Source organism: Rattus norvegicus, chromosome 7, assembly GCF_021556685.1.
Source record: "Rattus norvegicus strain SHRSP/BbbUtx chromosome 7, alternate assembly SHRSP_T2T, whole genome shotgun sequence".
In the NCBI taxonomy this organism is placed as follows: domain Eukaryota; kingdom Metazoa; phylum Chordata; class Mammalia; order Rodentia; family Muridae; genus Rattus; species Rattus norvegicus.
The window spans coordinates 130474882-130619060 of NC_141540.1; the positions used below are offsets into that span (position 1 = coordinate 130474882).

Genomic DNA, 144179 nt, shown 5'->3' on the forward strand with positions numbered 1-144179 from the left:
ACACAGACACTGATTCTATGACACCTGTGGGTTTCAGCTGTTCCTGATGGGAGGATGCTGGTTTCACAGTTGGTACAAGCGATAACTAGCGGCTAGACCAGCCAGGCCCTGTTGGTTTCCATTTGCAAAGAAGTGTCAGGGGGGTTTGCATGTTTTTCATCTTGTCAATTCATCCAAGAGGAAGACATCTTTAATTTTATTGTCTGTAAAATGAGTTTTTCTTCCGGACCACTTAATTTCTGGCACTAATGACTCTGAGACTACTTATTGACAAATGACTAGGCCATAAGCCTTATCTTGTTCTCTGACTAGCTTTTATTATCCCTTTTATTCTAACATGAGTTCAACTAATATGTGGACCTCCTCAGAGTTCTGGGGGGTATTGCTCACTTTTTTGAGGGGGGAGACTATCTCCTGGTATTCTTTCTATCTCTACTGAATGTCTCGCCTCCTATTTCCTGCCTCAGCCCATTGGCCACAAGCTTTTCTATTAACAAGTGATGATTATAAGAGATTCTCTCTACAATTGTCTGCTTAATGAATTCCCCTGGCAAAGCACAGGGTCAAAATACCTATGTGTACTTGATGGTGGAAAACTTAGATTTGAAACTCAGCCCCAACCAAATGACCTTGGGTTTCCATTTAACTTCTCAACCTCAGTGACCATCTTTGTCAAATGAGGGTGAGGAATTGTTTTAGGGATTGGCTCCAGCTGTATATGTAGCAGAGGATGCCTTGTCTGGCATCAAAGGGAGGGGAGGTCCTTGGTCCTGTGAAGGCTTGATGTCCCAGCATAGGGGAATGCCAGGGCGGTGGTGGGGCAGGAGTGGGTGGGTGGATGGGGGAGCACCCTTGTGGAGGCAGGGAGAGGGGGTTTTTGGAGAGGAAACCAGGAAGGGGGATAACATTGAAATGTAAATAAATGAAATAACCAATAACAGATCAAGAAAAGAAAAAATGTTATGTGAAAACAATTTGAAGAATTTACTTCTGTAGTTCCTGACTTGTACACAGTCAAAGCTCCGATTTGAGTGAAGTTTAAAGTTCAGAGCAATGTCGTTCTCTGCCATTTATCACTGTGTATCAACACAACTTTCTCCTTCTTTTAAAAATGGTCATAATATCATATTTAAAGTTTTGTGCAGATTAGGAGTGAGGTGTGTAACGGAGTTGGGTTCACACATGTGTTGTGTCTGCTTTAAGCAATCTAACCAATTCAAATAATCTGGATTTAAATTCTTGTGGACTCTTACTTCCAGCGATACCTTGCTATTTACTAAGCAATGGTGGCTGGCTTTGTGTTTCCTGATGGCACCATGCATACAGAGTACATACATTGTGAGTGACACTTGCTGGAACTGTGGGATTTGGTGTCCCTTCTGTGTCTGAACATGTTTCTGATATATCAGCCCCCTCACGCCTGTGTTTGAGTGCTTGTCACCAAGTCAGGAATGGTTTCTCATCTAAGATAAATATTTTATTAGCATATATGTGAAAATTTATTTTAAAAGGATATTCCGCCCCCAAGGAACCAACTGAGCACACCAAAGCCTTGCTCCTAATTAATCAGACTCATTAAATACATTAACAGTGGCGATTGATTTCTGTTACCAAAATTTATGCTCATTTTAGAATCGGGTGATTTTTATTTTTATTTCAAGAAAAGGATTATTTCAAAATATTGTTACTTGCCGTGACAGCCAGGGAGACTTTTATTTTGGCTTTGTTGTTGCTCCACCAATGAGTCATGTGTTTCTAGTTTACCACATTTCTACAGCTGCCCATTCATCAGAGCTCACCATGGCTGTCCCTTTTCTGTGTCTCTGGATGTTCATAGCTGAAGGGTTTCATACCAGGCTACGGTTTCCTTTGTTCTGTTAGGGGTTGGAGCCCAGGGCTTCAAGCTTTCTAGACAAGTGCTCTATGACGGGGCCACATGCCAACCCTGGGATCAGCTAATTGCATCTTTTATGTTTTTCTCAGTAGGGTTTGCTTCGTTACAGAGGCCCTTGTGATGGTGTGGAAGAGTGTTGGGTTTTTCTGTCCCCACTTCAATGCGTATTAAAGGCAACTGGAAAAATACGTTTAATTTATATTCAAGAAATGCTTCATATTAAGTCGGGGAAAGGGATTATTTTTTTTAAAAAATAACAGATAGCATTATTTATAACGACTTTATTTCTTTTTTTAAAATACATATGAAACAGTAGAATTATATTTCAAGTGCTTTTCCATTTCTTTTACAAAAGTAATTATGAACTACCTTTCATAACAGCTTTGAGGTTTCATTGTTACATAATTCATCTGATCCTGACGAATGTGTTCGTACACTCTAAAGAAGACATAGTAAATAAGGCTAAAGCACAATGCACGGACATCTTCCAGAGGGTTTACGGAAAAGCTGTTCTAAGTAATATGATTATAAGATGCCAAAATTCACAAGTGACTGTCACCGTACAAAAGTCAGGAACACAAATTTCAAGACTCCAGTTTCTGTTCTAGAAAGTAGAAGTCAATGTACTGATTTAAACAGTGGCTAAGAAGTGAATCACGAACTTCACTTAAAAGGTTACACTGAGAACAATGACTTAGAAGTACCCCAAAGAAGATGAACTATGATGGATTTAAATTGCCTGAGGCTCTGCGAGAAGAACGTTAGCAGTTTCCACCAGTATATGTGGTGACTACCTACTTGTCAAGGAGTTAGGAGGAACATCACATTTATGACGGGAGGCAATTCTTTTCTCATTGACTTATCTTGATTCTGAATTCAATGCTCTGTAGTTTCTCCATGTTTGAATGTGAACCCAGTCATTGCTCTGTTGGGTCAATTACAGCTAATGTTGACAACCTGGGTGTTGTACCTCTTTGTTTAAGGAAGAAGCTATAAATGCAAATATTTTACATATAGGAGTTTTACCTGCTTCCCCTTTATGCAGTGAACTCTTCACATTGTTACTACCATATTCTTTAAATGCAAAGCTTAAAGGACTTTACAGGAAAAACAGCAAATCTTGATGAAACCTATCTATGAAATGTTTTCTATAAATATTACTACAGAATGATTATTTTGTTGTTTTACATAATCTTGGGGATGAGAATTATTTGGGGTGCACAAAATTTTCAGCAAATCATGGAAACGTATTTCCTTAGTGTTCAGATGAGGCACACAAGAAGCTATTTGGAAAGCCTCAGGAAATCTAACCCCCCCCCTCCCACATTAACTTTGCAGCATTGAAGCTAATTTAACCTTAATGAGTTTTGCATCGCTATTCAAGAAATTATTTTCAGGAAACAAAAACCTCATGAGGTTGAATAACTAAAACTCAATCCTATGTTCAGCAAGTAGGGAATTCTCTACACAGTAGATGCAACTTAACAAAATACAAAATGTCAGAAGACCATGGTTTACTTTACCCTCTGTGATAAAATCAGACATAGTCTCACTGTTTGGAAAGGGTTTCATAGTCTACATCAAAAATTATCATAGGCTTGAGATGAAAACACTTCCATATAAATTTATCAAGAGCAGCTCATATTTCTTGTCACAATAGAGGTAAAAATAGGATTTATAGAAATAGTTCCCCTGGGAGGAGTATATTTAATCATCTCAGACATACAAAATATTATCATTTGTCTTAAACATCTTTTACCTATTTTTTAAAGTCACTACTTTTAGTATTCAAATGTTTTCTTTAAGCAAAGCATTAAGGCTTACCTTGGTCCTTAACTGAGTGCGTTTCTCTATTTCTGTAGTGTAACACTGTCATGCTACCAAAGCAAACTTTCACTTAGTTACATGATAGACAGGAAGAAAAGAAAATAATGATTTAACCACTATGATGGAAATACATTTTTGATCAAATATGGAATGCCTCTATTCAAATATGTATGGTTTTAGTCAATTGTCATAGTGGAAGCTAAGTAGTTACCTTAATCTTAACTGACATAGTATTGGATAAATATTGATCTTTTAATGAAAAAATTCTTAGCTAAGAGAACACCAAGGATTTACATTCCGAAAACAGTATTTTATTTAGTTGGCTCTTTATCTCGTGTAAAATATTAAACTCGTTTTGTCCTAAATATTAGGTCCTCACAGCAGGTTCATATACATCATGTCCTGAGCTATGTCACTGAGTGACGATTAAATGCTGAGTCATGGAGTTTTGGAACATTCGAGAATTTACTGTCCAATAAGAGTTAAAATTTGAAGGAATTCCTTTTTTTCCTACATCTCCATATGATTGTTTTCTATGCTTTAATATCTTTTAGAATAAATATGTGGTTATTTAAATTATCTTAGGCTTTTAAAAACCTACTTGTTGACAGTAATCTTCCTTTAATCTAAAAATTACAAGCACTGAAACCAACCATGTCAGCTTAGAACATCTGTAATTGTTAGAAGACCAAGTTGTGATACAGGTCTCATTTCTTTACATTTAACCAATGGCTAAACCTAATGGTTTTTTAAGGCCATACCAACCCGGTTTTCTTACTATTTGCAAACAAACTGACTTGTAGTAATATCACAGCTATTATGACAAAAATCGGAGAAATTCTGCTCAAGAAGGATATCAAGTCGTCTGTTTGAAGAGGTAGAAAGAAATTGATTTGTGTTCAGTGTTATAATTTTATGCTTCTTTATTGTAATAATTCCTGGCTGCTTGGGCATCCCATCTTGGAATAAATTATATTTTGTTTTATAGATAGTAGGATTCGCATGAGAATGAGATTTTGATTTTTTTTTCTAACTTCTGAAGTAACTGTTAAGTGAACTGTTAAGTAACTGTTAAGCTTCAAGAAACTGCTAGTTCTTTATTGACCCTGGAAACTTTTAAAAGAATAAACACACCAGGAGAGTAAGCACAGTTGTGAATGTCACTTAAACATTGCAACCAAGTAGCTCAAATACATTTGCTCTAATATAAACCCTGAGACAGTATTAGTCGTTTGCGAGCTCCCTGCAGAAACGAGCGAGTGCACGCCGAACTTCGTGTAGGCATGTGATTGGCTCCACTTCCTGCCACTACTTTTCTGTCATTTGTCCTAATATTTGCGACTGAACTGAGTGTGTCTGACTATGGTGAGTTTTACGTGTAAAGTGCCAGCAACACAGGGTGGCCTGAGAAAGGAAACAGGAACTGTTAAGAAAAGTGTATTAGGAAGCAGTGATCATTCCTGGACCTTTGGACTAAAATCCAATGTAGGACACCAATGAAGAAGAAAATCAAGACTCTAAACCAATCAGCTTCTGGTTTTCTGAAATGACTGGGCACCGGACACTGGTGTCTGTCATATTCGGTACCTAGCAACAGTGCTGTCCCGCCCACAAGGCAACACTGAATCTTTTTCCTAGATGCATATAGTGGTAAGTCCCTGAATGAATCCTTGACATTGGCAGTTTAGTGAATGCCACGTTGACCTGCATCGTACGTGCCCTTCCACAAGTTAGTCGGGGGAGGGGAGGGCGGCAGATCTGGAACACGGAACCATATTTTAAACACCGAGAGATTAACAGCTCACAAGCAGAGAGAAATTTCTGTGTGTGGCTGTGTAAGACCCGTAAGGAGTGTATTTTCTCTCAATGAACTGTTGTTCTAATGAATTTGTGCATCACTCTGAGAAAATGTCTCTCACATATTAACTGAAAGACAGTTGTGAATTTACTCTCTTTAACCTCTTTCACAGCATCGTAAATGCTTAAGAAGGTTTAGCCTGTTCTCCTTGGGAAATTAGCTGTGGTTTTTCAAGGAGTAAGTCTGTATGATGTCATTTTGAGCGAAAATGCATACTTTGTGGACTTGAGAAATGACACATCCATGTCTACTGTCTAGGGTTATTTTGTTTTGTTTTGACAGGACTGTCAAGTGTTTTCAGATGTGTTTCTCTTATTTTTAATAAGAAAAAGTTTAGTAGTATGTTTTCATTAGCTGGACACAGCCATTATCCCAAAGCTTTAGGTAGAACTGAGTTTACGCTATAAATATGAATGAGACGTGCTGGCATCCTGGCTAACAGCAACTGAATCTTTATGAGAGAAATTGCAGGACTTTAAATATATATTTCTTATATATATATATAAGTCCCTTGAAATAAGGGACTTTTACAAATATAAAAAGGTTCATAATTTGTGACAAAACTTTCTCATCCTAACGAACTTGTTTTAAAAATTCAAATATAAATTTTCTTCCCTTTTAGAAACCTTATTGTGGAATAAGCTTTAAATATGCACACCTGGAAAGCAAGGTTATTATAATTCTGCTTAGGCTCCTTCTGATAGGGTCTTAAAACGAGACAGCAAAAAGCTGCCCTGATTTCAAAGACCGTTCTATCTTGTAAAAAGAAAAAGCATCTGCATAGTTGGGTTTTTTCTTTAACCTCTAATGGTCTGATCATTAATCCTTCCTTTCATTAAAGAGCTGACTGTTTGGACCTTTGAAATGCATTTATTTTTATTAAGCGTGAAAGCTGCACTGTTTATAGCATGCATCTAAGTTTTGTCCTTGAGAGTCTGTCTAGCTCTAGCGATGAGTGATGAGCCTCTGGGTGGGAGGAGTCAACGCCTGTCCATCTAAAGGACAATGGGCACAGAGAGCTTCACTGGACCTTTGGTTTCTATGAAGTGTGATCCATCAAAAGCACGGGAGCCGCAGGACAGCTCCAAGTTACAGGACAGACACACCACAGTACTAGAGAACCTTGAAAGACAAACTTATGACTGTAGCCACTTAGGAATACCTCAAGCTGCACTGGAGGTGAAGATTACTAGGCGTTTTAAAACTATCCGTCAGCAGTACAGCCGGTCTAACTAATGCAATGGTAAGACATTGGAAGCTGATAGCGTCGTTTACCAGGCGCTCAACGTCACGTTGTACAGTTATATTTAAAATGATTCTTCATTTTGCAGCTTAGCTGAGTGTCCCTAAAACAGAAGCTTGAGAGATATACCTTGATGACAGAAATGCTGATCATGGAAGAAAAACTATTATTGGACACGTGATGTTAATTAGGATTTGAAGGAGTTGATTCTGTTGAACTGATTTAAGTTTGCACATTAAAGTTCAGATAGAAATGTATATACGGTTGGAGATGACACGTTACACTATTTCACACAACACAGGCATAAACTATATTTAATTTTACATACATGTGGATTCTCTTCTCAAAAATCTTATTTTGTTGCTTAGGCAAAGAATTACAACATATTAAAACACTGTGCTAGTAGAGAGAAGACATGAAAGTTAAACGCCATAGGTAACTAAGGACTATTAGTACTCAAGTAGAATGTATTAATATACTCAAAGTTAAAAACACATAAGCCAAAAGAAATTATGCATCAAGTTATTAATTATCATGGGTCTATTTTAAATGAAGAAGCCAAATGTCCTGTGCATGGGTGTTTTCTGTGTGTATGTGTTTCTGATTCAATGAGCCCATGATTCTAGGTCTTTCTGTGATGTGGTTTTATTTGGAGGCTTTTATGGTGTGGACGGTGGCCTGGGAGAAGAGCAGGATCCTTGACTGTCAAAACTGGTTGCTCGGCCAGGTAACTGAAAGACAGGAATTTCATAATATATGATCCAATAAAAAACATCACATAATGGCAACTGTATCTCTCTGTTAACAGTGGATAGTCACACACAGCTTGCAAATTTCTGAAGGGAAGATTTATGTAACCTCTATGTTCTTCAGAGTTTACCTTCCAAGGTAGAGAGAAAACACAAATGTTTTCTGTAATACATAGCACTTGGATATAAAAGGTATATAGAATAATGTCATTCAGTAACCTTTATGGCTTTAGAAGGCTCCCACACTTTATGGGAGATATTTAGTTTTTTTTTCTATGCTATTACTTACTGTAAGAGTAACAAGAACTTGTAGACCTAAGATCCTAATGATAGTTAGAATGAGAAATGTCCCTCACAGACTCACATGCTTAAGGACTGTTTGGAAAGGTTACGGAACCTTTGGAAGGAAGGTATGGCCTTGTTGGGCGGGCTTTGAAGGCTGATACTCTCGGGCCCTTCTTCAAGTTTGTTTTGTTTCCTGTGTGTGGATAAAATGTGCTCTCTGCTTCCTGCTCTGTCTTCCTGCCACCATTCTTCTCTTCTATATTATATCCAGAGGACATAGCATATGCTATATATTATATCCTATATTGTGTATTATATATCCTATACTATACATTATACATATTTTCCACTATATTATATCCAGACAACATTCCTCTAGAACTGTAAGCCAGAAACAGCTTTTTCTTCCAAAGGCCAATTTTGATTTTGATATTTTATGACGGCGACAATCTGCATTTTAAGAGTTTAGTTAATGGAATACACACACACACACACACACACACACACACACACTAATGAAGCACCTTGCCTAACTATATGCTTCCCACAGTGATGAGCATGGACCAACCATCTGAACCCGTACGCAAGCCCCAATTAAAAGCTTTCTTTTATAAGTTGCTGTGATCATGGTGTCTCTTTACAGCAATAGAGAAGTAACTAAAATAATGCATGTCTGCGTGTATTTGTGTATGTGTATGTGTGTATATGCCTATGTATATGTATGTCTATGTGTGTTTGTGTCTGTGTATGTATGTATGTATGCATGTATGTACTACATATATGTCTGTGTGTATGTGCATGTATGTCTGTGTGTATGTGTATGTCTGTATACGTGTCTTTATCTGTGTTTTCTATGTATGTATGTATCTGTGTCTTATGACTTACATTAATTATGAAGTCAAGAAAAGTTTTGTGACATTTATATATAAATGAGGTGTAACTGTGCTTTTCTATGTCTACCTCATTTTCTGAATAATGACACAGAGGCTTATTTACTTATTTATGAATTAATGCCTAGGTCTTAAGCTAGGCATGTTCATAGATTACTATAATCTAGGCTTGCTCTCAACTAGATCGTAACTTAACTAACCCATTTATACTATTCTATGTGTTCCACATAGCTGGTTACCACTCCTCAGTTTCATACATCCGACTTCCTCAATGTTTTGGTAGTGAATTTCCATACCCTTCTCTTTCCCAGAGTTCCCCTCTCTCTCCCGGAAGTTCCACCTATTCTTTCCTGCTTTGCTATTGGCCATTCAGCTCTTTATTGGCAGGTCAATCCTTTTAAACAGTGCACAAGAGGTTATCCCTTCAATGGGGATCTGGGATAGCAGTTTACTTCCGTTGCCTGAACACGAAATGCTTGCCCCATTCCCACAGAATGTCTTGAATAACATAGCCAGGGTCTCATTCTTGTAGCTAAGTTGAGACTGAAAAATCTTGTCCTACTGATACATTTGGCCAGTTACAGTGCACAGTCTTCCCGTTTTAAAACCAAAGCTTAGCGCACAAAGCAGCAACTTACTCCTTAAAATGGCTAAAGTTTATGTGTTTTGTGGCTATTATAAGTGTTCATTTTATGAAGCTTCACAAAGTGCTTTCTGTCCTTTTGTGAACACCCATTACGTCTCTTGATGTGGCTCTTGAGGAGGTTCTGCCAACTGATTTTGTGGGAAAGAAAGGCATCAAACAAAGCAATACTTTGTACCTCCAGCAGAAAAACTGCTCGAAAGTTCTAAGAGAGAAAACAGGTAATCCTCTTTCCTAACATAACTCAGGCAGGGACATCGCTGTCAAGACCTGGTACCGAGTCAGCCTGTGTGGCATAGCGTTGTGTGTTCTCATTGTAAGTTGCTCCTCCTGCAGAGGCATAGTAGAAACTTAGAGAAGGTTGACCGCTCACTAAGATTTATAATTAAAGTCACATAGCATGGCCAGGCTTTGACCACAGCTAAGTTGCTGTTTTGATATTTTAAATCTCTGTATGCACTTTCTGACTTGCATCTGGGACATAACCAGAGGTATCAGAAGACAGCGATTAATTACGGATTTATAAATGAAATGGGGCTTTAGGGAAAGAGGCTTTTTTTCACAGCAATTGGTGCCAGAGCTCAGTTCCTACTGAGTAATGAACCATGGTCCCTGGTCCCCGACAAAAGTCTAAGGTTATGCAAAGGAAAAGACACACTCTTTTTGCAGGCTTACTGAACAAGGAGCCCCAGGCATCTAGAGGCTTTATGTTTTGAAAATCCCTCAAGTCACAGAGAACTTTGAACAGGTAATGTTAAGAGACTCTGAAACAAAAGCAAGAGCAAGTTTTGTCAAATAGGTGGATAAATGAAATTTCAAATGAAAGTTAGCAGATAAAAAAAGTTTAAGCAATAGCAGTGGCTGAGGGCAGAAGTGGCGCCAGCATCCTTACCTCCAGCAAGGGGTGCCAGTGTGTGATTGGCTTTCGGTGATAGGCCAGCATTTCATTCCAATGGTCTCTTCCAAGACCCTCAGCGTCTAGTCCAGTTCGACACACACCTATGACCTCATTGTGTCCCACCCTAGGATTTGAGGAATATCATATTTTCATTGTCACAGTTCAAAAGTAAGTGGAATGTTCCACATTTCAGTAGAATTTTAAACTCATCATCAAAGCAATAGGTCCTTCAGGTTATGGTAGTCTTTGGACCCAGATTTCACTGTCTGAAAATATCAAATACAAAGTTCTAGAAACAAATAATATACCAATATTACACAGTGGTTAATACTTACAGTGTATTGCTATAATTGTTCTAATTTATTATTTGTTACTGTTAGCCTCTTCTTGTGCACAATTTATAAAGTAGACTTCATGGCAATCTGTACATGTAGGAAGAACTGTATTTATGAGACTCGCTACTGTTTTTGGTTTCCATTATATATGGAACATGTTGAAACATTCCCTACAGAGAAGAGATTATTGTATACCCCCTTTGATTAAATGGAAATTCCTAAATAAAAATTAACTAGGCTAGGTGTGGGACACAGCTGAGAGGTGGAGACAGAGAGTCAGAACTTCAAGTTCATCATCAGCTACAGAGAAAGTTTTGAGGTCAGCTTGGGGCACATGAGATCTTATCTCTAAACAACCAACCAACCAACACTAACCAATCAACCAACAACCAACCACCCAACCAATCAACCAACCAACCAACCAACCAACCAACCAACTAACCAACCAACCAATCAACTAACCAACCAACCAACCAACCAACCAACTAACCAACCAACCAATCAACTAACCAACCAACCAACCAACCAACCAACTAACCAACCAACCAATCAACTAACCAACCAACCAACCAACCAACCAACCAACCAACCAACCAACCAACCAACCAACCAATCAACTAACCAACCAACTAACCACCAACCAGCCAACAACCAGCCAACCAAACAACCAACCAACGAACGACCAACCAGCCAGTCAGCCAGCCAGCCAGCCAACCAACCAACAAAACAACCAGCCATCCAGCTAACAAAAAAGATGCAACAATAATTTACTAAACAACTTCAACATCCAGAGTAAATTTGTATAAAAATCTCAAACTTTTTCAGTTCTCTGCCACATTAGCAATGAGATCACGTGCATTAGGAAGCACCAACAGACCCCCCCTCCCCCACCACTTTTATAACGCTGCTTTCTGGGAGGAAGCCCCATCAAACCCCCATACTGCAAAGAATATCCAACTCATTCCACAAGGCTTGCTCTGTAATGGTGCTTAGCCTGCATGCCTAGAGAACAGTGCTCATTTTTTTTTGCATAAAAGTCTCTATTTTACTAACTCTAAGTTATAAGAGTAAATATGCTACAGCTGGCAATATAATTAAGTAGGGTAGGGTTATGTTTAGTTCCCCTACTGTGATTTATTACTAAACAATGAGACATACTGTTTGACATTATTATTTTCTATTTGTGCCCTGTTTTCACTGCAACCAATAGCAATGATAGCTAATATTTATTTTTACTTTTTACTTTTTACTTTTTTATATTAAAATATAATTGTATCATATTTCCATTTCTCCCTCCAAATCCTCTCAAATACTGCTTTTCATTTTCCTTCACATTCACAGATCCTTTAATTAAATGCTACTGTATGCATGTATGTACATGTTTAGACACATATATCCCTAAATATACATTGTTTAGCCTGTGTAATGTTTCTTATATACATATGTTTCTAGGACTGGCTGTTCAGCGCTGAACAACTTATTGGTATGCCTTTGCCTAAGGAAGACCTCTTCTCTCTTTCCCTGTTTTCCTCAGTTGCCTATAGTTCTTTGTGTAAGTTTGGGGCCTAGTGGGCTTTTCTCCATCCACTTTGGTGCACCAGTTGGTGTAGTCGTTGGTCAGCTCACATTTAGGCCATCATGTTTGGTGATATTTTATGGGTGTAGCTTCTGATATTACTAGGAGACCCAATTTCACGGCAAACTCCTTGACCCCCTGGTTCTTCCAATCTTTCTACCCATCTCTTCTGCAGTGTTTCCCAAGCCTTAGGTGTGGAAGTGTTTTGTAGATATATCCACTGAGACTCAGGTAACTAATATTTTTGAGAGTCCACTATGTAAAGATTGTTTTCTAAGTATTTTAAGTTTAATGATACAATTAATCCCAAGCCCATGATTCTAATTCTATCATCTTTACTCATAAAAAACAACAACAACAACAACACCTAGACACCTAGAAGAGTTCCTAGGAGTCAACAGCAGGAGCTAGACTCTCAGTGAAGTCAAGGCAGCCCCGGACAAGCTGAATTTCCTTCCCCTTATTCTTTTTGAGATGGGATCTTAATGTAGCCGAGGCTGCCCTCAGACTTACAATGTAGCTGAGAATGAGCCCACTGCCTGTGATTTCTGAGTGTTAAGATTTCAGTTCTCTGCACCAGAACTTTCTCAATAATCTGTTTCTTGAAACACAGTGTAATTGAAAGAATTTAAAAGACTCTACAGAGTCGCTTTGATAGGTACTAATGTGATTTGCTAGGCATCAAAGCGATGGGGTGATCTTAGGATGCTCTGGTATGTTTTTGGCTCTTCTTCTATGCAAATTCCTCTCGATATCAAGTTACCTAGCAGGGATATTTGTAGAAATGATTTTATAATCTTGATTTATGTGATATTAGGATCTATTTCCTTAACAATGTCTTGATGACATGCTCAATTGTATTAATCCAACCCCACTGCTTTGAGAAGTCAATAGAAGTAGTTGATAAAGCAAAATAGAGTTGTTCATGAAGACATTTACAATATTTTAAGGTTTGAAATTATTACCTCTGGAAAGTCAACACAAGTGCTTTTCCATAGTTAATTAATTAAATTATTAAAATTAATTAATTTGGGGGGCTGAGTTTGAGACATCGACTGGCACATTACTAACATTCCCCATAGTGTTCAGTTAATATTCTCTTAGGCATTTTATACTCATGTTCTAAACAAGTGATAGAGTTATCAACAGAGAGATGTACAAAAGCGATAAGCATTGTCAGAGCCTCTCAGGCTGCAATGGGTCTTCCCCCCATCATCGCCCCAGTTCCACAGGATGTTAACAGTTTACCAGTGGAGGAAGTGAATCTCATAGACATGCTGCACCGTCCCTTGATGACGGTTCATTCTAGAGCTGGGGTGAGCACCACTGTCCTTGTGTGGTATTCCCTCTAGTAAAGCCACCTCTGGATTGTAATATTTGTTATTCTGAGGAATATTCTGAATAGTTCTGTGCATCATGAACTTCATGCTACTTCTGGATCACTCTTCCTTCAGCCTCATGTGAATGTTAAGAAAGGCTGCTTTGGAGGTGAAACCAAACCAAGACTATAACTACAGATTCTATTGAATTGTTTCCTTGTTGTTTAAGTTACACCTGCTGCTCCAGTGCTATGTGTCCCGTGCTATGACTATTTGATGATCTGCATCACGGATAAGCAGCCTCCACCCACCTGTCATAATCCATGACCGCAATGCACAGGCTGACCTGGTCCACATTTTCTGGAGGGATATCGAAAATAATGGCTTCATTGTACACGGGATTGAGAGTATTTTTCTTTGTAGTTGTTTTTCTTTTTTTAAGTCTTCGGCCCTCACACATCAGAGACACTTTGACATAAGGATCTATGAGAAGAAAGGTAATTTTATTAAAATGAAAGCATCCATGGTATGCACAAAACACTATTTTGTTTTTATTAAATAAGAGAGTATACATGAGCACTTTAGTATTAATATTTTTTTAAATTAGATAACTTACTTTGAGGCCTACAGACTCTTGATCTTATTTTCTCTATTTCTACAGTCATAAGTCTTTAGACTCAGATTTTAATTTTTGAGCTTTTTTTTGAGCATTTTAAGCAGTAGAAAAAGGTATCTCTATATTTTGAGGAACAAAAGGTATTTATTCTGTTAACAGAGTTATGTACATACTGGTGCATGCAAGGGGACAATTTTAATACCTAACCTCAGAAATACATTTTAACACCTAGAAGACCATTCTAAGCAAGACATTTTTTTTAAAGTCCCTAATTATGATACCAGCAGAATACACAGGAAAAGCATACATAATAACTGGTCCCTTCCTTTGCCACCTGCTGGTTTGTATCACTTTATCATTCTTGAGGCAAACACTGCCACAAAAGTTTATGTTCAAAACCATAAAAGGAGGAGAGAAGGAAGCACCATGTTTTATTCCTTTGTCAAATTTTCCCTGAGAAATTTCTCTCAAGAGTTTCTTGACATATTGCTTTTGTTTGTGTCTTGTAGTGTCTTTAGACATTCCCAGTGGTTACTGGAAAGGTGTCAAGAATGCAAACCCAGTGGTGAGCTTACATTTCATCTCTTTTCTTCAGACAAGTAAAGGGAATATATTCAATTTAAACATATCTTTGTATGGTATTGATTCACAGCTGAAAGTCTAAAGATCTTCCTTTGCAAACAGACTAGCTGGAAGCTTGGCAGAACAAAATAAATTAGGCATTTCTAGATAGATTAGATCAGGAAGGAAGAAAGGAAGAAGAAAGGCAAAACCAAAGTTCAAAGTCAATCTAGTGATAGATTTCAAAGATCTCATAATTTTACTGTTATCTAAAAGGCTATTTATAACATTTTAATTTGTAATTCCTCCTTCTGCTTTTATCTTATCCCACAGCAGAGAAATTATTAAAATCCATAAAGTTTTAGATGTGTGAAATTATTTGTATGTGAATATGCTGTCGACTGCTGTGTACGCACCTGATGATCCGGTAATGTCCATTGCCTTCAGATTTCTGCACTTGATCACAGTCAAGGTCATGCGACCAGCAGTTGGCAAATAGCAAAGGGAAAACATGATTTCGCCCAGGTCTATGCTTTCCTACAAAGGAAGTTGATAACATTAGTAATTTCAGATACCAAATAGTGAAAGAAAAATGAAATGGAAGATCAATGAAAGCATTTGCATTAAATAGAATACTGGAAAATCTTAAATAGTTTCAGTGAGGATTAAGACAACACGTAATGAATTTTTTATGAATGGAGTTAGTAAAAAGAGTCTATCCCAGTTGCTCACTTGTCATCTGCAACTTAGCATAGAGGACCAGACTGCTGATGCCGCCCAAGGACCACCTTCATCTTGTTTGTCATAATGAACAAAGGACAACACAGCTTATTCAGAGGCCCAGGCCAAACCTAGTAGGCACCTGGTAGGAAATTATTCTTCATTTCCTCTCACCTCTGCATCCAACCAAGACAGAGACAGAGCATGTCTCTACACCATTGACAAATATGACATATATTTCTGGCTCTTGGCATCTACTGTACTGTGATTGGTTAAGCCACCATCCACCAGGATCAAATGGCCTATAAGACTCACCTCTACTCCATAAATAAAGCTTCACATATCAAAGTGATCAGTTACGAAATGAAAAGCAAAATTTACACACACACACACACACACACACACACACAGTGCATGATGTGCACATGTGTGTACATGCATGTAGAGGCCAGAGATTGATACTAGGAATCATCCTTTATTGACCTTCCACCCTTTTTTCTTTAAGGCCATGTCTCTGAATCAAACCCAGAGTTCACCAGCACAATATGGCTAGTTTTGGAAGCCAGCCTCTCTCTGCCTCCTGAGGCTGGGACTACTAGTGAACCACCACACCCACCTGCTGCATATGTACATTCTGGGGATCTGAACTCAGGTCTTCACACTTGCAAATGCTTAAATCAATGAGCTATATCCTTAGCTCTTAGCTGTTTGACTTCTTCTCTGGGAGCTGCCTGTTTGGATATTTTTCATTGAGACATTATCCTAAGGCAGCATCTGGCCTGTCCCTGTCCATGCCCCTCCCAGCTCCTTCACAGAATTTCATAACAACCACAGCATGGACTTGATTTATTGTCTAAAATTCCCCTTTGGCTTCTTTCTCTGTTGCTCATATATGATGTCTAATATAACAAGGCTTCCTGTCTTATTTTCGATGTCCTAAAGAGACGTGGTTTATTAGTGGCTGTCAGTGCTTGAAAAACATTGTGGTTCTGAGGATTGGACCCAGGATTCCAAGAACGCTAGGCAATCACTCTACCATGCACTATATCCTCAATCGGTTGGTACCCTAGTCTTTGAAGAAATGAATAAATGTCAGTTACTCTGGATAAACACTGACTGTATTAAATTCCACTTACACATTAGAAATGTCCCTAGCATCCTGATGTAGATGTATATGCTATCACTGCATAGTGTAAAAAAAATGATAAACGTAAAACTGATAAACACAATGAGAATTAAGGATTTCTCTTTAAGGGTGGTTTAAAGGGTTTGATGAAATCGTTTGTAAAGAAAAAAAATGAAGTTGACTTAGTTTGGAGAAAACACATTCCTAATTCAGTACCCAGGATCACAGAACTTAAAAGTCTTTTATGTCTCGGGGCTGGAAAGATGCCTCTAAGCCTGATGACCTGAGTTCGATCTTCGAAAAGGACTCCACATGCTAGAGGGCAAGCATCGACTTCAGAATCCTCCAAGTTGTAGTCTGACCTCTGACTCCCACAGTGCATTTTGGCAAACATGCACCCATGTCCGCACACAAAATAAATGAAAAACATAAAACATTTTTAAAAAATCCTTATTTTGCTGAAGAATGAAGTCAGAATTTTGATTGGCATCACAGTCGGTCTGTGGGTTGCATTCAGCAGTCCAGCAACCTTCGTGAAACTGGTTCCATGAAAGCTTTGGACAGCTTCCCATCCTCTTTGTCTTATCCCTTCCCATCCTTTGTCTCATGCCTTGATGTGTTAAAGGTTAATTGCAAAGGTCTTTCCTTTCCTGGTTGTACTTATTCCATCCCGGCCTCCCTTTTGTCTGTCAGTTCTGTATCTTGCCACTTTCCAGAGAGTGTTTATCAGCTTTAATAGTCTTCAGGGTCTTTTATGTACACAGTCACAGCATCTGCAAGTGGGGATACTTGAAACTCGCTTTCCCTCTTTATCTCTTTCTCTTGTCTTACTGCTTTCACTAAGACCTAAGACTTCTGAGCACACTATGAACAGGGGTGGAGAAAGTGGACAGCCTTGCCTTATTCCTGCTTTCAGTGGAAATGCTTGGAGGTTTCCCCTATTTACTATAATAGTGGCTGCAGGTTTGTGGGAACATGAAAGATCCCAGATAGTGAAACCAGTTTGGAGCGAAGAGAATAATGCAGGAGGCAAAATCAGACTGATTTAAGTTATGCTACAGGCCTTGACAACCATGAAAACCAGCACGGTACTGCCACATACACAGAGTGAGATCAACAAGTAGAACAAAGGACCCAGATAAAACCCTACAGAAACAGCCACACAATGGCAATAACCCACAGTGGAAAAAGAAGACATTTTTACTAATAGTGCAGAGAAACACTGGATGTGCACATGTAGAAGAATCAAACTAAATTCCTTTCCTTCATCCTGTATACGATCAAATCCAGACAGATCAAAGACCATAAACTCTGAAACTATTGAAGGAAACAGTAGGGAGACATTTCAAGAAATTGACATTGAGAAGAGTTTTTTGAATAGAAATCCAGTCATGTGGGAAATCAAGCTAAACGTGAACAGACAAGACCTTCATCGAGTTCAAAGCCTTCAGCATAGCAGGGAACACAGTTAATCTAGGCAAGAGACAGCATGGAAGAGCAGGAAGAAATCTCAGGCATATAAATATAATTTATATATCAAATTTATATATCAAATGAAGGGTTAATATCTAGGATATGCAAATAATGCAAAAAGCAAACAACCCAAGTGATACTTAACAAAACTAATAAGACAAGCAGATAGCTCCCAAAAGATGAACTACAAATGGCCGACATACGTATACAATTACGCTTAACTTTACAAGCCACAAGAGAAATGCAAACGAAGGGTTGAGGGGATGGTTCAGTGGATAAAGCACTTGCCACACAAGCGTAAGGTTATGAGTTTTATTTCTAGAACCACCGGGCATAATGGTGTGCATCCGTCATTCCAGTGTCCTGACAATGACAGGGGGTGGAGACAGAGTCTCACCCGAAAACTTACAAATCAGCGATCCTGTACACAGCTGCAAACAAAGGACTCTTTTCTCAAGGTGGAAGGCAAGACTAACACCCAAGATTGTCCTCTGATCTCCAAACATGCACCGTAGCACACCTGCATTAACACATGTGAATGAACATGCAAACACACACACACACACACACACACAGACACCCCCCCACAAACACACACAGACACACACACACACACACACCACACACACACATACACACACACACACCACACACACATACACACACACACCACACACACACACACAGACACCCTACACACAAACACACACACACACACACACACACACACACACACACACACACCACACAAAAACACACTTTAAAACTACTTTGGTTTTCTGTCTCTTTCCAGCCCAAATGGTAGTGAGTAGGAAACTAAGTAACAACCAATGCTGTAGAGGTCATAGAGAAACGAGAGCCCTTACATAATGCTGTTGGGGAAGTAAACTAGTTCGGCCGCTATGGCAATCGGTATGATGGCTTCACATAAACTAAACGTAGATCGATTAGTGACCCAGGTGTACTACTCCTGAGTATTTACCTTAAGCTCTACGTCAACATACCACAGAGATACGTACTTCAACGTGCACTTTATCACTATTCATGATAGTTAACATACAGAAAGAACCTAGGTGTCCAACACCAGAGAAATGTATAAGAAAATGTAAGAAATACTCACAATGGAAAATTTTCCATGAAGAACAAATTATATGTAGGGAAGTAGAGACAAAGGGAGATAATCTTATCAAGCAAATTAGGCCCCTGTCAGACTGACAGATAAATTCTCTCTCTTATATGTGGTTGCTATTTATTTTATATAGGTACATGAAGCATTCACACACACACACACACACACACACACACACACACACACACACACACACACTTAAAATTAGAGGAATAGTTTTGTTACCAATTGGTCAAGAGCCATAAAGATTGTAAACAGTGAAATAATTTAAATAAAGCATAAGGAATTCAACACAGATCAGCAGATAATAGGAGACGTTGTCTTGTTCATTGGTGCATTTTGGCAATGAATGGCTCAGTATCTTCCATATGATAAGTTCTGTGTATCAAAACCTGTAGCCGACATCATGCTACACACAGACAACTTCAAAGTATTCCCACAAAGATCAGATATCAGACAAGGATGCAGGTCCTTTTTATGCTTATTCAATGTAGGACTTGAAGTCTTATCTGGAGCAAGAAAACGAAAGGAGGAAATAAAAGGGGTAAAATAAGAAAATGGCAGACTGCTATGAAAAAGAGACCCCAAGGACTCTATAGAAAAATAAACTCTGGTAACTAAAAATCACCCACAGAAAAAGAAAGAATATGAAATTAACACAGTGAATCAGCAGACTTCCCTTGTATTAATGAAAGATATACTGAAAGGAAATCCGTGAAACAAGCCCATCCGTAATAGTCAGTAACGATCAAATACCTGGGAAACCAAAGACTTCTGTAACAAAACTTTCAGACGTTGAAGAAAGAAATTAGGGAAGACACTAGGAGATGGAAAGTCCTTCTTTACACATGGACAGGAAAAATCAAGACTGTGGAAATGGATGTTCTACCAAAAGCTATCAATAGAATCAAAAACCACAGGGACACAAACCATAGGCAGACAGATGACAGACAGACAACACACACACACACACACACACACACACACACACACACACACACACACTTCTTAAAATATATATGGAGGGGAAAAAAGACCAAGGATAGCTAAAGCAATCATTTGCAAAAATAACACTGTATGAGATTTCACCACGCATGTTTTTAAGTTGTGTACACAGAGCTATAGGAATAAAAGCAGCATGGCCCTGGCACAACCATAGATTCATAGAACAATGAAATAGAAGACTCGGATACAGGTATAAATAATTATGACTACCTGACCTGATTTTTTTAAAACAAAGGATCCAAAAATATACATCAAAGGACAGACAGCATCTTCATGAATAGTGCTTGAAACCTGTTAACACGCAGAAGAATGAAACTACAATCATATATATTATCTTGCCCTGCACAGAACTCAACTTTGTAAATGAGTTAAAGATAAAAGACCAGATACCTTAGAACTATTACAGGCAAAGTAGGGAATAGAGTTTCACGTATATGCTGGGTATAACGTGGGCTCCCAAACCCCAACATGGCAGTGCCACTGTTAATGTCCTAAATGACAGTCTTGGATCGGCCCAGGCTGCACTTTCAGAATTCCCCAGAAACCTTGACAAGTGGGCTTCTGTTTGTCATGAGAAACCATCATTTCTCTTATCTGTCTCATACAATCGAATGTCTCCAGGAAAGACATCTAGCTCCTGGTTAACTCATATAAGCCTTCATTAGATCAAAGCCCCATGCTAGTTCCCAGGCTGTTTCAGCTAACCCGCCTACCTCCCACCAAACGTAACCCCTTCCTTGTAATTGGCAGGAATCTTTCCACCGTTTTGCTATTCTTTCTGACCCCCCAAGAGAAAGCTTTGGCAGTTTGAACAAAATTTTCTTTCCACCCACGTGGTAGTGAGTAGTTCAGTGACATCACTGCACCCCTGACTGCAGCATAAATATGGGTAATGCTGTTCTAAACAGGAATCCAGCAACGCAGCATACAAGACCAACACTCGACACATGGGACAGCACGGAACTAGAAAGATTATCCAAGGCAAAGGAAACTGTTAGGGGACAATCTATTCCAGTTATATACGAGATACAGGATTAGCAACCAGAATACACAAGAAATTCACGAAACTGAACTCAAAGGAAACAACCCACGTGAACAATGGGATTTGAACTAAGCAGGGAGCTCTCAAAAGAAAATTTACGAATCACTGGGAAACAGTGGAAATCCTTCTCTATCAGCGGAGATGCAGACTAAACCTAGTCTAAGATTCTGTCTCCTTTAATAACACGTGTTGGCATGGATACAGGGGAACAGAACTTAATACACTGTTAGTGGGAATGCAGACTACTATGGTCACTTTGGAAATCCATCTGGAGGCCTTTCAAAACACTGTAAGTAAATCTACCTCATGACCCAGCCATACCAGTCCTTAGCATGGATCCCAATGACTCTTTATCTTAATACAGAGATATTTATATTAGCCGATCCAAGCTCATTGCCACTCTATTCACAATAGATAGGAACTGGAATAGGTCCAGATTTCCAGTTGAATGTAAAATGGGATGTGACAAATGTACACAGTGGAATTGTACTCAGCTATAAAGAAAAACGAAACTGAATAGTTACAGTGAATGAGGAAAATTACCCGCAGAAACAGAAACGCTCACATGCTAGATTTGGCTTACGGTTGTGCTTAGCTTGGAGCATCTCTCAAAGCCAGGATACCAGACTAGGGATGACGAGCCTAGAGGTGAATTACCTTAAATGAAGTGGGTGGTAGTGCATAGATAAAACACAGGAGAGGAGATGGTAAGCTGAATGGGGAAAGATTCAAAGAGAGAGAGAGAGAGAGAGAGAGAGAGAGAGAGAGAGAGAGAGAGAGAGAGAGAGAGAAGGCTGGGCACAGAGGTAAGGATAATTCCCATGAACTGGGTTGAAGATGAATAGATGTGGTCAGGTGCATCAGGGCCTATGGAAGGAAGGTGCTGTGAAAGCTGCTAGGAGAGAGAAAAACCATGAACAGTCTTATCCGGCTGCGAACCCTGGCAACCACAGTTACAAGATATGCTCTTTGGTGACATGGTGGCATGAAGTCATGGCATAATGAACATAATTTTAAGTTGAATTTAAAGCCTGGTTCACAATAGGCAGTTTATGCCTGGTACTGTAACCCTTAGCTAAGGAGGCCATAGTCCCAAGGGGACAGTCTACTACTAATGTTCTCTTAATATGAGTGCCTTCTATAGGCACTCTACTTTATGACTATAGATTAGTGCAGTTCTTGCCCCTCATCAGAGCAACTTCTTATTGTAGTGGACAGAGACTACCACAGAGATCCACAACTGGTCAAAGTCCAGAGAATAATTGAGTGTGGAGAGGCCAGTCCTAAATGGAACGTCTGCATCATTCTCATCATTCTCTTTGCTCCAAAGCCTCCAAGGACTATCTTGGGAGAGGTGGTGAAATGTCTTTAAGAAAACTGTACTTAGGATATAGTATGAGAGAAAAAAATCTGTCTTCAATAAAAGGGAAAATGGGGGAAAAGGAGAGAGGATTACTGCAAAAATAGTACCTTCTTGGAGATGACGGGACAGTTGCACCATGATCTCATCTGCTGTGGATGACTGCACTAGATCAAGCCAGTCAATATCCCAACAGGGGAGGGGGATTATGAGGCTATATCCCTAGGTGAAGAATTATTGGCAGCTGATGGCTCCCGAGGGACAGTTTTCTTCAGACGCATGCTTTCTGGTAGGATTATTATAAATCTGTGCACATATGGGTATCACTAATTGGACTCAGTACAAGAATTTGGAAGGGAAATGAGTAGGACAGATGTTGTTCAGGAGGAGTACGTAGGAGAAACTAGGGGAGGATATGATCAGAATATGTTGTATATATGTGTGAAATTGTCAAAGAATAAGTAGTGTGAAAGATATTCTTGACTACATCTGGAATTAACTAACTAACCTTCAAGCAGCTGGATACACCTGTGAGAGATGTTTTTCTTAACCAAATTATGAAAATTGGGAAGGCCCACCTTATTCTGGACCTTTTGAGGGAGAAAAATCCACCTTAAATCTGGTGGCAGCCTATCTAAGGGACATAGAAGATGGAAGCTCTTTCTCTCTGCCTGCTTGCCCTCACTCCCTCTGGCAAGTTCTTTCCTGCATTGGTATTAGAGTCTTTTGGATTCTGAAGACCAGCTGAGACAGCCATTTAATGGACTGAACAACTACTGGATTCTTGGCTTTTCCATCTGGAGATGGCCATTGTGGTATGGAGGAAGAAATTTCTCCCTCCTTAGCAGAAGATGTGCCCCACCCCCGCCTTCTGAAATACTGTTCCTTTCACCTTTGTCTGGGAAAACTGCCCTTCATTGTATGCTAAGTCAATGGTGACTTTCTTTGAAGGAGATGTCAGACTTGGCAATATTGACATCCCTCAGGGTCCACCTAAATTATTGTTAGACCTATAACCAGGTATAAGGCTAAGAGGGGATATCTTATCCCTTTATATCTTATCAAGTAGATAAATCTAGTTCAGGAGAAGACGTTTTATACTACTAATGAACATGTTAACTCATTCACTCAGAAGTCTGAAGAACGTGAGTTAGAATGGATTTCAAGACTGTCGAATAATGGTAAAAGGAATATAAAAGTAGCATGGTTTACTGATGGTTCTGCACATTATACAGGGACCACACAGAAGTCGACAGCAGCAGCTTTATAACCCCTTCCTGAGACAACCCTGAGATACACCATCAAAGGAAAATCTTCTTAGTGGGCAGAATTTCAAGCAGTGCTCATGGTCTTACATTCTGTTTGGAAGAACTGGACAGATGTGCTATTGTTTACTTATTCATGCTCTGTAGCCAATGAATTTGCTGGATAACAGGGACTTGGAGAGGCCATGATTTGAAAAGTGATTGGAAGGAGATGTGGATAGATCTCTCCAAATGGATCAAGGGTGTGAAGATACTTCAGCAGAGTTCAACAATCAAGTAGATAAGATGACCCATTTTGTGGATAGTCAGCCCATTTCCCTAGCCATCGGTGCCATTGTCCAATGGTCACACGAACAAAGTGGCCATGGTTATGAGATGGAGAGATGGAGGTCATACATGGATTTGACAATGTGGACTTCCACTCACCAAGGTGACCTGGCTAGAGCTGCTGTGGAGTGGCAGGTAGTCCAACAGCAGAGACCAAGACGGAGACCCTGATATGTCACCCTTCCCAGGGTGACATGGTGGCAGGTTGACTACATTGCACCATTTCCTTTATGGAAAGAACAACATTGTGTCTTTATTGGAGTAGATATTTATTCTGGTTATGCATTTGCCTTTCCTACATGTAATACTTCTGCCAAAACTAGTCCCAGGGGAATTACAGAATGCTGCGTCCACTGTTATGGTATTCTACACAGTATTGCTTCTGACCAAGGAACTCACTTCACAGCCAAAGAAATGTGACAATGGGTCCATGATCACAGAATCCACTGGTCTTAGCATGTTCTCTGTCATCCTGAAGTATGTAGTGTAATAGAGCAATGGGATGACCTTTGAAGACATAGTTAGAGGGCCAATTAGGTGGCAGCAGCCTGGGGGTGGGTAGAGTTCTTAGGAAGGTGGAAAATGCTTTAAATCATCATCTTATATGTGGTATGGTTTCTTCCTCATCCAGGATCCATGAATACAGAAATTATGGGGTGGAAGAGGAAATGGCTTCACTCACTATCACCCATAAAGAACCACTAGACTTTTTTTCCTTCCTGTTCCTACAACCTAAGTTCTCTATTCTACAAACTTTGATGACAGATCAGGGAGCACTCCTGCTAGAAGACCCAATAAACATTCTGTTGAACTGGATGCTCAGACTCCTCCCTAACTGCTTTGAGTTTCTGATGCCCTTAAACCAAGGAGTAACTGTCCAGATTACCCAGGGGAAATTGGATTGATTCTCCACATTGAAGGTAAAAAAGATTATGGGTAGAGTGCACAAGATCCTTTGGTCATCTCTTGGTACACACACACACACACACACACACACACACACACACACACACACACAGAGAGAGAGAGAGAGAGAGAGAGAGAGAGAGAGAGAGAATTCATTCTCTCAGTTCTGCTTCTCTAGTCAACCTCTACTAATACAAATATATTTGAAAAAAATGATAAAAAGTACAAAAACAGAATTATCTAAACAGCTTACTGAATAAATAGTCCAATGTCTAACTGGTCATCTAACTTGATCATCTAAGAAACCTTCTAACTGATCATCTAACAGATCACATTGTGTCATGCAATCTATTAATTTTTCTACTTAATGGCTACTGAATCTCATCATTCAAAGATTCTTTCCATAGTTTCTAAAACTCTAACAAGAATGTTTATTTGCTAATCAATCAACAACAGGTGAAAACGCACATGGAATCTAAAAAGACAGTAACAGAAATAAAAGTAGCTATATAGAAATAAAATGTAGCCATAAAAGACACAATTTAGATAAAAAGAAGCAAATATTCTAAAAACCATGATAGAGTCTTTGAATACAGCTATAAGGGGATACACAGAAATATATCTCCTAGATACATAGAAATATATATTCTTGGCATTTTCTTAAAAGTGTAAACAGAAACTAGCACAAAATGATGAATGTGTTATCAAGATAAGAACATACATTTTTATATTCTACTTCAGCAGATAACTGGGCACATTCATTTTCTTTCTTTCTTTCTTTTTTTTTTGTTTTTTTTTTTTTTTTCGGAGCTGGGGACCGAACCCAGGGCCTTGCGCTTCCTAGGCAAGCGCTCTACCACTGAGCTAAATCCCCAACCCGCACATTCATTTTCTTTAAGTGCTTAAAATGAGGCTGTCTTATGAGGGGCTCCTGAAAATTCACTAATTGTTATGTTACTATATTATAAGAATCTCCCTTCTTAGCCCTCTAGAAACTCTTGTATCTCTGAGAAAACAACTACTGTAAAGTCTAATGCTTGACATTCCATAACTTTTCTTCCAAAGAGTATCTTTAACCCATTTAATCCATATATGTACTCACTTAGTTATGTATTCACTGTGACAATGTTCTAAGTGCACAGCTGGAAAATGAGGATTATGAAGGAAGGTAACAAAAAGGCTGACCCAAGGGGTTGTGCACTTGATTTCTTTGTCTTGACTGTGACATCATTATATTTAATGTTTAATGAGTTGAAGTGATGAGATTTTATATATATATATACATATACATACATGCATATATACATACATACATACATATATATATATAAAATAAGTATTCAAAGAATGACTAGTTCACATGGCGGAAAGAGGTGAAGTGATATTTAATGGGGCTTAGTGTAGGCAGCTGATGGCTTCTAAGGAAGCCAGAAACCCAAAGGGTTAGTGAGATACAAGAGCAGGAGCTTGGCAAAGTAGGAAGGATTCAGGTCCTGAATCAGAATTGATGGAGGTGAAACTGTAAAACTTAGGGACTAGTGAGATGGGTCAATCACAGTAGTGCCTGCTATTCAAGGGTGAGGACCCGTGTTCAGTCCCCATGCAAATGCTTGGTGTGACAGTGCACATCTGCCATCTCTGTTTTAGGTAAGTAAAGAGCTCACTGGTCAGAGGATGGTCTTGCCAAGCTTGTGACCTCTAGCTTCAGCGAGAGACATTCTCAAAAATATGGTGGAGAGTGACTGAGGAAGACATCCAGCCTTAACTTCTGACCTTTACATGAATGCTAACACACACACACACACACACACACACACACACACGTACAGATATGTACACTGCCACCAACAAAAACCACACATCTTCCATGTCTTGATCCCCAAACATAAGTCAAAAAACTTGACCTCCTTGATTAATCGCAAGTGAAACCAGAATAGCTTTTACCTTGTGAGGTCAAGCAAGTACTTTATGTAAATATATACAGAGCACACTAATGGCGGCAAAACCATTTGCACTGCTTCTTTATCTTTTGTGACCCGGTTAGGAGGAGAAGAGAGAAGAAGAAGCAGATTAAGTGAAATAGGGATGGGAGACGTAGGCTGAGGGAGAAGTTTGAATTCAGGGATGTATTGGGGAGTACACTAATGAAGACTTATGGGAAAAAAAAAACCCATTGGTTGCTATGGTTACAGCAGTCATCACATCTACTTAGCACCCTAAATGTAGCCTGACTTCCACATTTCCTCGAGGGTAAGAAAGCAGATGGTGTTCTGTAGTATGTTGCTAAAAGCAAGATGCGCTACTAAGTAGATCAAGTGAACTCTTTTATCAAATTACTAGTCGTGTGTCCACCTCCGAGGAAACGAATTTATAGTGGAATCCAAGTGGTGTTCTGGGTTCAAAGGACTGTAAAATTCTTATCGTTTCTTCTTGACACACCTCCTGGGATTTCATCTTGAGCAACCCACCTACCCTTATGTGGCCTCAGTGTCCTTGGTACAGGATGGTAACTCCATAGGATGAAATAAATTATTTTCCAGCACTAAATGTTTACAAATGTAAACACTAGTAAAAGTGAGGTCCACAGAGGATTTATGGCTGAAGCCTGCTCAAGAGTGTCTGAACCTGGAGTTGGAGAGAAGGCATAGCAGGTAAGAGCACTGGCTATTCTTCCGAAGGATCAGGGTTCAATTCCTAGTATCCATATGGTGACTCACTTCATTCCCAAAAGATCTCACACCCTATTCTGACACCTACTGATACCAGGCGCACACAGACTGCACAGACATATGTGTAGGCAAAATATCCATACGCATAAAATAAATACGTTAAAAAGTAATGTCAGAACAGCAGTTTCATGCTTGTTTGCTATAGCTAGTGGAGACCCAGAAGAGATCATAAAGGATTAATTGGCATTAATAGCTCAAAAGAGGAAAAAAGTAGACACAAAACATAGCTATCACTTTGATTGCTCGAAAATGTGCCAGATGAGGGAGGTGGTACCCTTCAATTAGACAGCATCTAGGTTCATTGAACTAGAGATTAATGAGGAAGGCATAAAGGTTAATGGATGTAAAGTGTTATTTATATTGTGCCTAATCAAGGTGCCTGGAAGGAATAAGGAGATTCTAAAAAGACCTGGTTTCCCTGCCATGTGAACAATCTGGACCATTGAAAATGATGCCCCCAGAGACGAGGAATTTCTCTCCACAAAATCTCATGCTGGGAGAATGGAAAGGTTAGATCCTGGTGCCTTCCAGCGAGAGGGAGCTTGTCTCTTAGAAGGGGATCTCACACATTACTAACAACTTTTCAGATTGTCTGGTAAAGAAGACAGACATTGTCATTGAGGGGCAGAACCAAGGCTGCTTAATTATACATATCTCTCTTCTTTCCATTTCAAAGTTACCCTCATGCCAGAGCCCTGAAGATGGACTTGGCAACGGGATGGGAGAAGGGGGCGTAGCTGGAATGTTTTATCCCTTTCCCCAGTGCGGCCACCTTGAACCCGTTTTTACTGCTTTCTGCCATTGCTTGCTTGCTTAGCTGACTTACTAATTCCAGCTGGCTGAACATGACTTACTGGGGCTCTCCCAGGCTTTGACTGTCAAGAACTCCAGTTACACTTGGTTCTGCTAAAAGCCTCAAAGGGATCCAGTGTGTGTCTTACAGAGGTCTTACAGTATAAAGTCCGAACTTCATATCATGACACGCGTAGGCTTGAAAGTTTCACCAATTGTGATTAATTATCATTACTGATTTCTCATTTTGCTCTCACAATCCCCAAACTCTGATTCCAACTCTATCAAATACCTTATCAGTCTTCAAAGACCTGCTTGTTTACGACCATGCTCACGGTGACTGAGAACGTCCCCAAGCACCAGGTGCTTGGCTGGTCACGGGGACACCAGTGATCAAGATAAATGCTTTCTCCCAAGGTTCTTACAGCTGATTCTGAACAAGTATCTTGACCTTTCAAAATGTCACAGAATTAATTAGGGAACAACAGAGAATAAAAACACAGGTCTTTATCATCTTAAAGCATCTTAGGCACTTGGGTTTTTTTTTTTTAAAAAACAGAACAGTGATTTAAAAAATGCAATTGCTATTAATTCTTTCCAACGCGTCTAATTTTCAGAGGAGGGTAGCATGTAACCTGAGGAAAGGTGAAGTGGATTGCAGCGGTGAAAGCCTTCACAGAGGCTCCGGGATAGGAGGATGGACAAGGACCAGGTCATGCAGGAAGTGCTTCCAGGGTGATGCCAATCAACATGTCTGAACACTGGCTGTAATCTAAATGGCCTGTTCTCTGATGCAACTAAAGAACTTGGATTTTCTGGGTTTTGTTGTTTGCTCTGAGACTCAGAAACTTTCTACGTGGCTAAGGATGACTTTGGACTTCCTTCTTCTGCCGTTTTTCCTCTCAGTGCTGGGGTTACAGGTGTGTGCCACCTCACTCAGTTATAGGATGCCAGAAATTAAAATCCCGGATTTGTACGTACGAAGCAAACATTCAGCCAACTGAACTTGGTCTCAACTTTGATTTCCTCTGCTGTCAGGATGAGTTCCAATTTCATGGTTATATAAAAGTTAGCAGGGGGGTGAGGAGCTCTGACTACCATGTAGCCCGTGTCTGTGGTGCTGCTTCCTGGGCTCTGGATATACAGTGAGACAAACATCCCGGTCACCTGCCTTGTACCACAAATTTCTCCTTCAAAGGAAATTAGAATTTGGTCATTTTGAAAAATTTAACAGTGAATATATCATCTCATAGTTGACGTTCAGGAGAAAGTTTATTGATAGCAAAGTAATAGCTTTATTCCAATCCTGTCTAGTGTTGGTGGAGGAAAAATGAAGAATGCAGCATCCAAATAAAAAATCATTAAAAATTTAAGTACTCACATTAATATAATAATAAATGATAAGAGCATTTATTTATATGCAGCTCAGTGGGAACATTCAGTACTCTGAAAGGCTGGCACCAGAGACAACAGATTATTTTCAGTTCTCAATTCAAGGTCTACTCATTTCCAGGCTACTTGGCAAACCCCGTGTCATAAAATAATCTATTAAAATATCTTATATTCACAAACCAGCTCAATATGTTATATGAACACGTGTCTCTTTTTCTCGTGTCTTGTAACAAGGTCTTTAAGTGCTTTAGGAGATGGTTGTTGCTATAAATGTTTATTTAATAGAAGGCCAAATAAGTAAATGTTCAGAATGTAATTTTATTGATACAGTGAATTATTAGGTGAGTGAGGGGGCAAAGCAGGTTCAGGGGCTTGCTGCTGAGCCTGAAGACCTGAGTTCAAGTCCTACCACCCGTGTTGCAGAAGAGAACCAATTTCTACAAGTTGTCCTGTTACTTCCACTCATGCATGTACACATTCATGTGCAAACATGCATGGATACACATACAAATGAAATGAATAAATGAATAAATAAATAATGTTTTAAAGGAATTATTTTCCTCATTTATATTCCCAATGACTTCTGGCTATGCATGGGAAATCTACATCTAAATATACAAAATGTTTGTTTTCATAGTGATTTAAAAATTCAATTAAATCCAACAACTAAACACTGAATAATAAACTCACAGTTTAGACATGAAAATGTCAGATTATTTTTTTATAGTCATCCATGTAGTTCTTAACACTATATAACTGAATATAGACGTGTAGTTTTCCTCCCCTGTCACAAAAATGGCAGCCTAGGATATACAGTGTGGCTCTTCAGTGTGAGCCTCCCTAAGGTCAGCAAATTTTCTGTGTTAGTGAAGATGAGTTGACCAGATTGCATTATATATGATAGGCAGCTGATATGATGATCTATACAATGAGAACACTTTTTATACATAACAAACACGTGCTCCTGATGTTTCCTGTGCTATTTAATAACACATTTTAAAAGAAAAAAAAGTGACAATGCCTTATATTAACCCATGTGATTCTCTCTGAAGATACTCATTGATCTTGATGTATTTCCTAGTGCGATTTTCTCTTCAAGTATCAAAGAACTCTTCAGAATTCTGTTACCATCCCTGGATGACTTTTAAATAAAATACACACTTTGACTGGGTGTGGGAAGAGGGTTGCTTTATTCCTTTATTTATCTCTTATTTTAGAATTCTTCCTTGGCCCAAACCAATGTTTTACTATTATTTATCTGTACCTTAAAATTAAATATGAACTTGCACAGAGAAAGTTTTTGATTTTATAATAAGAATAAAGTTATGTGGAGCTCAGGCTTCAGGGAAAAAATGACTGCCTGGAAGGACTGTCTTAGTTTTCCAGGAAAGTTGGAAAGGGCTTTAGATATGTGAGGGAAAATGCTCTAGAGACATTCTGATGCATGTGTCTCCTAACACAAAGATCATGTGCCCTTTACTTAAATATTTCTTCATTTTATTGACCCCTTCATATCTAATTTGCATGCTACCTCACTTTTCTAAGCTTCTATAGGACGTGGGTGATGGGATTCTGTTGGATTCCTACTTCTTTCTAGAAAACCCTACAATTGCAATTTGAATTCATAGATGTATGGCTAGGAATAGGACATTTTTTGAAGCAGCTTTCGATCTGCATTAATATTTGCTTTTTATTAAAAAGGAGTATAAATAAAAAATGTAAAATTGTCTCATGAACAGCTAAGGTGGTACTGTCAGAACTTGGAAGGCAGAGGCAGGAGATCATGACTGCAAAGCCAGCCTGGGATTTATAGTGAGCTGATTAGAATAATATAACAATATGAAAAATATATCAAATAATAATATTTATATAATTTATTAAAATAACTATATTGTTTGTGTCAAAAATTCAGGATCCTGTAAGCAATGCCTACTTTTTAAAGGACCTGTTCATATAGAAAAAATTGTAATTAATTATAACAAAAAAATTCCTCTACGAGGCTATCTTAAGGTTTTACTGCTGTAATCAGACACTGTGACCATGGCAAATCTTATAAAGGACAATGTTTAATTGGGGCTGGCTTACAGGTTAAGAGGTTCAGTCCATTATCATCAAGAGGGGAACATGGCAGCATCAGACAGGCATGGTGCAGGAGCTGAGAGTTCTACATCTTCATCTGGAGGCTGCTAGCAGAATACTGATGTCCAGGCAGCTAGGACAAGGGTCTTAAAGCTGAAACCACAGTGACACACCTATTCAAAGAAGGCCACACCTCCAAATAGTGCCTGCTACTCTCTGAGCTAAGCATGTACAAACTAGTGCTGAGGCTCTGGAAAAGGTACCAAACTTACACTTCACTTGTTGGTTTCTTACTGCTGAACCTGAGCATACAGAAAGAACACGCTTCCAATGGTATTCTAGAAATGTGTAGAGTTAACCAAACATTGGTGGTACTCTGCAAACATTTGCTGACCAAATAGTGAACCATGATAGAAGACTTCATAGTCAAAGGAGATAACTTTGCAACGACAGCTCAACAATCAGTGTCTACATTTGTAGAATTCAAACCATCAGAGCTCTAAAATGTGTGTGCAAACCATCAGAGCTCTAAAATGTGTGTGCAAACCATCAGAGCTCTAAAACCTGTGTGAGGTTACTGTTAAGAGCGTCTGTGTGAGAATATTCTCAACAAAAACATTTAAAATGTTAAAGTCAAAGACAGTGATGTGCCTGTTTGTGAATCAGGATCCCGTTCCCTCCCTCCCTCCCTCCCTCCCTCCCTCCCTCCCTCCCTCCCTCCCTCCCTCCCTCTCTCTTTCTTTTCTTTCCGTCATTCTTTCTTACTAAATATTTACTTATTTTATATATGTGTGTACACTGTTGCTGTCTTCAGACACACCTAAGAGGGCGTTGGATCCCATTACAGATGGTTGTGAGCCACCATGTGGTTGTTGGGAATTGAACTCTGGACCTCTGCAAGAGCAGTCAGTGCTCTTAACGACGGAACCATCTTCCCAGCCCTTCCCTTTGTTTCTTAAAGAAAATGCAGAAACAACGGAACCCCAATGACTGAAAATGTTGTGACAATGTTGCAACATTGCAGTTCCCACACAACCTGTAACAACAATTACTTAAAACACCACCTCAGGAAAATACCAATAGAAAGAAAACCAGGAATTTTGGTAAAATGTTAAGACAAAATGTTGTATCAACACAACCTGATGGTAAAGAGTAAAACGGTCCCACTTTAAAATTAATAAATCAAAGTAAGTAAATAATTGAACCAGAGAGCAAGTCCCTACTTTCTCTTCTGTAATTCTATGGCAGACAGCCAGCCTTATAACAGTGAATTGAAAGAACTCACTTTTTAAAAACAAAATTTATGCTTCATTTAAGTGTGTAACAAGAATATAGTTAATTAAATGGAGCACATACTTAGATAATGTGCATTTTGGCCAACAATATTGCTAAGCAGGCAAAGGCGTTTGAAGTGCAAGCCCAGGAATATGAATTAGATCCATGGACCCCACATCAGGGTAGAAGAGAACCGACTCACAGAATTGTCCTCTGACCTCTGTAACATGCTACTGTCATGGTGCATGTACATACTTTGCATGCGTGTGTGGGTACACACACACACACACTCACACTCACAAACACACTAATAATTTAAAATTGAAAACAATAAAGGTCATACACTGAGGCAAATGAGCATGGAACAAAATCAGTGTCAAAATAAAAATTCAGAGTAATCATAATTATTTTAATGCATTCAGAGCGAAAACAGGAAACCAAGACATTTACATAATTGACAGCATTGTTGATTACTTTATTTCTATTCTGTTTTTACTGCTTTCAAAAGTTTCAATACTGCATCGTTTTGTAAGCGAAGAATACATATCATGGGAAAGTAATTGTAATAGGGAGAATTATCTTTTGATTCTTTAGCACCCATATACTGTAACCATGTATGTTTGATAGAAGCCTCTAAAGTCACGGGCTGTTTCAGATCAAACCACCTTGCATCAGCATGTATTTCAGGTTTGACCCGTGAAATAAAATCCCTTTAAATAATAAAACTCAGCATCGCTCATGGAGAAACTGGCGCTGGGAACAGGCGACACGTAAGTATTTTTTGTGAAAGAAAAGTCTCCCCGTCTGGAGTAGCATGTAGAAGCTACTTTGCTGTCCATGCACCTGCTAATGTTACCGATGCCATACTAGGTACTCAAGTTATATTGCGATTTAATCAAATGCCACCTTTGCAGAAACTTGGGAGTTTAAGTTCTACGGCTCTATAGAATTTACTCTAACAACGCGGGCAATGGTTGGTCTTAAATCTCACCAGCGGTCAAAGAGAAGTTGGAAGGCTTATTACTTACTGTGGTTGCACAGTGGATATCTTTCCATACTGTGGCTTCCCTGGAGAGATCAGAGACTTCAAATAAATTATCAAGAATCACTTCCCCAATCATGTCGTGTCTGGAAAATCTGTCAAAATCATATATACTAAAGTGTAATTTGCGGTTGCTTAGCTGATCGTAAACCACCGGGAACTGAAATAGCTCATCGAACAGAGGGTTTAAAGTCTTCCGGTGCACACGGGTCTGAAATTTCTTCTTCCTGTCCGGAAGAAGATAGATCTTCACATAAGGATCAGAAGTTCCTGTGAAATCTTTAGCTGGGAGATCTAGAGCTTTGATAATTTTAACAACTAGGAGTTCATTTTCATAATCGTACTGGAGCGCAAAGTTAAGTTTCCCACAGGTTTTGACGTCGTCTTTTCTGTTGCCCTCGGAGTCAACTGATTTCTGCTTATAGAGTTCCGGTTTTATCCTCCCGATGCTGGTTCTGGTTTCTCCTCTTTGTAAGACAGGTTCCGTGCCCATGCTAAAGTCAACACTGGAGACGTTCATTTGCCTTGGTAGGTGCCTCCTGAAGGAATTGTGGCTGTACACACACATACACACATACACAAAATCATTTAGGTTAGTCCTTTCTGAGGTAGTTTTGTATTGGCATATACACCCTCCCCACCCACCAGGATCAGGAGAAAAATGTCATTGTCCTTGTGAAGGATTATTATGCGTATGTCTGTGTCAGCACCGTCTCACGCTCAACTGATGCAAAGAGAGCTGCCTTGAAAAACCATAATGACGGTTGTCAAAGAAAAAGTCTAAAAATTGATAATCGAAATACACAGATGTACAGTGTCTAGTGGTTTTGCTGTTTTTCCCCCATAAGCACATCAGTAAACACCATGGTGAAGAAACAGGATTCTTAACATGTCCTACCATCCTTCTCCCAAACTCAAACAAATTTATCATTTTCTCCCTGTTGCTGCCTGAGTCACTCCCCCCCTAAAATCTCTAACAGCACTAAATAATATGCTGTATTAAGTAACTGTGAAAATATTTAAAATTTTTCATATATGCTTTATATAACATTTCACTTAAACATTAGATACAAGCTACTTACATATACTAAACTTAAAAGTTTACTTGATTGAAATATCTTAAGTTATATTTTTGGAGGGTTCCTCCCCACTTCTTAAAATAGCCATCTAAATCAGAAACGGAGTTAGGATGCTGAATTTGTGAGCCAAATTATAACTATTCCATGGTGTAACAATATCTAATTAAGTATATTACTAAAGGATATTTTATAATATATATCCAATATATAAAAATATGTATGGAAAACAGCAACATAAATATTGTAACAATTTATGCTATATTATATAATAAAAATGATGGTGAAATAAAAATTTGACCATAAGTGAAAAATTATTTTTATAGAGAGAAATATACTAGACATTTTTGGTCTGATAAAAATGCTATTAGTTAAACCTATAGTTAATTTAAAACTCATCATTTCAGTGTCTGCAACTGAATATATAACATAAATGTGAAATTCTTTATTAAAACTTCAAGACTGCAAATCTTGAAGCAATCTGTCTTCCTAGATCTATCCCATTATAATTCTTTAGACATACAATGTAATGAATATTGACCCTAAGCCTATTCCAAAAGAAAAAGCCAGCAGCATAAATTATATTCAGAATAAGGTCAGAGATAATTTATAAAACAGGAGGAAAAATTTCCCATGGGCTCCATTGTTGTTCTGAAACATTAAAATGGCTATAATCCAATTTGCAAGCAGAGTCTAGGATGCTAATCACTACATATGGGGCAAGCCTTAACTTCTTGAGAAGGTTCATTAAGCAACAATATTCTTACTAAAATCAATTCACTTGACCAACAATTTTGATTCATATGAACAGAACCTGAAAGAAGTTAATTACTGAGTGTCCTAAGCTTATTTCATGATTTCAAATAAAATAGTTTAATCCTCTTTTCTCTCTCTCAAAACTTAGAAATGTCTTCTTTGTGCCTCAGAAGGAAATGTGCATGGTCATGAAGTCTCTAATAGGACTCAGGTCTACCGAGACCCTTATAATGAAATAAAAACTGTAGTGTTACTTTTATTCAAGTAGCAGTGCCCTAATTACAGGGTAAATGGTGCACATTCTAAGTCATTGCAGCTGGCTGGTTAACAAAGCATTTATTGCTACAATGTTGTGCTGTCACCATGACAACACACAGCTTTTTTCCCCTCTTCCCCCTTTTCTCTTGCAATGACTGATTAACAAGTGTTCAAACACTGAAGATGTGAACCACTGCGTCTTTTACCCTCTAGACTTCCGGGAACCCATGTGAGGACTCTGGGAGAAGTGCTGGGCCTTAAAGGACTACAACTGGTCCATAGCTGGCTTACCTAGAGGTTAACTGCATAAGTCACTGAGTGTATGGATGTCCTTTACACTTCACTGTTTGATGGAAACCTGCCCCAGACTTCTTGTGGTTGCTGATACTTTTCTCTATACCTGTTATTCTACTGTGTCTTGGCCTGTTATATTCCATTGTTCTTATTGGACTTTACCACATTACACAGTTCAGAAATGAATGTCGCTTCACTGACTTCTCAGCTAAGCATTTGTTCATGGTTATCTCCTGCTAGGAGCCCTGTGTTGATAGTCAAATCATCCCCTTGACACATTTACATTAGTCTCCTTGTTCCTTAACGCTTGGGAAACTTCTCTTCTAAACGCCACTGTGTGTACCTTTCTTCCCAAAGTTTGATCTCTACATTCAATGAACTACTCCCCTACAGGGACGTTTTATATTTTAATCACCGTTGTGTGGACAGTTTGATTCTGTCTCATTGTTAACTGGAAACGATTCCACAGCTCCATCTTCGAGCATACTTCTGATCAATATCTCCTACCTTTCCATGTTCTTTTGAGACAGACCGAACACTTGTCATCAAGTAGTGAGAAGTAGTAATGTAGAATCAGAAAGGAGCGTTTGTTATGACGGAAGAAAAGACTTAGCAATAGACGGCTATATGGTGTGAGCTGAAGGGATTGGCTATTGTCTACTACAGTGGTAAAATATGGGGAGAAAAGGGTTTGTTTTATTTTTTTTTCTATTTTTTTCTTTTCTTTTCTTTTTTTCTTTTTTTCTTTTTTTTTTTCCGGAGGTGGGGACTGAACCCAGGACCTTGCGCTTGCTAGGTAAGCGCGCTACCGCTGAGCTAAATCCCCAACCACGGTTTGTTTTGTCTTAACTTCTCAAGAACACTCCATTACTGAGGGAATTCAGGGCAGGAACGCAAGGCAGGAATCCGCGGGCAGGAATGGAAGCCATGGCAGAATGCTGTTTCCTGGCTGGCTTCTTATGAATGGCTCAGTTTACTTTTTAATACAACCCAAGACCACATTCCCAAGAGTTGCATCCTCCAGAAGGCCTGGACCCTTCAACACTGATCATTAATCAAGAAAATTCCTTACAGAATTGTTACAGGTAGTCCAGACGGAGGTATTTCAAGGCTTGAAGTTCCTCTTACCGGATAACTCTAATTTGTGTCAAGTTTACAAAAAAAAAAACAAAAACAAAAACAAAAAAAACAACCATGACATTTGACTCCTTTTCGATTTCGCACACAAATAAATCTGCTTTCCATGTTCTATCCTAAACGTTCCCCTCTTGTTCAACCCTGTGATCTCATGTTAATGCTAATATCACACCATAAAGCATAAATAGAATTAGAAGTTCCACAGTATGTAAAAATTAAAACCATTAAAATGTCTGAAATCTCTCAATTGTGAAATCCTGTAAAATAAAAAAAATAATTTACATTTTTTTAGTCTGAGAATGAAGAACCAGGAGATAATCACAGTCAAATTAAGCCAAACCAAAACTCAAGTACATAGGTATGAATGGAAGGTCAAAACTCAAAGGAAACCCTTACAAGAAGAATGAATCAAGCAGAAGATAGACTATCTGGACTCGAATGTGAAGTAAATGATCTAGGCTGGATAAATAAGGACTAGGGAAAATAAATCAAATCACAAAAAGAAACATGTGGAAAGGTAGAACTCCACAAAAAGACCAAAGCATTGGATTATAAGCATAGATGAGGGAGAAGAAACTACACAGAGCATACCCTCAACAATATCATAGAAGAAAACATCTCCACACTAAGGAAAAACATACACATACAGATAGAAGAAGCACACAAAACACTGAATAGACAAAGTCAGAAAAAAAATCCTTGTGGTTTATCATAGTTAAAATACTAAGTATACAGAACAAAGAAATGTGTATTGAAAGCTCCAAGAGAGAAAATGCAAGACACATATAAAGGAAAATTCATCAGAATAACAGAGGATTTCCCAGTGGAAACTTGGAAAACAGGAAGACTGGATCAGCGCATTCCAGGATCTGAAAGACCATGATGACCAAGCTTGATTAATAGACCTAGCAAAATTATCCCTAACTATTGAAGGGGAAAGAAAAACTTCCCATGATGTAAACAACCTAAAAATTCTGTATATACAACAGGGCAAACCTAAAGATAACACAGGAAGCAATATTTCAGGCTGTAAAGAGGAATGAGCATAACAGATATTGTGGGAAGAGGAAATATGAAGTCATAATTATTAAAATACGAAGTACCACTGGAAACAGAGACAGCACCACCAAAACCCAATGATAGGACGAGTACGATTAATACACGCACTTCAATAATAACTTTAAATATGAATGGTCTCAATTCTCCTATCAAAAGACACAAGCTATATATTACAGAGCCATAGTAATTAAACAATATATTAGTGGCACAAAAACAGACACATAGATCAATGGAATGAAGCTGAAGACCCAAATGGGAGTACAGATAACCCCAAGCACTTACCATTTAACAACCTCCCCCCAAAAAAAAACCACAAGGCAAAGAAAAGAATATATCTTCAGCAAATGGTTCTGTGGAAATTGGATGTTCACATTTGGAAGAATGAAATTAGACCTATATCTCTCAGCTTGCACAAAAACTAGCTGCAAATGCATCAAAGAACTAAATGTCGAGTCTGTAACACTGAAACTGTGAGAAGAAAACATAGGCAGTGCCTACACGATACAGATGTAGGAAAGGACATTGTGAATGGGACTCAAACTTTGCACAAGCAATAAGGCCAAAAATTGACAAGTGGGACCTTATAGAGCTAAAAATACTTTTGCACAGCTTAAAAGAAGTCAGTAGATGAAGTACACCAAAGGAGATAGCAACACAGAGCATTCATTGCCAGAATATACAGATCTCTCTCTTCTCTCTCTGTCTCTGTCTCTGTCTCTGTCTCTCTCTCTACACACACACACACACACAGAGAGAGAGAGAGAGAGAGAGAGAGAGAGAGAGAGAGAGTAATAAAACAAATGATTCATAAGATTCAAGAAAACAGGCCTGAGGCCTGAACATAAAGTTCTAAAACAAAGGGAGAAGAGGAGGAAGAAGAAGAGGAAGAAAAAGAAGAGGAAGAGGAAGAAGAAGAAAAAGAAAAAAGAAGAAAGAAGAAGACAACTGACAAATATTGGACAGGATATTGTGGTGGGGGACAGAGGCTATGAAAGTGATCCTCCTTCACTGTTTGGTGGTGAGGTGTGTTGTAAACTGTCCCACCACTCTGGAAATTGGTGTGGAAAATTCTTTAAAAAGCTAAAAACAGGGTTGGAGGGATGGCTCAGTGGTTAAGAGCCCCGACTACTCTTCCAGAGGTCCTGAGTTCAATTCCCAGCAACCACATGGTGGCTCACAACCATCTGTAATGGGATCTGATGCCCTCTTCTGGTGTGTCTGAGGACAGCTACAGTGTACTTATATTTAATAAAATGAATAAAATCTTTAAAAAAGAAAACAAACTAAAAACAAACCTACCACATGACCCAACTCTACCACTCATTGGACTATGTGTAAAGGGTTGGACGCATGCGTTCTACTCCATAAATACTTGCTGAGTCATGTTAATTGACGTTCTCGATATTCACAATAGCTCGGGAGTGGAAACTAAATGTCTTTGTGCAGACAAATGGAGAATGAAATGTGGGGCGCATACATTATGGAACACTATTTAGCTACACAGAGAGACCATGACATTTTCTGGTAAATGGATGGAACTAGAGAAATGGTGTTATTGAGTGAGTTAATACAGTCCCAGAAAGACAAACACCACGTTCTAGCTCACCTGAACTCCTAATGCCAAATCTTTGCCATGTGAGAATATATCTTGGAATAGCTATAAAACCCAGGAAAGTTAAAAGGGGACCATTTCCTGGGTGCAAGAGCAAGAGAGGACAGAATGCAAGTGATCTGAAGGGGGATGGGAAGATGGGCGGGGCTGTAACTCAGGAGGAAGGAAGGAGATAAAGATGGAGGAGAAAAACAGAAGTAAGGATGTCTGAAAAAAAATCCTAAATGCTGAAAAAAATACCTAAAAATACTTATAATAAAGTATAAATATTTCTTATAAGTAAGCCAGTTCATCATACTTTAAACTAAATTTTCCTATCTTGGCTGACTATACTTCTTCCAAGAACCAAATGCGTCCTGATTGCTGAAGACACCATGCGCTTCAGACTCAGAGCCCAGAAGCCTTGAGATGGATCTGACCTGAGTGTGCTCCCCGAGGACTGGCTTCCTTGGTGCCGTAAGTTCCCACACAAGCTTTCAAAGGAAGCAAGCAGCGAATAGACCTACCTAGCTATGGTATTTATGAACCACGACAATGACTAGCACGGCATGACACCTCTGAGGGCCCACGAGTGCAATATCCTTGAGGTAATCAACAGTTCTTCAAGACTCGAGACCCACGCAGCAAGTGGGACACCATGCTTGGTACTGGAAACCTAGCTACCCACTCAAGACTAGTGAAAGTCATAAATCTTAGAGATCCTGTATCTACATTAGTAAACCAGCCAAATCATTAACTAATTCCAAATATTTTTTTTCTTACGCCCACAGGAGTTCTCAGCCCTTGTCAAGGGAGCCTCTCTTCTAACAGAGGGAGAGCACTACAGAGACTCACAACCAAAGTTCAGGGAACAGCGAGGAAGAGGGAGCAAAGAGACAGTGAGATCAGAGAGTGTGTTGTACGACTGTGTCTCCTAGAAACGCCAGAAGCTACAGCCCTAAAGTCTCACTAGCATGGCGACTGAAACATGAGCTGAGTGAGAGCAACAAGAGATGTGCCAAGGTGTATGGGGGAAGCCCCGGGGGCCTCAGCCTGACACAGAGAGCCACAGGCTGTTAGGGAATGCTTAGAGCGAGGAAAACAGTCTTTCCCGGGGACAGGAATGCCAACTGCTTATCCAATACCAAATGGTTAGCCCTGAAAGCACGTAACGTGACATAGACCAAGCAGGCTGTGTTTCTATTTAGGAACATACATGCACACAGAGGAAAGTAGAGGGGCACAGCAGGGTTTGGGAGGAGGAAGGGGAAGGGTAAAGGATGCAATCCCATTAAACCGTCAAAAGAGCTTTGTAAAAAATTATTAATAACTCAATATATAGCCATAGAACAAATCTTAGACTACGTTTATATTATTTCTAGAACCTCAAGAAAAGTGTCCTGACTGAACTTATTCTGGGCTGAAGTTTCTGTGCTCAGTGTGGCAGTTTAGGCTTTCCCTTACATTGCATCTCCTAGGCGAGCTGAGCGAGGTTCTGAAAAGCAGTTGAAATCCTGAGCTGAGCTGCTCTGGAACCCTCTGCTCTCCTTGTGTTTTCACACCTGGTCTATAGGCATTATCTGCTGTCTCTCCTGGCTGCCATTCTTCAGCATTTTATTAGACTGTGACATTCATAATATCGAAGAAATTATTATTCATTTGCTAATACTTTTAATTAAAAACATTATGGGACCACATGAATGTCTGTTCATATAAATGATTTATGATGGGGTCTTTGTGACAAATACCATGAGACTTTCAGGACTTATCTCTCTCTATATCTATATCTCTCTCTATCTCTATCTCTATCTCTATATCTATCTCTATCTCTATATCTATATCATCTATCTTATCATATATATCTTATATATATATACTATATAGTATACTATACATATAGTATATTTAGCATATATAGTATATATTATCTTCTCTCTACACGCACATATACATATCTATCTACCATTTATGTACCTATCTATCCATCTATCATCTATCTATCTATCTATCTATCTATCTATCTATCTATCTATCTATCTATCATCTGTCTGTCCGTCTATCTATCTATCTATTATCTATCTATCTATCTATCTATCTATCTATCTATCTATCTATCTATCCACTGTTAGTGCCAGAAAGCTAAAATGGTTTTACACTTGAGGAATTTGTTCTCTGGTTGTTGTGTCAGGTACACCCTTGATCAAAGGAGGCACCCCACTTGAAAAAGCAGCATGTGCATATACGCAATACACCCCCTTTGTAAGAGAGCATAGGCATGGGCTTCATTACCACATGCCCCATGAACTTTCAGCCCAAGGAGATTGACTTTTGTCCATGGTTCTGGACAAGAATTGCTTCTTGATATCTAGCTAGCTACATTTTTTTTCAAATTCCCCCCTTTATTATTGTTTTATCTTCTTTCCTATTCCATACAGTGGCCTGGGATGAGTAATTTCAGTTTTTGTTGTCCTTTGAAAGGAATTGAATTTATATATATATATATATGTATGTATATATATATATATATATATATAAACCTCTTACAGTAAATAAAATTACTCAGGACTTACGGTTTTACATAATTTTTATGTAAATTTAATTTATTTTAATTTCCCTTATAACAAGGTACATTGAACTATTCTTTGTGGAACTGCACATGGTCATTTCACCAATCGTCTTGAAATCAGTCATAGGTAATTCCATCAGCGCATGCCTCCATTGTTTGTCTTATGCACACTTACTTGCTTTTGTTCATGTGCAATTAGATCTCTCACATCTTCTCATCATTTTGTGAGTTCTTAGAATCCTCCGACAGTGATAAACCTTATGTAATTCTGCGTCTTTAACTAGTTATTTTGCCAGTGTCTATTCATTTCATCCTTACACCATGAATGAATGAACAGAAAATTAGTTTTCCTACTCATCCGGTGAATACATCACCCTTACCCTCCTTCTAACCTGAGCACAGTGTCCTCTTAGCACATGACGGCTGGCAGAATAAACTGAAGTGGAGCAATGATCAATCAATCAAAAACATCCTCTTGACAATTACTGTGTCTCCCTACACAGTTCTGGAAGATAGGAGGGCATAAAAGATCCTTACAGTTTGAGAATTTAATATTCAAAAATAAGTGGCTTCTACTGAACATATTTTTTTGACAGAGCAGTTTTGAACATCTCAGACATGATTTTAAGGCCTTAATTCTCTCTGACTCTGCTTATATTGCCACCAAATGGCTCTTTTGTTAGCAGGACCTTGCGTTCTATGACTTCACGTAAGTGTTTCCGTCAGTGAAACGCTCTCAAGTCTCCATTGAAAATTTATGGACTCCCGTTTGCCTCTTCATGACTTGGCAGGGAATAATCTCTCTGTGCTCTGAAGTTCACCTTCTCCACCGCACTGGTGACATTTATCACTGCTTATGTTGAAGTCTGTATCACATGACAGACATTTCTTTACAGAGTCTTCAACGGGGTAGAGCACAGAACACATTGATTGCACCCAGAAGTAAGCATGGGGAGTGTTTTGAGTGAATGAAGGGTCAATCAAGATGGATGCAGGAGATTCTTGGTAATGGAGAAACACAAGTGAGCCTGAGTAATTTGACTAACAGCTGGAGGGGCCAAATGTCAAGAACCCTTCCCGTGTCCAGCAATGCTGCTAGTTTCTAGAACTGTCCGAATACCATCTCACTACGAAGAGGGATAACTGAAACTTGAAAGAGCATGACATCATCTCTTGTCTGAACTAATAAGATGAGGAAATGGAAAATTATGCACATAGCTTTGATTTTGCCATATGCCAGGCAAAATTGGCACTTGACCTGGACAATTTGACTATCATAATGTAATCTCTATTTCATGTCCAAGGTGACTACATAGAGAACTCCGAAATCTCATCTTCTCCATACAAAGGTAATGCACACGACAAAGTGGTCAACGTAGATGAGGATTCTCCAGAAACAGAAGTGTTGATTTCTACAAGGCGTCCACGCCCATGCCAAGAGTATTTGGAGTTCTCTCTATGATCATTCTCCGTAAAGCAGCCACACCCAAGTTCAGATTTTAATTAAGCAGGACAAGCTTATCTTCAGCTGACTCTGTAACTCAGTTTTATTTATCTAAAACCCACATTGTGTTTAAAAATTGAAATGTTTCATCCATCTGGATAAATCTGAATGCTCATTCCTTGCAGCTTTCTTCATATCAGGCAACATATTTAATCTCCCCGGGCTTTGGCTAATTCACAAAGAACAGAGATGATTACTGATCCTTTCTGCCAGATAGTGGAGGCACAGCGGGGAGGGGACTAAGTTATCCAAGATTCCCATCTTTCCAACCTCCCCTATAGACAAGGGCATGTCCGTAAGCACATGAAACAGCACCTTTCCCACCAAATCCCTGAGATGCACAGTACTCAGACAGTACCAGATGTGTGCAACCTACTTTTATGTTTTCTAAGACCAAGAAAGGAAGTTTTCTGACTTAATTGCTGTGGATTTTCCTTTGCCTATAATTATTGAGTCTAAGAATAAAATTATTTCTCTTGACTGAAAGAGGCCATTCTGTCTCCAGGGCCCAGCCCTTAGGTTCAGTACATTAGTCTCTTTTCCCTTTACTAGGGAGAGTCACATGTTCTTTCTTTAACATGCTTTATTTTAATTTTTTTAAATTCTGTTTAAATATTTTAATATGTCTTTAGTGTTTTGGAGATAAAATTTCACTTTTATGATGCTTTCCGAAATAAAATACCTACATTATCTTTGCAGCTCGAATTTACTCGTGTACATTTACTTATTCACTTCTCAGCTAACGTTGAATAATTCTGAACACCATGTTGTCATCTATTCATAATCGTTAGGACAGTAGTTCCTATCCTGTCTTATGTTCTCTGGTCTTTGTCAAACTGTTGTCTTGGTTACCAGCGGCAAACCGAGGGCTGGGAATATTGAATGGAAAATTCCAGAGGTAAACAATTCATAAATTTAAAAATGAGTATTGTTCTGACTGGTGAGGTGAAATATTGGTCACTTTGTTCTGTCTCTGGGGTTGTGGCTCACTCACGGCCCCTCGCATCTATGTGGTTCATGTAGCGCCCCAGTCACTAATGTGCCATTTTGGTGGTCAGATGCCCTGTCAGGTATCATCATGCGTTCATTCAAGTTGTTCTGGTGTTGAAGCCCAACATGATGTCACAATGCATGCATCATTCATTTCCCTGTCCCCCCCCTTTTTTTTTTAAATTTTTTTGGTATCATGGAGGGAATAACGTTGCATATCACAACAGCAAGAAAGCTATTATATATAATAAAATGCAATATTTGGGGACAAAGGGACCAGATTCATAGTTTTAATTACCACCACTCTCTTTTACTCTTGTTGCTCTCGTTGCAATCTCTTCAGCATAGGTGTGTACATGTAGGAAAATAGAGCATTCATCGAACTGGGTGCTTTCAGGAATCTAATACTGGGATCTCAGGACACATCCCTGGTGGACAGGAGAACTTGCTTCTTTTAAAAACTGCTTTGTGATTTTCAGGGATAATAACAATAATCCAGGGAGGCTATGGGATCATCTTGCCCACCCGCTGACAGTTTTAAATGACCATAAATGCCTCTGGCTAAAAATGTTCTCAAAACCACTAGCTAGCAGCTGTTGCTGGCTTGTAAATTGTAACCAGCACCTCAGGCTAGCCTGCCTGCTTTCCTTGTTACTGTTCCTAAAGTTACACATGTCAGTGGTAACAGTTTCTTACTCAACTCCCTGGAGTACATTTCAGAAAGAGTGTGTGCTACATGGTATCCTTGTGATGTGTAGGCTCCTGTAGAATTGTCTAGCATTAAAGTTTGATCTACAGGGGCTCGATAAAGAGAGCACGTTTGTGTTTGAAGTTTAGGTGCTAATCAACTACAGACTAACAATTCTCCTCTGTTTTTATGGTGAGCAGCTAGGTAGTTCTGGTGTGTGTGTGTGGCGCGCGCACGCGCGCGCGCACACACACACACACACAGAGTTTCTGTGATACATTTTTTCCAATGGCTGTTTGTACACTATTGATTAATTAACAAAATTAAATTGAAAAGTTACAGGTGGCAACTGCGAGCTGGTGACATTTCAAGGGCAAAGGTTAAATAACTGGTGTGATTTGACTCAACTGCTACCAAGTCCTTTACGTACGCCACTCCCTATCTGCTTCTTGGCCCTTGATGGTTCTATCTGCATCCCCTTCTGTGTCCTACCCTTTGTCTCTTGATTGCCTTGTATGATCATGTGTTTCCTTATTGTCTGCTTCTCTCTTTTTCCTCCTTCCATTCCTGCTATTGACTTTCCTCCTTTCTTTTCTGTTCTCCGTCCTTACTCCCACACCCACCCAGAGGATCACACTCGTGATCCTTCCTTACCGGGATGAAGATGTAGGATCGGTCGTTTGCCTCTGCACACGGGCATGTTTAATTAAATGCTCCTTTAAAGCAGTTTGCACTTCTGCTGGGATGTCGGGGGATGTGTGGCTGATTTTTATTGCAGGCTCAATAGCTTTTGGTGCTGGCTTTTCATTTTCTTCGACTTCTTTTTTCTCTTCGGTCTCAAAAACCTCAGTTGGAGCACTTGAGATGCTCTGCGGAAGGGTACTGACATTGGGGGCCACGAGCTTGCTCTTCCAGCAGGGCCAGCACAACTTCCAGAAGACGAAAAGGGAGACAACCAGCAGGGCCAGGCCACAGAAGCTTACAACAACTGCTAACAGGCTGACTGAAATGTCTGGAAAAAAATCACCGTAGAGAGAACTGTCAATAGACATTATAAATCAAAAGCAGAAAAGATGACATAAATGACTAAGATAATGGGGGGGGGGATTGAAAAGTTTATCATATTAAAAAATGTCAACTGAATTCAGGAAACACATGTCCTATCCAAGCATAGCACAAGAGATTCAAGATTTTGCAAGTAAAGGTTGCCAACTTGCTTCCTGCTACAAAGCCAGAAAGTTGAACCCTGAAACTGTATGTGATAGAAACTATTTACTCCTCTGATTTAATGATCTTCTTCCCTTATCTACACAGATAATACCATTGAGTACTATCTTTCTGTATGGTAAGTGAGAATAGCACCGTGCTATAAGTAAATAATTAGCCTTTCAAACCCTGTTTTCTAACAATTTTGTACGTATGCAATATTAAGTTAGTATGCTTGAAATTTTAAGTTCTAAGTTAATAAATGAATTTGGCTATCATCAGATGTCCGTACCCTCTGAAAACTCTTATGTTTAAACTCTAACTCCCAAGACAGGATATAATATGAATTTGGGACCGGCTGAGAGATTATAAGGCGTACTGCTGGGCATGTCTATGAGCCTTTTCAGTCAGGGCTGATTTAGGACAAATGAATTACATAGTACAGTGTTTCTCAACCTTCCTAATGCTGTGACCCTTTAATACAGTTCCTCATGTTGTGGTGACACTCAATTATAAAATTATCTTGTTGTTACCCAATACTGTAATGTTGCTACTGTTATGAATCATAATGCAAACATCTGATATGCAGACTCCTAACATGAGACCCCTGTGAAAGGGTCATTCAAACCTCAAAGGGATCACGACCCACAGGCTGAGAACCACTGACCTACAATGCGAGTGACACCACCTCATTAATTAGAGATGCAGATACATAAACGGGAAAGAGAAAGTCGGGTGAGATCTGACACTCTCATTGTCTGCTTCTTGCCCCATCACCGTGAACTGAAACACGGCAAAGCGTCTCTTTCCTCAAGTTCTCTCAGATCTCTCTTCACAACATAACAGTTGCTAACACACAGGGGACATGGTCTCTGAGAAGGTGACTGCATCACGGAGGGAGCACTTTCCTGAATGGGATTATAGTGCCCTTTTAAGAGGTCCAAGGGAGCTCTTTTGTCCTTCAGCCACACAACACATCAGAAAGTAGCTGTTATCTATGAACCAAGAATGGACCTCAACTACAGCATGGGTCCTTCAAAATGCATGGGTTAGAACTTCAATTCTCTGATACCAGTGTTCGGAGACAAGATCTCGTGGGAGGTTTGCGAGTGATGAGGGTGGAGCCTTCAGGAACGGCTCCACCATAACTCCTGATTTTTACTTCTTTGCGGACTAGACTAGTAGGCTGGAGGATGGATTGTTAAAATAACAAGGCTGTTCCCTGCTTTGCCTTTTCAAATGTCTATCATGAGCCAAAGAGGCAAGAGGTCCTCACTGGGTGGAGGTAGACTTACCAGACTCTGGGCCTGAGGAAACAAAACCTAACTCCTACCTTCGTATTCTAGGTATTCTCCAGTGATAAAAGAAAACAGAGTCCACCTCCAGTAGAAAGACAGGTCATCAAGTGGGGGATGGGGTTGCCATCCCACAGTCAAAAACTCTGACCCTGAATTGTTCCTGTCTAAAAGAACTGCAGGGACAAAAATGGAGAAGAGCCTGAAGGAAAGGAGGTCCAGTGACAGGCCCGAATTAGGATCAGGGAGTTCAAGGGGAGGCTCCAAGCTCTGACACTATTAACTGATGCTATGTTGTGCTTATAGACAGGAGCCTAGCATGGTGGCCCCTGAGAGGCTCAATAGGCAGCTAAAAAAGCCAGACGCAGATGCTTACACCAAACCAATGGACAGAAGCTCAGGACCCCTGTGGTTGAATTAGGGAAAACTAACCTGGACCTTCAAGATCTTTCAGACACTGAGCCTCCAACCAGATAGCAAACACCAGCTGATATGAGGCCCCTGACACATATGCAGCAGAGGAATACAGGGTCTGGACTTAGTGAGAGAAGACACACCTAACCCTCGAGAGACTTGAGGCCCCAGGGAGTGGTAGGTCTGGTGGGGTAGGCGTTGGGACGTGGGAACATCCTCTTGGAGATGGGGGAGGAGGTATGGAATGAGGAACAGCTGGGGGGCAGACTGGGAGGGGGATAACGACTGAATTGTAAAAAAAGATTAAATAATAATGATAATGATGATAATGATAATGATAATGATGATAATAATAATAATGGAAACAAAGATATGTTCCCATGAATTATTGAATCTGCCAGTAACACAACCTCTCCCAGCCTACAGACTTTGAGAAACAAATTTTTATCTTTTACATGCTGCCCCGTCAGTACTATTTTGCAATAGCAATTGGAATAGGTTAAGGAAAATTGTTATTCAGGAATTTAAAGATATTTCTATTAAAATAACTGTAGGATCGACATAGGCTTATCATGTGAAATGATTCATAGAAATACAGTTTAAAGGTTGAGGCTGAATAAAGAACAAATGGAGAAAAGGACAGGCTCTCTTTAGAAGAACTGTAAGAAATTTGTGTCTATACTCTACTCTCCGGGAGAGAGCATCACTCCTGACTTCTTCGGTGTGGGACGCACACCCTCACCGGGACGTTCGCTACAAGAGTACTACCGACAACTGAGGTGAAGACAGCCGACAGGGATGGGTTGTGGTCACAGTGTGCAGCCATGACATGGAACAGGGTAAGTGGCCCTTTGCTTCTGTCATCGTCATGCCTCATGCCCAAAGTTCACGCCTAATCATGATAACAATAAAACCAGACAAGTTCCAAGAAGTAGACGTCCTAAAAATACAACCGACCAGTACTTCTACATGTCATCAAGGTCATCCACAAAAGTTCTGGGGAAATGTCCCAGCCCAGGAGCCTCAAAGCAGACTTAGCCACAAAATGGAGTCAGTCATCTTGGATAGGGTCCTGGAATAAAAAGGAAACTCTCAAGGGAAAAGGTAGGGCCTTTAGTAAGTCTTCCAATACCAGTATACGAATGACACCAATGTGTCATTTCAGTGTAAGGCCTAAGCATTAGGAGAGGCTGGGCCTGGCTTTGATGGGAGCCTGTTCTTTGTTATTTTTCTATAATCCTTAAACTGCTTGAAAAACAAGAAGTCTAAACAAATAAAAATTAATCTTCCCATTATCCGTTTCTGTTTTTCCAAAGTGACCTGAATTAGCCGCATGGCATTATAGCATTATTAAAATTCTGAATGTCAAATAGATTCTTAGTAAAGGACGACTTTTCTAGATTTGATTAACCTTATACTTTTTTTATTACCAAATTTATTTATCCTCAATATCAGATATAAGTCCAATCTCCTCTGTTTGTTTAAGTTCATTTGTTAGGAATATATCACAGAATGATCGCGTCTGTCTCTTATTCCTTCCTAAATTATTATCGTGACGTAATAGCAGTCGAAACTTCAAAATACGACTGTGGTTGAGAAAAGAGGCTTTTGGTAATTATCATAAGATCAGGTAATATGAACCAGTCTTCCTCTATTGAGACTCATGTTTAAAGAGGAGACGAGGTGAGGACAGAGATGGAAAATCACATAGGGACAGTGACGGCCATCAGTGGCTGTCTTAGGGTTTCCATTGCTGTGACAAAACATCACGGACCCGAAAAGCCAGGTGGGGAGGAAATGGCTTATTCAGCCTACACTTCCAAGTCATAGTCCATCGCTGATGGAAGTCAGGTCAGGCACTCAAAGAGCGGGAACCTGGAGGCAAGAGCTGATGCAAAGGTCACAGAGGGGTGCTGCTTACTGACTTGCTCCACACGGCTTGCTCAGCCTGCTTCTTATAGACCCCAGATCATCAGCCGAGGAGTAGCATCACTCACAAAGGCTGAACCCTCCCCATCAATCACTACTCAGGAAAATGCTCTACAAGCTGCCTCACAGCCAGATCTTATGGAGTCATTTTCTCCGTTGAGGATCTTTCCTGTCAGGTGACTATAGTTTGTGCCCATTGATACAAATCTAGCCAGCACATTTGCCAAGTACAGAAGCCTCAGAAGATCTTAACTCTGTGAATACCTTGACCACAAACTCTAGCTGCCTGGATGGGGAAGTAAATTGCAATCATGTAAGCCATTCATTCTAGTATGTTTTTTTTATTTATTTTTTTATTAACTTGAGTATTTCTTATATACATTTCGAGTGTTATTCCCTTTCCCGGTTTCCGGGCAAACATCCCCCTCCCCCCTCCCCTTCCTTATGGGTGTTCCCCTCCCCATTCTCCCCCCCTTGCCACCCTCCCCCCAACAATCTAGTTCAGTCTTAGCAGGACCCAGGGCTTCCCCTTCCACTGGTGCTCTTACTAGGATATTCATTGCTACCTATGGGGTCAGAGTCCAGGGTCAGTCCATGTATAGTCTTTAGGTAGTGGCTTAGTCCCTGGAAGCTCTGGTTGCTTGGCATTGTTGTACATATGGGGTCTCGAGCCCCTTCAAGCTCTTCCAGTTCTTTCTCTGATTCCTTCAACGGGGGTCCCGTTCTCAGTTCAGTGGATTGCTGCTGGCATACGCCTCTGTGTTTGCTGTATTCTGGCTGTGTCTCTCGGGAGAGATCTACATCCGGCTCCTGTCGGCCTGCACTTCTTTGCTTCATCCATCTTGTCTAATTGGATGGCTGTATATGCATGGGCCACATGTGGGGCAGGCTCTGAATGGGTGTTCCTTCTGTGTCTGTTTTAATCTTTGCCTCTCTCTTCCCTGCCAAGGGTATTCTTGTTCCCCTTTTAAAGAAGGAGTGAAGCATTCACATTTTGGTCATCGGTCTTGAGTTTCATTTGTTCTAGGGATCTAGGGTAATTCAAGCATTTGGGCTAATAGCCACTTATCATCTAGTATGTTTTTATGGTAGTCCCAGGCTACTAACACTGAATAATTCTGAATTCCTTTAAACACTGTTGTGGATACAGTGTGTCATGTTCCTTAAAACTAACCACGGATACTAAGTGGATGTTATGCCTAAGCCTGGCACTTATAGGCGAAATATATCTTAAAAGATCTTAAAGATTTACAATTACACAATATTATTTCAATGGAAGTTGTTTACAGCAGAATTCTTCCTTTGGTTTGCCCTTTTACCCAGAAATGAGTTGTTATTTCATGCTGATATAATTTTCCGTAATAATTCATCAGAACAGATATGTAGTTAGGCTCAGTGTTTGGTAGTGTAGCCCACCTATACTGAGCATCTTTCTCTGTGTATGGATACTTGTGTCTGATTTTCTAAGGCAAAAGCCTCAAAATAGAATTGCTCAGTCAATTATACACATATTTAGTTTTTCTAGATGTTTTAATAGTTCCAAAATGAGTCCTCTACTTGTGAAAGAGATACCAAGTGAACTTATAAATCTCTACAATTTTAGAGAAATACTATCTCTTAATTTTCACTAATTCTCTAAAGCTTTGTTTTCCCATGACTGGAATGGGAGACCATTCTGAAATATATATATATATATATATATATATATATATATATATATATATATATATATATACATACTACCTAGTTATGCAAATAAGATAGGTTTTGCATGCTACAATGGGCATTGATATTTCCCTCAATTTTCTTTATGCTTACTAGAGTAACAACTGAGTGCTCCTTATTTGTACACTATTGGTATGGAGGGCTTTCTTCAACATTTTGGAGTTTAATTTTTACACTGAGGCATTACTCATTATCACTGTAACTTGAGGAGAAGGGAGAATGTGTGAGATTAATGTGCTTCCTGTCTACTAACTAAGTTTTTAAAAAGTGAATCAAGATGACATGTGGGCTATGCTTCTAAAGTACTCCCTAAGGTTTATAAACATTATTGCAAAAGCAGCGGACTTCAAAGTAGGGTTAAATAAGAGGTTCTGCAGTCACAAGGGCCCTGGTTTAATACTGGACTGATGCTATCCCATGAGCAGTTACTGAGAACTAATTGTTCTGGCCCTGCCCGAAGGCCTTTGCTATGAGACTTCTTAGTCTTAGAAGTATGAAAAAAATCTTTATGTATAAATTATAAATTATGTAACAAGTAACAGAAAACAAATCCAACTGTGTGGTCTTCAGTAATTTTCTGTACCGTTTACCTTGTATTATCCCGTATTCTTTAAAATTGAAGTTTTAATTTTTTAAATTTAAAACTTTAGTAATGTAATAAAAACTTTAATAATTAAAGTTTATTTTTTTTCTTTTTTTCGGAGCTGGGGACCGAACCCAGGGCCTTGCGCTTGCTAGGCAAGCACTCTACCATTGAGCTAAATCCCCAACCCATAATTAAAGTTTTAAAACTGAAGCCTTCAACATCAACAGATGTAGACCTGTAGGATTATGGGGGATGAACATCATTTTCAATGCTCAGTGGAAATCTCTCACTTTCCTAATGAGGTTTGAGTGGAGAATCCTGCAACAGCACTGTCCCCGAGAGTTGGCTTCAGCACTCATAGATACTTATTCTAGTTAAGGGCCCTGTGGAGATCTGAGTGTAGTTTCTATTTTCCTTCTACTGCTTTTTCTTCCTAAAATATTACATCATTTTGGAAGCCATCAGACACTTCTGCAAAGCACCAGAACATTTCTGAAAATGACAGATTATGCTGTCAACAAAACAAGACAGCGGAAAGTCACGCGTCCTGTTCTCAGACTCCCATCCCTCTAGGTAAATCCAAATTTCTTAGCACATCGGCCAGCATCTTGGTGATTCTGCCTCTGGCTATGGGTCTGGCTTCACTCTCTGTGCTTTACTGTGGCCAGTGTTCCTTTGTCATGATCTTTAAAGGCCTCCTGTAGCTTCAGTGCCTTCTTCCCTTCCTGCTCTATCACGGGGCACACTTGTGTTCATCCCATAATAATGTAATAATCATCTTATAATAATCCTATAATAACCATACCGATACGGTATATAGTGTCTAGGACAGTGATCAAGCATAGCACTATTATCTGCAACCACATATACATAACTGGGATTACTGCAAGCCATAAGAATATACAGTGTTAATTAATTAATGCCAAGTCAGATAGGTTACTAGTGTCAGATTGCTACAATTTACAAACTCGTTTTCAATTTTCAAAGTTTCGAGGGCTTCCTGTCATGGATAAGGGAACTTGAGTTTACTCCTTTTTCCTTCCCCAGGCAGTTTCGTTTTACTTACTTTCCCACCTTTTGATCCTTCAGACTAGAGACACATTTATTCCCCTCAGTGTCTATTTTTTTTTATGGCATAGTCAAAAATATTTGTGGAATTGTTGAAACTATGCATTGGGTGTTACATGATAGCTAATTTCCTCATCGTGACCATGATGAGGCTTTCAAATGAAGAGAGATTTCTTCTGGTTTGCCATTTCAGAAGGTTCAGCCTGTGACCACTTAGTCACATATGCTTGAGCAAAACACCATACTAATAAAAGCATGTATGTTCTTCACTTCATGGTCCACAGGAAGTAGAAAATAAAAGCACGCTCAGTCCTAAGATACAGAAGTCCCTCAAAGCTAGGAGTGGTAGCTCATGTCTCTAATTCCAGCATTGAGGAAGCTATGGAAGGAACCTCACAGGAATTCAAGGAAGTCTGAGCTCAGTTGAAGATGCTGACTCAAAAAACTACACACACACATAGGCACATGCACATTCATGTGCACAGATACACACACACACACACGCACATGCACATGCATGTACACATGAGCACACACACAAGCACAGATACACACATACATACACGTGCATATACATGCACACATGTGCACACACATGCAACATGTGCACACACACTCACATGCATGTACACAGGGCACACACACATGCACAGATACACAGACACACAGACACACACACACACACACACACACACATGCTCACACACATGCACACCTTGCCTTTGAATCAAGTTACCCATGAAAATGAGCAAGCTCGAGAATGGGCCCTCCAGAGCTGAAATCTTCAGTCTCCAAACAATTTAAATGATCTCATTATAGAGCTGTCATTTATTATATCTTGAAGATTGGAGGCAGATAAAGTTTACAGAAATAAAATTAGACTTCTAAAGAATCAGATTAAAACTGTTAAAACTGTGGATTGAGCACACACATTTGCATAACTACTGTCCTATCGCTATGTACTTAGACAACTTTGTACGTTCTAATTTACTCTTTATCATGTTTTAATACAGCAAAATAAGACCTTAGAGTTCTCAATAACAACAACAACAAACAAACAAATAAACAAAAACCCCAAAAACCAAAAAGACCACTCTAAGAAGGTGTGCGTCTTCAGGAGCGTTCAGATGAATGGAATCTTGCTGAAGACCAACTGATACTTGGTCTTCCCATTTCCAAGTATGGTATTCACTATGACTTGTGAATCCATCAGATCTGACTACCTTTGATCCGCACAACTGGAGGTAATCGCTGAGAAAAGCATATACCAAGTGTCATGCCCTCAACTCAACAGCCACCGCTGGGTTAATAAATACTACATCTATATGTGTGTCTTTTTTTTAAAATTAATCATTCCATTCTTTTACATCTCAAATGATATCCCACTTCCCGGTTACCCCTCCACAAACCCCCATCCCACATCTGGCCTCTCCCCTTCCCCTTTGCTCACTCACCCTCTCCTGCTCCACTGCTCCAGCATCCCCCCATGCTGGGGCATCAAACCTTCCCAGGACCAAGGGCCTCCCCTCCAATTGCTGTCAGGCAAGGCTACCCTCTGCTACATATGGATATGGAGCCATAGATCCCTCCCTGTACACTCCTTGGTTGGTGGTCTAGTCTCTGGGTAGTACTGGGTGGACCGGCCAGCAATGTTGTTCTTGAGAACTTTATTTATGGACATTGTATCTATATCACACTAGTCCTTCCTTTCCTACCTCCCTCCTTCCTTCCTTCCCTCTCTCCCTCCACCTGTTCATCCCTTTGCCCCTCCCTCTACCCTCCCTCCCCCTGTCCGTCCCTTTCCCCCTTCCATCTCCTACAGCATCCCCTCTCCCTCTCAACTTCTTGACCTCTTCTTATTTTAGACTGTATTTTTAAATACTGTAGTCATTTCAATTTTTCAGAATGTCTGAAAGCGTGATCTTAAAGTCAAGGAGCATTTGTGGTTCTATGTGGGGTGTGTCCCATGTTTCGTTTCCTCGACAGTTCTTGTTTTACTCGTTGGCTAACCACAGACTCTAGACCGTGCCTCTGTTTGTGGCACCATACGGCAGAGAGGGAGATGAAGTTAACTTGTTTATACTATTCGTTTGGAATACCTGTTATAACATCGAAGTCCTTGTTCTGGTTTCCATAACAAAGGACCGGGTTAGTGTCTAGTTAAGTCTAGTGACTTAGACAGGAAGGTTTTCTGTTCTTAAGGGAGAGAAACTGCCAACTCAAGCAGCCCAGGGCAGACTCAGCAACACCAAGGAGATTTGCTCCCCTGGCTAGCTTTTCAACCCCAGTTTTACAAGGAAAACTGCCATGCCCACATCCTAGGTGTCTGGATGGAGAACGGCCGGCGACGGGATGGTGCGAGGTTACCCCATCACACTGCTGCTCGGAGTCTGGCATTCCGATCTCCACAGTTTAGTCAGAGGAGCATACCACAAACTTGACTAAGCACCGAGAGTTCTACGTCTACAAAGGAAAGGGGAGTCTGAGCACCGGCAAGCAGTCACTGTTCTTCATTTCTACATTAGACATGTAATATAATCAGCGTGCCCTTGCACTGTGCCTCTGAGGAATTCCACTGTAATTTCATTTCCCCTTGCCCTTCCTTTGAGTTACAGTAAATGAAGAAAGAAAGAGTTTGCATTAATATCATACCTAACTGATGATAAAACGTGTGTTTTAAAATATTTCCTGTTGCCAAAGTCACGCTATATCAGCGATTCTCAACCTGTGGGCCACGACCCCTTGCGGGGGGGGGGGTCACATATCAGATATCCTGCACACCAGGTATTTACATTATGATTCATAACAATAGGGAATGTGCAGTTATGAAGTAGCAACAGCATAGTTTTATCATTGGGGGTCACCACAACACGAGGGACTGTATTAAAGAGTGGCAGAGTTAGGAAGGTTGAGAACCAGTGCTATATATATTAGTAGTCATGGTTTATGTTATCTCTAACAGCTACTGTGGTGTAGTTATGCCCGCAGCAAAACAAAAGCATCTACATTAAAATCCGTGTAAGAATTTCACAGTGCGGGGAAAAAAAATGCACTCCAGGAAATGATGTTGTATTGCACCCTTATACACTAAGTTCTTAGCGGAAGTCGTTGACAGATGTGATGAGTAAAATGTATTTACCAATACTGCTGACACTCAACATTTTGCACAGAAGGGTGTATGGAACAGTAGCTAATGGAGCTTATAGTAACACGAAGAAATGAAGCCCCAATTCTCTCCTTGACACTGTGTGAAAATGACCAACCAGCAAGTGCCTCATGGATTCTGAATTAAGAACCTTCTCCTAAGAACTGGACTCAGAAGTTTAGCTTTAAGCCCCGAGGTGTAGCTCAGTGGTCAGGACTGTTTGCCGCAAATACACAAGACCTTGGGTTCAGTTCTCAACACTCTGAAGGAAAATATAAAGAAGTTAAGTTTCAAAATTACCTAAATGTACTTATTTCTTTTGTTTTTTTTCCCCTCTTATATGTTTAGGGAGGTGATGCGTGATTTAAAAATTATTGTTTAAGTTTAAAGGATAGCTTTCTATACATACGATATAACAATTTCATGTGAATAGAAAGCACTGAGCTCCCATACCCAAGGCTTGGGAATATTGCAGAAGAAGGGGGTCAGCAAATGATAAGGGTCAGAATATCAGGGCGTTTGTGTCTCCTCAGAATGTCAGAAGCTACATCTGTAAAGTTTCACTAACATGGCCGCCTACACACAAGCTGAACAAGGACTACGGCAATGGCCACACCAAAGTGAATGGAGAAGAGCCCAAGAGGCCTCATTGCTACAGAAAGAACTCCAGGCAATGGAGGAAAACCAGAAGTGAGAAAAACAGCCTTCTCCAGGGAAGAGAACATCAATCGGTTATCTAATACCAAAACACACATACCATCAACATTTTATAGGCTTACAGGCTCTGTTTAGGAATGTATGTGTACATATATGCATATAATAACAAAAAATAAGAGTCCAAGAATTTGAAAGAAAGCAAGGTTTAGAGCAATGGTTCTTAACCTGTGGGTCACTCAGATGTATTAACAACTCTTACTGAAAGAGATTTGAAATGACAATAAGACTGAGGCTATAAATAAAACTAGCCTATTGTTGCTATAATTCTATGAGTTCTGAAGCAGAACTAAGGGAGACTAAAGAGAAGACAACAGTTGAAAGCTGGCAGTAACGTTTCATATTCAACAATAATGGAATAAATGGTTCCTTTTTCCTTCTACCCCAGATGACTTTATCATTCTGACTCCAGCATAATCATGGAGGGACTTTGCAGAGGAGAATAAGGAGGGGCCGGGCAGAGACGGATGAGAATTGACTATCTCAATTGGCTGAGGGGAAGAGGTTCTCCAGCTGCTCCACTCTCTTACATAAAGCAAGGTAACATCACCGCAGATCAGCACACTTTCTTCAAAGCACTTTCAATCATCCTTAGGTTTCCTAACGTTATGTAAATGCTCCGTAGATAGCTGCTACACTGATTGTTCCAAGAGTCACAATAAGAAAAGGAATCTGTGCAGCCTGCAGATGCGGTTGTTTCTCTGTTTTCTATCTACTGGTGTAGAGCCCGAGGACTTATGGGGCTGACTTTGTTTTGGGCACACAGGTAAGAGAACGTGTGCACATAGTTTTTCCGCCATAGTCTCCTGGGCCATTGTTAGAGCTCAGATGATACAATCTTACATCTTACAGAGGATGTATCCGTTGCTATAAAGCAAAGACAAACTATTGTTAGTCGTCAGAAACTGTATCTTCACATGGGGATTTAATTTCCGAAATCGACACTGCACAAGTTAGAAAGGAGAAGGTATGATTTGCTGACCTTTATTAGAATACTCATTATCAGCAGTGCAGTCTCCTTGGTGCGGGAACTGTTTCTGAATCTTCAAGCAGAGGACTTTGAGTCCTTTTGCGCTATCACACTCTTTTCATTTTCCCACAATAATGAATTATAGTTAAAAACATAGATTGTGGCTTCCTAAATGTGGTAGGAAAATATACAAATCCGATGGTTGCCTTGATTTTTTTTTAAAAAAAGTAATTACAAAATAGGAAAAGGAAACCAATTTGTTTTGTTTTCCATTATCCATTTATCTACGAGCACATAAAAAAGAAGCCATATGTGAAACTGTATGAGTTCAACATTATGTACATTCAATATACTAAACTCTTTTCCCTTGGGTAGGAGAGATGGCTCGGCAGATAAGAGCACAGATTGTTCTAGAGGGCCCAGCTTCAGTTCCCAGCACCCATGTGGCAGCTGACAGCTGTTCATGACTCCAATTCCAGAGACTCTGACATCTTCTTCTGGCCTTTGTGGGTACTTCGCACGCTCAGCACAAAGACAGCCATGCAGGAGAAACAGCCACACACATAAAAGAAAATGATTTAAATAACCTTTCGCATGAGCTCATTTTTAATGTGAATCAATCCTACTTAGACTAGAACATGGCTAAACAAATAGTTGCACAAACTTTGGTGCACATAAGTGCGTATGCTCAAGTATGACAAATGGATAACTTATGCCTGCAAAGCCATTTGCGTGACAGGGTATCTACAGGACCCAGCTATACCTCTCCTGGGCATAGACACAAAAGATGCTCCAACATACAACAAAGACACGTGCTCCACTATGTTCATAGCAGCCTTATTTATAATAGCCAGAAGCTGGAAAGAACCCAGATGCCCTTCAACAGAGGAATGGATACAGAAAATGTGGTACATCTACACAATGGAGTACTACTCAGCTATCAAAAACAGTGACTTCATGAAATTCATAGGCAAATGGAATGAACTGGAAAATATCATCCTGAGTGAGGTAACTCAGTCACAGAAAAACACACTTGGTATGCACTCATTGATAAGTGAATATCAAAATGGATAGACCAAATGCTTGAATTACCCAAGATACAATCCACTGACCGCAGGAAGCTTGAGAAGAAGGATGACCAAAATGCAGATGCTTCCACTCCTCCTTAAAGGGGGAAATATCCGTAGGAGGGGATATGGGAGCAAAGTTTAGAGCAGCGACTGAAGGAACGGCCATTCAGAGCCTTGCCCCAATGTGGCCCATATATATATACAGCCACCAAAACTAGGTAAGATCGATGAATCCAAAAAGTGCATGCTGAAAGGGACTGGATATAGATCTCTCCTAAGAGACATATCCAGGGCATGTCCAACACAGAGATCAATGCTAGCAGCAAACCACTGAACTGAGAACAAGACCCCCTTTGGGGGAATTAGAAGAAAGATCGAAAGAGCTGAAGGGGCTTGCAACCCCATAAGAACAACAATGCCAACCAACCAGGGCTTCCAGGGACTAAGCCACTACTGAAAGACTATACATGGACTGACCCTGGGCTCCAACTGTATATGTAGCAGAGGATGTCCTTGTTGGGGCACCAGTGGAAGGGGAAGCCCTTGGTCCTGCCAAGTTTGGACCCCCAGTGCAGGGGAATGTTGGGAGCGGGGTTGGTAGGGAGAGTGGATGGGAGAAACAGCTGTATGGGGGAGGGGGAGGAGATGGGGGGCTTATGGATAGGAAACCAGGAAAGGGAATAACATTTGAAATGTAAATAAAGAAATATATCTAATAAAAAATAATAAAAAAGGAAGTTTCGAAGTTTGAGTTAATCGTGAGTGGGAAAACCTTGTTACCTTCTCATATGTTGTAGTCTATGGTCTACAGTTAAAAGTCCGTGTTTTCCAGTATTTCCTGGGACGGCTGGGGTTTAAGAAGCCCATGGCTCTTAGGTGTACTCATCAGCAATTAGTTGCGATTTGTGATTAAAGTGTAACCCCCTTTTTTTCCTTTTTGTTTTCATATCTGCCAAATAATGGCCCCTGGTTAAACTAGAATAACTAAAAAGAGTTTTAATGATAGGTTTTTATTATATCCAGTACTTTCTACTTAAGCAAAGTCACACGCTTTCTTTTGCTACTGGGGATCATTAAAGAAGCCACGTTGTTCATTGAGCAGATTATCAAGTCTCTAGCATGGGCCTTGGATGCTTCCAGCACTGGGGATGTGGGAGTAGACAAAGCTCTGTCTTCAAGGACATTATATTCCAGACATTTAAACTGCACATTAATCTCATCAATGTACATCTGGAGAATCCCTGCTATGCAGTCAAAATTGAGACAATTGCCACTGAGTGGCCCTGATTCATGACTTTTTTTTCTTTATAATCGAACAAGAGATAAGGTAGGAACCATATTTTGAGTTTGGGATGCCAACCTTGTCTTAAGTTAGAAATATTGGTATCATCTTCTTGTGTTGCTTGGCTACCAGCTGAAGTCTTTTTAGTACAGGTTACGATAGAGAGTGGTCACGCTTTCAGTTCAGTGCGCTGGGCTTATTAAGTGCACTTTAGAACTTTATTATTGGTGTCTGATTGGGACCCAACCTCACCATAACTTGAAGGGTAGCTCTTTTATACAGAGATTCCTAGGTTTTTTTTTTTTTTTTTTTTTTTTTTTTTTTTTTTAGAATTTCAATAAACTAAGTACATTTACCATAGGACACCTCATTCACTCAGCAAATACCTATTGAGCCTTTAGAATGCACCCCAGATTTTTCATTTATGGACTTAACGTGCACATTAACTGTATCACTGTCAATTAGAAAATTCTTGATAAATACTTGCTGAATAATAGCACTTCTAAATGCTAGAATGAACTTGGAATAACTTGTTTAGTTTTTTTTTTTTTTTAGAATCTGTTTCCCCATAATAAAATTGTACAAAAACAAACCTGAAACACTGATGAATTATACTTATTAAAATATTTATATTAAGGTTAGTTATCCACAGTTGTGTGAGACTGTGAATATCAATGGCCTTGCTTAGCTGTGGATTTGGAGCTCTGACTTTCCAGCAATATAAGTTTCTTAAACTTGATAAACACCTAAGCAATCATCAAAACCTGTCCAGAAACCAGCTAAGAGTGATTATGAATACTATGTATATTATTATAGTATATCTTAGAAATGACACCCAAGAGGAACGTATTTCTTTGAATTCCCCATAGCTTTCTTGGTTATAACATTGTTGTGCACTAAATGGATTTGTAGGGTAACGTCTCCATTTAAACCAATGTCTTTTGTTTTTGTCTTCTCCCACATTTAGTTTTTTTAAAAACGTACTCAGGGCGCACTTTGTAGTACTATTGTTAGACTGCCTTGTATATAGTAATGTTGATTCATTTAATGACTTTCACTAAGCACTTTAAAAGGGCAGTTTACTTAGCATTAGTCACTACAGTCTAAATCTTCAACATTTCACCAATGCCTGAGCTTGACTGGCTGGACTGTGGACCCTTCGGGGTGTATCTCTGTCTTAGTGGTATACTAGGTTCCTAACTCCCTTCCTGGGGTAACGACTTTATCTGGGATTACGTGAAGCATTCATTCTCTTGCTATCACTGTGTGAAGGATTGAAGAGGGATACAGTTTCAAAACTCAAGATAGTCACTGCACTGTAAAAGGAACACTGTTAGTTATAACGAACTGGATACTTTAAAAGTGAACCACCACTGTATCAATAAAAGCCACCGATGTTCTTCTACCTACCATGCCGTCAACAGCAACAGTTGCAAGTGATTTCATGTAGGAGCCATGAAAAGGGCACACCTTGTGAGAAAATCTACAGAACAGGCATCTGAGTAGCTAACCGATATAATCAAACATTTAGCAAATAATCATCAAGTCTGCTTCAATTATCCATTAATATGGGGACAGCGTTTTAAAATTAGAGCACTTTGCTTTGGACTGAATCAAAATTTACAAATGAAAACAAGCAGAGGAATCTCACTCATCTTCCTATGTCAAGTGTAATTTGTGGACTATCTCTAGAGAGATACTTTCTATGTTCACATATCAGACAGGATATCCCACTTTTATGGTACACATTTTCCTTAAAGAGAGAAAAACATCCACACAACTGTTTTGGAGTAATTTTTCTTCACCCTCCCCCACAAATGAATGTCTAACGAGAACTAGGACTACAGTTATGCACTGTAGTGATTATGAAAACCTCAGAACTCTTTTCTGCAGTTTACGTACTATGAAATTTACATAGCTTGAATTTGCTCAATTGAACATTTTGGACGGTTGAGAACCTAACCCTATTTTAGTTTTCATTTGTCACGTAATTTCGACACTGTTAGCCAATGGGAGCCAGGAAACCACCTCTTCCTGTGCAATCCCTAGGGCCAAGGAAGAATAAGAATTAGGGGTTATGGTCTCTCCGTCGACTATTGGTGACCAAATGCATGTCCTTAGAATTAAGTATTCTCCCTTCTCCCATTCGGAACCCAGGCTTAATTTGCGTAAGGACATTTCAGAGGAGCTTACTCTCCTCACAGAGGTCTTTACAGTCGCAGCACTTTGATTTTTATTCCATTCTTTGCGTAACACACACACACACACACACACACACACACAAATCGCACACACACACACACACACACATCGCACACACTCGGTTTAAACGGCTTTGGTTGTGTTTATACATTAAAAAAAAAAGACTGCTTCTATCACACTGACAGCAGCAACAATGTATCATTCTGCTTCAAGAATCCCTGGTTCTGACAAGCTCAGACAGCCCCCCTCTTTGCTTCTGTTGCCATCTGCAGAGCATTTGCAAACCCAGGAGACAGCCCATGTAAACATCTCGAAGACTCAGCTAAAGCAAACCCATTCCGATCCCACCGGACTCCCTTCCTTTGTCTAGCTCCTAGGGTCGACCGGGAAAAAATAACTCTCCTTTCATCTTCACTTCTCTCCTGAGCCTGACTTCGCGGTTGCGCTTACCTGTTGCCCTGGCTACCCAGAAGCTAGAAACCCTTGCCTGGAGACTAAAACGCCTCAAGAAAATAAAGTGAATGCGACAAGACCCCACACAAGGAGCCGGTGCATCTCCTAAAGCGATTAAGTGACCCTGGGGTCATCTGATCACATCTCCTCTCCCTGACATTTCCTTCCAAGGTTCTGGACGCAAGTAAGTAGTGTGGAAAGGATTTATAGATTCTCTTTTCCATTTTCTTGACAAGTGTCCTGAGCGCCCGGTGTCAATAATCCCTGCCCTTTAGCGGTCGCCGCCAAGAAGCGTTAGAAAATTACATATACATTATGAAACGCCTTGCAAGCTTTGAAGAGCTCGACAGGTTGCATCCGAAAGTTACAGCTGAGGGATTCTTTCTGCGTTTAGGGCTGACGATTCAGCCCTACCTCTACAACTGGGTTCCTTGAGGCCAAGCGCAGATTCTCTTGCCAGAATGAGTGATTGATTCTGCTGCACCTTGCGGGACAAGCTAGAGCACTGAGTCCCTGGGGTGTTAGAGCAGCAGGTGGGAGAGCGCGAGAACAGCTTGGGAGCAGAGACCCAGCAGGTGCAGGCGACAAACCCAGCAAGCAAGTCCCCGAGGCCCAACTAGACAAGCTCCAGCCAGGAAGTCTGCCCCCCAAATGCCCCTTGTCCTGAGGAGCCCAAGCTTGTCCCTTTACCTGTGCCACCTCCGCCCTGGCCGCTCCTATCGGCTGGAAAGATGCCCGAACACTTGTCCCACTCCACCTGGCCCGCGAAGCACAGCTCGGTGATGATGTGCAGCGCCTTCTGGCACAGGCTGCTCACCCCGTCCTCCTTGCGGAAACTCATCTTGGCTTCTGCTCGCAGCTTCTCTGATTTCCCTTGGCCCGAGGCTGAGCCTTAAGAGTTGCGAGTTGGCCCCATGGTTGGCAAGGGCGCAGGAGGGTGGCGCGCGCCGACGGACGCTGCTGCCAGGTCTGCGCTTCTCCTCCGAGCGCTCGGAGGCGCGCAGAGCCCAGCCAGAGGGGAGCGAGGGGCGGCGGCGCGCAGAACGGCGCCTCCCCGGTGCTAGGCGGCTCGGCCAATGGCAGGCGGGCGCGGGCAGCTGTGGCAGAGGCGACCATGCCCTCCAGCGGTTCCCACACACCTTCCTGAGCCCCAGTCACACTCTTCCCATTCCCCCCTTTCAGTCCAACTTTCCTATTCCCTGGTCTCTCACGGATTCTGTATCTCAAAAAAGAAAGGAAAATCTTTTCTCCGTTCCAGACCTGATGGTCTTTATTTTTATTTTAAAATAAATGTAATCAGAAGACAGGTCATGCGAAGTGGATCGATACCTGTTTACAGTTTGTTTTAAAACGACTTGGCACAATGACAATTTGGGGATAGGGAACATTCTAGGTAAGAACACTTTTATCAGCAGAGTGAGTGAGGTTCACCAGAAGCCGGTTTACCCGGCACTGTGAACGGGTAATTTTGAATTCATTGCATTTAATCTTCCTCGGTAGATGATAGAACAAAATATGCCATCCATCAGGGTTTTATTTATTGAAATCATGACTCGTGACTGGGAGGCACCACTTGATTCCGGTCTCTTCTCTGCTAGAGGCTTAAACAATGCGAAGACCAGACTTCTGTGTCAAATGAGTGTGGGGGATTAGGTTCAGTGCAATCAGCTACAGGGGCACTCTTAATTGTAAAGAATTTGTTTTTGAAGTCTTTTTCTCAGCCTGTTTGAACGAAGGTCTTTACTGGGGCATCAACACGCCTCCCCACCCCCTACCCCTGTCTAAATATCTCTAATTCAAGTGGGTAAATCACCATTGAAGCTGACGATACAAAATAAAATTAGAAAAGTTACCCCAGGTTATGGTAAAGTTACCCCAGGCTATGAAAAAAGCAATTACCTAGTTAAAAACAAACAAAACAAAACAAAACAAAACAAAACAACAACAACAAAATCCAAAAGCCCTTTCCGCACCAGCCTGCAAATCAGAGTTCTTCACACTCTCTCCTCCAATTTCGAGTCGCCAGTCTTATCCCCAGCTTTGTAAACCATTTGCTGCTTCCTTAAGGTCCTCTCTGTTCCCATTTCCCACATGATAATGCAGAGCATCTCTTACAGCCTTAGACCCTCCCTGTATCCCTATCTCTCAGCCTCCAACCCCCTGAGGCACTCCCTGGAAACCCTCTGGTCATACCTGCCTGGGATACAGGTAGACAATGCAATCTTCACTTTCCTTCTTGCCCTCAGATTATAATTACCCAGACTCCTCCCCAGACCGGAAACAGACCACCCACGGTAGACCCTCCTAGCTCTGTGCCCCCTTTCCCAGGAACTACTTTGATCCTGCCAGCAGAACCAGCTTTCTCCCTCCAATGCACTCTCTCAGCCCCACCACTCCCATGTAGCCCATTCCCATTTCTTGAGTTAGCTCCCAATACCTAGAAACACTTTCCACCCCAGGAATCCCAGTGACTAGCATCTCAGAAACACTCCTTACCAGGTATACCTCCTAATCCTTTCAAATATCGCTACTCCTGGAGGGCCAAGTGTTCAAATCTATGAGCCTATGGAGTCTATTCTCATTCAAACTGCCACAAGAAGCTGTACCGGAATGAATGATCAAACAGGGAGGAGGGAGAAAGCAGAAGGTAAGAGAGGCAGTTGGAGGAAGGACACTTAAAACTAAGAGCCATTTGAGGAATCATATGGAAACCTAATACAGTAGACGCTTCTAAAATGTGTACATATATGATGGTGGTCTAACTGAGATCGCCAAATAATGTGGAAACAGAGTCCCACCGGCACATCCCTCCATTAAATGAAGCTTCCAAGTCCAGGGATAGGTTAACATTTAATGTAGCTGTTCTTCAAAGGGGCCCACAGAAGTCCCCAAACAACCCAGGCTGTTGCCAAAGGTATTGGTGGCTCTCTACTAGCTGACGATGAAGCCGTATTGGTAAAGACAACATCTACACAACTCATTGAACGTGGAGAAGTCAAGCTACTGCCTACACTGGGCCCTCACTCCTATGGACTAGTGTTCTTGGTATTGGAAAGTCGTTGGCTTGCCTCTGAAGAAGAAAGGTAAAAGCTGACCCAGCTGCAAACCCTTCCATTTATAATTGTGATTCTCCTACAAGATACACTGGGGCAGTAACGCTACAACTGTTGTAGGAATAACCAGTTCTGATTGGGTTGAAGTCCTACTGCAGGAGAGGAAACTCACACCCAACAGTGCTTGGGTGGCCAAGAACCTGAGACTAGAGCGACTAGGGATTGGGGGTCCGAGTATGAAGAGGGGTAGAGAGAACCCCCCACGCCTTACCCAGACTATAACTCCAACTGGTAACTGCTTGCAAATGAAAAATTAGTTTACTCCAGTAGAGTCTCACTGGGAATACAAAACATCCTGAAGGCCAGGCCACACGCTCAGCAGTAGATGATCAAGACAAAACTAACTCAACGGCAATTTTGAAAGATTCTTTGTCTCAGGGCTTCTTTTCTTTTTCTTCTTCTGTTCCTCCTCTTCCTCCTCCTTCCTTCTACTCCTTTTAAACCTTACAGTTCTTTTATGTATATATTGTGTGAACTGGCTGGTTTTGTGCTTCAACTTGACACAAGCTGGAGTTACCACAGAGAAAGGAGCCCCCCCCCCCCCACACACACACCGAGGAAATGCCTCCATGAGACCCAGCTGTAAGGCGTTTTCTCAATTAGTGATCAAGCGGGGAGGACCAGCCCATTGTGGGTGGTGCCGTCCCTGCGCTGGTGGTCTTGGGTTCTATAAGAAAGCAAGCTGAGCAAGCCAGGGGAAGCAAGCCAGTAAGTAACATCACTCCATGGCCTCTGCATCAGCTCCTGCTTCCTGACCTGCTTGAGTCCCAGTCCTGACTTCCTTTGGTGATGAGCAGCAATGTGGAAGTGTAAGCTGAATAAACCCTTTCCTCCCCAACTTGCTTCTTGGTCATGGTGTCTGTGCAGGAATAGAAACCCTGACTGAGACGTTATGCTTCATGGTTTTGTGTTTTGTGGAATTTCTGTGTGTGCAGATGTGCGTGTCTCTGCATCTCTGTGTGCTTTCTTCTTTTACCTTCTCATTGTCTCCTTTTCTTGTTTGTTCATTTTGTCATATTGCGCTATTAACATATTTTTCTTATTATTAGTTTTTTAGGTGTCTGTTTCCTGACAAGAAAGAGAAAGAGATGGTGTGGAATTTAGTGGTGGTGATGGTGGCGGGAGAATCTGGGAGGCCTGGGGGGGGGGTGGCTGTAAAACCACAATCAGAATATACTGTATGAATATGAAATCAATTTCAATAAAAGGAAAATAGAAGTTAAAAAAAATTTTCATGTGGGTTCATTCCCATATTGCATCCCTAGGATTTGATTGTCTATTATTAGGCAAAAGAGACATAATTTCTGAAACAGAACATGCTGAACATGTCTGTTTGCCCATTCTGGTAAAACACAATTTTATTTTAAACTACTAGTCAGTCTATGGTTCATGTCTGCTGGATGGACAATGTGGTAAGACTCACTGTGGTAAGCATTCATTAGCTGACTCACTTTTACCTGATTCATAGGGAAACTGGGTGGTCGGAGACGATTTTCACCATGATTAAGAAACAATGAAATCTGCAGGGTTCTTTTGATTTTTCTTCTTTATTGCATAATGAGTGGTGGTTTTTCTAAGACCAGAATAAAAAACAACTTAACTGTTAGTTTAAAAATATCGACTATCGGGGGTTGGGGATTTAGCTCAGTGGTAGAGCACTTACCTAGGAAGCGCAAGGCCCTGGGTTCGGTCCCCAGCTCCGGGAAAAAAAAAAATATCGACTATCTACTGTACGCTGGATCTTTAAGTAACACATTTTAGTAGAGTACTTTCCAGTCGTCCTTGCCCTCCGTTTATCTACAGTCTGGGCAGAACAGTGTGCAGCACATCATGTGACTTTGAAAGCACTGGGTGAGCAAAATGCTATGCGGAGGAACAAATGAGTAATTTATCTCTTATATACCACTTACAGACTGCACTTGCTGAAGCAGAGAGATGTGGATCCCTCTAATGACCCTCTCATGCTTGGCTTCTGCTTTAGTATTAAGTAAACACACTCTGAAAGTAACACTTCTAGCATTAGTTTATAGATTCCTAGCCTGCTGCTAGCCTCAGTGGTGTTTTTGGTGAGCTGGGTAAACTTCTCAGTGGTTCTCAGCCTTCCGGATGCTGCCACCCTTTAGTATAGTGTATCATGTTGCGGTGATACACTGTACTAAACTTATGGTTATAAGTTATAAACTTATGGTTATAAGACTATTTTTGCTGTTACTTTGTAACTGTAATGTTGCTACTGTTATATTGTAATGTAAATATCTGTGTTTTCTGGTGGTCTTAGGTGACCCCCTGTGAAAGAATCCTTTGATGCTCCTCTCCCCCAAAAGGGTCACAACCTACAGACCATTGCTTCAGATGGACATCATTTGTTTGAAGTTACTCCTTCGTCATCTAAAATGAACGCCAGGGGGTTTTGTCTTTTCTCCTGGTCATGTGGTCTTTTCTACAAATCACTTATTAACAAATGAATCAAAAGCTGCTAATCTGCTGTTCCTCTGGGGAAAGGACTTCATTCAAGTGTTGGAGGCTAAGATGATAAGAATTTAAATCTCTAGACTTTATCCTTGTTGCTTTTTGCCAATTGTTTCAGCTTAAAAAGAGTAAACCAAGCAGTACCGGTATGCCTTCCTGTCCCGATCCACACACACAGCTAAGGGGATTCTGAAGAAGTGACTCGTTTAGCAGCCATTGACTGCTGTTTGCAAGGACAAGCACCATACTCAACACCGTTAGTGTAAAAAGGCTGCTTATGCCCTACGTGGTGGCACTCATGTCTGTGAATTCCAAGCCAACCAAGGCTACGTAGTGAGGTACTGTCAAACAACAACAGCAACAACAACAGCAACAACAACAACACAACACAAAACCATTATGTTGAATGATCTCTGTCGCTTCCGACTCTCACTGGCTTCTGTGTGATATGTAGGAGAAACTGGTTTGGAGATGAAGTTTCTAAAAAAATAAAATCCCTGGTGTCAATTTTGAACATTCGATACTGTGGTCTTTCCCCCCTTATTTGCTCAAGCCTCCTCCATTTTCTCCTTTTAAAATTCTCATGCTCTTTCCAGTTCTCTAGGAGGAAGAATCGTAAGATAAGAGACATATGGGAGTCATTCCCAAGATTTGAGTTTCAGACTTTACTGGATACCCCACCACCCCCAAATGGGAACTAAGAGGATCCTTAGAAGAAATCGCAACCTGAGTGATCAGAGCCAACTGTTTAATTATTTCTTTAATTAATTAATTAATCAATCAATTAATTAATTAATTTAATTTACATCCTTATTGCTGTCCCCTTCCCAGTCAGACCCTTCCATAATCTCCCCTCCCTTTCTCCTCTGAGAGGGTGGAGACCCCACCCCGCCCCCACCCTGCACATAAGTGTCTGTGAGGCTAGGTGCATGGTCTCCCACTGAGGCCAGACAAGGCAGTCCAGCTAGAACAACATATCCCACATACAGGCAACAGCTTTGGGGAAAGCTCCCAATCCAGTTGCTCCACACCCACATCAAGACCAAGTTGCATGTCTGCCACTTACTTGCAGCAAGTGTCTTAGGTCCAGTCTGTGTATGTTCTTTGGTTGGGGGTTCAGTCTCTGAGAGCCCCAAGGGTCCACGTTAGTTGACTCTGTTGGTCTTCCTGTGGTGTTCCTTTCCCCTTACCCCAACTCTTCCATAAGAGTCCCGAAACTCCATCCAATGTTTGGTTGTGTGACTCTGAGTCAGCTGCTGGGTGGAGCCTCTCAGAGGACAGCCATATTAGATTCCTGTCTGCAAGCAAAACAGAGTATCATTAATAGTGTCAGGGATTGGTGGTGGGTCTCAAGTTGGGCCTGTTACTGGTTGGCCGTTCCCTCAGTCTCTGCTCTACCCCCCAGTGCCTGCATTTCTTGTAGACAGGATAAATTTTGGGTTGAAACTTGTGGGTAGGTTGGTGTCCCTATTGCTCCAATGGGGGTTCTTGCCTGGCTATAGTATGAGTAGAGAGGTGTTCAATTTCCATGAGCATGTAGGCTTCCTGGTGGTTTGTTCTTGTTGAAGTCCAGCATTAATCTGTGGTGGTCTGATAAGATACAAAACATTATTTTAAATTTTTTTTGTATCTCCTAAGGCTTGCTTTGTGACCAACTAACTATATGTTAGTTTTGGAGAAGGATCCAAGAGGTGCTGAGAAGGTATTTTCTTTTGTGTTTGGGTAAAAGATTCTACAGATGTCTGTTTGGTTCGTTTGATTCATAATGTCCGTTAGTTTTATTATTTCTCTGTTCTGTTTTTCTCTGGATGACTTGTTAATTATCAAGAGTGGGATGTTGCAGTCTCCCATTATTAATGTGTAAGGTTCAATGTACAATATACCACCATCTCTCTGGTAAATTGTGTGTGTGTGTGTGTGTGTGTGTGTGTGTGTGTGTGTGTGTGTGTGGAGTAGGGGGTAGTGAATATCTCATTTGTCCTAACCCTCCACTGACATGTACTCTCTATGTTTTGATCAGTTGTAAGCTTGTTTCCATATTAATCAGACACTGCACAGACCACATTTCTGATGGGATCTAAGAAATGTATAAATCTGTGGGTACAGAGATATAAATTTAGAGGGCATTATTTTGACTGAGATATTTTTAGCTCTCTGTATTATTTCTTCCAAGAGCAGTTTTTAAAAATTGGATTATTTGTATCTTTGGCATTTAATTTTTTGAGTTCTTTATATAGTCTAGACACTAATCTTGTTACTTGTATAACTGGCTAAGTCCCCCTAACTCCACAAATTTACAGTTGTTGATTGTTGAGTTGGCCAACAGTTTCCTTTGAAATACAGAAATTTTAACTTCACAAAGTTCCAGTTGTTGATTGTTGGTTTTATTTTGTAAACAATTGGAATACTAGTCAGAAAAGTTTTATCCATGTAGACTGGTTTGTGTTCAGGGTAAGAGAAGGATCAAGTTTCATTGTTCTACATGTTAAATTCAAGTTTCCCCTACACGATTTGCTAAAGATGCTGTTTCTTAAAAAAAAAAATTATTTTATTTATTTACACTTCAAATGTTGTCCCCTTCCCGGACCCCCTTCATGAGCCCTCCATACCATCTCCCCTCCCATTTGCCTCTAAGAGGGTGCTCCCACCCACTCACCCACCCACTCCCACCTCACCCCTCTTGTGTGCCCCTTCTCTGGGGCATGAAGCTGGGATGGAGAGGTGGCTCAGCTGTTAAAGGCTAGACTCACGATCAAAATATAAGATCACACACACACACACACACACACACACACACACACACACACACACACACTGGCCAAAGTCAGGTGACTATGTGTTGTACTCTTACATGGATGAATTCCAGTGTCCTAACTGGGGCAATGAGGGAACGAGGAAAGGACAGACACATGGACACATGAACAGAAAAGCTGAGATTGGGGCTCTCTGATAAAGAACCAACAGTGCTCAGGACGATAAATGTGTTTAGTAGATACAATTGAACAGAAAGGAGGGATTATTGTATATAAACAAGGAGGGAGCATTATTCTATATAACTCAACAAAGTCAGGTTTAGCTAGTTTAATAGCTGTCTTGACAATGGAGCAGTCTTCAGGCAGTACATACATAGGTAGAAAGCTATGGTGGACATTTTCTGCCCACACTATAATATCAACACATGAACTAGGGGAAGGGTTTTGCCATTTCTTGAGCCTAACTCATTCCCACAAGACTGTGGGATTGGGATCCTTGACATGGTTGTGCACAGATCAAGCAATATTCATTTATATAGGAATGTCACTAGCTCCCTGACACTGTCAGTATGTGGACCTAAATTTGGGTCCTTGATTCTATTCTGTTGATTAACATATCTTCTTTTGTGCCTGTACCATACTGTTTTTACTATTGTGACCCTGTAGTATATCTTGAAATTAGGAATGGTGATGACTGTAGAAGTATTTTTATAATTCAGGTGTGTTTTGGCTATCCAGGGACTTTTGTACTTCTATATGAAGTTTAAAGTTCATATGGAGATTACATTGACTTTATAGATTGCTTTTGGTAGAACAGTAATTGCCATGGTATTAGCAACACTATGTCCATGAAAGGTCTCTGCTCCATTTTCTGGCATATTTATTCAGTACTTGAAGGGGGTGCATCATAGAGGTCTTTCACCTCTATTATCAGTTTACTTTTCTTGAGAATTGTATTGTTTTCCTGATCAGTCTGTTTATACTTGATATATAGGAAGGCTATTGATTTGGATATTTTAATTTTATAATCTGCTACTTTGCCGAAAGTGTTTGTCAGCTCTAGGAGTTGGTTGCGCACAGATCAAGCAGCACACATTGACGTAGGAGCGTCACCAGTTCCCTGACACGGTCAGTATATGGTGGAGTCTTTGGGGGCCTTTTCTGTATAGAGTCTGGACATCTGCAAACAGGGATGTGACATGGCTCTGGAGGTCTTCATTCTGGGAGAATGAAGCCAATATAAAAGGCAGACTAAAGTCTCAAACAACGGCCAACTCTACTCAGAGCATCGGACAGTTTAGACGCCGAGGCTTAAGAAGGATCGCATGAGTGAAGTGCTCATGAGTTCACGTTGTATACAATCAAAGGGACAAGCGGAACATGGCCCAAGCATGTTTTTCTACAGAGGCATAGAAAGGATAGTTTCGACATTTATTCAAATAGCACCGGCAAGCAATGAGTAATCTGAACTAAACTTAGTCCACTCTGCTATGCCTGGGAGGAGCATGGAAGCACATTGCGAGGAGAATTCTGTGTTTTGAAAAATCTGAGGGCCTAAGACTCGTGTCTGGAGCGCTCTCACAGCACTCAGGATTGTCCTCACAGGGCGCCATTCTTGGACCATGTTCCAACAGATACCTTGGCTTCCTCCTTCCCTGTGTGCGTCCCTTTTGCTTCCTTCTCTCTTCTGACTTCTCTCTAGCCAGGACTTCAAGCTTTATACTGCGTGGGAGTGGCCACAGCGGGCACCTTTGTCTTGTTCCCGATCGTAGTTGGAATGTTTTGCGCTTTTCTTCATTTATTATAATGTGGCTTTCAGTTTGTTACAAATCGCTTAGTTATATTTCTACAGTTTTTTAAAAATCATAAGAGGTTCTTGGATTTTTGTCAAAGACCCTTTCTTCACCAATCGAATGCCCCTGCAATTTTCGTCCTTGAGCGTGAAGAATTATATTTATTGATTTACATGGGCTGGAATGAAGCCAGCTAGATCAGGATGAATGATTTTTTTTAAATGTGTTCTTAAGAATTATTTGCAAGTATTCTATTTAGAATATTCCATCAGGGAGCTTGACCTACAATTTGTTGTTGTTTGGTTGTTTTTTTTTTTTCTCTTAGTTTTGAGTATTAGAATAATAATGGTGCTGTTAAAAGATCTTGGTAGTGTTTCTTTCTTTTCTCTATCATGGAATAATGTGAGGAGCCTTGGTGTTAGTTTTTTGAAAGTCTGGTAGAATTCTACCCCCAATCAGTTGGGCCCTCAGCTTTTCTGAGTTAGGAAATTTGTAATTAGTGTTTCTATCTCATTGACTCTTACAACTCTGTATAAATTACTGACTTTTGTTTGTTTAATCTTGGTAGGTCATGTGCATCTAGATGTGTGTGCATTTCTTCTAGATTTTTCCAATTCAGTGAGATGTAAATTTTAGAGTATGTCCTTCTCTGACCTTCCCCAGTTGTACTTGTTGACCTTTTAATCTCCAGTTGTATTAACTTGAGTCTTTTCTTTACTTTGGTTCATCTGACTAAGGGCTTGTCAATTTTATCTTTTCAAGGAAACAGCTGTCTTATTGATTCTATTCCTCCCTTTCCCTATCAATAATTCCTGCTCTGATTTTCTTCATGACATTTCCCCATCTACAGCTTTTGGGATTGGCTTAATTCTGCTTCACCAACACCATTAGGTGGCTGAAGCACCCATGCTTAGTTGTCAGCCAAGATCACCTGATAGGACCAAGAGGAGCTCAATCAGGACAGTTGGAGGAGCCGCAGCACAACTGAGGCTGTGACAATTTAATTGACAGTGATCACACTTTTAATACCTTTATCAGAAACAGAATATAACGGTGATCACCAGGATCAATGCCGTGGCAGTCGTCAGGATACAATGACATTTGCAAGCTATGCAGAGCACACGAGATTAATGCTAAAGACCAATTGTTCCGTCAAGCTTCTATGCTTCCTTGACTGCAAAGGGAATGCACAGGAAAACATACAGCAACCTGAACACTTCACTGCCTGAGGGAGGGCATCAGGGTGTCAGGAACGGGAAGGCACATGCACCTCAGGAGCCATGGCCTCTAACCTGAAAAACCTGTGACAAAAGCCTCTCAAGGCAGCTAGGTCAGGGAAACGCCATGGTTGCCTGCAAGGTCCATCATCAGATTGTTCTTTTTCTCTCTGATATTTTAAAATGTAAACACTTAAAAATCACAAGCGTCCCACTTAGGTCTGTCTTCATTGTTTCCTGTAGATTTGGATATCTTGCTTTCATTTAACTTTATGAATCTTTAAATTTACTTATTGATTCCGGCAGTGACCCCAGTCATCACTCAATGATAATACTGCTTAATCTCCATTAATGGTTTCTCCTGCTATTGATTTACACTTTTATCCCATTGCTTTCGGATAGAATGCAAGATGTTGTTTCAGTTTTCCTGTATTTGTTGAGGCACTATCTGTGCCCTGATGTTTAATATACTTTAGGGAAAGGTCTTTGTGATGCCGCGGACAATGCGTATCCTTTGGTATCTGAATGGAATGCTATATAGATTTCTTTTGAGTCAATTTGATTTATGATGGTATTTAGTTCCAGTGTTTGTTTTTAACAGATGTTCTACCTAATTCTGAGATTAGGGCAGTGAACTCTCCTACCATTACTGTGCTGGTGTTAATCAATGACCTTAAATATGGTCATGTTTGCTTTATAGATGCGGACGAGCCTACATGCAATACATACGTTTTTACAATTGTAACTTTCCCTTGATGCATTAACTCTTCGAGCAATGAAAGGAAACTCTGCTTTTCTCTTTGGATAGAAATGTTTTGAAGTCTGTTTTGTCGCCTATTAGAGTAGTGCCACCTACTTGCTTCCTGATTTATTTGCCTGGGATATTTTTCCATCCTTTCACCCTAAGACACGTGTTTGTCTTGGCTTTGAGATATGTTTCTTGGAGGCATCAGAAAGAACGGTGTTATTTTTGAATCTAACCTGTCGGTTTGTGTGTTTTGATGGGTGATTTGAGGACACTGATATTCAGAGTTGTCATCGGAGGGTGTGCGTTGCTCCCTGTCATTCCTTGATTTTGGATTATTTGGGATCTTCTTAACCTCCTTTTGTTTAAAGAGTGGCAGGATGCTACTTGCTTTTAACTCCTATAGTCTCCTGGGGAATGTTTATCTTTCTCCTTAAACTGAAATACCCCTTCTAGCTTCCGAGGCAAGGCTGGCTTTGTGGCCATAAGTTCCTTTAGCCTACTTTTCTTTCGCCATTGACTTAGTCCCTGTTCTATTGCTGTGAAGAGATACTATGACCAAGGTGACTCTTACTTTTAAAAAGCATTTAATTGGGGCTTGCTTGCAGTTTTAGAGGGTTAGTCCATGGTCAGCATGGCGGGGAGCAGACAGGCATGGCTCTGGAGCAGTAGCTGAGAGCTTTACATCCTGGTCTGCAGGCAGCAAGCAGAGATAGATAGATAGATAGATAGATAGATAGATAGATAGATAGATAGATAGATAAGTAAGTAGGTAGGTAGGTAGATAGGTAGATAGATAAATAGATGGATATGTAGGTAGGTAGATAGGTAGGTAGATAGGTAGATAGGTAGGTAGATAGGTAGATAGGTAGGTAAGGTAGGTAGATAGGTAGATAGGTAGGTAAGGTAGGTAGATAGGTAGATAGGTAGGTAGATCGGTAGATAGGTAGGTAGATAGGTAGATAGGTAGGTAAGGTAGGTAGATAGGTAGATAGGTAGGTAAGGTAGGTAGATAGGTAGATAGGTAGGTAGATCGGTAGATAGGTAGGTAGATAGGTAGATAGGTAGGTAAGGTAGGTAGATAGGTAGATAGGTAGGTAGATAGGTAGATAGGTAGGTAGGTAGGTAGGTAGGTAGGTATGTAGATAGGTAGATAGGTAAATAAATAAAAGAGCAGGGGATGGTGTTGGCTTACTACATTGCCCTTCTATAGAATATAGATAAGAAGTAGCTGTTACAGGGAATGGAGGGGAGTTGGGTGGAATTAGAGAGGGGACTCACTGGGCTGCATGTTGAGTCTCCGTGAGGGACCGTTTGTTCTGTATCTCTGGCTACACTCTCTGTTGTCTTCACTGTCTAAGCCTTTCTTCTCTTGTGCTCAGCATTTGCTCCTTGTGTGTGAGTTTTCTTCACTGTGCTCTCTGTGCTGTGGATATTCAGGTCGGCAGCAGTGTTCCAACAGGGTGGGGAGTGATGGGCGGCCATGTGTGTCCAAAGCGCTGCTTAGAACTTGTGAATACGAGGAATATTGTTCCCTATTAAACTTGGCTGGCCCACCAAATGGCCAATATTCCATCACTCCCCCACACACACTTCATGAGATATTTGTAAGCAACGAAATTAAAATCCTTTAATCACCCAACCTTGCAAAACTTTTATGTAAACATTTTAACCTTCCCCCCAAGGGTAAAATATATTTGTTTACTCAAAGGCCCTGCTGCATTCATGCCTGGAATTTAAAGGCTCAGAGCTCCCAACTCCTTCCCTCTTTCCACAATTTCCTCTGTGTCTATTCTTTTAAAACTACCCAGTGACAGGAAACTGTCAGGTCAGACCCCGACCAGTTGGGGAAAGACACAGTTCTCTTGTGTTGGAATAAAAACCTATTGAATACCCTGCTCCGTGTGTTTTGCTAGCCTAGTTTGTTTCGTGGTGCACACCTTCTACAAAACGAGATTGCCTTGCTGGCTTACTTTCTTTGTGTGCTTCTTTGTGCAAAGGGGGGATGATTTTCTAACATGTCTCACAGCTTTGTGTTTCCCCATTGTGGCGCTGATGATGGCCTTGAAAGCAGCTCCGGGGAAACTTTCCTCTGACCTTCCTATTGGTGCCCCTTTTATAGGATTCTGGGTAGGATCGTTCAGCCTGTTTCCTGGAGTAGTATGCTGCTATGGAAACGACAGTCGCTTAGTTGCCATTGTAATAGCAAGTCCAGTCTGATGGTGGAGAAAATTCATGCATCTAAGGATGGAAACGTTTTGTTGAGGTATTGATCAAGTTGATTCTGGGCTAGGAGTAGTAGCTGATAAGGTGAGAAAAATATTCCTGCCCCCGCGCAATTCTCAGGTTGTATGTAACCATTCACTTATTCCAGTGAGGCTTTGTAGTGTAGCATCTTACCTAGAATCCCCTTCTAACTTCCTTATATACTTGGACTTGCTCCTGCATATTCTAATTCAGAAAATGGCATGGGCATTCATTTTTATGAATGGTAAACATCAAGACCCACAGATAGGGATCTTTCCTAAGAAGTCTAGATCCTTTTAATTGAACCTAGCAAAAGCTGAAATAATTTGTATTGAGGTTAGTTAATTTTCAGGGATACCCAAGCCCATTCATGTGGATGCTCCTGGTCTTGGCTGCTGCCTGGGGCCATGTTGATATTAGTTCAGAAGCTGAGGAAAGCTGGCCTCACCCATCTCTAGGGCAGTGCGGAGAGCTGGCCTTGATGGCAGAGGAGAGCTAGTGGGAGACCCAGACCCAGGGCTTTGAGTTGGGAGCACGAAATGATCCATGAATAAAGACTTTGGCTTCAAGATACATTTAAAAATGATACCAGATAGAATTGGAGATGTAGCTTTTTAAAGATGACAACTGTAGATGTTTCTGTATGGTTATGTGTCATGTCGTGTGCCCCCCCCCACACACACACACATCAGCTTAGACTGCTACTATGTACCAAACTCCTTTAATAAAAACTAAACAAAATCAGGGGAGAAACTAAAACGCCTACTTTTAAAACTACAAAGTCAAAGGACAAGATATATGAAGAGAGGCAGGGAAAAGACAGGTTTGCATAATCCTTCCAACTCCAGGAAGTCCAGCATGGAAATTGAGACCTGTATCGAGTCTGACATATTAAAGCTATTATCAACCAACTGACAGTGAAACACAGTCCTGGGATAAGTCCTGTTGACCCCCCCCCAAAAAAAAAAACAACAAAAAACCAACCCAGTGCTAGGTCAGTATTTGTGGACTGAGACAGGGAACTACATTAGGCTAGGGAATTGACTGCTTCCATTATGCCTTCTCCAAATTCCAGCCCCAGGCCAGAGAGCAGTACTCTACATTGTGGAGACCGGGGAATGAAAACTATCACAGGGAGGCTGGAGAGGTGTCTCATGGCCAGTTGCTGTAGTTGCTCTTCCAGAGGACCCAACACAATTCCCAGAAAACCACATCTGTTCAGAACCATTTGTAACTCCAAGTCCAGGAGAACTAGTGTTGTCCTTTGACCTCTGTGAGTACCAAGGCACACATGTAGTGTGCCAGATACACATGCAAGTAAAACACCAATATGCATTATATATTATAAAACATCACACACATATATATAGCATATATAATATAAGTATATAAAATAATTATTTCATTTATTGAAAATAATTTTTTCTTAAAATATATTCTGATTATGGTTTTCCCTCCCTCCTCTCCCTTTTAGTTCTTCCCTATCTCTTCTTCCATTGGGAGCCACATCTTTCTTGGCTCTTATTAGAAAATAAACAGGCACTTAGTGACTAATAATAATATGATAAAATACTATTAAAACAAAGAAACAAATACCCCTCCCTGTTCAATCCTCCCATTTTATTTTTATTTCCCACTCTATCCATAATTATTCTATTTCTTCTTCCTAGGGAGATCCATCTGTGTCCCCAGTCTCTATACCTAACCTCTGTGGTTATACAGTTTGTAGCCTGCTTATCAATGACAACTCCTACAGCTGAAAAAACACTTCCATTAAACTAGCAGCACAGAATGTTAAGCTATAAAAACCAGTAACCTTTCTATATACAAATAGACTGAGAAAGAAAACAAGAAAACATCTTTCACAGTAGATTTAAAAAAAAAATATCTTGAGGTAACCCAAACCAAACAGGTAAAGGACTCATATGATTAAGAGATACTGAAAAGAAAACTGAAGAGGGTATCAGAAGATAGAAAGAATCGCTTCTCGGCCTTTGGCTAAGATCAAGTGTAGAAGATAAAAAGATTTCTCCTGCTTAGTGGCATTACTATAGTAAAAATGGCCATCCTACCAAAACCAATCTTCAGATTCAGTGCAATTCCCATCAAAATTCCAAGACGATTCTTCACAGAACTCGAAAGGTCAGTGTTTAGCTTTATATAGAAACACCTCACTCCTGATTGCAAAGATATTGCTGAATGATAAATCATTCCATTGCAGGAAAAATCACATCCCCTAATTCAAACTATATTACAGAGCTAAGCTGCAGTAACCGCAGAAAGACACGTTGATCCATAGAATAGAATTGAAGATCTACACATAAATCTACACACCTATGGGCACTTAGATTTTGGTAAAGAAGCCAGAAATAACACGCTGCAAAAAGACACCATTTCAGTAAATGGTGATGGTCAAACTGGACGGCTGCATGTAGAAGAGTGCAAAGAGATCCATACATGCCATCCTGCATAAAACTCAACTCCAAGTGAATCACAGACCTCCATGTAAAGTCACACACAGTGGGTCTGAGAGAGGAGAAGGTGAGGAATAGTTTTGAACGTAATGGCACGGGAAAGAGTTATCTAAATAGAACACTAATAACACAGACGCAAAGAACAAAAGTTAATAAGTAGGAGTTCATGAAGCTGAGCAACTTCAGTATGGCAAAGGACATAATCATTTGGAGAAGGTAGCTTCCAGTGTGGAAAAATATCTTTATCTGTTTTACATCTGATAGAGTGTCCGTATCAAGGAAACAAATAACCTGATTGAAAAATGGGGTACAGACCTAAACCGAATTCTCCAAAGCGGAAACCCAAAGTGTTGAGAAACTCTTAAACATCGTTAGCCATCAGGGAAATGCAAATCAAAACTACTTTGAGAGTCTACCTTACACCCACCAGCGTGGCCATGATCAATAAAACAAATGGCGGCTCATACTGGTAAGGGTATGGAGTAAGGAAAACACTCATCCCACAGCATAAACTTAAAGGGAGATATTCTCAGTCTGGCTCTGGGACTTTTGTTTCATAATCTATGGCTTCCAAGGTGAGCTTTATCACATCCTAAGGTAACTCCGATTAAACTATCTTTTAAAAAAATGTTTCTCACCTACTTACCTATCTACCTAGCTACCTACCTTTCTAGCTTCCTTTCTCCTTCCTTCCTTCCTTCCTTTCCTCTTCCTTCCTTCCTTCCTTCCTTCCTACCTATTTATAGTTTTAGGAAGGTTATAGAATAATAGATTTCAATTTGGCATTTTCAATTATGTTTAGTTTTATTTATCCTTTTCCCAATGTCCCCTCTGTTTTATTCTCCATCTCAACAAATCCCTTTTAATCTCAGGTATTATTAATTTATGTTTTCTTCCCTCCCCTATTACTGTTGTAGTTAGGGGTATAGAGGTATATCTATCTTTTTTTTTTAATCTTTTCAAAGAACCAACTCTTGACCAGCATTAAGAAAGAACTTGGTTATATGTAGCAATCTTAGTTGACGGTTTTTACTGTCAAGGACTGAGATATTATTTGCTTTTCGATCCGTTTGCAAAAGAAGTTATGATGTTTTAATGGGTTCAGTCTTGCACATAAGTTGGAATTTCTCTCTGTGTGTATTTATTTTAAATAATTGTTTTGTATTTTGATATGGGGAGTCTGATGCAACATCAAGAGGCATCTTTCTTTGCTCTTCTTTCTTTGGGGTTCAAAATACCTCTTGTGATTAGATGTTCAGTTCTGTCGCTAGGTTTGGGATGTATACAGCAATAATCTTAATAAATTTCCAGAGCCTTCAGATTTCATTTCAGTTCTTTCTTTTACTGTATAGATTCTTGACATCTTCTAGAGTACAAGGAATTAATTTTTATCATCTTTGTTAATATTTTTTCTTTATGCATATCTTCATATGTTGTCTTCACCCTGCCTTCTGCCCCTGAATTTCATCTTTCTACCTGTTCTCTCTGTTGATGTTTCCACACTTTTGCTGCTATTTATTATTTATTTATAAAGTTATTATTATAAATTTATTTATTAACTTATAAAATAATTGTGATTGGGTCTTGAGCAGCTTAGGCTTGTCTTGAGTTCTGTGTGGAGTCAAGATGACTTCAAACTCTTGATCTTCCTGCAGTCATTTCTGAAGAACTCAGATTATGAAACCCAAGTGAAGTGTTTTGGGTTTCTTGCTTTGTTTTATTTTTTCAGCTTTGTTCTTTTTGATTAATTCTTTCATTCGCATAATTTTATCTTATTACTTTCATAGTCTAAATTTCCTTGTTGAAGTTTTTTTTTCATCTTTTGAATTTTCTTGTCAAGGTTATTGAACATTTGATTCACTTTGCCAATTTTCTTTTCTAGCTTTGGATTTTATTTCTTTATTGAAATTCATCTGATATTTAAGTCCTTTATCTGATCATTGATCATATTTTAAAATTAGTACTGTGAAAGAATTTTCTGGCACTTTAGTTACCCCATTGTCTTTGATCCCTGGTGTTGAGGAGTTAAAACCTTGTGGAAATACCATGGTGGGCTGCTGCACTGTGTTTCCAAGATTACCTAACTTGTGATTTGATCAGAGTGGCCCCAATAGGCTCACATACTTCAGAGTTGGGTTCTGAGTAGGTGGACTGTTTAGAAAGAATTGAGAGGTATGGCCTTATTGGGGGATGTGTGTAATGGGGGATTTGACTTTTCGAAAGCCCTACCAGGACTAGTCTCTCCCTGCTTCCTGTCTGTAGATTAGGATGTAAACTCTCATCTTTGGCTACAGTGCCATGCCTGCCTGCCACTGCCATGTTCCCCACCACCATGCTGGTAATGAACTAACCCTCGGACATTGTAAGCAAGTCCCCAGTTAAATGCTTTCTGTTATAAGTTGCCTAGGTCCTGGTATGTCTTCGCAGCAATGGTAACCCTAGCTAAAACAATTTGTAAAGGGTGATTAAAAACATGTAAACGTTGGAAGGTAAAGGATCCTTTTCTTAATAAACTGAAATAGGGGGCCGGAGAGATGGCTCAGCAGTTAGAAGCACTGACTGTTGTTCCAGAGGTCCTGAGTTCAATTCCCATCAACCGCATGGTGGCTCACAACCATCTGTAATGGGATTTTATGCCTCTTCTGGTGCGTCTGAAGACAGTGACAGTGTACACCCACATATATAAAAATAAACGAATCTTTGGAAAAAATAAACAGAGATAGAATCTGCATCAATCAGGACCCTAGTAGCTTTGACAAGCTCTTCTCCAGGCAATTTCTGGCAAGTGTTTGCATTTCCAAGATAAGAGGTAGGGGTTATCACGAGCTGGCAGAACTCAGCTTACCTAAGTCAAATTTAAGCTCATGTAACTCCTGCGTAACTCTATAGTTCAACATAGATTTTAGGCATAGATTTCTTTTAAGCTATCACAACAGAGACTGATTTGATTTTGTTAAGTGTGTATAGAAGAGAATAAAATATATATTCATCTAAACCTCCTTATCATAGTTACACTGATAAAGTATGCCAGATGAACTTTTAGTTTCCTTTTACCACTACTACTGTTAAGAATCTATTCCCGTCTAAAAAATATTAACCCAGAATTGCTCCTGTCTAAAGGAAACACAGGGGCAAAGAGTGGAGCAGAGACTGAGGGAAGGCCATCCAGAGACCGCCCCACCCAGGGATCCATTCCATATACAGACACCAAACCCAGACACTACTGCTGATGCCAAGAAGCGTTTGCTGACAGGAGCCTGATGGGCTCTGCCAGAGTCTGGCCAATACAGATGTGGATGCTTGCAGCCAACCATGGGACTGAGCATGGGAACCCCAATAGAGGAGTTAGGGGGGAAACTGAAGGAGCTGAAGGAGTTTGCAATTCTATAGGAAGAGCAACAATATCTACCAACCAGAACTTCCAGATCTCCCAGGGAATAAACCACCAACCAAAGAGTATACATGGAGGGACCCATGGCTCCAGCCACATATGTTGCAGAGATGGCCTTGTTGGGCATTAATGAGAGGAGAGGCCCTTGGTCCTGTGGAGGTTTGATGCCTCAGAGTTTGGGGGATGCTAGGGAGGTAAGGTGAGAGTGGGTGGGTGGGGGAGCACCCTCATAGAAGCAGGATCAAGAAGGATGGGATAGAGGGTTTCTGGGGGTGGGGGGAATGTAAATACATTTACATTTGAAATGTAAATAAATAAACTCTCTGCCTCCAAAAGAATCTATTCTCACACATTATTCCCAGATTTACACTGGTATGGATTAGAAAATTCAGGAAGTTCTTTAGGGTCCCACTAAGTTTCCCCACTCTAGGAATATGTTGAACCTTGAGTGTGATTATACGTCTACATAGGCTAAGAGTAGCGCCAGCACTGTCTTTAGGCAAGGTCACTGGTGATTTTATAAACAATTCAAGGTTAATTTCCCCAAGGCAAGGTTAGAGAGGGCAGTAGTGCAGAGGGAGGATCATGAATGTACCCATCACTCATGGTAGGCAGATTGGTTCTTCAGTTAAAATAAACTCATCATAATCTGAGAGTTCAATGCCCTAAAGCCTCGCCGGGGTCCTCCATCCCAAGTTACACAATTGAATCTTTTCCAATCAGTGTTCTCACTTTAATTGCCAAGACTCTTAGAGTCTGGGATCTTACCTTGTGTTGACAGCCATTTATTTTGATAAGGGTTTGAATTTGGAGTTTGGCTTTTCAGCCCCAAGGCTCCTTGAGAGGTTACTTTTTTCATACACTAAGGCTTTAGATTGTTTCTGTGTACCCAGAGCTGAGCAATTGCAATCTCTGAGCTCAGTGTTTCTGTTCTTATTTGCTTGTGGTTGGCAGAACTAAGATTTATTAAGATGTGTCATAACATAGGTGCTGGGGCTTGCCTATAGTTCTGGTGTATAAAACCTTTAGAATTTTCAATTCTTGAGCAATAATATCAAGAAACTAAATGGAAAGCAGATGTAGACCGGCTCACCACCTGTCATCTTTACATAACTAATGGCACAGCACCTTTTTCAGAGGAATTTGATTATGGACCTTAGCTTATTGCCTTTGGCCACTGTGTTTTCATTGTATGTCACCAGGGAAGGGAACTCACTAGTTTGTTTCAGGCCTGGGCCCAGAATTCATTGGAATCTGACTGATCAGAGACCAGGGGTAAAAAGACATCAAATTTCTTGGCCATCTTCTTGACCCACGTCTTGTCTTGTTGAACTTTCTCAGTGCCTTGATGTCCATGTACAGGATGTTCACAGCCGTGGCCTTATCACAGTGCTGCTGGTTCCCCATGGCATACACAGAATATGGGGCTAAGAGTGAATGTAAGCCTGATAGTATCCAAGAGGTATTTCTTCTTCTGAGGGTCAGAGTTCCTGATCTACAGATTTACTGTTTGCATATTGTTGCTGTGTTTGCCCAGGTTTTTGTTCAGGACTTTCCATCACTTAAATGCTGTTGCCTCAAACCTCACAAACCAGAAAAGAGGTCATTTTTTTTTTTCATTTTGCTACCTTATCCTGAGATGAATGAAATAAAGAGTCTGGATCCTTGTATGCTAAGATGAGAGCAATAACTTTTGTTGGGACAGCATTTAGGAGTTGGGGAACTATGAGGGATATTTAGGAACTAAGCAGGTTTGTCTGGGAACACACATGTGCAAGTCTCCCTTCCAACCAATGTGGATTCCCAAGCAGAATTAGCAGCACTTGTTAGTGTGTAGACTGATATCTAAACATGGACGTAGCCTCTTCCTTTGCCAGGCCTTCACCTATTTACCTATTCAGCTGTCAAGTCATTGTTACCAGCAACTGCATGCTGAAGATTGGAACCAGAGGTTCTAGAATTGGGTGCTCGTGATGAGCAAAGCTCTTTGCAAGCCTATTCACCTAACTTCTAGGTCTGTGTTTAAGGCCAGGAGACATCCTGAGCTATCACAAAATTCAGGCCCCAGGAAAACTCACTGGGCTGTCATGAAAAGAACATGGTAATTATAGAAAACCAGACATGTAGATGAATAGAATAGGAGACACACAAATACACACACACAGGTTGCCGTCGCCTAATTAAGAAAATGTCAAAAACATACAAATTACTGAGTAATTTCTCCTCACAAAATGAAGCCTCCAGTTACAGGAATGCATTACACGTGATAAAGTTATTGGTAAAGGGGCCCCAGGGGAACCCTCAAACCATCTAGGCTATTGCTAAAGTCATTTGTTGTTCTTTACGCACTGATGGAATCCTACTGATGAGGACGATACCTACAAAACTCACTGAACACAGAGGAGTTGAGCTGGTGCTGGCCTAGGGCCTTCACCCCTACTGAGTTCATGGTAAGGAAAAGTTCTCCTGGAGGAGAAAAGTAAACACCAGCCCAGCTACAAACCCTTAGACCTAAAATGGCGGCCTGCCTGAAAGATACGTTGGTACAATAGTAGCACAGAAATTCTAGGGGAAGCTAACCACTAACTGATTGGATTTAAGGCCCACTCCATGAAATGGAACCCATGTCTGATACTGCTCTTGTGGCCAAGGACCTGAGACTAGGTAGGCCATGGACCTAGGAGGAAAGCAGTAACACTGCTAGAGGAATGTAGCAATGAGATGATTCAGACGATAACAATAAAATGAACCTCTAGGTCAGTGAATTGTTCAGTCATCATCAGAAAAACTCCTCCTGTGGTAGATGGGAACAATGCAAAAGGCCACAACTGGACAAAGTGCAGAGAGAGACCTTGGGGTACCCAGTCCTAAATGGGATACTGTTGTCAGTCCCTTCTTTTATGGTTCAGGGAACCCTGTTGAAGAGGACAAACAAAGACTGTGAGAACTGGAGTAGGTAGAAGACAGCAAGAAAACAAGGCCTCCTAAACATAGCGGGACCAAACAATGCACATAAAAATTCACAGAGAGTGTGGTTGCATGCAGAGGCCCGAAAAGGTCTTGGCCAGATGGGATCACTGAACTGAGAGAAGAAGTGGGCACAAGTCTCCATTCCTAACCCAGAAGCTATCTCCAATTGATAACCACTAACAAATGAAAAAATTTGTATTCTTTTCCAACAGAATCTCATTGGGTATACAAACCACTCTTAAGGCCAGTTCTCATGCCCAGGTTTCACGTATATATCCAGTACAAAATAAATGCAGCCCATTTTGTCCCCTAAAACCTGTAATAGATTCCCTTGACATAGCTGTCTTCTTAAAAGCCTCTGAATTCCAGAGAACACCATCACCAAGCTTTTCCGTTTGTAGTCTCATGCAATTTCCATTAAGTCCTAAGGGTAAGGTGCAAGACATAAACCATACAGAAGTGTTCTACACACCCAAACAAAACCTGCATGATTTCCCCAATGTATGCAGATAGAGTTGGGGGGAATGTGTGTGAAATATATATTAAAAGTGTGGGATGATGTTTCAAGATACAAAATGAGATTAGGCCAAGTTTATCGATACGGTTCCATCAAATAAAGCTTTTAGATGTAATGTTTCAGCTCAAGAAGTTACAAAATTTTAATGATCAGAATGATTTTCTGGACTTATGTAAGAGCTGCTTTCCGGATGGAAAACATAACTTTCTCTATAACTATGAGAAGTTATTCACGGAACAACTTGAGCATCCTTGATAGGTCCTGGAAGTCCTCTTCTTTATGGGTCAGAAGTTTTCCTGAAAGTTGCTGCTAATGGAAGGGGTCCGAAAACACAAAGGAGACAATCCTATAGAGTTGCTGGCAACCACCATAGTCAAGGAGATCATGGTTTATACAGTAGGCAGCTGGGAGCAGAGCCAAATCAGAGCCCTGCTTTGTTGGTTAATTGATTATGGTTCTTGTAAAAAAAAAATCAGATAATCTGTTATGTAGTCTGTATTAGCGGAAGAGTTCTAAGGCAAATAATCAGATTACTTGAATATGATCTTGAACAGAGTGCCATAGCTCCTCATTGCCAGACCTGTGTGATTATAACCACATCGCCACTTGAATAAAGGGGAAGTTGACCGCCTTCCAGGAAGTATTTGACTATCTGGCTAACAACTTATTCCCATGAGTCCTTTTGTCCAGCCTTCCCTTCCGCTGGAGTGAACCATCCTTCACCCGTGCACTAGAGAATAATAGTACAATGGATCCCCGTTTTTTCTGAACTATTGGAGACTCAACATGTTGCATTCCACCAGTCAGAGTAGAGCTTACGGATATAACCTTAGCTTGTGCCTGGGTCAAAGAGAGCATCGTAGGTTATATTGAAACCTGTAGTGATTGTTCAGGTTACAGAGCATGTGATTAGGATAAATGTCTTAAGCAGTGGGTAGTTGGTTCCCTGCTCCGTGGAGCGATAGCTACTGTGGTGGGGATGCTGAGTAGTCACCTCTATCATTGCAGCTTCCTACAAAAATAATGGACCAAAGGCAATACTACAGGGATGGGGGATTACAGAAATCATTGCCAGAATGAAGGGATTGAAAGACACAGGGGTAGTGATTGCCATCATACGCCATATATATATAATATTAATTACATTAATTATATATAATTAATTACATATATAATGTATATAATACATGTATTATATTAAATATATAATTCAAACATATACATATGTGTATGAATTATATTTAATTCTCATTCTAATTCTCCAATGTATGTGTGTTTTTCAGTAGCTTCTAGAGGTAGAAAAAGACAAAGGGAATATCTACTAGGATGTTAGAGTCTAAATTTTAGTTAATTTTTCTATTATTGTCTTCATGAGAAATGAAAATCATGACTTCCAGAACAATAATGGGACTTACATGACATGGTACTCAGAAGCTTGGCATACAGAGGTCCCACTCAAACCACTTGAGAGTCCAGAAATCAGAGAACATTATTGTCAAGTAGTAGGAATTATTGTGTGCCCTACTGAGTTTTAGACTTTTCTTTTCTTCTTTTTCTAGTTCTTCAGTTTGACCCAGGCATGTTTTTGTATGCATTTTGATGTTTGCTTTTAAATAAGCATGAAACTTACTTATCGACTCACAACTGGAGTTTTCTTCATGAGATATGTAAGTCTCACTCATATTGGATTAAGACGATGCTCATACTTTTATTATGTTAAGCTGATGCTGGAATGAGTTAAGACTTTTGGGGGTCACTGGGATGAAGGTAATATTTGTATACAGCAACAAATAACCCCCTCAACTGAAGAATGGATAAAGAAAATGTGGTACATCTACAGAATGGAATACTACTCAGCTACTAAAAACAAAGACACCATTAAATTTGCAGGCAAATGGATGGAACTCCAAATACCATCCTGAGTGAGTTAATACAGACTCAGAAAGACATGCATGGCGTGGACTCACTTGGAAGTGGACATTAACCATAAAGTACAGGATGATCATGCTACAGTCCACAGACCCAAGGAGAGGATTACCAAGGGAGGATGCTTGAATCTCACTCAGAGGGGAAACAAAACAGACATCGGAGGTGGAGGAGGGAGGAATATGGGTGGAAGAGAAGGTGAAGAGGGGAACAGAAAGGGGGATCAGGTGTGGGGAGGGAGGATAGGAGAGGACTGGGAGAGAGCATAGAAATTGGTGGGGGTCATCCTCAGGGTTACCTGGAGACCTGGGACAGGGTTGGGGTGGGTTGGGGAGAGGAGGCTCCCCAGGGTTGGGAGGGAAGACTTTACAGGACTTCTAGCAGCAGAGGTTGGGGATAGACACTGAAGTGGCTACCTCCTGTAGTGAGGTAGGACTTCCAGTGGAGGGAGAGGGCCACCAAGATATCCACAAAGCCTTTCACTCAAAATCTTTCCTGCCTACAAATACTTGCAGAGATAAAGGTGGAGCACAGATTGAGGGAATGGCCAACCAATGACTGGCTTAAATTGAGACACATCCCTCGGGAGAAAGCCAATCTCTGACAATATTAATGATACTGTGCTATGCTTACAGACAGCAGCCTAGTGTAACTGTCTCCTGAGAGGCTTCATCCAGTAGTTGATGGAAACAGATGGAGAAACTCACAGCCAAACATCAGGCGGAGCTCCAGGAGTCTTGTGGAAGAGGGGATAGGGTTGAGAGGACCAGAGGGGTCAAGGACACAACAAGAAGATTTACAGAGTCATAGCCTACTTTTAATATCAGGTGGAACAGAAAGCCCTATAATCAATGATGATGTAGACTTGAAGGACACTACAAAATAATAAGACCTAATACACACCTAAAATTATACATAAAACAGCAACAGAATACATGTTCTTCTGGAACGCACATTAAATACTCCATGATAAAACATTTATTAGCTTAAATGACACATCCTTTTTGTTAATAGGGTTTCAGCCCAAACTCTCTAGCATGCTAAGCAATTATTCTACTACTGAGCTACACCTTGGCCCCACCACATGCCTTAATCAATTACAAAACGCAAACAATGTGAAAAATGTTCATAGTTATTGTAGAATGAAGCTAAATGTCAATGACAGGACAAATGGAAAAATTCATACGTATGTGGAAATTCAATACAGCTACCCCAAGAACCACTGGGCCAGAGAAGAAATCCAGGGAAGTTAGAAAATGTTATGAGAGGAGCAACAACAAAAGTCTAGTTATGACCTCTTGGTCATATAAGTGGCACTGGTGACTCTGTAGGTCAATGAAATTAAGTCAGGAAGACGGTAGCAAATTGTAAGGAAGAAGGAGAGATGGTAAGGGTGAAGAAGTAGACAAGAGAAGGTAGAGAAAGAATGATTAGAACATTCTATAGACATATATGAAACTGCTTATGAACAAACTTTATTGGTTGAAAAACAAAGTGAGACTGTTAGAAAACCAACATAATGATCAGAAAGAGAGAAGTAGATTTAAGTGAGAAAAAGATGTCAGACCGTCGTCTCACTTCTGTTTCAGTCTCTGTGATTAAAATATCCTGATAACAGGCAATTTAGGAGGGGAAAGGGGGTTATTTAAGTTTATAATTTCAGGTTACAGACCATTATTATAAGTAAAACAAGGAAGGAAATTAAAGCATCACATCTATTCTTCAAGGCACGGAGAATAAATGCATGGTTCCTCGCTTGCTTGTTTGTGCTCAGCACCTAACTATTATACAGTGAAACGCCAAGCCCACAAAATGGTGTCACCCGTATTCAGCGCGAATCTTTCCACTTCACCGAACAGTCAAGACAATGGCTTATAGGTTTTTCTAGAGCCAGACCTGATCTAGGTAATTTCTCATTAAGATTTTTTTCCAGCTGAGTCCATGTTGTAAAGCAGTTAAAAGCCTAATAAACAAAACAAACCCCTATCTCCATGCTATATAACTTAGATAAAATTAGCAAACCAGAATTTAACAAAGTAAATGGTGACAAATAGAAAATAGAAAAACAGTAGAATCAATAAAGCAAAAAAAAAAAATCAGAGTTTTACAAAATATCAAGACGTTGTAAAAGGCTTTATCTAGGTTCATCAAACAAATGCCAGTGAACACAACTGAGATGATGTTGTTGTAAAAATATATAAAATAGAAAGGTATAGGTTGAAGATATCTGCTAGATAGATATCTTGGCGGAAACACATCCCAATTTCTCGGCAGCCCAGTGTCTCTTGCCGCCACACACTTTCCTACACTCAAATCGTCACATAAAAGAACACACAACACAATAATCTTAGATCCAATTGACAAGATATAATTGCCCACTTAAACATACAAAGCCCAGTACCATCCATCCCTTAGGAACATTGATAACAACCTGTAAATACAAAGAGCAGAATCTTAACGTCACCTGCCACATTGTCCTGCCATGGTTTCTCTTCTCCTATCTCCTGTCTCTTCCTTTCTATTCTAGTCTCCTCCTCTTCCTTCAAACTTCTCTCCCACCCATCCTTCCTTCTCATCCAATGACAGGCCTCCTTCTATCTTGTGTCTGGCTCACCTATGACATCATCCTACAAGATGAGAACAGAATTTTGTTATTACTGACCTTACAGAGGTCAACAGAGACTAGTGGTAGCAATATAGATGACGTGCACGAAGTACTCGAATTGTTGGGAACACGCAAGGAATCAAAATTTAAGTAAGCAAAATAGACTCATCATAACTGATGAATAAAACTGATGGAATTTTACATCAGAAACCTTCCAAAAGAAAGCCCTCAGGCTCGAGGATTAGCTCAGTTGTTAAAAATGCCTGCTCTTCCAGAGGACTTGGGCTCAATCCCCAACACTTACATAGTGGCTTATAGTCATATGCAACTTCAGTTCCAGGGAATCTGAGGGCCACTTCTGGCCTCCATGGGCACAAGTCACAGTTACACATGTACTATCAGACATGCACGCAAAACTCCAATACACACACAATAAAATGATTTTAAAAATAAGCCAAATCAACTCTATCAAACACTTAAAGAATTAAAACTAATCCTCTTGGAACTTTCCCAAAAAGTATAAGATGGACGAATACGTCATGCCATATTGTTTGGGCCAATATTGCCTTATTAGCAGAGCCAGACTAAGACATCACAATAACACAACACTAATTATCTTTGAATAAATATGAAAAAAATCATCTATAAAATTCTAGCAATGGGGTTGGGGATTTAGCTCAGCGGTAGAGCGCTTACCTAGCAAGTGCAAGGCCTTGGGTTCGGTCCTCAGCTCCGAAAAAAAAAATTCTAGCAAGCCAAGTCTGACAAGTATGAAAAGGATTTCACATTGTGACCTATGGAAATTTTTTTCAGCAAAGACAACATGATTCAACTTGAAAAAAATTTACTGTAACGACATGCATGGAAACGACATTCACAATTGGTATAAACCATCAGATCAATTGCTTAATAAACTTTTACATGATTTCATACTAAAAATTCAAGGTAAACTAAGACAGAGAGAACTTTCATACAGTATTAAAGAACTTAAGAAAATCCTGAAACAGTGACTTGGTGATGAAAAATCGAAAGATTTCTTCTGAGATCAGAAATAAGATGAGCATGCATTTTTATTTTTTCATTTTTATTTATTTATCTTTTTAGTATTGGTATTCAATATTGTACTTGAAATTTAAGTCCTGCAGTTAGCAAACAAAGCAGTCAGCAGTGTGGTGGTTTGAATGAAAATGGCCCCAATAGTCTCATAGGTTTGGATACTTGGTCTCCAGTTAGTGGAATTGTTTGGGAAGGATTAGAGGGTGTGGCCTTTTTGGAGAAGGTATGTCACTGGGGATTGGCTTTGAGGTTTCAAAAGCCTTGGCCAGCCTGACTTCTGTTCTCTTTCATCTTGCAGATCAGATGTGAACTCTTAGCTACTGCTCTAGAACCGTGTCTACCTGCTTCCTGCCACTCTCTGTGTCCTGGTGATAATGGACTAACCCTCTGAAACTGTAAGCCAACTTCTAATTAAATGATATTCTATAAATTATCTTGGTCACGATTCATCACAGCAGTGGAGCAGGAGCTAAGACACAAAGGGGTCCAAGTTAGAACAGGTGAAATCACACACAAAAATGTCACAGAGTTGCGTGTTACAAATTTACTGAACTGATTGGGACCAATGGATGTGTCCAGCCAAATCTCAGAGAGGAACACTAACAGACAAGAACCAGTTGCACATCTATACAAGAGCACTGAACAACCTGAAAAAGAAATTAATAAAATGATGCCATTACTATAACTGATACATTAATTCAATAATAATGAAAACATACTACATCTAATAATAAATTTTAGGCAGCCAGGTGAAAAACTTACATAGTAACCTTTAAAATGTTTCTGTCAGAAATTAAAGAAGAGTTAAAGAATTAGAAAGGCAATCTCTGCTTAGTTAGAACACAGAACTTAATATTGTTTAAAAAATGGCAATACTACTTAAAGTGACCTCAGAATCAATGTGACCACCGTCAAAACAAAATTCTCTGTTTCTGTCTCCCTTTCTCCCCTTCTCCCCATCTCCTTGTCTCCCTGTCTCCCCGTCTCCCCATCTCTCCATCTCAGTCTCCTTCTCTATCTTGGAAACACCACTATTGCCCTTGGTTTCCTGAAGAGATGTAAGTCCTTATTGCTCTGGACACCATGCTTCAAAAACTGACCCCTGAGCTGAGACTGACCTGAATGCTTGTTCCCTGAGGAGTAGGATATAATGGTTCTAGGAGGTGCCATGATAGCTTCCAAAGGAGGGGAGCCACTAGCAGTTTTACCTAGTTATGATTCTTAGGAACCACAGCAATGACCAGCATGACATGATAACCTCGAGGTAGTGGCGATGACTACTACCTTTATAACTGGACTGAAGACCTGCTCAACAATAGGGAAACCATGCCAAGCACTGTAAATCTCTGTAACTACCTAGAGCTAGTCAAGTTGTAGGTCCTGGAAGAGAACCTACAACAGAACCTTTATTAAGTCAACATAATTCCATATGAATTTGACAGAGAGCAAGGAGGAGTATATGGAAGAATTTGGACGGAAGCAAGAGAAGGGGGAAATGATTTAATTATATTGTAATCTCAACAAATAATTAAAATATTGTAAAAAAGTATAATTTGAGAGCTCACATTTGCTGTTCCTAAATTGATTAAAAATTATGTATTGCTGAAAGTGTAGCTATATAGAGATAAAAATTAAGGTCAGAAATAAAGCCATAAATTGTTGTTCAAGTGAATTTTTTACTTGAATAATTTAAAAAATTCTTCATACAGTACATTTTGATCAGATTTTTTTCCTCTCCAGCTCCTCTCAGGTTCTCCCAACTCCTTACTCACTCATTTTAATATTCTCTCTTCCCCATCAAAGAACTCCAGACAAAACGAAAACAAATAAGGCAAAACCAAACCAAACCAAAGCCCATTAGAAAAAGGAGTCCATTTTGTGTTTGTTGGTTATTCCTGGATGGGGCCTGCCTTGAAGTGTGGTTGATACACCCAGTGATGCTTTATTGGAGAAAACCAGTTTTTTTCTTTTTAAGGAGGAGATGTATTTTATGTGCACTTTCTTTTTTTTTCTTCCATTTTTATTAAATTGGGTATTTCTTATTTACATTTCAAATGTTATTCCATTTCCCTGTTTCCTGTCCATCAGCCTCCTAGCCCTTCTAGATGGGTGTTCCCTTCCCCATCCACCCCCCATTACCATCCCCCCCAACAATCCCGTTCACTGGGGGTCCAGCCTTGGCAGGACCAAGGGTTTCCCCTTCCACTGGTGCCCCAACAAGGCTATTCAATGCTACCTATGTAGTTGGAGCCCAGGGTCAGTCTATGTATAGTCTTTGGGTAGTGGTTTAGTCCCTGGAAGCTCTGGTTGGTTGGCATTGTTGTTCTTATGGGGTTGCAAGCCCCTTAACCAATTTTTTTAAAACAAAGATACCAACTCCATTCTTAAAAAATTGATCAAGAAGTGATGCTAATGCGCTGGTTATATGCAAAACTACACAATCCCCTCATACCATGCACGGAAATTGATTCAAGTGGGTCAGTGACATAAATATGATTGATGGTCTGAAATACAAAACTCTTTGAAGAAAACTAATGGATAAATGATCACGATAATGAGTTTATTAATGTTCTTTTCAGTAAGGCACTTACATGTGAACAATAAGGAAAGTAGATAAATTGGCTACATAAAACTTTTAAGCTTTGTTCATTAGAATAGAGTAATTGGCAAAGAAAAAATTGTACAACGGTAGACAAAGTTCATAAGTCTTATATGTAATAGTGAATAAACATCATACAACACAGCAGCAAAACATCATACAATTCAACTTAAAAGTTGAGCAAAAATACTTGAAAACACGTGTCTTGAACATATTGTATACAACACATCATTTTAGTGATTACAGAAATACAAAGCAAAATTACAAGGTACCCCTTTACATCCACTGTGATGGCAATATAGAGCAAATAACAAGAATATGGAGAAATTAGATCCCTGTTGGGATGCAAAGTGATACATTTATTATGAAAGAGAAACTTTGTGTTTCCTGAGAAAGTTAAAGAATCACCATGGCAACCATTAATTTAATCCATGGATGTCCATCCCCAAATTGAGTGTAGGTTCATGTGTAAATACTGGGTGTAAACAGTAGTAACACCACTCACTACAGTACCAACGAGCTCAACGACCCCAATGGTCTCCAGGAGATGAGTGGATAGACGGATACAGTGTAGACATAGACTGTTACTCTGAGTTCTAAAATGGAAGAAGTACTTTATGCTAGAAAGTAGACAAACTTCAAAAACATCATGCTATTTAAAAATTGTTCTGGTGCAAAATGTTCTTTATTGTATCCTTCCATTTATGTGAACTAATTAGTGCAGGTAACATATAAACTTAGAAAGATTGGAGGTTGCTAGTAACTAAGGAAAAGGGTATATGAGGAGTGGCCACTAAGTAGAGAATTTCTTTAGTGGGTAATTAAAGGGTCTTAGAGCTAGTTAGAAGAAGCTAGTGGTCACATGTAGTACTGAATTGTATACTTTAAAGTTGTTAATGTTACCTCCAATTAATTTTACCTTAATAAGAAAATACCTTTTCTTTAAAACCCACTACATCAGAATTGCTTCCTGAACAACCGATTGGGTGAAACCGAAGTATCAGCAACTGAGAAGGTTTAACGCTGAACACTATTAAGCATAATGGATTCCCTTCTCATTCAAAAAGAATATGGAGGAATACAGGAAGAATAGAAACAGGGTGCACGTTTATGGGTGATGAAAAGCACGCAGTTGGGGATGAGTATGAAAGAAGTTACTTCCAAAAGTTGGGTAATGGGTGGTGGAGAGAGTGTGACAGGTCTACAAAGGGTGAGCGGTATTCCCAGAAGTTTTACCCTGTGGAACAGCCGGGTAAGCTTCGTAACGGTGACGAGCACGGGAGCTTTGTGCCACACTCTTATGCTTGGAAGCTACCTTTGGGGAGGAGCTATGCATGGAAGTGCTTTTGCCTGCTGTACTTGGTGCTTTTCGAAAAGGAACACAATGGAGCCAAGGAAGGAGGCCTGTCCTTCTGTCCTGACACCGCCCAGCATCACTAGACACTAGCAAAGCATGGTACGACATCTGCTAGCAAAGATGTCCTTCCAAGATTTACCTGCACCATTGCACAGCAGGGAATAAAGGGAAGGTTTCATCTGAGAGACAGTAAACAGATTAACTGAAACAAATTGTTCTACTAAAGTGAATTTAGATAATTTTATCCCTGATCGAAAACAAACAAACAAACAAACAAACAAAAAAACCCAAAAAAACCAAAAAACCCTCCCAAAAAACCCAAAACCTTTATTCATTTGACTGTTTCGTTGTTTTCTTGGTCTCTGATATTACTTTTGATTATCAGGAAGTTAGAAAGATGCATGACTTAGACAGGAACAGTATAAGTTATTTTCCTAAATATACATGTTATCAAACCAATTAATGATATTGGATTGTAGTAATGAATTTTAAAATGTTCCATTAATAGCCAGGCACTCTTATTTATAACAGGGGAGGGGCATAAATCTGCCAAGCAGGGTCTCACATTCTAATGAGTTCCATCAAGGGGGAGATTCTACAGGGAACCCATACACAGAGAACTAGCTGTCCTAACAAGAAGGCTTTGTGATCACCAAAAATAAAACCAGCCATATTTAGACCAGGTTGAACAACCATAACACTAACTATTATACTAATATCAAGTGATACAATTACAGTGTCCCTATTCTAAGATGATTATTTTTCTAGCATTTTCCTAGAGGAAAGTATTATGTGCTAGAACTACATTATGGCAATTGTGTGTAAAGGTTATTATTTTACAGGATGAAAATCCTTTCTCAACTTTGAAATTTGCTTCTGAAGAGCAAGCTCCAACTTCACATTTGTGAAACAGCAGGAGACCATTATCTTGTGACAATGTTTCATTGCATCGACATTATCTTTAATTATCTTTGCCACCACTAATTTTGAGCCTGAAGAGTTGAAAGTCTGATCCTCACCAGTTGTACGACTGCGCCTTCCTTCTCCAAGGATGAGCCTAGAAGAGAAGCAAACCTTAACCAAAGGTGGAGCCAAGGCAAAAGTTATATTTTCTAAACATTTCTGAAGACACTGAATATATAGTGTGAGTCTTCGTAGTCATGTGACCTTCCTCTCACATGACCTATGCATGTTGCTCTCTAAGGCATCTATCCTCATCATATCGCTCTTTTCAAAGGATTTCTGAATGAGTTTTAATCTAGCTTTGGCCTGAAATTTTTTTTTCTATTTTGTGAATACACTCCATAGGAGTTTAATAAGCACTAATTCTATAGAAAGATAATGGGCAGTATGGGGGTGGGGCAATGGAGGCGTAAGAAGGCAATTCCATGAGAAATAAAAAGCAGTGAGCAAAAACACAAAGAACAGATGGCTTCGTTTAAGTGACATGTTTTTATAAGAATGTAAGTCATGCACATCTGCTTTCACAATGTCACCTGCGTGAAACTGAAAAGCTTTCGTGAGGCTAAGGACACTTCCCTGTAAAAATGTGACGTCTAGGGGCCGAAAGCTGGCTTTGTGTTTAAGAACCCTTGGTACTTTCTCTCTTGTAGAAGACCTAGGTTCAGTGTCTGGCACCCGCATGGGTCTCAGAACCAGCCGTACATTGTTCTAGGGGGACACCTTATCCAAGCCTCTGTGGGCACCAGGTACAAAGACGGGGCATCTCATGCTTGCGGATGAATCACTCATACATAGAAACAGAAATAAAACTTAAAAAACCACAAGTTTCAGTATTTCGAAACTTCATCTCGGAACTCAGTGCTTAAGAGCCCATTCCCCTCCCCCCCCAACATAACTGGTTTCCTACTGTTATTTTCTCTGAGTTAGCACAGCATCCAAGTTAGCTCTTCTGGCACCCCAAAACTTGTATTACCTGTTTTCGGTATATAAACCCTTGTAGAAAGTAGGCATTGCTTTTCATTACTCAATCAGTGGTAACTTTATTATTTTCTAGCAGTAACAATACGGCGGCTCTAAAAGCCACAGACTAAACGGGAAGCTGGAAAATTCTAACACGCAGCCAGGAAAAGCCATAAATGTAGTCCTGCCCCCACAAAATTCTTTATGACATTTTTATGTAATCTTTTCTGGTCACATGATCATGCAGACCTCGAGCATGAGTTTATCCGATGGCAATGACACGCGTGCTGCCTGTCAGTGCCTGGTCACTCCTGCTATACCACTGGGCGCATCTCACAGGGAGGAACTACTTGTTTGAAATGGAGTCACATGGAAAAGCAGCCGAAGCAAGCAGTCAGGCAACCCTTGTGCTGCGTCTTAGTTGACACAGCTGTGACGGTGGTGAGACGTGCACCTGAACCCTTGTCTCCAGATAGAAATACAATAATATTGAGCATCAGGCTCATGAAATCCAAGTCAAAAGATTGTCTTCGGATAACAAAACAGCTTCGATTGGGAAAACATTTTAAAGTATGAGTTAGTAATTTAACCGGAGGCGTTGGTGTACACTTGTAATCCATGCTCTTGAAAAGTGCAGGCAGGAGGATCAGGAGTTCGAGGCCAGCCACAGCTACATAGTGACTTCAGCACCGTCAAAACCCAAGCCAAACCAAAACACAAAACTCAAATCAATACGTTAAATTATTACCATTATTAGCATGGTTGGTTTACATATGAACTATTGGGATGTAATTTACTGCCATGCTGTTATTTTTGTACAAGCCTGTGGGCCCGTCAGGGAGTTAGATTAAGGAGCGTGTAATACTGTTATTCAGCCTGCTTGGTTGTGGTATTGTTTGTTATATTAAGGCTGAAAAAAATTGACAGTGTGTAAAGGCCTCCATTGCTGCTGGAAATACCATCACAAGGAAGACAATTTCTTATTTTCATGTTCTTAACAAGTGTTCTTGGAAGAGAACTTAACTGAACATGTTTGAGCCTAGAGAATAAAATGGCGAGCGGGCTCCAGTGGCTTTAGGCTACAAATCTCAAGACATTCTACTTTCATTTAACCTCCTGAAGCAAGCTATTTCTTTTCACTAACTCCAGTCACCAGTTAGGACTACACAATGTATATGTCAATGAATTATATGTGTATTTGGTTCAGTTATAAAAATCAGAATAAATGCATTATCTAAGTTATTTTAATTATTTAACTTTCATGCCACTTCAAAGGAGAATTAGGGATATTAGACATTTCTCTGCTGCATCTCTATCTGTGTATCTATCTATGCATCTATGTTCTATGTATGTATGTATGTATGTATGTACCTATCTTTCTATCACCTATCATCTACCATTTATTAGACTATTACTTAGCATGACTTTACTTTTTCAACTCTTCACTGACAAAATAACACCCCTATCCACATTTCTTTGTTTTGTTTTGTTTTTTAATTTTATTTTTGTATTAGATATATTTCTTTATTTACAGTTCAAATGTTATTCCCTTTTCCAGTTTCCCGTCCATAAGTCCCCATCCTTTCCCCTTCCCCCATACGGGTGTTCCACATTTCATAATCTATTTTTCTTTAGTGGAGAAAAAAGAGCTTTGACACTTGTATTGCTTTAAATACGCTTGGGCAGTGGGAGGTGGCATTAATAGGTGGTGTGGTCCTGTTGGAGTAGGTGTGGTCCTGTTGGAGTAGGTGTGGTCCTGTTGGAGAAGGTGTGGTCCTGTTGGAGTAGGTGGGGTCCTGTTGGAGAAGGTGTGGTCCTGTTGGAGTAGGTGTGGTCTTATTGGAGTAGGTGTGGTCTTATTGGAGTAGGTGTGGTCTTGTTGGAGTAGGTGGGGTCCTGTTGGAGGTAGTGTGTCATTGTAGGTGTGGGCTTTGAAGCTCCACCCTGTGCAGAAGAGTCAGTTTTTCTTGGCTACAGTCAGATCAAGATGCAGAACTCTCAGTGTCAGCTCCTTGTCCAGTGTCTGCCTGGATGTTGCTATGTTTCCTGCCATGATGGTAACGGACTAAATCCCTGAAAATGTAAGCCAGCCCCAATTCTGTGTTTGCCTTTATAAGAGTTGCTTGGGTCATGACATCTCTTCACAGCAGTAAAACCCAAAGACAACACTGTGTTCGAAATGGTGGGCATTTGTAAATAAAGAATTATTAATGACTTATTAATCGAAACTTCTTTACATATTTAAAATGCAGGCAATTTTGTTTGTACTGAAGAAATGCAGGAAGTGTGTGTACTTAGTTTTAAATGTGATCCTGCCTTTGCCTCCTGGATGTGCTAAGGAGAAAAAAGAGCAAAATATAGTTAAGTCTGGCTATTCACATATTTCTTACTTATTCCGAGGGAACACATTGCTCTCTGGATAGCAAACAGAGAAGGCATAGCAGAAGAAGTAATCTTTTTATATTAGTTATAGAACATCACCAGCCAAAAATAAACCACAATAATAAAATAGTAAAAAAATATATAACCCTCATATCCCTTAGAACACCCAAGATGTATTTTTTCTTGGGGACTTAAAGTTTCAGTCATCAAAGAATGATGACCACAATACCCACAGATTTATTTAATTGGAAATTTTGGGCCAAGCAAGGTAATATTCTGATATATTTTACTTTTTAATTTCAGCTCAGTGGAGCTACGGTTCCCTAAATGATTCTGTGTCAGAATAATTGTTAACAATGTTATTTATGTTCATCCATCTTCACAGACTCTGCACTTCATGCAGGATATTCTAATTGGCTTTAGAGTGCTGTTGTGTGGTAAAATGACACCTACCTTTCCCTCTAAATGAAGAGGAAAACTACTGAAGAGCCTAAACAATGGATAAAGGCTGGTGACTAATCAGTAAGACAGAATGAGCCCCCCCTCCCCACACACACTTACTTTGGTAAGAGAATTATGTACACACAATGGCAGTATGAAGATATTCAACACCAAGCACTGGGCTGTCGTATCTGTTTTTAATCTGGCTTGGCACTGACCCAGCTTTATTTCTGTGGTGAGGTTACATCTCAGGTTTATGCAAAAGAAATTTGGGGCCATTTAGAAAGTATCTCCTGCACATTTGAAATCATGTCAAAAAATTTAAAATGTAAATATGACTGGAAAAAAATCTTCTTCCTGTGCCTAACTTTTATTTTCTTCTCCAAGTCAGTACACAGAAAGATAAAGATTTTTCTAGAACATAAACATATCAAATTTTCTTAATATAGGTACAGCGGGAAAGACCAAAAATTAGAGGGGGAAAAATCCTTCAGTGTGCAATATTAACATTGTTTCTTTTAGGTCTACTGACTCACACTTATTTAGACCACTGTCTGAATCTTAGTATAACTACTGTAAGTTTCTTTTTTAAACTGAGACCTTCAGAGTAGGTACAAGTCAATGACAATTTATAAAACTTCAGGCATGGAGGAAACTAGAGATAGGATCTAGGAACAGTTGACACTGGCCAGAACATTGTATGACATCGCTATCATTAAATTTCATTCAAATAAGATAAAGAAGTGAATATTAAGAGGACTACATGCTGAAACTTTAGGTAATACCTTTGCAGTAATACACACATGCATGTACGTTCTGTTCTTTGGGAAGCTTTCGAATGGACAGGTGAGGTACAAATGTGCTTTGAATCTGTAATTATTATTTTATGAAATTTTATCTATTTCATACTGATGATAAGTAAATTTAGGATGTGCTAGCAAAGTGTCCTAACATTGACCTAAGTCTTTAGCATCCTTTACATTTTGTTTTGAGATGAAATCCTCAAAGTTGCCTAATTGTGAACCTTACAGGGCTTAGAGTCACCTTGGAAAGGGCCTCTGGGCAGACTTTCTGGTGATGACCTCACTCACATTCTCCCTGAGCATGCCAGTTTTAACATGAGGAAAGACACTTGCATACTCATAAATTAGGATGCTATTGACGAAAAGGTAAATTGTGACAGTGGTATGATGAGAAGAAGAAGCCAGATGTGCATGAGGCATAGGAAATAAGTGGACAGGATGACAGGAAGTCAGTCACACCAGAGGCTGCCAACAGAAAGCAGAGATCAGGGTACACGGTGTAACACTTCCTCTAGCAAGCATGATGGGAAATTAACTGCTAATTCTTAGCCAGGTAGCAGCTAGTAACCTTGGCAGAAAGATAAACCACCAGAATGAAATATTAATATTATGTCATATTATATAATGATATAATAACGATAAATACGACTTAATAGCATTAATAGTTTTAGATAAATTGATTTTCTCAACAGTCTTGAACAGGTTTTATAGTCTAATTAGGCAAGAGAATGGGAGTACCCATCCCATCAAAAAGAAACTTCAGTTATCTGACTCTAAAGGTAATAAATGAAAATATATTCAGACGTATTTAAAGATGTCAATAAATGCATAGGGAAAATGGAATAAGTATAATCTTCATAATTATGATACTTTTCGGTTCTATAACATCTAGTATAGATGACATCTAGATTTGCATATGCTGACTAAACACAGTGTTGGACGTGTTAAAAACTGTTCAAGGAGACCTTAGTTTAGAACGGTTTAAAGTAAGTTTTCAAGGAAGAAGAAACCCCACCTATGTCAAGGGTTCTGTAAACTGTATTGACTGAGTAGAGCTAAACGGCTGTGGAGAGTTGGAATGCTGTGGATTAAAGGCTATATCATCTTGGGCTTTGTGGTCCTTTCAATAGCTCATTGTTAATCTTTCTGTATGACTTAATATCTTTTCAATTATCAGGCAAAATGTTTGGAAATGCATCGACGTAACAGACCACCAGTTTTCCAGCAACCCAAAGCTAAGAGTGCCATCAAAGAACATCTAAAACCACTCCCAGTTGTCTCTTCGTTGTTCTAACACACCCAGTCAGAGTTCCTGTGAGCATGCCCGAAAACCAACTCAATTGATCTCTGACTTCCTTTTCTTCTGTAAATGTTTGTGCAGCTGCACCCATATTGGAATGTGTTATTTTGGGGCAATCTCAATCAAAATTCCTAGTCTATGATCACTCATATATGGCTCATGAGTGTAGGGAACCATTCTGAGCTATACAGTCACAGGGCGCTCAGCCCTAAGATGGCTGCTGTAAGATTATGAGATTGTTGGACAAAAGCCTCTCCCAGGAAGATTCCGGGAACAATTACAGGATGTTTCAGCCTCAGCAAACACCAGATGTCCCTGAGCAGATTCCTGAGAAGGGCTTAACCTTTTCAAAGAAAGAATATGTCCCCGGAAGACTGTTGCCTCAGTGTCTAAGGAGAATATCTTGCAGTTTAATGATTTACCTTATGTCCTTGGGCACTTCCCAATACTCCCCCGCCCTAAGCTTTAGTTCCTGCTTCAATTCCTGCTTCAGAGCTTTAAATGCTGTACATTCCTCTCAATAAACAGACCTTGACAACAGAACCTTGCTTGGTCTCCTTCTTTTCTCCCCACCGCCCCTTGACCCTCAGGTAGTACCTCTTCGGGACCCTGAATAACTGGACCTGCTGGATGGGCCACATGAGTAAATTTTCTTATTCTTATTCAGGTGACAGAAGTGCTTTATGTGGACAATACTGCACACCCATATAGAGTTGCAAGGATGATGCCTTTTTCTCAAGAAGTCACCAAGTTACACTAGGTACCAGCATGGGCCATTTTTGTCCATTTACCATTTTACCATTTCTGACTCAAGCGGATGTTAGTGTTTTTTCTGTTATTTGTTTGTCTGGGTTTTTTGTTTGTTTGTTTGTTTTTCTGCCTACAAGATATGCTGTTACAATTGTGCACAAGACATTATGGGAATAAACAACACTCTCTGATTGGATTTGAGACCTGTGGTGGTTTGAATAAGTTTCATCCCATAGACTCATGTGTTTGCATGCTTGGCCCATGGGGAGCAGAACTATGAGGAGGTGTGGCCTTGTTGGAGTGGGTGTGGCCTTGTTGGAGGAAGTGGTCACTGTTGGGGTTGGCTTTGAGGTCTCCTTTTATGCTCAAGCTCTGCCCAGCGTAGATGATAGACTCCTCCTGTCTGTCTTCAGATCAAGTTGTAGAGCTCTCAGCTCCCTCTCCAGCACCATGTCTGCCTGCCTGCATGCTACTATGCTTCCTTCCATCATGATAATGGACTGAACCTCTGAAACTGTAAGCCAGCCCCAATTAAATGGTTTCCTTTATATGAGTGGCCTTGGTGGTAGTGTCTCTTCACAGTAATAAAATCCTAACTAAGACAAGACCCATTTTACACTATGCCTTAGTGGCCAAGAACCTGAGATTGGATAGGCCATGGGCCTGGGGGAAAACAAATACTATTATTATACCTTTACCTGTAGATCAGCCCCTCCCTCAGACATCTTCAGAGAACACCCTTCTTTCAGCAGCTGGGAACTAACACAGAGACCCACAATGGACAATGTACAGAGAGTGAAGAACTTTGAAACACTCAGTCCTAAATGGGAGAGATGTCGTCATCAAACCTGTTCCATCAGGACTCAGGGCAGTGTGTTGAAGGGGAGGCAGAAAGATTGCAGGATCCAGAGGCTGTGGATGACCCAAGGACTTAGTGTCTTCTAGACACAACAGGACTGATGCACATATGATCTCAGAGACTGTAGTTTAAGCACAAGGACTGCACAGTTTCAAGTCAGAAGGGCTGCCAGCACCAAGAGGGGAGTGTAGATACAGATCCCCACCACTAATCAGGAAGCTATCTGCAATTGATCCCATGTGCAAAGGAAAAAAACTTTTCTTCAAATAGAGTCTCACTGGATATATTAACCATACTTCAGGGTAGGTCCCATTCCTAGCAGTAGGTGGCCAACATAAGATAAACTCAATAGTGTTTTCTTTAGACTTTGGTTTTTGTATCATATTGCTTTGTTTGGGCTTTTTTTTTTGTCTTATTGTCATTTTGCTTATATTTTATGGTTTTTGGTTGTTTGTGTTTTTCTCTTTGCGGTCTTGTTCTCGTTCTTGTCATTTAACAGTGTTTTGAAGAGGGAGAGAGAGAAAGAAAGATCATGGAGCCATGTGGATTGGGAGGTAGAGAGGATCTGGTAAGATTTGGGGGGGGGAACATGACTAGAATATATTGTATGAAAATTATTTTCAATAATAATAAAACAAATAAAATAAAATAAAGTTACTAATTATTAAAAAAAAGACACAAAAGTTTAACTAAAAGTCAAAGAAAGATAAAAGTATTTGGGGAAAACAGCATCAACAAAATTTGGTGTATTAGTAGTTCTGTTTGATATTTATAATAATTTAAGCCAGAAGTATTTAAACAATGAAGGATATTTATTATTCCTAGTCTTTGCACATGATAAACTAGGAGTCCTAGGCAATATAGTCAATGATCAGAAATCACAGCCTACCAGGATGATTTAAAACCATCTCAGAAAAAAAACTATGAAACTGCAAACTTAAAAGAAATGAAAGAAAATTTAATTATATTACAATTTAAAAACAGATGTTATTCTTTCTTCTCTATAGAACATAGATTTTTTCATACAAAAATTTTTCTTGCAAATATTCTGATTCTAGTTCCTTTCCCCAACTCCTCCCAGATCCTCCGTTTCCCCAGCTATTCAAACACACATTCTTTCTTTTGCTCTCTCATTAGAATACAAACACACTTCTAAAAATAATTAAATGAGACAAATTAAAAAAAATAAACAAACCACAATAGAACAAAACTAAAAACAAAACAGCAAAAGAAAAAGTGTAGGAAACACGTAGACGCCAATGCACACACATTCGCACACACACAGAAAAACACATAAAAACAAAGTCAGAAACCACCATGTATAAGCAGAACATCTATAAGGTTAAAAATATGCCCAGTTAAAGCATTCTGAGACAAAAATATCCCCCAAAAAGTCATTTTGTGTTGTGAGACTCCACTGACAAAACATTTTTTTTTTCCTTTTTTGAGCAGTTATCAATTAGACAGGTTTTAGGTTAGGGATGGAGCTTGTGTCTACTTCCCCTCTCACCCCAGAAGCTCATCTGGCTTAGACCTGTGCAGGCCCTGTGCATTCTGCTGCAGTCTCTGTGTTCACCCGTCTCACTCCTGTGTGTCTAGAAGACCTTGTTTCTCTGGTAGTCTCCCATTCCCGCTGGCTCTGACAATCTTTCTTCCTCCTTTTCTGTGGGGGTTTCCTGAGTCCTAAACAGGGAGGGAATTAATGGAGACATCCCGTTTAGGGATGAATGTCCCAAAGTCTCTTATCCTCTACATACTGTCCAGTTGCAGGTTTCTGTGTTTGTTTCCATCTGCTACAGAAGGAAATTTCTCTGTTGATGGCTGAGCAAGATACTGACCTATGAGTACGGCAGACGATCAGTAGGAGTTATTTTATTTATATTTTCTGTAGCAGAATAGATGTATTTGGTTTTCCCCTAAATCCATGGTCTACCTAGTCTCAGGTCCTTGACGGCCCAACCAGTTGTATACATGGACTCCATCTCATGAAGTAGGAGTTAACTCAAACCACACATTGGTTGGTTACTCTACCAACCAATTGTACCGCCATTGTACCAGTGTATCTTGCACTATATATCAAAGGGGTTGTAGCTAAGTCGATATTTATCTTTCTCTTTTGGTGGCATGCAAAAGGTCTTCCTTCCAGTATCATGAACACCAGTCGATGGGTTTGAAGGCTGTAGTTTGACACAAATCCTCCTCCTCCGTGACCAGTGAATTGTGTGGGTGCTGTCTTCAGCAACAGTGCTTTACTATCAGTTTGTGGAGAGCAAACTTTAGTTCTGGCAATAGTTCTGGGTTGTTTGTGGGTTTCCGTGGAACCCCTTTGGTCAACAGCTCAATTAACTGTAACTCATTGCCAGGACTGGAAGTCTGTGTGTTGGTAAGCTATCTAGTTGGGGATTTACCTCCCTTACTATTTGATGATCTCAATTTAGATTTCACCCATATGTGTACACTTTAAGAAGTATATAGTGTATTAGCTTTCCATATTACTCCTCAAATGGCCCTTTGTTTTAACTGTACCTCCCCATATTCCATGAATTAGTCTCCTAGTCTTTCATCCTACCTGTTTTATCCTCCCATCCAAGTACACCCTTGTTTATTCATATCTATTCTGTTTCCTCTTCATGTGAATGGTCCTTCTACCCCTCCTACTCTCTATAAGTAAGGCTTACTCTATTGATTATGATTATAGCTTGCTTACTTAAGAGTAAAGATCCACGTATAAGAGAATACATACCATATTTGTCCTTTGGGTCTGAGTTACCTTACTCAGGATGATTTTTTCCTAGTTCAATCTATTTATCTACAAATGCCATTTTTTAAAGCTGAGGAATATTCCATTGTGTGAATCTATTATGTTTTCTTTGTCCAACCATATATTTATAAACACCTATGCTGTTTCCCTTTCTGTCTACTATGAATAGTGCAGAAATGGACATGGATGAGCAAAAGTATCTATAATAGGATGTAGAGTTCTTGGGGCATATGCCCAAGGATATAGCTAGATCTTCAGTTAAATCTACCTCCAAGTTTCTGAGGAAGTACCATGCTGATTTCTATAGGATCAGAAACAGACTGTAGTCTCCTCAGCAATGGCTGAGGGTTCTCCTCACTCCAATCCCTGCCAGACTGAACTGTCATTTGTTTTATTGATCTTGGTCATTCTGACTGGGGTAAGATGAAATCTCAAAGTAGTTTTGATTTGCATTTCCCTGATGACTAAAGAAGATGAACATTTAAGTGCTTCATGCTCATTTGTCTTTCCTCATTTGATAACTGCCTGTACCTCATTTTTAATTGGGTATCTGTTCTCTCGATGTCCAGGTTTTTAAATTATTCATGTACTTTAGAAATTAGCCTTCTCTGAGACATGTAGTTGGGAAAAGGTTTTCCCGTTATGTAACCTGCCACTGTGTCTAAATTATGTCCTCTGCCATTTTCAGTTTTATGAGGTCCCATTTATTTACTGTTGTTCTTAGTCCCTTTAATACCAGTGTTCTATTCAGAAAGTCTCTTCCCTGTGCTAATGGTTTCAGGGCTATTCTCTACTTTCTCTTTCTTTTTTTTTAATTTTTTTTTTATTAACTTGAGAATTTCTTATATACATTTCAAGTGTTATTCCCTTTCCCGGTTTCCGGGCAAACGTCCCCCTCCCGCCTCCCTTTCCTTATGGGTGTTCCCCTCCCAACCCTCACCCCATTGTCCCCCTCCCCCCATAGTCTAGTTCACTGGGGGTTCAGTCTTAGCAGGACCCAGGGCTTCCCCTTCCACTGGTGCTCTTACTAGGATATTCATGGCTACCTATGGGGTCAGAGTCCAGGGTCAGTCCATGTATAGTCTTTAGGTAGTGGCTTAGTCCCTGGAAGCTCTGGTTGCTTGACATTGTTGTACTTTTGGGGTCTCGAGCCCCTTCAAGCTCTTCCAGTTCTTTCTCTGATTCCTTCAACGGGGGCCTATTCTCAGTTCAGTGGTTTGCTGCTGGCATTCGCCTCTGTATTTGCTGTATTCTGGCTGTGTCTCTCAGGAGCGATCTACATCCGGTTCCTGTAGGCCTGCACTTCTTTGCTTCGTCCATCTTCTCTAATTGGGTGGCTGTATATGTATGGGTCATATGTGGGGCAGGCTCTGAATGGGTGTTCCTTCAGTCTCTGTTTTAATCTTTGCCTCTCCCTTCCCTGCCAAGGGTATTCTTTTTCCTCATTTAAAGAAGGAGTGAAGCATTCACATTTTGATCATCCGTCTTGAGTTTCGTTTGTTCTAGGGATCTAGGGTAATTCAAGCATTTGGGCTAATAGCCACTTATCAATGAATGCATACCATGTATGTCTTTCTGTGAGTGGGTTAGCTCACTCAGGATGATATTTTCCAGTTCCAACCATTTGCCTACGAATTTCATAAACTCGTTGTTTTTGATAGCTGAGAAATATTCCATTGTGTAGATGTACCACATTTTCTGAATCCATTCCTCTGTTGAAGGGCATCTGGGTTCTTTCCAGTTTCTGGCTATTATAAATAAGGCTGCGATGAACATAGTGGAGCACGTGTCTCTTTTGTATGTTGAGGAATCTTTTGGGTATATGCCCAAGAGAGGTATAGCTGGATCCTCAGGCAGTTCAATGTCCAATTCTCTGAGGAACCTCCAGACTGATTTCCAGAATGGTTGTACCAGTCTGCAATCCCACCAACAATGGAGGAGTGTTCCTCTTTCTCCACATCCTCGCCAGCATCTGCTGTCACCTGAGTTTTTGATCTTAGCCATTCTCACTGGTGTGAGGAGAAATCTCAGGGTTGTTTTGATTTGCATTTCCCTTATGACTAAAGATGTTGAACATTTCTTTAGGTGTTTCTCAGCCATTCGGCATTCCTCAGCTGTGAATTCTTTGTTTAGCTCTGAACCCCATTTTTTAATAGGGTTATTTGTTTCCCTGCGGTCTAACTTCTTGAGTTCTTTGTATATTTTGGATATAAGGCCTCTATCTGTTGTAGGATTGGTAAAGATCTTTTCCCAATCTGTTGGTTGCTGTTTTGTCCTAACCACAGTGTCCTTTGCCTTACAGAAGCTTTGCAGTTTTATGAGATCCCATTTGTCGATTCTTGATCTTAGAGCATAAGCCATTGGTGTTTTGTTCAGGAAATTTTTTCCAGTGCCCATGTGTTCCAGATGCTTCCCTAGTTTTTCTTCTATTAGTTTGAGTGTGTCTGGTTTGATGTGGAGGTCCTTGATCCACTTGGACTTAAGCTTTGTACAGGGTGATAAGGATGGATCGATCTGCATTCTTCTACATGTTGACCTCCAGTTGAACCAGCACCATTTGCTGAAAATGCTATCTTTTTTCCATTGGATGGTTTTGGCTCCTTTGTCACAAATCAAGTGACCATAGGTGTGTGCGTTCATTTCTGGGTCTTCAATTCTATTCCATTGGTCTATCAGTCTGTCTCTGTACCAATACCATGCAGTTTTTATCACTATTGCTCTGTAATACTGCTTGAGTTCAGGGATAGTGATTCCCCCTGACGTCCTTTTATTGTTGAGGATAGCTTTAGCTATCCTGGTTTTTTTGTTATTCCAGATGAATTTGCAAATTGTTCTGTCTAACTCTTTGAAGATTGGATTGGTATTTTGATGGGGATTGCATTGAATCTGTAGATTGCTTTTGGTAAAATGGCCATTTTTACTATATTAATCCTGCCAATCCATGAGCATGGGAGATCTTTCCATCTTCTGAGGTCTTCTTCAATTTGTTTCCTCAGTGTCTTGAAGTTCTTATTGTACAGATCTTTTACTTGCTTGGTTAAAGTCACACCGAGGTACTTTATATTATTTGGGTCTATTATGAAGGGTGTCGTTTCCCTAATTTCTTTCTCGGCTTGTTTCTCTTTTGTATAGAGGAAGGCAACTGATTTATTTGAGTTAATTTTATACCCAGCCACTTTGCTGAAGTTGTTTATCAGCTTTAGTAGTTCTCTGGTGGAACTTTTGGGATCACTTAAATATACTATCATGTCATCTGCAAATAGTGATATTTTGACCTCTTCTTTTCCGATCTGTATCCCTTTGATCTCCTTTTGTTGTCTGATTGCTCTGGCTAGAACTTCAAGAACTATATTGAATAAGTAGGGAGAGAGTGGGCAGCCTTGTCTAGTCCCGGATTTTAGTGGGATTGCTTCAAGTTTCTCTCCATTTAGTTTAATGTTAGCAACTGGTTTGCTGTATATGGCTTTTACTATGTTTAGGTATGGGCCTTGAATTCCTATTCTTTCCAGGACTTTTATCATGAAGGGGTGTTGAATTTTGTCAAATGCTTTCTCAGCATCTAATGAAATGATCATGTGGTTCTGTTCTTTCAGTTTGTTTATATAATGGATCACGTTGATGGTTTTCCGTATATTAAACCATCCCTGCATGCCTGGGATGAAGCCTACTTGATCATGGTGGATGATTGTTTTGATGTGCTCTTGGATTCGATTTGCCAGAATTTTATTGAGTATTTTTGTGTCGATATTCATAAGGGAAATTGGTCTGAAGTTCTCTTTCTTTGTTGTGTCTTTGTGTGGTTTAGGTATAAGAGTAATTGTGGCTTCATAGAAGGAATTCGGTAGTGCTACATCTGTTTCAATTTTGTGGAATAGTTTGGATAATATTGGTATGAGGTCTTCTATGAAGGTTTGATAGAATTCTGCACTAAACCCGTCTGGACCTGGGCTCTTTTTGGTTGGGAGACCTTTAATGACTGCTTCTATTTCCTTAGGAGTTATGGGGTTGTTTAATTGGTTTATCTGTTCCTGATTTAACTTCAATACCTGGTATCTGTCTAGAAAATTGTCCATTTCCTGAAGATTTTCAAGTTTTGTTGAATATAGGTTTTTATAGTAAGATCTGATGATTTTTTGAATTTCCTCTGAATCTGTAGTTATGTCTCCCTTTTCATTTCTCATTTTGTTAATTTGGACGCACTCTCTGTGTCCTCTCGTTAGTCTGGCTAAGGGTTTATCTATCTTGTTGATTTTCTCAAAGAACCAACTTTTGGTTCTGTTGATTCTTTCTATGGTCCTTTTTGTTTCTACTTGGTTGATTTCAGCTCTGAGTTTGATTATTTCCTGCCTTCTACTCCTCCTGGGTGTATTTGCTTCTTTTTGTTCTAGAGCTTTTAGGTGTGCTGTCAAGCTGCTGACATATGCTCTTTCCTGTTTCTTTCTGCAGGCACTCAGCGCTATGAGTTTTCCTCTTAGCACAGCTTTCATTGTGTCCCATAAGTTTGAGTATGTTGTACCTTCATTTTCATTACATTCTAAAAAGTTTTTAATTTCTTTCTTTATTTCTTCCTTGACCAGGTTATCATTGAGTAGAGCATTGTTCAATTTCCACGTATATGTGGGCATTCTTCCCTTATTGTTATTGAAGACCAGTTTTAGGCCGTGGTGGTCCGATAGCACGCATGGGATTATTTCTATCTTTCTGTACCTGTTGAGGCCCGTTTTTTGACCAATTATATGGTCAATTTTGGAGAAAGTACCATGAGGAGCTGAGAAGAAGGTATATCCTTTTGTTTTAGGATAGAATGTTCTATAAATATCCGTTAAGTCCATTTGGCTCATGACTTCTCTTAGTCTGTCGACATCACTGTTTAATTTCTGTTTCCATGATCTGTCCATTGATGAGAGTGGGGTGTTGAAATCTCCCACTATTATTGTGTGAGGTGCAGTGTGTGTTTTGAGCTTTAGTAAGGGTTCTTTTACGTATGTAGGTGCCCTTGTATTTGGGGCATAGATATTTAGGATTGAGAGTTCATCTTGGTGGATTTTTCCTTTGATGAGTATGAAGTGTCCTTCCTTATCTTTTTTGATGACTTTTAGTTGGAAATTGATTTTATTTGATATTAGAATGGCTACTCCAGCTTGCTTCTTCTGACCATTTGCTTGGAAAGTTGTTTTCCAGCCTTTCACTCTGAGGTAGTGTCTGTCTTTGTCTCTGAGGTGTGTTTCCTCTAGGCAGCAGAATGCAGGGTCCTCGTTGGGTATCCAGTTTGTTAATCTATATCTTTTTATTGGGGAGTTGAGGCCATTGATATTGAGAGATATTAAGGAATAGTGATTATTGCTTCCTGTTATATTCATATTTGAATGTAAGGTTATGTTTGTGTGGTTTCATTCTCTTTGTTTTGTTGCCAAGACGATTAGTTTCTTGCTTCTTCTAGGGTATAGCTTGCCTCCTTATGTTGGGCTTTACCATTTATTATCCTTTGTAGTGCTGGATTTGTAGAAAGATATTGTGTAAATTTGGTTTTGTCATGGAATATCTTGGTTTCTCCATCAATGTTAACTGAGAGTTTTGCAGGATACAGTAACCTGGGCTGGCATTTGTGTTCTCTTAGGGTCTGTATGACATCAGTCCAGGATCTTCTGGCCTTCATAGTTTCTGGCGAGAAGTCTGGTGTGATTCTGATAGGTCTTCCTTTATATGTTACTTGACCTTTTTCCCTTACTGCTTTTAATATTCTTTCTTTATTTTGTGCGTTTGGTGTTTTGACAATTATGTGACGGGAGGTGTTTCTTTTCTGGTCCAATCTATTTGGAGTTCTGTAGGCTTCTTGTATGTCTATGGGTATCTCTTTTTTTAGGTTAGGGAAGTTTTCTTCTATGATTTTGTTGAAGATATTTACTGGTCCTTTGAGCTGGGAGTCTTCACTCTCTTCTATACCTATTATCCTTAGGTTTGATCTTCTCATTGAGTCCTGGATTTCCTGTGTGTTTTGGACCAGTAGCTTTTTCCGCTTTACATTATCCTTGACAGTTGAGTCAATGATCTCTATGGAATCTTCTGCTCCTGAGATTCTCTCTTCCATCTCTTGTATTCTGTTGGTGAAGTTTGTATCTACAGCTCCTTGTCTCTTCTTTTGGTTTTCTATATCCAGGGCTGTTTCCCTATGTTCTTTCTTGATTGCTTCTATTTCCATCCTCAATTCCTTCAACTGTTTGATTGTGTTTTCCTGGAATTCTTTCAGGGATTTTTGTGTCTCCTCTCTATGGGCTTCTGCTTGTTTATTTATGTTTTCCTGGAATTCTTTCAGGCATTTTTGCAATTCCTCTCTGTAGGCTTCTACTTGTTCTCTATGGGAGTTCTTCACGTCTTTCTTGAAGTTCTCCAGCATCATGATCAAAAATGATTTTGAAACTAGATCTTGCTTTTCTGGTGTGTTTGGATATTCCATGTTTGTTTTGATGGGAGAATTGGGCTCCGATGGTGCCATGTAGTCTTGGTTTCTGTTGCTTGGGTTCCTGCGCTTGCCTCTCGCCATCAGATTATCTCTAGTGTTACTTTGTTCTGCTATTTCTGACAGTGGCTAGACTGTCCTATAAGCCTGTGTGTCAGGAGTGCTGTAGACCTGTTTTCCTCTCTTTCAGTCAGTTATGGGGACAGAGTGTTCTGCTTTCGGGTGTGTAGTTTTTCCTCTCTACAGGTCTTCAGCTGTTCCTGTGGGCCTGTGTCTTGAGTTCAACAGGCAGCTTTCTTGCAGCAGAAAAGTTGGTCTTACCTGTGGTCCTGAGGCTCAAGTTCGCTCGTGGGGTGCTGCCCATGGGCTCTCTGCATTGGCAGCAACCAGGAAGACCTGTGCCGCCCCTTCCGGGAGCTTCAGTGCACCAGGGTTCCAGATGGTCTTTGGCTTTTTCCTCTGGCGTCCGAGACGTGTGTGGAGGGAGCAGTCTCTTCTGGTTTCCCAGGCGTGTCTGCCTCTCTGAAGGTTTAGCTCTCCCTCCCACGGGATTTGGGTGCAGAGAACTGTTTATCTGGTCTGTTTCTTTCAGGTTCTGGCGGTGTCTCAGGCAGGGGTCCTGCCGCTCCTGGGCCCTCCCCCACGGGAACCCAGAGGCCTTATACAGTTTCCTCTTGGGCCAGGGATGTGGGCAGGGGTGAGCCGTGTTGGTGGTCTCTTCCGCTCTGCAGCCTCAGGAGTGCCCACCTGACCAGGCGGTTGGGTCTCTCTCTCACCGGGTCTGGGAGCAGAGAGCTCTACTTTCTCTTTCATTAGGTTCACTTTATTGAGCCTTACACTGAGGTGCTTGATCCATTTGAAATTAGGCTCTGTGCAGGGTGATAATCATGGATCTGTTTGGAGTCTTCTGTAGGTAGCCATCTAGTCTATCTGAAGATGCTGTGTGTGTGTGTGTGTGTGTGTGTGTGTGTGTGTGTGTGTGTGTGTGTGTTTCTGGCTTCATCATTAAAAATTGTGGACTTATGTCTGAGACTTTAATTTGAGTTCATTGATCAGTGGACCAATGCGTCTGTTTTTATGCCAAGACCATGCTGTCTTTATAATTACAGTCCTGCAGTACAACTGGAAATTGGGAGTCATGATCCTTCTAGCAGCTTTAGCTATCTTGTAATTTTTTATCTTCATGTGAAGCTGAAAATTGTTCCTTCAAGTTCTGTGGGGAACTGTGTTGACATTTTGATGGAAAGTTTGTTAAATATTCAGATTCCTCTTGGTAGGATGGCCATTTTCACTTAATTAATCCTACCATGAGCAAGGAAGAGCTTTCCATCTTCTGATATGTTACTTGATTTATTTCTTTAATGTGTTAAAATTTTCAATATACAAGTCCTTCACCTCCTTGGATAGTTTCTGCAAGACCTTTTTAAGGCTATTGTGAAACATCTTTTTCCTGATTTCTTTCTTTCTTTTTTTCCCCCCATCTTTATTAACTTGGGTATTTCTTATTTACATTTCGATTGTTATTCCCTTTCCGGGTTTCTGGGCCAACATCCCCCAACCCCCCCTCCCTTTCTTTATGGGTGTTCCCCTCCCCATCCTCCCCCCCCCATTACCGCCATCCCCACAACAATTATGTTCACTGGGGGGTTCAGTCTTGGCAGGACCAAGGGCTGCCCCTTCCACTGGTGCTCTTACTAGGCTATTCATTGCTACCTATGAGGTTGGATTTCTTTCTTTTTTTTTTTTTATTAACTTGAGTATTTCTTTTATACATTTCGAGTGTTATTCCCTTCCCGGTTTCCGGGCAAACATCGCCCTCCCCCCTCCCCTTCCCTATGGGTGTTCCCCTCCAAACCCTCCCCCCATTGCCGCCCTCCCCCCAACAGTCTAGTTCACTAGGGGTTCAGTCTTAGCAGGACCCAGGGCTTCCCCTTCCACTGGTGCTCTTACTAGGATATTCATTGCTATCTATGAGGTCAGAGTCCAGGGTCAGTCCATGTATAGTCTTTAGGAATTGGCTTAGTCCCTGGAAGCTCTGGTTGCTTGGCATTGTTGTACATATGGGGTCTCAAGCCCCTTCAAGCTCTTCCAGTTCTTTCTCTGATTCCTTCAACGGGGGTCCTATTCTCAGTTCAGTGGTTTGCTGCTGGCATTCGCCTCTGTATTTGCTGTATTCTGGCTGTGTCTCTCAGGAGCGATCTACATCCGGCTCCTGTAGGTCTGCACTTCTTTGCTTCATCCATCTTGCCTAATTGGGTGGCTGTATATGTATGGGTCACATGTGGGGCAGGCTCTGAATGGGTGTTCCTTCAGTCTCTGTTTTAATCTTTGCCTCTCTCTTCCCTGCCAAGGGTATTCTTGTTCCTCTTTTAAAGAAGGAGTGAAGCATTCACATTTTGATCATCCGTCTTGAGTTTCATTTGTTCTAGGCATCTAGGGTAATTCAAGCATTTGGGCTAATAGCCACTTATCAATGAGTGCATAACATGTATGTTTTTCTGTGATTGGGTTAGCTCACTCAGGATGATATTTTCCAGATCCAACCATTTGCCTACGAATTTCATGAAGTCGTTGTTTTTGATAGCTGAGTAATATTCCATTGTGTAGATGTACCACATTTTCTGTATCCATTCCTCTCTTGAAGGGCATCTGGGTTCTTTCCAGCTTCTAGCTATTATAAATAAGGCTGCAATGAACATAGTGGAGCAAGTGTCTTTTTTATATGTTGGAGCATCTTTTGGGTATATGCCCAAGAGAGGTATAGCTGGATCCTCAGGCAGTTCAATGTCCAATTTTCTGAGGAACCTCCAGACTGATTTCCAGAATGGTTGTACCAGTCTGCAATCCCACCAACAATGGAGGAGTGTTCCTCTTTCTCCACATCCTCGCCAGCATCTGCTGTCACCTGAGTTTTTGATCTTAGCCATTCTCACTGGTGTGAGGTGAAATCTCAGGGTTGTTTTGATTTGCATTTCCCTTATGACTAAAGATGTTGAACATTTCTTTAGGTGTTTCTCAGCCATTCGGCATTCCTCAGCTGTGAATTCTTTGTTTAGCTCTGAACCCCATTTTTTAATAGGGTTATTTGTTTCCCTGCGGTCTAACTTCTTGAGTTCTTTGTATATTTTGGATATAAGGCCTCTATCTGTTGTAGGATTGGTAAAGATCTTTTCCCAATCTGTTGGTTGCTGTTTTGTCCTAACCACAGTGTCCTTTGCCTTACAGAAGCTTTGCAGTTTTATGAGATCCCATTTGTCGATTCTTGATCTTAGAGCACAAGCCATTGGTGTTTTGTTCAGGATATTTTTTCCAGTGCCCATGTGTTCCAGATGCTTCCCTAGTTTTTCTTCTATTAGTTTGAGTGTTTCTGGTTTGATGTGGAGGTCCTTGATCCACTTGGACTTAAGCTTTGTACAGGGTGATAAGGATGGATCGATCTGCATTCTTCTACATGTTGACCTCCAGTTGAACCAGCACCATTTGCTGAAAATGCTATCTTTTTTCCATTGGATGGTTTTGGCTCCTTTGTCAAAAATCAAGTGACCATAGGTGTGTGGGTTCATTTCTGGGTCTTCAATTCTATTCCATTGGTCTATCTGTCTGTCTCTGTACCAATACCATGCAGTTTTTATCACTATTGCTCTGTAATACTGCTTGAGTTCAGGGATAGTGATTCCCCCTGAAGTCCTTTTATTGTTGAGGATAGTTTTAGCTATCCAGGGTTTTTTGTTATTCCACATGAATTTGCACATTGTTCTGTCTAACTCTTTGAAGAATTGGATTGGTATTTTGATGGGGATTGCATTGAATCTGTAGATCGCTTTTGGTAAAATGGCCATTTTTACTATATTAATCCTGCCGATCCATGAGCATGGGAGATCTTTCCATCTTCTGAGGTCTTCTTCAATTTCTTTCTTCAGTGTCTTGAAGTTCTTATTGTACAGATCTTTTACTTGCTTGGTTAAAGTCACACCGAGGTACTTTATATTATTTGGGTCTATTATGAAGGGTGTCGTTTCCCTAATTTCTTTCTCGGCTTGTTTCTCTTTTCTGTAGAGGAAGGCTACTGATTTATTTGAGTTAATTTTATACCCAGCCACTTTGCTGAAGTTGTTTATCAGCTTTAGCAGTTCTCTGGTGGAACTTTTGGGATCACTTAAATAAACTATCATATCGTCTGCAAATAGTGATATTTTGACTTCTTCTTTTCCGATCTGTATCCCCTTGACCTCCTTTTGTTGTCTGATTGCTCTGGCTAGAACTTCAAGAACTATATTGAATAAGTAGGGAGAGAGTGGGCAGCCTTGTCTAGTCCCGGATTTTAGTGGGATTGCTTCAAGTTTCTCTCCATTTAGTTTAATGTTAGCAACTGGTTTGCTGTATAGGTATGTTTAGGTATGGGCCTTGAATTCCTATTCTTTCCAGGACTTTTATCATGAAGGGGTGTTGAATTTTGTCAAATGCTTTCTCAGCATCTAATGAAATGATCATGTGGTTCTGTTCTTTCAGTTTGTTTATATAATGGATCATGTTGATGGTTTTCCGTATATTAAACCATCCCTGCATGCCTGGGATGAAGCCTACTTGATCATGGTGGATGATTGTTTTGATGTGCTCTTGGATTCGATTTGCCAGAATTTTATTGAGTATTTTTGTGTCGATATTCATAAGGGAAATTGGTCTGAAGTTCTCTTTCTTTGTTGGGTCTTTGTGTGGTTTAGGTATAAGAGTAATTGTGGCTTCGTAGAAGGAATTCGGTAGGGCTCCATCTGTTTCAATTTTGTGGAATAGTTTGGATAATATTGGTATGAGTTCTTCTATGAAGGTTTGATAGAATTCTGCACTAAACCCGTCTGGACCTGGGCTCTTTTTGGTTGGGAGACCTTTAATGACTGCTTCTATTTCCTTAGGAGTTATGGGGTTGTTTAACTGGTTTATCTGTTCCTGATTTAACCTCGATACCTGGTATCTGTCTAGGAAATTGTCCATTTCCTGAAGATTTTCAAATTTTGTTGAATATAGGTTTTTATAGTAAGATCTGATGATTTTTTGAATTTCCTCCGAATCTGTAGTTATGTCTCCCTTTTCATTTCTGATTTTGTTAATTTTGACACACTCTCTGTGTCCTCTCGTTAGTCTGGCTAAGGGTTTATCTATCTTGTTGATTTTCTCAAAGAACCAACTTTTGGTTTTGTTGATTCTTTCCATGGTCCTTTTTGTTTCTACTTGGTTGATTTCAGCTCTGAGTTTGATTATTTCCTGCCTTCTACTCCTCCTGGGTGCATTTGCTTCTTTTTGTTCTAGAGCTTTTAGGTGTGCTGTCAAGCTGCTGACATATGCTCTTTCCTGTTTCTTTCTGCAGGCACTCAGCGCTATGAGTTTTCCTCCTAGCACAGCTTTCATTGTGTCCCATAAGTTTGAGTATGTTGTATCTTCATTTTCATTACATTCTAAAAAGTTTTTAATTTCTTTCTTTATTTCTTCCTTGACCAGGTTATCATTGAGTAGAGCATTGTTCAATTTTCACGTATATGTGGGCATTCTTCCCTTATTGTTATTGAAGACCAGTTTTAGGCCGTAGTGGTCTGATAGCACGCATGGGATTATTTCTATCTTTCTGTACCTGTTGAGGCCCGTTTTTTGACCAATTATATGGTCAATTTTGGAGAAAGTACCATGAGGAGCTGAGAAGAAGGTATATCCTTTTGCTTTAGGATAGAATGTTCTATAAATATCTGTTAAGTCCATTTGGCTCATGACTTCTCTTAGTCTGTCTACGTCTCTGTTTAATTTCTGTTTCCATGATCTGTCCATTGATGAGAGTGGTGTGTTGAAATCTCCCACTATTATTGTGTGAGGTGCAATGTGTGCTTTGAGCTTTAGTAAGGTTTCTTTTACGTATGTAGGTGCCCTTGTATTTGGGGCATAGATATTTAGGATTGAGAGTTCATCTTGGTGGATTTTTCCTTTGATGAATATGAAGTGTCCTTCCTTATCTTTTTGATGACTTTTAGTTGAAAATTGATTTTATTTGATATTAGAATGGCTACTCCAGCTTGCTTCTTCTGACCATTTGCTTGGAAATTTGTTTTCCAGCCTTTCACTCTGAGGTAGTGTCTGTCTTTGTCTCTGAGGTGTGTTTCCTGTAGGCAGCAGAATGCAGGGTCCTCGTTGCATATCCAGTTTGTTAATCTATATCTTTTTATTGGGGAGTTGAGGCCATTGATGTTGAGAGATATTAAGGAATAGTGATTATTGCTTCCTGTTATATTCATATTTGGATGTGAGGTTATGTTTGTGTGCTTTTCTTCTCTTTGTTTTGTGTCCAAGACGATTAGTTTCTTGCTTCTTCTAGGGTATAGCTTGCCTCCTTATGTTGGGCTTTACCATTTATTATCCTTTGTAGTGCTGGATTTGTAGAAAGATATTGTGTAAATTTGGTTTTGTCATGGAATATCTTGGTTTCTCCATCTATGTTAATTGAGAGTTTTGCAGGATACAGTAACCTGGGCTGGCATTTGTGTTCTCTTAGGGTCTGTATGACATCAGTCCAGGATCTTTTGGCCTTCATAGTTTCTTGTGAAAAGTCTGGTGTGATTCTGATAGGTCTGCCTTTATATGTTACTTGACCTTTTTCCCTTACTGCTTTTAATATTCTTTCTTTATTTTGTGCGTTTGGTGTTTTGACAATTATGTGACGGGAGGTGTTTCTTTTCTGGTCCAATCTATTTGGAGTTCTGTAGGCTTCTTGTATGTCTATGGGTATCTCTTTTTTTAGGTTAGGGAAGTTTTCTTCTATGATTTTGTTGAAGATATTTACTGGTCCTTTGAGCTGGGAATCTTCACTCTCTTCTATACCTATTATCCTTAGGTTTGATCTTCTCATTGAGTCCTGGATTTCTTGTATGTTTTGGACCAGTAGCTTTTTCTGCTTTACATTATCTCTGACAGTTGAGTCGATCATTTCTATGGAATCTTCTGCTCCTGAGATTCTCTCTTCCATCTCTTGTATTCTGTTGGTGAAGCTTGTATCTACAGCTCCTTGTCTCTTCTTTTGGTTTCCTATATCCAGGGTTGTTTCCATGTGTTCTTTCTTGATTGCTTCTATTTCCATTTTTAATTCCTTCAACTGTTTGATTGTGTTTTCCTGTAATTCTTTTAGGGATTTTTGTGATTCCTCTCTGTAGGCTTGTACTTTTTTATTAATGTTTTCCTGTTTTTCTCTAAGGGAGTTCTTCACGTCTTTCTTGAAGTCCTCCAGCATCATGATCAAATATGATTTTGAAACTAGATCTTGCTTTTCTGGTGTGTTTGGATATTCCATGTTTGTTTTTGTGGGAGAATTGGGCTCCGATGTTGCCATGTAGTCTTGGTTTCTGTTGCTTGGGTTCCTGTGCTTGCCTCTTGCCATCAGATTATCTCTAGTGTTACTTTGTTCTGCTCTTTCTGACAGTGGCTAGACTGTCCTATAAGCCTGTGTGTCAGGAGTGCTGTAGACCTGTTTTCCTGTTTTCTTTCAGCCAGTTATGGGGATAGAGTGTTCTGCTTTCGGGCGTGTAGTTTTTCCTCTCTACAGGTCTTCAGCTGTTCTTGTGGGCCTGTGTCTTGAGTTCACCAGGCAGGTCACTTGCAGCAGAAAATTTGGTCTTAGCTGTGGTCCCGAGGCTCAAGTTTGCTCTCGGGGTGCTGCCCACGAGCTCTCTGTGGCGGCAGCAACCAGGAAGATCTGTGCCGCCCTTTCCAGGAGCTTCGGTTCACCAGGGTTACAGATGGCGTTTGGTGTTTTCCTCTGGCATCCGAGATGTGTGTGCAGAGTGCAGTCTCTTCTGGTTTCCCAGGCGTGTCTGCCTCTCTGAAGGTTTAGCTCTCCCTCCCACGGGATTTGGGTGCAGAGAACTGTTTATCCGGTCTGTTTCCTTCAGGTTCCGGCGGTGTCTCAGGGGCAGGGGTCCTACTGCTCCTGGGCCCTCCCCCACGGGAACCCAGAGGCCTTATACAGTTTCCTCTTGGGCCAGGGATGTGTGCAGGGGTGGGCAGTGTTGGTGGTCTCTTCAGCTCTGCAGCCTCAGGTGTGCCCACCTGACCAGGCGGTGAGGTCTCTCTCCCACTGGGTCTGGGAGCCGAGAGCTGCTGCAGGCCGGGATCCGTGGGTTTGGGACTCCTGGTAAACACAGGAAGTGCCCGGTCCTAGAGGAATTCTGCCTCTGTGTGTCCCGAGTTCCCCAGGCAGGTCTCTTTCAGCAGAAAAGTTGGTCTTACCTGTGGTCCCAAGGCTCAAGTTCGCTCTCGGGGTGCTGCCCACGAGCTCTCTCTGGATTTCTTTCTTGATCCGTGTTTTGTATATAGGGATCTTTGTGTGTTAATTTTGTATCCTGAAACTTTGTTGAAAGTGTTTATCAGTTCTAGAAGTGTCCTGGTAGAGGTTTTAGGGTCATGTGTACATGCAGTTATTCCATCTACAAATAAAGATATTTTTACTTATTCCTTTCCTATTTGTACCCTCTTGATCCCCTTTAGATGTTTTATTGCTCTAGCTAAGACTTCAAGTGCCATGCTGAGTAGGTATGTAATGGACAACCTTGTCTTATTTGTGATCTTAGTTAGAAATGCTTTGTGTTTCTTTCCATATATATTGACGTTACCTGTGGGCTTGCTGACAACTGCCTTCCTTGTGTTAAGGTATGCCCCTTGTATCCTTAGTTTTTCCAGGAGTTTTATCATGAGAGGTTGTTGAATTTTGTCAAAGACTTTTTATGCATATAATGAGATGATCATGTGGTTTTGTCTTTGTTTATATGATATACCATTTATCAATTTATGAACTATCCCTGACTCTCTGGGATGAAGCCTACTTGGTAATGGAGGATGATGTTTTTGATGCGTTCTTGGATTCAGTTTGCAAATATTTTATGGAGAAGTTTTGCATCTATGCCTATAAAAAGAATTGCTGTATAATTCCCTTTTTTGATTTTAGATAAATTGAGGTCTTGTAATAGGAATTGGGCAATATTCCTTTTGTTTATATTTTGTGGAATAATTTGAGGAATGTTGCCACTAATTCTTCTTCGAAAGTCTGCTAAATTCTGTGCTGAATCCATCTGGCCCTGACCTTTTAGGGGTAGGGTGGTTGAAAGACTTTTAATTACTGCTTCTATTTCACTGAGGATAATGGGTCTGTTTAACTTGCTTCTGTGGTCTTGATTTAACTTTGGTAGGTGGTAGACGTCAAGCAAATTATCAATTTCTTTTGGGTTTCTCAGTTTGGTTGAATACAGGTTTTAAGTGTGTCTTTACATTTCTCTGGACTTCTTCATGACTTAGTAATTTGCATCTTTCCCATCTTTTCATTAATTTGGCTAAGGGTTTCCAAAAATGATTTATTTTCCTCAAAGAACAAAAATCTTCATTTCATCGATTCTTTGTCTTGTTTTGTTCTTTGCTTTCCCTTTATTTTTCTATTCTATTGATTTGATCCAAGTTTGATTATTTCTTGTCATCTCCTTCTTTTGGGTGTTATTTCTTCTTTTTGTTCTAGAGCTTTCAGGCATGCTGTTAAGTTACTAACATGAGAGCTCTACATTTTTTAAATGTAGATACATAGTGCTATAATTTTGATTTTTTACAATTGCTTTCAGTGTTTCATAAGTTTGGACGTGTTATGTATTCATTTTCTTTCCATTCTGGAAAGTCTTTATTCTGTAGCTTTTCACTTGACCTGTCTTTTTTTTTTTCATTTAGTAGTGAGCAGTTCTAAGTGTCTCAACTTCCCATTGTTTCTGTTTTCACTGATATCCAGCTTTAATCCATGATGCTCTGAGAGGATGCAGGGTGTCATTTTAACTTTCCTCTATCTTTTGAGACTTTCTTTGTTCCTAAGTGTGTATTCAATTTTGGAGAAAGTTTCATGGACTATTAAGAAGGCAGTGTATTATTTGGTGTTCAGGTGAAATATCTTGCTACTATCTTCTAAGTCTACTTGATTTGGGGTGTTATTTAGCTTCAGCATTTTTCTGTTTAGTTTTTGTCTATCTTCTGGTTCCAGCGTGGGGTAGCAAAGTCACCCCCATCACAGTGCGATGATAAATAGTTGTTGTAGTTTTTCTTTTATGAATTTGGTTACTCCTGTGTTTGGTACATGAATGTTTAGGATTGTAATGTCCTCTTGGTGGATTTTTCCTTTGGTGTCTCCTTAGTGTTCTTCCCTTATTTTTACATCTTCCAAGATTTCTTGAATATTTTATGCCTGAAATTTGAAATTTAACAAAATCGTTTTGACTGAGATATCCATTTATTCTATCATGTCTTCAATGCCTGAGATTCTTTTTCAACTCTTATATTCTGCCAGTGAAGCTTGCCTCTGAGGTTTCTGTTAGACCTTCTAAAATTTTCATTTCCAGTTTCACCTAAGTTTGAGCTTTCTTTTGTGATTCTATTTCTACTCTCATGTCTCAAACTGCTTTCTTAATTTCATTCCACCATTTCTTTGTGTTTTCATAGATTTCATTAATGTTTTCATCCATACCCTCTCTAAGGTCCCTGAGTATGGTCAGAATAGTATGAAGTCCTTGTCTGATGCTTCACAAATGCTGTATTTTTCAGGCCCTAATGTAGTAGAGTTACTGTGTTCTGAAGGAGACATACTGTACTAGCTATTATTAACTGTGTTTTTATATTGGTGTCTAGGCATCTGCGTTTGGGGTGATCATAATTTCAGGTGTTCACATCTGCTCTTGCCTTTGTTGGGTGTGGTCTGTGTGAGTTGCTGATGTGGAGACATATGCCTTCTGAACCTATACCATGTGTGGCCACTGAAATGTCCTAGGTAGAGAGTTTCTTGATATTAAGATCTGACATGAAAATGTGGATGGGCTAGCAGGTGGGTATGAGCGAGTCCTCAGAGAATCTGGATCTGCCACCAGAAACTCTCGGTTCCTCAGGGAGTGGATGCAGACTGACTCCAGTTAGTGGTTTACTTCTAGGCTAAGATAAATTTGATTCATTTCTTTTATAAGATAATTGAGTACATACAAAAATTAAAATGTCTAAATTAACAAAATTATTTGTTTATCATAGAAATTAAATTTTAAAATAAAAATAATCCTTAGTTCTAACTGCTCTGATTGTCTAGGCTTGGCCTTCTGTCCAGTATGCTGGCTAAAGAGAACAACAATAAGGAATGAGGAAAGGCAGTTTGGTCAACTGGACCAAACATGAAGGACAAATGAGGGAGTCCGGTAACTTCAGCTCTATGTGAAATAACTGGAAGGGAGTTTGAACAAGGATGAGACCCATAGGCTCATATATTTATATATCTGATTCCCAAATCGATGAAATAGTTTAGGAAGGATTAGGAAGTGTGTGTGTGTGTGTGTGTGTGTGTGTGTGTTAGAAATGTGTGTCACTAGATGTGGGCTTTGAGGTTTCAAAATGCCTGTACCATTCAAAGTCTTGTTCTTTCTGCCACTTGTTTGTGTCTCTTTTTTTTTTTATTAATCATTTCATTCATTTGCCTCTCAAATGATATCTTTCTTCCCCGTTACCCTTCCACAAATCCCTCATCCCACATCTGCCCTCTTCTCCTCCCCCTGCTTCTATGAGGGTGCTCCCCTCCATGCCCCATCACTCCAGTATCCCCCTATGCTGGGACATCAAACCTCCACAGGACCAAGGACCTCTCTCCCATTGAGGTCAGACAAGGCCATCCTCTGCTACATATGTATCTGGAGCCATGGATCCCTCCCTGTACACTCCTTGGTTGGTGGTCTAGTCCCTGGGAGCTCTGGATGGTCTGGCCAGTCAACATTGTTCTTCCTGTGGGGTCGCAGTCCCCCTCCATTCCTTCAGCCCTTTTGCAACCACCAGCTCTCCCCCCACCCCACCCCCAGTTCAGTCTGATGGTTGGCTCCAAGCATCTACATCTGCATTGGTCAGGTGCTGGCTGAATCTCCCATGGAAAAGCTACACCAGGTTCCTGTCAGCAAGTGCCTCTTGACAACAGCAACAGTGTTGGGGTTTGGTCTGCATACAGGATGGATCCCCATGTGGGGTGGTCCTTCCTTGTTTGTATCTTAAGTTCAGAGCTCTCAGCTACTGTTCCAGTGCCATACCTTCTTACCTGCTGTTAATCTCCCTCTTGGATGTTCATGGACTCCAACCCACTGAAACTGTAAGCCTCACATATACTCTTTGTTCAATGAGTTTCTATGATGGCTATTATTGGTTGTCAACTTGAATACATCTAAATTAACTAAATACACTGAAATTATCTAAAAAGGGGGCATGGCTGTAAGGGATTTTTGTTTCATTTGAAGTAGGAAGTTTTACTTATCATATGGATTTTCTGAGTCATGCCTTCTGTTTGAAGTCTATATGAGGACTTGGAAGAAGGAAACTTTTGCTCTTTGCCTGCCTGTTCTCACTTCACTAGCAAGTCATTGGCATTAGAGTCTACACCTTCTGGATTCTAGCATATATTGAAGATACCCAGTCTCATGACCAGAGCCTGTAAGACATTCTAATAAAAGCTAATGTTATATATGTATACATACATAGTATGTATGTATATACTGTTACTCTAGAGAACATTGATTAATACAGTTGCCTTGGTTGTGGTGTCTTACACAGCAATAGAAAAATAACTACAACAACTGAAAAGAGCTTAAAATTTAGATAGAAAAGTGAAACAAGAGACAAAAAGCATACACAGCTAACCAGATTTCACTGAGGTGTGGTCATGGTGATCATGTGGCTGTGCAATGTGACCCTTGAGTGGACCATCTGATTTTAGGAGATGACTAAGTTACCAGAATATAACTTCGTGCACATGATGATTGCCTCCTCTTGACTGTTCCATATTTATTGACTCATTCAGACTAAAAACTCTGCTACTTTTTGCTTGAAAGTAGAGCCACATTCAAGTCTTACCATCCCTGCCCTTTGCTCCCATCCCTTTCCAAACTGCTTACATCTCTTGCTTCATTTTCAGAATTGTTTTTTGTTTTTCAGCTTCTCTTCCTCTCTTCTGTATTCTATGAGCACAACAGTCCTGGTTCCTTAATGTAAGCCTGGTATGAAACATACAGTATCCCTCTTCTCCTCAGAACACTGCTTGCTACTTATTTCCCCACAATAAAAGCCAAGTTAAGTTTTGGTAACTGTAATCTCTCATACAACCTTAACTGATTACTTCTCAGATCCCATTTTCCTTTCCAACAAAAATATGACTCTAACAAATGGAGACTTCCGCAGAGGCTGTGCCCAGGTGTGCAGACCCTTTGGTCAGACGTGCACAGGACTTAACCCATTCTTTTTCCTGTTGGCAACCTGATGCTCCACTCTCATTGGGCTTTTAACCAAGCAGTGTCCATCCCATTTCTACTTTAAAAACCGTTTCCTTTAAAGACCATCATTTTTGCTCTCTTGCTCATGTCTTCCTGCTCCTGCTCTGTCCTCTTGTCCCGTTTCCCCCCTTCACCAGGTGCTCCTGGCCTTCCTCTACTCCTTTTCTACTTCCCTTCCCTTCCCTTCCCTTCCCTTCCCTTCCCTTCTCCTCTTCTCTTCTCTCCCCCCTTTCTGTCTCTGCCTTTCTCTGCCTCTACTACCTTCTTGACTCCCCTTCCCATGCCCTGAATGAACTCTATTCTATATTAAACAAAAAACCAAAAATAAACCCCCACCATTTTCTAGCATTTCTAGTGCACACATTTTACTTATTTAGTTTATCATATCAGCCTTTTCATCTAGACACACACACACCAAAATTCTGTTATGCATTTTCGGTAACGACATCTTCAATACCATAGATGCTGTATAAGACTTAGTGTTGTTTGGAATATGTCCTGACTGTAGGAGGTGAACAAAATTTTGATTTGCCCATTCATATGTGGGATACATCAAAATAAGGAAAATAAAGCATTAATTCCTCCTCATGGAGCAGGTTGAATGATTATACGGGGATTAATATAATCATTTTTGTGCTTAAGAAATCTCATTCTAATGAATAGTCAGTTTTTGAAAAGTGCAATTTTATAACACAGGTATTGCATCCTGGCAGCCAAGGGTAAACATCTTTCTTCAGTCCCTCCTGCCAGAACTGGCCCTGGTGAACTGTCTCATTCTCTCTAATGTGATTCCACAGAATGGCCCAGGCATTGAGGAATACATCAATGTCTGGGCCTCTATGGTTGGACCAGGAGAGCAAGGAATGTGTGAAGGCAAACCCCCAATATACAGGTGCATAGTGCATCTATAAAAATAACACTTTGTAAATACTACACATTCATATTTCTCAATATTAACCAGCATCTTTTGCCTTTTGTCTACATACAGTGAAGATAGAGTGGAGACTAACAGTCAAACCGAATTCTGGTATATGGAAGTTCAGAAGTTTGTGCTTCCTTCTGGTGCTGCCAATCAGTCTTCTCATTGTGCTATGTATTGGCCAGCTCCACGCCAGGCTGCTGAGTGCCTTTGTCTCAATAGCACTGATTTGCAGTCTGCTCAGACATAGAAGTTAAACTTTTGTTGAGGAAATGAAATGGAAGCTTAGATATCAGGGAAGAAGTACACTTATTTTGCTATGTAAATTTTATTTCGTTTTGTCATTAGGTAATGTATCAGGATGTAATTATATATACAAATTTTTAAAAATTCATTAGCATCCTTCTCCAGGATGCATCCAGTGACTCTGGCTGACCCCATCCTTCGCTCCACCCATTGTTCTCAGCTCATGCAGCCACCTGCAGTACAGCACACAGAGCTTCCCTCTAAGCGCCCTTCGTCTGACTCAACCTTTTATATCTATCAAAATCTAGCAAGCCTTCCCTGGGAACCTGAAGGCCAATCCAGGTGGGAAGCCGATAGGATCATCACAAACTTCTCCCACTTCTTCTTTTCAATCGAATCTCCCAGTCTCACTCCCAGGTATCTAGTAGACTACTTGCTGCGTTCTCCCACCACTCCCTGCTCCTACCTCCAGTGGATCACACAAGTCTTCCACTCCATCCATCTCTCACCCATCTCCTTGCTTGATTCCGACCTCCAATTCCAACAGGCATTTCTTGGGAGCCTGCAGACCACTCCAGCCACGGGAAAAAAATAAGCTAACTGCAGATCTCCACCTCTTTCTCTTCCTCTCCAAATTCAGTCCTGCAGGTTCATCTTTAGCTCAGTAGCAGACTACCTGCTACAGGCTCCCCTTCCACTCTGCTCTAATCCCCAGTGGATCAGACAGACAGACCTTCCCCTCCAACCTTCGCTTACACAGCTTACTCTATTATGCCAGACACAAACACCAGCAGGCATTCCCTGGGAATCCACAGGCCACAGGGCAAGGGAAGAAGGTAGATATTCATCTCTCCTTCCTCCTTCCCAAGCTTTGCAGTTCCATCTCCAGCTTCATAGCAGAGGACTCGCTGCAGCCTCCTCTTCCTCCTTGCCTCATCCCCTGTGGATCACATAGATATTCCCATCCCATCTTCCTTCCCCCATCTACCACCAACTCCAGCAGGTATTCCTTGGGGACTCTCGAGCCAAGATGGCCAGAGAAACAAGCAGCCAGTGAAGCATGTGGGCAAGCCTCAGATCTTCACTCTCTCTCCTCTCCTCCAAATCTCATCCCCAGACTCATCCCCAGCTCTGTAGCAGACTTCCTGTTGTCACCTCTCCTCACTCTGCCCATATGCTGAAGGGAGTAAGCGGATCCTGGTGGACCTTTCTTTTCTCATGTGAACTTATTTTCCCTCAGCCCACGTCCATCCCAAGTGTCAGCTCCTAATACCCAGAAACACATTTTACCTAGAATTTTACTCCAGTAGCCACACCTTTCACTATCACACAGCAATTCCCAACCAGGCAACGTATACCTACCACACCCTCTTGAGAAGCAGAGGGCAACAGAAACCAAAAGACACTCACCCAACAAAAATGTGCTATCAACAACCTAGACTAACAACTATCCCTAAACCAGAAACCTAGATCCCAGCATAACAATGAATGTTTTTCAGTATGTCTCCATTATAGCCTAGAAAATTCTACCATGGTATGCAGCTGATGCATAAGAATAAAACAACAATAAAAAGACAAAACAAAAAACACCAACAACTTAAAGCCATTATGAATAGAGGTCCTTAAAGAAGGAATGGATTATTCACTTAAAGAAATCTATAAAAACACAAACAGTAGAGGGAAATGAAGTAAACATTTAAGACCTGAAAATGGAAAAGGAATCAATAAAGAAAAACCAACAAAGGGAAAACTGGAAATGCAAAATTGAGGAACTCAGAGAGGAACCTCAGCAAGGGAATACAGGAGGTAGAAGAGACAATTTCAGGTGTTCAATACCCAGTAGAAGAAGTGGATACTTTGGCCAAAGGCAATGTTAAATCTAAAAATCTACTGGCACAAAATATTCAGGGAATCTGGGACACTGTGAAAAGACAAAGTCTAAAAATAATAGGAATGAAAGATGAAGAAGAAATGTAGGTCTAAGGCACAGAAATATTTTCAACAAAACCATAGAAGAAAATTTCCCTAACCCAAGAAATAAATAGTCCCCAACCAGAAAAAAATCAAAAGAGGAGAAACACACATGCATGCACATGTACACAAATGTACACACACACACACACACACACACACACACAAGCTTGTGTGCATGAGCTTGCCTGCCACAAAATAACCAGAATCAACAAACACTGCTTATTGATATATCTCAGCATCAATGGCCTGAACTCTACAGTAAAGATCTACCCCTTATGTTATTGTAAATACTCCACAATTTTATATGTTAATGTAAAAACTCTACAGTAAAATTCTCCTTCTTATGTTAATGTGTATTTCTTGAATGTGACAGGACATACTTACCTAAAAGTAATAGGATGGAAAAGTTATTCAAGAAAAATGGATGCCTCCACATCAAACCAGATACACTCAAACTAATAGAAGAAAAAATGGGATAGAATCTCGAACACGTGGGCACTGGAGAAAATTTCCTTAACAAAACACCAATGGCTTATGCTCTAAGATCAAGAATCAACAAATGGGATCTCATAAAACTGCAAAGCTTCTGTAAGGCAAAGGACACTATCGTTAGGACAAAACGGCAACCAACAGATTAGGAAAAGATCTTTACCAATCCTACAACAGATAGAGGACTTATATCCAAAATATACAAACAACTCACGAAGTTAGACCGCAGGGAGACAAATAACCCTATTAAAAAATGGGGTTCAGAGCTAAACAAAGAATTCACAGCTGAGGAATGGTGAATGGCTGAGAAGCACCTAAAAAAATGTTCAACATCTCTAGTCAAAAGGGAAATGCAAATCAAACCAACCCTGAGATTTCACCTCACACCAGTCAGAATGGCTAAGATCAAAAATTCTGGCGACAGCAGATGCTGGCAAGGATGTGGAGAAAGAGGAACACTCCTCCATTGTTGGTGGGATTGCAGACTGGTACAACCATTCTGGAAATCAGTCTGGAGGTTCCTCAGAAAATTGGACATTGCACTACCTGAGGACCCAGCTATACCTCTCTTGGGCATATACCCAAAAGATGCCCCAACATATAACAAAGACACATGCTCCACTATGTTCATAGCAGCCTTATTTATAATAGCCAGAAGCTAGAAAGAACCCAGATGCCCTTCAAGAGAGGAATGGATACAGAAAATGTGGTACATCTACACAATGGAATATTACTCAGCTATCAAAAACAATGCCTTTATGAACTTCATAGGCAAATGGATGGAACTGGAAAATATCATCCTGAGTGAGGTAACCCAGTCACAGAAAAACACACATGGTATGCACTCATTGATAAGTGGCTATTAGCCCAAATGCTTGAATTACCCTAGATGCACAGAACACATGAAAGTCAAGAAGGATGACCAAAATGCGGATGCTTCACTCCCTTAAAAGGGGAATAAGAATACCCTTAGGAGGGGATAGGGAGGCAAAGTTTAGAACAGAGGCTGAAGGAACACTGATTCACAGTCTGTCCCACATGTGGCCTATACATATACAGCCACCAAACTAGATAAGATGGATGAAGCAAAGAAGTGCAGGCTGACAGGAACCAGATGTAGATCTCTCCTGAGAGACACAGCCAGAATACAGCAAATACATAGGCGAATGCCAGCAGCAATCCACTGAACTGAGATCGGGACCCCCGTTGAAGGAATCAGAGAAAGGACTGAAAGAGCTGAAGGGGCTTGAGACCCCATGTAAACAACAATGCCAACCAACCAGAGCTTCCAGGGACTAAGCCACTACCCAAAGACTATACATGGACTGACCCTGGGCTCCAACCTCATAGGTAGCAATGAATATCCTAGTAAGAGCACCAGTGGAAGGGGAAGCCCTTGGACTTGCCAAGGCTGGACCCCCAGTGTAGGGGATTGTTGGGGGGAGGGCAGTAATGGAGGGAGGATGGGGAGAGGCACAACCACATAGAAGGAGAGGGGGAGGGGTTTGGGGGATGTTGGCCTGGAAACCAAGAAAGGGAATAACATTTGAAATGTAAAGAAGAAATACTCAAGTTAATAAAGATGGAGGAAAGAAAAAAAAGAAAAATGGATGCAAGAAGCAAACCAAGGTAATCACTTTCTTAAAGATTTATTTTATTTTATGTGAGTACACTGAAGCTGTCTTCACACACACACACCAGAAGAGGTCATCAGATCCCATTACAGATGGTTGTGAGCCACCATGTGGTTGCTGGGAATTGAACTCAGGACCTCTGGAAGAGCAGTTGCTGCTCTTAACCACCGAGCCATCTCTCCAGCCATGGTAATCATTTTAATATCTGACAAGATAGATTTCAAACCAAAACCACTCAGAAGAGAAACTGAAAGATGCTAAGAGAGTCATCAAAGAAAGAATCCACGAAGAAGATATTGCAGTTCTTAATATTTATACAATTAACAGAAGGACTCTCAAGACCTCTAAAAAAATACTTTCACTACAGCTTAAATTACATGTTAACCTCCACATACAGATGAGTAGGAGACATCCCAATAGATGGATCATCCAGACAGAAGCTAAACAGAGAAATGGTGGACCTAACTGACCTTATAAACCAAATGGACCTAAGAGATGTTTGCAAAAACATTTTACCCAAACACAAAAGAATATACCTTCTTTTCAGCATTTCATGGAACTTCTCTGAAACTAACCACATGCATGGTCACAGAGCAAGTCTCAACAGATACAAGAAAACTGACAAAAGATCCAGCATCCTGTATGATCATCGTGGATGAAAGCTGGATATCAACAGTAATAGAAGAAGAAGAAGAGGAAGAAGAAGAAGAGGAAGAAGAAGAAGAGGAAGAAGAAGAAGAAGAAGAAGAAGAAGAAGAAGAAGAAGAAGAAGAAGAAGAAGAAGAAGAAGGAGAAGGAGAAGGAGAAGGAGAAGGAGAAGGAGAAGGAGAAGAACAAGAACAAGAACAAGAAGAACAAGAACAAGAAGAACAAGAACAAGAAGAGGAGGAGGAGGAGGAGGAGGAGGAGGAGGAAGAAGAAGAAGAAGAAGAAGAAGAAGAAGAAGAAGAAGAAGAAGAAGAAGAAGAAGAAGAAGAAGAAGAAGAAGAAGAAGAAGAAAGATGATGACCAGAAAGCTTACAAACTCATGGAAACAGAACAGCTTACTACTGAATAAAATTGGGTCGAGATAGAAATTAAGAAAGAATTTAAAGACTTTCTAGAATTCAGTGAAAATGAGCACACAGCATACTCAAACTTATGGGACACAATGAAAGTGGTTTTAAGAGGCAACTTCATGTCAAAGTACCCACATTAAAAAAAGAAAAAAAAACAACATGAGAGACCTCATACTGGCAACATGAGCACATTTGAAAGCTCTAGAACAAAGAGAAAGAAATTGCATCCAAAAGGAGTACAGGGCAAGAAATAATCTAATTCTAAAGGGCTGATATCAATAAAATAGAAACAACAAAAGCAATCCAAATTCAGAGTTGGTTCCTTGAGGAAATCAATGAAGACTGACAGACACCTATCCAAATAACCTGAAAGGCAGAGAGAAGCCCCAAACCAACAAAATTAGAGACACAAAAGGGCACGAAATGGCATTGAGGAAGTCCAGAGAATCACAAGCGCATTTTTTTAAAACCTGTACTCTACCAGATCGGAAAATCTAAACAAACAAACAAACAAAATTCTCTCAATACATACCATCTACCAAATTTAAATCAAGAGCAGATAAGCAATTTGAGCACACCAATAGCCCATAGTAGGATAGAAGCAATAATTAAAATCTACCAACGAGACACAGCTCAGGCCAGATAGTTTTAGTGAAGAATTCTGCCAGACATTCAAAAGAGTTAATGCTGATACTCCTCAAATTACTCCACAAAATAGAAGTAGAAGGCACATTACCCAACTACAAGGCCACAATTATCCTGACACACGAACCGCAGGAAAGACTTGACAAAGGAAGAGAATGGTGAGCCAATCTCTATTATGAGCATAGATGCAAATTTCTCAATAATATTTTTATATTGCAAAATGAATGCAAGGGCACATTAAAAACATCATCTAGCACGATCAAAAGGGTTTCATCCCAGAGATGCACAAATCAATAAATGTAATCTACCACATAAATAAACTGAAAGACAAAAACCACATGCTCATCTCCTTAGTTACAGAAAAGGCCTTTGACAAAATTCAACAACACTTCATGATAAAAGTCCCGGAGAGACTAGGGATGCAAGTGAACTATTCATAAACATAAAAATAATCAAAAATCAACTTAAGTTCTACCAAAATATACAAGACAAGATTTTTCTACTTTTCCATACCTGTTCAATATAGTACTTGAAGTATTAGCTAGAGCCATAAAACAATTGAAGAAGATCAAAGGGATATAAATAGGAAGAGAAGTAAAAATGCCTTTACTTGTGGATGATATGATTGTATACATGAGTGACCCTAAATACTAAAAACAGCATGATGTTGGCATAAAAACAGACATGTTGATCAATGGAAGATGAAAATGCATGCATAAATCCACATGTCTATGGACATGTTTCTTTCTTCCTTCTTTATTTTTTTCTTCCTTTCTTTTTTCTTTTCTTTTCTTTTTCTTTACGTTTAAAATAAAGGATCCACAAAATGCATACTGGAAAAAAAAGACAGCTTTTTCCACAAATGGCACTTCTCAAACTGGATGTCTGCATGTAGGAGAATTCAAATATATTCTTATCACTCTGCACAAAACTCATTTGGAAATGGATCATAGACCTCAACCTAAACCCAAATATCTGATATACTGAGCCTGAAACAAGAGAAAATTGGAAATTTTCTTGAGCTTGTTGGCACAGGAGACTTTCTGAACAGAACACAGGTAATTAGAGCAATAATTAATAAATTGGAATTCATAAGACTGAAAAAATGAAAAAGTATTGACTTTATTTTAAACCTTTTGATATAGATATTTTTGATTCCCATTTGTTACCTTATAACATATGTCCATTGTTTAGAAGTGGTGAGATAATTAGCCTTATTCCTATCTTAGGGAGACTTACCAAGGTGTAAGGTCATTTTATAGGTCATTTTATCAGATAGAGGGGTTTCTCTTTTCTTTGCCTTCCTTCTATTCCAAGACTACTTGAAATGTTACTAGAAAGGGCTCTTGGATTTTGGCAAATGCCTTTTCTTCAATTGTGTTCTTGGTTGTATGTTTCCTTTTGATGTGTTTGACTAGTAAATACCTTCATTTAAGATTGGACATTTTATCTTCCTGTGGTATGTCAATTAAGAAAACCAGCCCACTAGATAAGCTTCAGCTGGTGATTATGCCTATCCTTCAACACAACTGCACACATTGTCATATGTGTATGGCCATGTAGGTTGGTGTTGTTATGCAGGGGAAGGCAGACACAAGATAAAGCGAGAGCTGTCATTGGACAAGAAGGAAGGGTAGGAGGGAACAAAGTTTTAGAAAGAGAGGGGAGAGGCAGAAAGGAGCAGAGGCCACATGGAGGCATATGTAAATGATTTCCGCCATGCATCTCTACATAGATACAGGTTGTTATGAATAGTTCTTAAGGGATGGATTTCTATAGGTCAATTTATCTTATTTTGGTAGGCGGTTTATATCTTTATCAACTGGTTGTGAGTTTATTGTGTGGATGTATTGTGGATTGAGAATTTAACATATAAATCTGATTGTTAAATTACAGTTTATTGAGTCATGATTTTACTGGGTAGTTGGGAGTTTATATTCAGGGAGTGTGGGCAGAGTCCATGGCAGGGAGCCTTGGTAGACCAGCCCACGATGGACTTCTAGATTCCTGATCCTAGGTTAGTTCCATATGGTCTTCTGGGGCTGGAACTAACACCAGGGAGTGACTGCCCAGGTGAGAGAGTGCCAGGGTGCAGGTGTGGAGTGGTGACAGGCTAGAACCAGCCACCACAGACATAACGGTACCTCACAGTGCCATGTGGTCCTAAGGTGGTGGTGCTAGTGCAGGATTAAAGATATCGGTTTTTTAAATATTTACTGCAACATTGCCACCCTCCTCTTAACTCTCTTCCACATATCTGATTTATGAACTATATATAAATTAATAGATATCTGTATAATTTACATATAATCACAAATAACATTATGGGAACATTTTAAACATCTAAATGATGAAAACGTTTAATGTTTCCATAAAATATACAGTGTTTTAGACTGAATTAGATAATGTTATATGATCACATGTGGTTCAAAGACCTGTGGCAATGTGGATTACTGAAAAAAGTAAATCCTTCAGTTAGTAAAATAAGAACTCCAATGCCTTTTTACGGAGAAGATGGTAATTAGACAAACGTATAAAAGAATTATTCTGTAATATCTTAATTTGTATGATTTCTTAACAGGAGTCTATGCAATTTTTTTATATTACATATAGTCTCTCTCCTGCAGTTTAAGCTCATATAGTGAGAACCAATACTCTTTTAATAAGGAAATGAATTGTTAACTGGTAGCTATACCATACACTTAATGTTTATGATCATTTAAACTCCTTGAATTCTTTTCCTTAAATAGTTTTGTTTTTGTTCATTTTTCAACACAAAGCACTGACTAGAGCCCAGAGAGATGCTATAGGATATCCATCAGAAAAAAAAAAAAACCAAAACATTTGGAACTAATGTAATAGTGCTACTGTGATTCCCCTTGGACATAAGAGACACAAAGTGAATTAGCCCTGAAAATGAAGAATGGCTTATTAAATAAGACCATGAGCTGTTCTCTTTGTTTTCTAACCCAAGGAATAAAAACTATTTTAAAAAATAATTGGAGATATACAAGATGACTGAATAGATATTTCTTGACTCACCTGACCTCCCACAAGGTAGAAACGAAGCAACAGCTTTAGAAGTTCATACTGAGGCAGGAGACCATAAGAGAACACTGGGATTTGGCCACAGAAAACTGGAAACTTGTAAACTCTGGGAACACGAGACAACAAACACAGCAAGAAAAGTAGAGCCATCATCCTCTTCCTAGTTCCACTGGTGAGAAGGGAGTGTTCTTCCACAACGGGTACAAAGGTGAACTGGCCCAGAATGTGCAGACAGTAGTAATACTAGCTGTTGGAGACACCGTAGTCTGACTTGCGAAAAGGTTGCTTGTTAGACCAGTAAATCCTCAGGATGCTGTAGTCTAGAACCAGAACCATCTTGAGTTACCTATTGTTTGAATTTGGAGTGTGTTAGGGGTTCAGACATCTTTATCATCATCATTGAGACCTATAGAAACTCCCTTGCTCCGATTCAAGCCTCAGGAGGCAACTAGGCTCAGTGGAATGACTGATAGAGACCTTCTGAGAATGTTAGATACAGGGACCAGGCATGACTGTGTAAATGGAAGCATATGATGCTTTTCACAAAAGCTAGAGGATTCAGGATGCCTCTGGGGCATGAAGCACAGTTAATCACCCATGACATTGCATGGGTTCTAGAAGTGAAACCCTAGAACCATGAAACCATGCCTTTCCTGGAACTGGACATAGGCTCTTGTTCCTAAGAAGGTGGAGAAGGAACTCTGGAATAGTGATTTCAAGCAAAGTTACCATAGCTATTGCTGCTGCTTCCATAAGAAGCACACAACATGAGAATTTCTCAAGAGAAACTTTCTCAGGGCCATCCATGTATGGTTTTCAACCACCCTTTACAGAGCCTCAACTGAGAATTTTGCCCGTTTGCAATGATGCCTCAGCCCCACTACCTTCCTAGTAGGTGCTATGAGTGGTAATGGTTGAAAAGTACCCAGCTACGGTCTTGTCTCCAGGTAAGCACATATGGGAATGTGTCCTAGTAAACTTTAATTGCTAATTTTGTACAGCCTAAAGTCAACTGAGAGAGAAAAGCCTGGCTTAACAAATTCTGTAGATCACATCGTCCTATGTGCGTATGTTGGGAACTGTCTTGATTACCAATTCATGCAGTAGGACCCAGTCTACCGTGAACAGTACCAAGCCTAGGCAGGTGATTCCAATTGTACAATGAAAGACCTTACTTAACAAGGACAACAATGATAGAGATGCTAACATGAAAGGAAGAAATCTCATTGGGTAGCAACCCTAGGAAACTAGAAATGTTGAGAGTGGGAGAAATAGTCTTCCCCAAGAAAGAGCCCCCAACTGGTTATCCATTACTAAGTGGTCAACCCATGGACTGAGAACATTGTACTTATAAATTTAGAAAAGTGTGTGTGTGTGTGTGTGTGTGTGTGTGTGTGTGTGTGTGTGTACAATTAAATATGCCCAGGAGTGGTATAGTTGGGTCTTGAAGTAGAACTATTCCAAGTCTTCTAAGAACCAGCCAAATTGACTTCCAGGGTGGCTATACAAGTTTGCACTCTCATCAGCAGTGGAGGAGTATTTCCTTTGCCTGAAAGAGCGTACCCCAAAACGGGGAGCCGCATCTCTCGCTCTGATCGCAGGGTGGGGTGCCCTCAGGAATCACGAGGAGCCATTCTTGATGTAACAGCAAGAGGTAGCTTTATTAACGAGATCCTGGGTCTTAGCGGGATCCTGGGTCGACACGTATCTCACACAGGAGACAGAGGAATCGACCCCGAGCTTCCAAACTCGGGGGTTTTTATAGGGGAGGTAAGGGGCATTCACGCGGTTACACATGATTGGTCAATTCAAAAGGTGCACAGTTACTTTCGGCGCGAAATGACATCAGCAAGGAGTATGTGTTATCTAGCAGCTCGGCAGGCAGGTAGGGTGGCTCATCTCACTCAGGGGGGTGAAGGAAGGGGAGGGGGTGGCTACGGATGGTCAGTGTCCTTGGGGCTGATAGCTGGTTTGGCAAGTCCTATCTCTGGCTCTCCCTCAGGCACGTCCAGCCCTGCACATCCGGACTCTGACAATGAGCAACCTTTATGAAACTCTAGTTCTGCACATTCTGGCTCTGACAATGAGTAACCTTTATGAAACTCTAGTTCTACATTCCCCACATCTTTTTTTTGTAAATAGTTCTAATCTTAGAACTTCATGGAGAACTCAGCTTCATCTAGCATAACAGCTTGGTATTGTTGTCTTAACATGAGGAGTCTAATCTGGACACTATCCAAGCCTATACACCAAGGTCATGACTAGCTTTTAGAACTTCTAAGCTTATACAGACTGTGATCCCTGAGGCACAGTCCCAAGAAGTGTTAGGAGTACTAACATATGCAATGTTACATCATTTGTAATGGAAATCAAGCCTATCCCACACCTATCTTGATAGAACCCAGGATAAACATGACTGAATTTCCCTCTAGGTCCCAGCTCTCAGCCCCAACAGCTAGTACACGGCTGGTGAGGGCTGAGAATTGACAGCTGTCAGGGTGGTCAGCAGTACCAGGTACAGTCCATTCCAGCGAGGCTCGAATGTCTGGGCTCAATGTAGCTGCAACCTGGAACTGATGGGATGTCTCAGGGGTCTCCGGGGCATAGGCTGCTGCCAGCTGTGAGAAGATTTCTTTCTGTATCACCTGTAGGTCTTTTAGCCTGGCACACAAATCATTATTACTATGGCACTATGACATGTTGGTTTAGTAACATCATCTAATACAGTCAGGGGAGCTGAGGCCCCATATAAGATCTCAAAGGGGGTAAGGCTGAATCTGGAAGGGGTATTTCTTGCTCTGAAGAGAGCAAGAGGGAAGGAGTGTCATCCAGTCTGCGCCAGTCTCCATGGTTAATTTAATTTGGTCAGGGTCTCTTTTAAAATTATATTTATTTACTCTATCTGTCCTGAACTTTGAGGTCTGTAAATACAATGTAATTTCTAATTGACCTCTAAATACTTGGCCACACCCTGGCTTACCTTGGCAACGAAAGTAGGGCCTTTGTCTGACCAGATTACCTTGGGCATTCCAAATGGGGGAAGATTTCTTCCAGTATCTTCTTGATGATTGCAGAGGCCATCTCTCATTTGGTGAGGAAAGCTTCTATCTATTCCTGAAAAAGTATCTACAAGCACTAGGAGATACTTGTGATTATATTTTTCTGGTTTTATCTCAGTGAAGTTCACTTCGACTTTTCACTAAACTCTCTAGGTCTCTTTGCCCTGTTTGCTTGCTAAGCATTCACTTATTGACATACCTTATACTTTCTACTGTCTCTCTGGCTAAAATCTTAAAGTCTGTTACATACACCTTAACTACTTGGACAAACTTCTTATCTCCTAAATGAGTCCATTTCTGTATTTGGCAAAGTGAGTCTTTTCTTTGTTCTCTGAGGAGTATAGCTTTCCCCTCAAGTGTGCCATTGTCCTTTATCTTTTAAGCAATTTGGGCCTTTTCTAAGTGAGGCCATCCCTTAGTCCGATCCTAGTTCTCAGTGGCTGTCTCTTGCAGGCCTGTAACCAGGATAGGCTCCTGCATAGCCATTTTTCAAGCCACTTGATCTGCTTCGTTATTGCCCCATGCCACTGAATCACTTCCCTCCTGATATCCTGAGCAATGAATAGTACTCACAGTTGTTGGCTTCACCAGGGCATCCAAGAGATGGTAAAGGCATCTGCGGTGTCTGATGTACTGGGGTGTTGAGGTTCAGCCATTCCAGATGACATTGTGTTGTCTACCATGGCAGCACCCACTTATCTCTGATCTTCATGAAGAGAACTGTTCCCGTCTGTGGACAAGGTCCTCGGCTTTCAGCAGGGGTCAATCAGCCAGTCGCAGAGGTCTTTCCTCTACCCATGGGCTTCTGCCAGCGCTTGACACTCGTGGTGGCTCCAGGTCCGGATTGGGCAGCAAGGTGACCAGATTGTCCCCAACTGGTGGAGAATCTAGTCCATGGCAGCTGACCAGTGGTCCCATCTTTTGGGACACTCTATTCAAAGGCAAAACATCAGCCACTCTATCACAGTTTAAGTCCTGGATTGGGTGATAATTGTTAGTGCCCGGCTGGCAGGAATGATATGTTCCAGGCAGAACAGGACTAAGTCACACATCTCCCAGCATCAGGTACTGGTGCACTGAGAGAGGTCTTAAGCTCCACATACACAGTCTGTAGATATGCATACACATGGCCTCACCCAGCCATTTCAGCCCACACAAGCCATTTTGGAGAGCAATTTTCTCATGAGCAAGGGATAGGGGCAGTCAGGGATGACCATGAATTAGTGGGTGGGTTACCCGGCCCACGCCAAGATCCACTGTTCTTCGGGCAGTCCATAAGTATTGTTCGTTGTCAGTAGCCCCTTGCACTCAAGGTCTTTGGATATTGGCCCACTGGGGGGCATAGGAGCACAGAGCATTGGGTCCCTGTATCCACAAAACAACTGGGCGGGCTTCCCTTCTATCTCTGTGCATAGCCAGCACCAAGAGGCTCTCCAGTGTCCCCTCTTGTTCTTTCTGGGGCAGTCCCTGACCCAATGTCCTTTTTCTTCGTATTAGGCACACTGATCTTTAGCCAGGAATTCTCTTCTGTTGCCAGGTACTATCTTCCTAGGTTCCCTAACTACTGTGGCCAGTATATGTTCCTCTCTCGTCTTTTATCTCTCTTTAGCTCTCTAATTTCCTCTTCTTTTTGTCTCTTTTCTTCCCTAGCTTCCTGCTCTTTTTACCTCTTTCTTCCTTCCTTCCTTTCTTTCTTTCTTTTCCTCTTTCTTTCTTTCTTTCTTTCTTTCTTTCTTTCTTTCTTTCTTTCTTTCTTTCTTTTTCAGTCTCTCTGCATCTTCTTCTACAGCTATTAGGTGCTGTCCACTTTTCTGCACAGACCCTGAACCACGCAACTTACAATAACTCTCTCAGTGACTTAGCTTAACCCTTCAAATTTCTGTAACTTTCTCTTCATATCTTTTCCTTATCTTAGCCAGATTGGTGGGGCATTTTCCAGCCCCTCAGAGACCCACCCTTGGAGCCTGGTGGCAGATCTGGCACTCCCTACCTTCAGGCGTCTGAAGAGAGCAGGCAGAAGTGAGGGCCTTCTATCCGAGTCTGGAAATTTTTTTTTTTTTTTATAGCCTGTTGACAGCATTTCTGATCTTTTAGGCAGCTACGCACTAAGTTGTCAAACCGGCTGAAACTCCGCCTTTAAGATTCCTTACAACCAAGCAAAATTTAAATCTTCCCCAGCTCATCACCGCTGGCTGCGAGCACAAGCACAGATAAAACACTGTTTTACAATACCACAGAAAACAATCCAGACAAACAAGACCAAGACAAAGCATCCTATAACCAATTTCCACAGATGCCTGGTACCTTCAGTACCTGGCCCAAACTGCAGCTTAACCTTAGCTGCTTCTGGGATACCAAACACAGAAACAGAATACAGACAACAGACACTAACACATCTAAGCACACTTCTCCGTGCCTATACTCAAATAGGCAGCCGAACGCGACTTCCAAAGTCAAGTCACAGTCAGATCTTTTTGACTGTCCATTGCCGGGTCCTCCCGACAAAATTCGGCTCGTGGAACGTC

General features: G+C 40.3%; 1 protein-coding gene across 1 annotated transcript; it reads right to left on the bottom strand.

The window, feature by feature from the left end:
* Nucleotides 1–2164: 2164 nt before the first annotated feature.
* Nucleotides 2165–65308, bottom strand: Syt10 (synaptotagmin 10). The gene is given in 7 exon segments (NM_031666.3): nucleotides 2165–7553; nucleotides 10282–10411; nucleotides 13829–14000; nucleotides 15111–15231; nucleotides 34343–34910; nucleotides 46930–47287; nucleotides 65025–65308. Coding segments are annotated over 7 exon segments (1572 nt in total). The 5' UTR covers nucleotides 65176–65308; the 3' UTR covers nucleotides 2165–7481.
* Between the last annotated feature and the right edge of the window lie 78871 nt (nucleotides 65309–144179).